This window comes from Amphiura filiformis, chromosome 5, assembly GCF_039555335.1.
Source record: "Amphiura filiformis chromosome 5, Afil_fr2py, whole genome shotgun sequence".
In the NCBI taxonomy this organism is placed as follows: domain Eukaryota; kingdom Metazoa; phylum Echinodermata; class Ophiuroidea; order Amphilepidida; family Amphiuridae; genus Amphiura; species Amphiura filiformis.
The window spans coordinates 48,681,798-48,793,813 of NC_092632.1; the positions used below are offsets into that span (position 1 = coordinate 48,681,798).

General features: G+C 35.1%; 1 protein-coding gene across 2 annotated transcripts; it reads left to right on the top strand.

The window, feature by feature from the left end:
* The first annotated feature begins 353 nt into the window (after positions 1-353).
* Positions 354-99,924, top strand: LOC140153289 (alpha-1,6-mannosylglycoprotein 6-beta-N-acetylglucosaminyltransferase A-like). 2 transcript variants are annotated; one of them, XM_072175998.1, is made up of 18 exons: positions 354-474; positions 5,902-6,627; positions 15,329-15,523; positions 16,598-16,686; positions 27,420-27,509; positions 42,173-42,250; positions 43,715-43,885; positions 52,144-52,313; positions 71,392-71,433; positions 73,662-73,796; positions 80,117-80,250; positions 81,094-81,221; positions 83,477-83,641; positions 86,229-86,375; positions 94,608-94,802; positions 95,417-95,516; positions 95,975-96,032; positions 97,687-99,924. In XM_072175998.1, exons 2-18 carry the CDS (start codon positions 6,372-6,374, stop codon positions 97,889-97,891), a joined length of 2,358 nt encoding a protein of 785 aa, XP_072032099.1. In that variant the 5' UTR covers positions 354-474; positions 5,902-6,371; the 3' UTR covers positions 97,892-99,924. The 2 variants fall into 2 exon arrangements, with proteins under 2 accessions (XP_072032099.1, XP_072032100.1); XM_072175999.1 differs by lacking the exon at positions 71,392-71,433.
* The last annotated feature ends 12,092 nt before the right edge of the window (positions 99,925-112,016 follow it).

Here is a 112,016-nt window from a genome sequence, read left to right on the forward strand (position 1 = left end):
TTTCAATATGGGATACCATTTATTTAACTTTAATATTCTGTCGGCATTTAGGTGCTGGATTCACTATAGGCCTACTTCACCCCCCCCCTCCACCATGTCACTAAATCCTCAACTTTGTCAACACTGTTGTTTCTATTGTTTTTTGCCAAATGTTTCATTAAAAAAAATGACAAATGACTATAATCTTCACTTTTAGGCAATTTTTATAAGCAATTTAAAATTTTTACACCTTCGCTATGGGACTTGATCAGAGATGATCATGTTTTGCACTTCCGCGAAAAACTAGAAACGCTGTCACCTGCTGATCGCGCGCGATGGGTGGCGTGTCATATTTTGTCTGACGAGATATTTACCACGGAAGTATTTTTCGATAAGAAGTCAAGAAACAGTTCCAGCCAGCTGTGTGAGCAGTGAATGAGAGTGCGTATGTAAACTCTTAAAGTACCCAATCAACAGGTTATTATATTATGAAAGGTAAGGTATCGTTAAATTCTATAAACTATGTCTTCTACTCCCAGGTTCTATACTTTCATATCACATTCACATGTGTATCAATAATCATGATCAACAACATGATCAACACACATGCATGCATGGAACAGACATCATCATCATGATGAATGACGATCGTGTAAATAAACTCATGCATACATTGTAAACTGCTCATTGAGGTTGTGTAGTGCACTGGTGGCCTGTTGTTACTGTTAGAACTAAAAAGCAACTAGGACCTAGGTAACACATCTTCTCTGGTAACAGTCTGTTTGCCAGCAAGACTTTGAACAGTCTTTATCATAAACATAATGACATCTACGGACCTGAAGAGAGTATGGTTACAGTTACTGGAACTATCTGTTTGTTGGCAATGGTTATTGAGTCACTGTATTGTGTATACCTATAGGTCCTATAGAAAAATTATCAAATTCGTGGACATCGTGGAACATACTCTTTGCGTGGCTGTGCGTAGTAAGCAGTTGTACGCAGATAGCCTCGCTAATATGGACGCGTAGGTAGCGTTGTACGCGCGTGTAGTTAGCATGATTAAAGTTGTTTTCTTTAAACTTCCGTGGTCGTGCCTGTGCGTATCGCGTACACGAGCGTAAACACAAAAGCAATAAACAATCACGCTGATTGGCTGATCAATACACTTGACAACAAGCCGGCTGACCCATTGGTCTTCGGCGCGGTGCGTAGTAGGCGACCTTGTCACTTCTACGCGATCGCAATTCACCAGCGCGTACCCGGACCACGGAAGTTTAAAGAAAACAACTTTAGTCGCGGAGTAACAAGCGTAGTTGAATGTTCCACGATGTCCACGAATTTGATAATTTTTCTATAGTGGAAATTTCAATTGAATGAACCCGAGTCAGCCGAGTGACATAGCGTGACAATTTTTTGCATACACTGTACAAATTGTAGTTTGAAATACATGATCATGAAGAGCGATATGTATACAAAATATATCATGGTTGGATAGTGTACAGCTGTTGAAAGCTGTGTTTATTCAATTGATATTCCGGTATTCCTAGAGTAGACCTAAATAGGTCATGAAAGGCAGTATAAAGTTATAATATAATTTGTTGCAAGGTTTCCTTTTTTACATTTTTTATGTGTTTTAAACCATCATACGACATCATGTGTGTGCATAGGACCTTGTGGAAACAGTACAGTACGCTTTGAAATTCTGTAAATTATTAAAGTAGAACAGCAAATTCCTTAGCGGTGTCTGTTTGATGCTTATCACGTAAAACATGAAAAAGAACTAGGTCACGTGGTGCTACGCAGCTTGACTAGTGAATGAGGTGCCGGTGTGATCAGAACCCAAGGGTGAAAATATTCAGGCTATGTAGTCGTACAGGACTTGTTTCAGGCCTGTGAGTTGCCTACTGTACCCCATTGAGATTAAAAATCATAACACCAGGCTACACTTTTATCCTGCGCCACTAAATGGAGTATCAAATATGATACCATTTGTCACATTGATGTGGTAGTGATCGGCGGTGTTCACTCAAAGCTCTGGCGTACACACGGCGTCACACTCACACGCATCACGCATGAAAAAGCTGCCTCAATGCATTGACGTCACTGCCACATCAAGGTGAAAAATTAGTCACATGTTTACGGAAAAAGTATATCACATAGTGGTGTATCATACGATACACCTTTATGTGATACACAAGTTTATATACTAACCCGAATGCCTATTTAATTACTAATTAATTACGGTACTGTTAACTGGGGTAACTTTGGACACAAGTAGCTATTATTTCATGTTTAGCTCTTTTACCTTTTTAAAATACTATCTAATAATATTTTTGTATGTTTTATCAACCACTTCTTATAATAAATAATACATGAGTACTATTACAAATGACTATATAATGTGTTATAATCTACATGCTTTTCATAACTTTTTAGCTGACCCGTAAACTACAGGATTTTTGTATTGAACTACCGGAGCGAAAATAATGGAAACTTTTAAGTTAAAAGTATGTTGGTTGGATAGTGAACACAGATGGCTGTGGCCATATGTCACCCTAGAGTGACTTTGGACAAACTTTGACCCCACCCCCCCCCAAAAAAGATCAGTAAATAAAATCAACTTCGTGAACGGTTGACTCAACAGACATGAACTGTCTCCTATTATCCTATTGGTGCTTGCCAATCCAAACATGAAACTCAGAATTCTATTGATCATTATAAAAATATTTTGGACAACAGCAAATTTATGCAAAGCCCAGGTGTGAAAATTTTCAGCGTTTTAGCTGATTTCAGCATTTTTTGTTATTGTTTTCAGTGTTTTTCAGCACAGATATTGTGTTTTCAGCCTATTTTGAATCAAATTCACAGAAAATGGTAAAAATAACATAGTTTTCAGGGTTTTTTTCCAAGAACAGTTTTCATGCCTGAAAGCCACCCCAGTTTACGGTACTAATAATTTTCATCAAGGTTAAATCCATCTACATGTAACAGGACAGGACTTGTTTCAGGCCTGTGAGTTGCCTACTGTACCCCATTGAGATTAAAAATCATAACACCAGGCTACACTTTTATCCTGCGCCACTAAATGGAGTATCAAATATGATACCATTTGTCACATTGATGTGGTAGTGATCGGCAGTGTACACTCAAAGCTCTGGCGTACACACGGCGTCACACTCACACGCATCACGCATGAAAAAGCTGCCTCAATGCATTGACGTCACTGCCACATCAAGGTGAAAAATTAGTCACATGTTTACGGAAAAAGTATATCACATAGTGGTGTATCATACGATACACCTTTATGTGATACACAAGTTTATATACTAACCCGAATGCCTATTTAATTACTAATTAATTACCGGTACTGTTAACTGGGGTAACTTTGGACACAAGTAGCTATTATTTCATGTTTAGCTCTTTTACCTTTTTAAAATACTATCTAATAATATTTTTGTATGTTTTATCAACCACTTCTTATAATAAATAATACATGAGTACTATTACAAATGACTATATAATGTGTTATAATCTACATGCTTTTCATAACTTTTTAGCTGACCCGTAAACTACAGGATTTTTGTATTGAACTACCGGAACGAAAATAATGGAAACTTTTAAGTTAAAAGTATGTTGGTTGGATAGTGAACACAGATGGCTGTGGCCATATGTCACCCTAGAGTGACTTTGGACAAACTTTGACCCCACCCCCACAAAAAAGATCAGTAAATAAAATCAACTTCGTGAACGGTTGACTCAACAGACATGAACTGTCTCCTATTATCCTATTGGTGCTTGCCAATCCAAACATGAAACTCAGAATTCTATTGATCATTATAAAAATATTTTGGACAACAGCAAATTTATGCAAAGCCCAGGTGTGAAAATTTTCAGCGTTTTAGCTGATTTCAGCATTTTTTGTTATTGTTTTCAGTGTTTTTCAGCACAGATATTGTGTTTTCAGCCTATTTTGAATCAAATTCACAGAAAATGGTAAAAATAACATAGTTTTCAGGGTTTTTTTCTTAGAACAGTTTTCATGCCTGAAAGCCACCCCAGTTTACGGTACTAATAATTTTCATCAAGGTTAAATCCATCTACATGTAACATACCGTATTTAGTCAAATAGTCCCCCCCTCAAATAAACGCCCCCACCACTTTTTTCAACCAAGATGTTTCAAAAATGCCGATATTTCCATGCTATCTTGTGTAGTAAGCTTACCAATTAAGTTGCGCACATGGTCCATAATAGCATCAATAATTGGTGAAAATCTGGATCAGAAACCCGGAAGTGAGCCAGAAGTCAGTGTTTCTAGTTCATAGTTCGTCATTTTAGCGTGTGTTTTTAGTTTACCTAATGATTTTAACGGGAATTATCGTTCTAAAATTGACCTTGAATAAATGCCCCCCCCCTTGGGAAAATGTAACGCCCCCGGGGGCGTTTATTTGACTAAATACGGTAGGCCCCCTATATTGGTGTCAACCCATAATATTATATTATAGACCACTTGACATGTGATGTCATTGCCCGGCAGTATGTATGCGAAATATGGCAATTTCCATTGTTCTTTGCCCTGCAGTGTGTGTACGCATCGTAGTTTACTCAGGGCACGTGCATTTAAATCGCCTACCACATTTCAGTACAAGAAAGCCATTGAACAGTGTAGTAGTTCGTTCAAGCATATCGATAGACCAGTCCCTCGCCTTTGTTGATAAACAATAATGTCAAGTGGTCTATACACAATATATTCATATTCACTGGGATGTGCACTGATGCAGAACCTTGTCCACATCAGGATAAATTCGAGAGAAATGCCTGCGAAAGATCAGGTGGTATCCGCAGGATGGCTTTTTATGCTGGGCTTTTTTTTAACGTAAACTGAAGTATTCTTTTTTACTGCAATAGAAGAAACACTGTAGGGGGGCCAAATGAAAATTTTAAACCCACCCCTGGAATTACTTTTTCAGTCAGGATTGTTCCTTCTGCAAAATGATTCAAAAAACCTTTTGAATCAACTCAATCGGATAATCCGATGTGAAGATACAGCCTTCAAAAGATTCAAAACAAATATTGGAAGGTATAAACTAGCACTACTTTCGGGCTCTGTTGCTTATATATACTATCCAGAGAGGTTGCGTAAGCAAAAGTGCTTTGGTTGAACGCCTCGCGCCACACAAACTGCGGCTAGGTATAAACATGATAGTGTGAATATGTATGAAAATATAAAGTTGACTACTGACTAGCTTGAACTCTAGTAAAAATTTCATTTGAAATGAACACAGTACGCGATCCGACCATGCTTTTTAGATGATTGCATATCCCTCAAAGCGCGCCACAGGTAGATATACCGGTACTACCAAGCCACTACTACCTAAGGGCAGCGCAAGTTGACCTCAATGCTGAGTGTGACAGATTACAGGCCTGGGCTGCTGATCCCCTGTTATTTACAAAAAGGCCCGCAACTTGTCCAATTATTGCTCACCTAGTACACGGGACCACCATTTTATGTGACTCTCCGAACCACAGCACGCCATGCACCCACTGTGCTGGCTGCGCATTTACTCATAATATTGTTCTTACAATAGTTACATGAAGTCCAGGGAATATCAAATATTCCTGAGGTTGATGTGAAGCAAGAAACAATGATTAAAAAAAAAAAATTTGAGTATTAACTGGTGTGAATTAACGGGCTATTCCAGTTGAAATCCATACACCTCCTATGGTAGACACGATCTTAATCTCCCACACAGGTAGTGTGGATTTCAAATTGACTCACCCATTTAGATAGCATTTGCCATTTGAAATTCACACTCCCTGTGTGGAAGAGTAAGGTCATGCATGTACATGAATGTCTTCCATAGGGTGTATATGATTTCAACTGAATTAACCCAATAATACAACATTCTTGTGTCTCTTTTCAGATTGGTGCAAGGAAAGTCTGATGCGTTATCATACTTCAACAATCTAAATGTTACGAGAAATTTACAATGGCCTTCTGTGATGATGTTGCTAAAAATAGTTTACTCCTACCACCAGTTCACCACCAACCTAATTCTGTGAACTACGGATACATCTAGATCTCTGATTTCCTGTTTGGAAAACAAAATAAAATACAAAATTCAGCATCCTGGTAGGCACACGTTGCTGATTAGTGTTGATTTTTTCGCATTTCAGCGCATCTGTTCAAAAGACAGCAAAAGTACATAAATATTGGATGAGATAGAGCAGTGACTTTCCAACAGGTGGTGTATAAATCTCCATAACCAGCTGTAACATGTAATGATGGTTGTACAGGAATGCCACGTACCATACATAATTATGTTTAATAGGTGGAAACCATATTTGTTTCAATTTTGAAGTCACTGGAGGAGCTTTTAGGACTCCCAACAAGATGCGGATGTCCAATTCAAGGAGGAATTTGTGTGGTATGGTAGGCTCACGCCGAATCAGTATTTTCATTGTATTTATAATGCTAATGTGGACGTACACCTTCATTAACTATTCTATGTATAAGAACTCTGAGCCAGATATACCAGAGAGTGAACAGTTAAGAAGAGATATACTAGACACAAGTAAAAAATATGTGAAGGCATTAGCAAAAGAACAAAATTTACAAGGAAACTTACCAGAAGCACATACATCATATGGTGAGTACTATCAAGTTAATCAACACTTATATACTAAAGACCTTACTTTCCTAAAGACTGTGCACAAAAAGTTACTCAACTGTTATAAATATGTCTAGATATAACCTTAAAGTATTCATAGTTTATTTGGTATTTGAAATACCAGCAATTTAAATACGGTAATTTTGACACCACATTTGTTACAATTGAATGAGTACTGTGGTCTCAGTGTTAGTGGCATTGATTTGAACTTTAATTCAAATCAATGCCACTAACACTGAAAGCACAAAGATAATGGCAGGTGTTTTACACATCGGCCCACAATGGTTGCGTTACACCATCGCTGATAATGCAACCTTTAACTTTAAAAAAAAAAAAATTCTTTAAAAACTTTGCTATGTTGTCAATATTGTATGCGACATTTTGCAAATGGGTGTATAAATCTGGGATAAAAATGCACATATATTATCAATTAACCCCTGCATAGATTACCTTTCTTTCTATCGAATAAAAGTATCGATTAAGGGCTCATATTGAAATTCCCTTACACAGGAAGGTGTGCGCCATCCTGTAGCTTTCCTGTGCTAGCCTTCTTTTGTTAAAATCCTGTGTGATTATAACACTGCAATTAGCCACTTAAATTAGGAGCGCGCTTTCCTGGGTTGTGCGATGAGCCGATTAGTTCAATTAGTTCAACAATCAATAAAATTGCCAGTCTTTGATAAACTTTTATTATAATCCTTGTCACCAGACCACTTCAAAAGGCAGGGTGTATCACTGATGCATATAATCCATCCGTTTTATGACCGAGCTTTCCTGAGGCGCGAGCTTAGCGAGGGGAATCCTGCCTTCTTTCTGTGTGAAAGCGTGGTAGGGTATTTCAATATGAGCCCTAAAGGAAAGTGACCCAAAATATTTGGAAAATGGAATGTCTTTCCTTTAAATATTCATGCAAAAAGAACTGTAATGTTCCTTGTAAATGTGACTAATTCCTTATGGTATGGGTGGTATTACTGACATAATTTATACATTACATTGTGATATTATATTGATTATTAGGAGTTACAAATCGGCATATTTACAAAATCAGGATGTCATAAAGAAAATACTGTTAAATTAGTCTCAACTACAGTATGCCATCTAGTCAAGACTAAGCCAGGGATTTTCGGGCGGGTTTGCGGGTACCCGCCCGAGATTACATTACCCGGGCAGGAAATACCCTGCCCGGGTGCCCGAAATTCCAAAGTCAGATGTGGCTCTGACTTCATCAGTCCTGATGAAGTCAGAGCCACATCTGACGAAAGCTTGACCAATTTCACACAGTGACTGGCTGCACCAGTACTATAGTTTTCACACATTGACCGGCTGCACCGGTAATGTGATATCCGATGGCGCACCCGAATAAAAATCAATTGTTATGGAATCCTGTCGTGAAAGCCTATCCACTTACTTCTTTTTATATCTCACAATGCTAAGAAGGTATGTACCCCGAGTGGTGTCAAATGAAAGCGAACAAAGTAAAGAATATAATAAAAAATAATTTACCCACGGGGGGTCACACTCCTCATAAGACCTGGGTCAAGTTTCCTATTTTGGGTCCTTTTCATGATCTCGAAATGTTAAGAAGGTGTGACCCCTGAGTGGTGTCAAATGAAAGACAAAAAAGTAAAGAATATAATTGAATAATTTCCCAATCGGGTGACACTCCTCAAAAGACCTGGGTCAATATTCATAATTGTGGGTCCTTTTCATATAACTTGAACTGCCAAGAAAATATGACCCCCTGAGTGGTGTCAAATCAAAGAGAAAAAAGTACAAAATATATAATCAAAATAATTTTCCCACAGGGATGACACTGCTTATATATGACTTAGGTCAATATTCCTATTTTGGGTCCTTTTCACATATATCCCAAGAAGGTATGAACCCCAGGTGACATATGGTATATACCACAATATACTGCAGAAGCCTCATGGTTCAGCTTTGGTGCGGTAACCGCTCTAGTTTAAATGCAAGTGACTACTTTTATTTCATCTTCATAAACTTGGTATGATATTTTTTTGATTGAAAATAAAACAAGAATAGCAGAATTTTGTGTGTTTTTGAAGGCTGTTTTGTGTACAAATGAATACAAATGTTATGCAACATTTTATTTTTCGGTACACGTGACCTACTACTACTTGACTACTTAAAATAGGAACGTAGGAAGTGGGTAATATCCCAGAATAATATACTAAGATACATGTACATTGTATGTATGGCCCACCACCACAAGCTGAGTGCTTGTTGAACACACCAGAAGGAAGTGTCTTCTGCAAGATTGGCAAGGAAAACAAATCCTTACTTTAATCCCAGACTTGAAAACAGTTGCCCATAATCATGCCTGTAAACAGACAGCGACATTGGCAAGCTGACATTCTACCTGTACATGTCCAGTGGAGAAAACCCATGTGGCAAAATGTCAGCTCTGATGAACCAATTTAGTATCAGATTGTGCTGACATATTACATTTCATCATACTTGCCTAACACCATTGGGCCTAAAAAAATCGTATTGCCTTTAGACTTGAGCTCCAAAGTCAGGGTCATTTGGTTGGTTTACTTTTTTTTTGCCACATACAATATCAAGAAATACAAGTCAAGTTCACCACAAAATACCATGGTAAGCAATGATTTACAGGGTTTCTTATAGGCTTGTTTTTTAATTAGAGTTGTGCACCATGAATTACAAACTGGCATAACAACAACATTTTTGTATGTTAAAATTGTTATACCAAATATGAAAATTCAAATAAATGGGACCCAAAAAAACCCAATGCAACCCATTTTTCCCCAGATTTTAAAGCCATATTATAACATTTTCAAACAAAATAGATTAGCATTTTTTGCCATAAAATGTTAGCTTTTACTGTCAAATATATCCCCCCTTTTATTTTTGAGCGAACAACTACGGCAAAGCAAAGAAAATTGGAATTTACTACCAGCGCACATGTCGCCAATACATACCACTCCTTTGGTCATGTTGTGGTACGACCCTTTGTTATGTATATCACCATCCCGCACGCAGTGTACGTACTGTGTGTTATGAACATCGTGTATGCGTTCGACTAATAATTCCATCGTAATAATAAAGCGCCCGATTCGGCGTTTTATTCAAAATCTCGGATTTTGACAAAACCACAGCACCTAGAGTTTTGATTTTTGCAGGGTATATTGGTTTAATAAAGTACAATTTAATCATATGTAAAAAAAGGAATTTTAAAAAATCAGTGAGGGCGTCTTCCTCAGCAAATGTTATAATATGGCTTTAAGTGTTGGTTGAAAAGGGCAATACAAATCTTTGAGGTTCTATATCACTGTCAGGTGTACTATTTTTAAACCATTACATGTATCTATTAGAATCTTATGTCAGCTTTCAGCACCTGGGGACGGATTGAATGGATGAGGCCAGTGTAAGAATATTTGGCATTAAACCATTGCTGTGACGTCAGTCTATTCAATAAACTGTAGATTATTTTCTACGAATCAACACTTTTCTGCACGAATCTACAGTTAAGTGTGGATTCATACAGAGAAGTGTGGATTCGTACTAAACATGTAATCTACAGTTTATTAAATAGAATTACGGCTGTTTCTAAATTAAGTGATAGGAAAAGGAACATTATCATGAACAAATAAGATAAAATGAACGACATTAAAAAATTATGAAACCATTTTACACTAAAAATACAATGAATACCGTGGTATTTTATTTGTACATGCGCTGATCTTACGTTTTCCAAAATTATATAGCCTACCGAGCTTTTGTATAGGCCTACAAACATGACAAAATTGTAATGTAAAATAACAACGCGAATTTGGCATTTTTAGTGTAACTTGGCCATTACACTTTCATTTGTGTCATAAATCTATTATTCCACCAATATTTGCAAAGGCCTATGCAGGGACTGGCATTTGACATTTTCAGGAGAGCATTAAATGGCTTTTCTGGGCCATCAAGGAGAGCTGTTCGGAGCATTTATAATAGAATGTAGGGACAGAATGGTGCACTAAGGAGAGCTAAAACACTCTCCAATATCAGATTTAAGGAGATCGAGCATTAGGAGAGTAATTGCTCTCCTGAAAATTTTGTTTTTTCTACTTATTTTAATTAAAAATTGATCTTTTGTCGGTTTTTTTTTCTTTTATGTTCTTTTTCTTTTCTTCCTTTTCATTTCAGTCGCTTACATGTTTTTTATTTAGGAAACTTTGCTACATAATACACATTCTGTATCAATGCATTTAGGCCTATTTATTTGTTTATTTATTTGTTTGTTTTCACATGTTTAGTAATGATAAAAGCCACCGTAGATCTATTTTCTGTTTAATTTTTATTTGTCTTTCGTGTACAAACTGCATTTTATTTCATCTGGTGGTACTTTGGCACGCTTGAATATTTACTTATATCGATCAGTAGGCCTATCCGATAATTAAATATTATAATGTTAGCATGGTTATAGGGACACTCCATTTGAATTCCAAGGGGCTGGAAGTTGAGGTCGAGGCTTTTTTCCGTGTCGGAAGGCGGCGAAGTTTTGTTGTGGTTTTTTTTGTTTTTGTTTTTTGCTGCTGAAATTCAGGGACAGTAGGTATTATTAATAGGACCAACCAAATAAAACGAATTCTTCCTCTGTTTACACATTTAAAATGGACATATGCCTACCTTTGTTTGGCTAAATGTAGAATCATGTTTTAGGTCCTTTTCCCTTTTCGAAAGACATCTTCAAAACAAATCCCATTAATCAACAATATATCCTTTGAATGATTCCATCGCAAAATTGTAATTATCCAAATTATTATGAATACGGGATGCATTTCATCGAAGATAACAAACAATTTCCATAATTGCATGGTTGTTCCTAAACCGAACACTCGATTTACGGAAGAAGAGTTTCATTGCTTTGTATCCTTTCTTCTGAGTATTTTCGATAATTTCCATATGGCAAATAACTGAAAATCATCATGAAGATAGGACATCCTTCATCTTCAATAAAATGTAGTGTAGTAAAAGTGTGTAGTAATATACAGAACACAGCACAGGTCTAGCTATCTTCAGGTGTAACACTGCAATGATTTTGTTATTGGCCATTTGATATGAACCCATGACTATTCCGGGTGACTATTATGGCAATTTTCCTTGTTATGCAATATAGAGACCTATAAACGCATCTACTTCAGTACTATACATCAGAAGTGCATGGTATAAACAACTATTGATTGTCTAATTATGTACGAATCTACAGATATAGAAATTACAGGTGTGAGATACTTTGTAAATGTAATATATCAATAATACGAATCAACAGATAAAGAAATTACAATGGAACAATGTAATGTTTGCTTTTTCCATTTATTATTACTGGTAACTTACGAATCCACAGTTTTAGAAAATATTAAGTTGTTAGTATAAAGCAATGGTTTAAGTCAGAGAATACACTCAAAACTGTTGATTCTTGAAAATAATCCACTCGGCTAACGCCTCGTGGATTATTATTCAAGAATCAACAGTTCTTTGTGTATTCTCCTTAACATAGTTAATAATTGATACATACATTTACAACTAATCTTTTCTGTTTCAAACACATAGTTTTTGTAAAAAGTAAAACTTACCAGATAAAGAGCAAGAGAAAGAAAGAAAGAAAGAACTACATTTGGTAAGGATATTACCGGTATGTTTAAAATTACCACACTAAAACTCACTAAATCTCACTATAAAAACCACGCGCATGCATGCATCTATCCCACATGCCCGGTCCACATGATACCATGACGCAATCACCCCAAGTCATATACGCACAAAATTGCTGGAGTTTTCAGTAGTAAATATGATATCAAATTGGAGCTAACAAGTTTTTGGTCACAACTGCATCAATCAAATTGTCATAACATGACCAGATTTATAGAGGGTCATTGGAGTGAGGGCTTTCTTTTTATGTTGTGTTTAATTATTTCAGTTTATAAAATCATGTACATGTATGTCTCATTTAAGACAAACTATCACGATATGCTAATTATGGTCAGGGGTTACTAAGCCTAATTCTAACCCTAACCCCTAACCCTAACCCCCAATAAATACTGAACACCAGGTGGAGAGAATTCTTTTATTTACCACCAAATGATTGACATTTTAAATTGATTTCTGTGAAAATATTTATATTATAAGGATTCAATTTTACTGTAGTTTGCAAACATTGGAAATGCAATATTCCCACGCATTCAAAATTAAACCAAATGTAAATGTTGTACTTTTCGTAGAAGTTTTTAGTTTTTTAGTGTGAATCAAAACTGTAAAGGGTATTTGTACCATTTAAGGTTAGCAACAACTTTAAACTGTTGCGATTTGGTAGTTCACAGCATCTTGCGAATGGTAGTGAGCTTTGCCAAAAATTGCGTTGCTCAATTCATAGCGACAGTGGCGGATCCAGGATTTTTGAAAAGGGGGGGGGGGCTTGTCACGCTTGCGCGACGCAGGGGGGTGTGAGGGGGATGTGCCCCCCTCAGAAGTGAGAAACTTTTACAAAATAAAGACCTAATTGAAACCATTTGGTGGACCATTTTGTCACTATTATTGTGTAAAATTTTTAATTTGAAAAAGGTGAAAATTTGTGAAATGACGGTCCAATTGAAGTCATTTGTCGACAAGTTTTCACTATTATTGTGTAAATTATTGCTTTAACATAACTCTTGGTTTGGGTGTCCAAAGCAGAAGCGAAAAGGGTAACTTCCTTATGCATACTCAGGGGGTGTCTGAGGGGGGATGTGCCCCCCTTCAGAAGTGAGAAACTTTTGCAAAATGAAAACCTAATTGAAGCCATTTGGTGGACCATTTTGACACTATTATTGTCTAAAATTTTAATTTGAAAAAGCCGAAAATTTGTGAAATGACGGTCCATTTGAAGTCATTTGTTGACAAGTTTTTCACTATTGTATTAACTATTTTAAACTGTTGCGATTTGGTAGTTCACAGCATCTTGCGGGTAGTGAGATTTGGCCAAAATTGCATTGATCATTTCACTACTATTACCATGATTACTGTAGGCCTAATTATTAGGTTATATTATTGCTTAAACATGTTAAAACATAAAGTGTACGGATGTCCAAAACAGAAGCGAAAACGGCTACCAGTTTATTTCCCCTCAGAAGTTTTTATAAAATATTACATTTTATTGGACATTGGCCCACTAATACGAAAGCATGCACGGATTGATGTTGAAGTCAGCATTGAGTCGTCTTAATACAGATGTTGGTGACAAAATGTGACGGGCCCTGCGTATCGGCGGGCCCGCAGTAATTTCACAGGCTTTTGGGCAGAGGACCCGCCTTCAAGCAATGCCTAAAATAATCACAGATAACATGGATAAGAAGGCTTGGGCCTACTCAATTACGTGCAAGTATTGTTTTTCTCTTCTCCATTTCTCTTCTTTTCTTTCTCTCATTTTCGCAGCTTTTCGCCCCTTCTCTTCTCTCCTTTCCTCATTTTTTAGGCGCGAAGGGGCCGGGCGGGGGCACACAGGCCAGTGTGCCCTTCCACCTGGTCCAAAACAGAAGCCTAAGTGGGCACTTCTTTATCCATATGCGGAGGGAGGGTGTCTGAGAGATCTATGCACTCCTCAGTATTTGGAAAAAATTAAAAATAAAGGCCGAATTAAAGCCATTTCATGGACCATGAAAGGGGACACGGTCCGGGGTGTGCCCCTGCATGGATCCGCCACGGCATGGGAGGCTGTTTATCATGATCAAATTACGATTTATATCTTCCATAAAACAAGTAAAAATGTAAAGCCAAAAAAGGGTTTTTATTTTTTTTCCAACAAAATTGTAAAAAAAAAAAATTAGGACCCTTGAAAAGGGGGGGGCACGGGCCGGTGTGCCCATGCCTGGATCCGCGCCTGCATAGCGAGCTTGTAGAAGAATCTAAATATCACAGATATACTTTTGTAGGTCATGTGATTCTTGAGTTATGTTGTAAAAAGGGCTGAAACAACAACACTTTTGTAAAACATACATAACTCATTAGCTGCAATAAATTAAGCAAGTTTTCAAAGTATATGACTTGTAGAATGAACTTTTGCAAAAGATGAAAGTGTTATTTTTCAATAATATATTGATTTAGATAATGAAAATCGATTTTTCGGTTGCTTCGACCACCAATAACTCGTCTACCCTTAACAAAACATGTACAAGTTGTAATAAAAACCAAACCATGCTACTGGATTCAACTCAACTGGTTTCTTATATTTTTTAGTTAATACAAGAGCACCCTCAAATAAATTGCACATGTGTCATAATATCCATTTTGCATTTAGTACATTGTTTAAAATATTCATACAGGATCAAGTTGTTGGACATTGTGGCACCCACATAATAACATATGAAATATTATCGCGGAAAATACTTCAAAATTAAATCTGTACTTGTGCATTTGAATTAAACAAGAATGTGACTTACTTAGTGAAATTCTACCATAATTTGGCAGTACACTAGCTATAGATTGAAGTTTAAGTTAGAACAGGTTTTGTCTATGGCCATGTGTCATAAGTTGGGGCCCTCTTTTGTGACATACCCCATACATACTGTTTAATTTTGAGATGAATGGTTCAGGCCTTGAATTTTAATTTTCATTTATGTTGAAAATGTCCCCCCATCCTTTTTACTATTAATTATTTTCTCCTTTTGTCTTCCAGATTTAAAGAAAACTATGGCAGTACTATTAGATAGCATACTAGAAAGACTAACCAAACTGGAAAAACGTGTGGATTCTGCCTTTGCAAATAACTCATTAAGTATACGTAACATATCAGCTCAAGAACAAGGTGCAAATTATAGTTTAGCAGAGGAGCCGCCTGCATGGCATCCAGTCCAATATATACCAGTACAAGGTAAAATATCTATTATCTAGTCTACAAAATAAAGTTTGTCTCAGAAGAAAATCAGAAATGGAAGTTTTTAAGCTGCTTCGCCGGTGAATTGTTCATAAATAGCCAAAAGGTTTAAACAAAACCTGGAAAAAAAAGGCATGAGGAAAAAGGTGAATTTTAAATTAAAAAAAAGCTACAAGTGTGGTACGTAGCATAACACATGGTTTGCAGACTTACTTTCATTTACTAACTTTTTGTTATGCCTTCTCTTAATTCAGAAGATGTAATCTTTATTTATATGCCTTGGCTGAAGTTAAAGCCACAAATGATGGTATCAAAGGTCACATTTTGCGGTCAAGTTACCCAACATGATGAAAATTTTACATGAATCTCATTTGGAAAGTTCAATCATGAATGACCTTTTACTTATCCCAACGTTTGGGACTGGAGGCATTATATCTACGTAGAAAGAATGTATGTTATGCCGATTCCAACGGTACCAAGAAACCTTTGGGTCAAAGAATTTTTGACCCCACACATGTTATGTTATATCCAAATGGTTGTCTGTCCGGTTCTTTGTTTGGCTGGCTGGCTGTCCTGGTGGAAGCAAATTTATTAATCCACTGTTTAGCTCCAACACAATACTAGTAAGTAATCAATTTCAAACTTGATATGGTGATAGGATATGATGGCCTGATGTGCTGTATAGTTTTGTATCATGTTATTTGCATATTAAAGATAATTAATGAGCTTATTTACATATTTTGCTGACATTTCATTAATCCACTCTGCAGCTTAATTGCAATAACTGATCAAACTTGGTATTGTAATAGTATATGGTGGCTTGATATGCTGTATAGTTATGTTTCATGTTATTTTCATATTTATGAATATTAATGAGCTTATTTGCATATTATTTGTTTATACAAACCTTTGTTATTTACACACCTTAACGTGTGGTAGCCCACCTTAATTATGAGCCACATAATTCTTGTCTAATTAAGACAGCCCACATATGACTGCCTATATGTACTTGTAAATCCTGGATTGTGTCAGTGTTCTAATATTATTTTCATTCTCCCCCCCCCTCCCCAGGTGAAGAAGTTGCCCCTGACAAGGACAATCAGTGTGGCTACACAAAATCTGAACTAGAAGATTACCCTCACTGTACAGGAAAAATAGCGGTAGGTACTTAACTAAAAAATAAGACGTAATGAAATCACTCTATGTGTATAAATTCCTGTTATAAGGTATCAGAAAAATGTAAAATGCAAAAATGGCAATTACATCTCCAGATTATGAAATTAAGTACACATAAAGACCTCACAAATAGTAAACCAGCCATTCATTGCAAATATGCCTATAATAGGAAGATGGTTTATTTATGCGCATTTTGTTACCCCATTCACCCAATTTTGTTCAACATTAAACAATACAGCATTGTTTTTGAAGAACCAAAAGATCAAATTTAAAAGTGGAATTAAACAGAGATCAATGTTAATGTTATGAAACATCAGCATTTTGCCATTATCTTTGTGCTGAATTCAAATCAATACAATTTACGGCAAAAATGGAAAGAGGAACTCGTCATTTTTAAACTTACACTGAGACCCCAATAATTGTAATGAACGAGGTGTCAAAATTGTAGTAATTATATTGTCTTTCTCCTGGTGTTTTCAAATACCAAATACAATTAATTTATAATGGCTGATTTCCTTTTTGTGAGGTCTTAAGTGTGATATTATTACTTATTAAATACTTGTTTAAAGGTGTGTCACCAGATTATGTCAAAAATTTTTCTCATCAAAAATGAGATTTTGGTATCAAAAGAAAGCTCATATTTTTCTCATTACCCCAGTTAAATTTATAAGATATGTTTTGTTTAGATGCAGAGATGCCAATTGTCAGGCAATTGCCGGATTTCTTACTTTTTATTACTTCAAATTTTCAGCCCATTTTGAGGCTTTATAGCCCAAATTTGTGCCCTAATTCAGGCTTTTCCTGCAAAGTCACTTCATGCCCTTGTTAGATAGTGTGAACAAAAGTGTAGTAAAAAGTGGTAACCACCAGTCCTTATACCAGTATATCAAAGCCGCTGCAGAAATACAACTCGAAATTTGGAAACAGAGTGTAGTAGGAGGGATTGCTGGAAGTTTTAAAAAAAACGTTCCCTACTATCACTAAAAAATCTTTCCCCACCTATAAACAGTCAACATTAATAGGTATATTTTCACGGGAAAATTTTCTGGACATGTGACCAATGCGTATCAATGTAAGTGTAACCTCGAGCCTGATCTCTGACCCCCGGCGGTGACCTCGCTATTCAAGTCTTAGTAATTTTGAATTGGAATAGTATTCTTGGCCGCAATTTCGATAGAAATTCGTGTATTGCAAATTTATTGAATATCATGCAATCTTAATTTCTTCACAAATATCATCAAAACGTAATTTTAAATATATCTACCTACGGAAAAAAATATTTATCTACGGAAACTCTTACCATAATATTTTTAATTTGCGACAAGTTACTTATTTTGCATGAAAGGAGGAATTCTTCCTATTGAAATACGTTGGAAGACCAACCGCTGTGCTCGGGGTCACATTCCATAATGCTAATATGTCTGCGCCCATGGGTGTCACGTGTCCAGAAAATTTTCCCTTGAAAATTTACCTATCAATTCTGACTGATAAACGGTGTATACAAATAAAGCATGAAAATTAAATAAAACACCTGGGCAATGGTCAGTGTAAAGAAAAATAAATTGCTACCATTGGCTTCAATGTAAGATAGAAAACAAGATATGAAAAATCTGTCCACCCACCTTTAATTACTTGTTGTTTAATTAGTTAAATTCTTGCTTAATTACTTGTTAAATTACTTTATAATTAGGGTGTGAGCATAACATTTTTAAAAACCTGTACAAGGAAAGTACTTGCTTCTAGGGTACTTTTTGATATCCTCTAGATATAAGTGATCCTCTCAGGTCAGTCATGTTGCAAAAAAAATCAAGAAAATGAAATATAATTCTTGGTCCTGGAATTGACCAGTCATTTCATGGGTTTGATTTTATAAATAAATTTATTTTCATATAAAGTTTGCCATTGCTGCTAATATAGTATAGTACAATTGGATTTATTGTAGGTCCACAAAAAATTGAGTGGGCTGTCAGTGTGTGTACGGTGTGTTTGTTATTCTGTTAATGTGATTAAACATATCATAGACTGGCACACCTCAGTACCAAATTTATAGTAAAAGGGTACAACATAAACAAATAGCTTAAGACCCTGAATACATTTATATTTTATACACTCATACTATATTTATAAAAGCAAATAGTGACAGTGATGAGTGATAGGCCTATATTGACAGTGCACTAATATTTATCTTATAGGCCTTCATGTAAGAAGTTGGTATCAATTCTTGAAAGCATACCCAGAGTTTTAAGGCGTTTGTACCATTTCACCTTTGCCTTCATTTTTCCCAGTCCAGGAAATCCCTGTTTTTATTTTAGTTTCAGTTGGGTGAGAAACAAAATTTTGTTCTGTTACAAATGTGTTGTGCTGCTGCCAATTTACTGTGAGTGAATTCATGATATGCATTTCCTTTTTATAAGGGGAGCACTGTACAAAATATACCGACAGGGGTATTAAGACAGCACCAAGCACCCTGCTGAAAATAAATCGCCTTTTTATAAACTATGGGTCCTTTTCATACCTTGAAATCCCAAGAAGGTATTGTGGAAATAAAGGAATAAATTATAGAAACAAAGGAATAAATTACAGTAAACTGAAAAAAAAAACACCAATAAATAAAACATAAGCTTTATTTTATAAGGAGCATTTTCAAACCAAGATGAGTTTGGATTAAATATATATTTGTAGTTTAGGGAATCTTTCAGGCAGTTAGAGGCAAAGGCAAAGCCGTATTAATACAGGGCAAAATTCTGTTTTTGTTACTTAGGAAGTAAAGCAATGTACTTTGTGTGATGTTTGCATGTCTCGAAATAGCCTGATCATAACATCTGAAGCCATTTCACTAAATGTGTATGTACAGAGAACCACACACCCAATGAATTATTGTTCATGCATTATTTCTCAGCCATAGTTGAACCAGTTATGGTTGAACTAAAGTTAACACTTGACTTAGCTGACCTGATCTAGTGAAATTGTATTCCATACTATCATTATGATGGGTTTATGGAAAGAGATAATGGAAATACCATAGGATATGCAAAAACATAATGTTCATACTATTACAAAAACTGTGTCATATAAAGCCATGATATCGCATTTTTAGTGAGTATATGCATAGATAGATCATTTCACCCAGTTGACTTATCAAGCGATGTGACATTGATGTGACATTGCACGAAACATATATCAGAAGAGTACATGGAGTAATGTAACATTTAGTTATTTACCTACACCTGATATGGTATTTGCTTTTGGCTAAGGAGTATACCTTTGGATAACATTTCATGGAATAACAACAATCAGCAAAAATACATTTCTGAATTCCTTTACCAGATAAGCCTGCTTCATTACAACAGACAGATCTGCAGTCGTTTTTTAGGTTGTCTAGAATTTTGAACTCTTGAGAACAAAACTACAGCAGCAATATATAACTAAAAATTATCCCTGTTGAACATTGTTGGCTGTATGAGAATAAATAAATAAATAAATAAATAAATAATAATACCGTACTGACGCGAGTATAGTCCACCCCGTTTTTGGGTGAATATTTTTCAAAATTGGGGGGTGGGACTATACTCGAATTTCAAAAACAAAAATTTTTTTTTTTTTTTTTTTTTTTTTTTTTTTTTTTTTGGTTTTTAGTGTCCCTGGACCTAGAAATAAATGCTAGGATCATTCATGATTGAATATAAAAAAAAAAAAAAAATTCAAGATGTTTTGTTATTTTTAATATGAAAATTGATAATTTGTATTCATTTCATACTCTATTAATGATTTCAAAATGCATTGAATTTGAATGCATTTTGAAATCATTAATAGAGTATGACATGAATACCAATTATCAATTTTCATATTAAAAATAACAAAACATCTTGAATTTTTTTTTTTTTTTTTTTTTTTAACCATGAATGATCCTAGCATTTAGGCCTAGGTCCTGGGACACTCCAAAGCCGAAAAAATAAATAACTTAAAAAAAAAATAAAAAAATAAAAAAATTTTTTTAAATTTCTGACATTTTTCGAAAATTTGGGGGTGGGACTTTACTCGAAGGTGGGACTATACTCGCGACAGTACGGTAATAAATTTCAGATTTATATAACGCCTTTTTCCACATCTTGGAGGATTCAAAGTGCTGTAATTTCGCTGCCATGTTGAATCATCACAATCAGATCGCATTAAGTAGATTGCGGCCGAACCTGACGCAAACCTATATCCCCACTTAGATTGTAACATCCACCAATTATCTGTGCAGCTTCCCAAATTCCATTGGGTGAAGGAAGTTTTTGATAACCAAAGAACTAATCACCAATTTTTTTGAAAGCAGGAGATCCCGGAGAAAACCTGCGAGAGCGAGCATGGAATCGGGATAACCAAATGCACATACAATTCTTGGGCATGGCCAGGGCTTGAACCTGGGACCTCAGTGGTACAAGGCGAGAGAACAACTGCTGCGCCAACTCGCTCTCCGGAATGGTCCTTTAGAGAATGGTCCTTTAGAGAATGGTCCTTAAAAAAGAATGGCCCTTTAACATTTTGGACACATGCATAGGGGTTTTCCATCATGTTGCATACCCGGCTCGCTGAAAGGCAGGATTCAAAAAATGGTACACAATAGGACGTTTTGCACATGAAATGGAACTTGAAGAGCTTGGAACACAAACACTATTTGGATTAAGTGATAGCAAGTGTGATCTAATTCAACAAATTTTGGAATTTGAAACAAATGTCATCAGTTTGTCATTTAGTTTCAGTAAAAAAAATCACATGGAAAGTAGGCTTGTTTTCAAAAGTTGTGCAACACATTATGTGCAATACATATTTATTCCTTGTATTTGTATCCTCATCTTTGTTAATTTTGCAATTTCAAAATTTTTCTTCAAACATATTTAGCTGCCTGATACTGCTAACTATTTGTCACAAATCATTAGCTTTACTAGGTAAAGTGCAGTTCACTTGCACAGCTAGTAATAATAGATGCACTGATGCCTGCAGTGATATCCCCTTTTGTGTGTTTCTATTGACATTAACTACAAAATTTCCCTGGTATTATGTGTATCTTTCTGTTGAAGCAAAAATAACTCCCTGTAAAGTATATGACAAACCTGCTAATTGCACCAGGTAAATATTTTAGCCAGCATGATACCAAAAAAGAAAAAAACCTTAATTTGTGCACAAAATAAGTAGGTAATGTATCTCCAGAATGCACCTCTGCCTGCACAGGCTGCACTTGCCTTGGGTCTGAAAGTTAAAGGAGGAAAAGCAAATGCACTAACTAAATGTGTATTTTCAGCAGTAATATAAATAACATCATCATAGTCAGTTAGAACTTCCTGCTGTGACATTTATAGTTGATCTGAAAGGGGTTACATGTGTGCTGCCAGGGGCCATAAGGTACATGTAAAACAATTGACTTGTAGCAAATTGAACAAATAATGAGTGACCCATTCATATAGTAGCCTCCCAAAATGACCCATTGACATAGTAAAAGTAAAAAGCCCATTTTGGGACTTTTGCGCCATAGCGGTAGTAACAAAACAATTTTATACAAAAAAACCCTGCCAATTGTATAGTCAATTTGACACATATAGCGCTTACTACACACACCCCCACACACACCATAGTGATCAGTAGGTCTCCCCTCTGAACATAGTTCAGGCGAGACAAAAACAACCCATCCGAGTAGTAGCTTCATAAAAAGGTTGGCAGATTGATATAAGAGGCTGAAAATGTGACACATAGGGCCTATCAGCCTTACATTAGGCCCAAAAAATGGTTTCTTTGCCCTTTCCCTGACCATGTGCAATGCTGCATTTACATGTATGGTGCTTTTCCCCGACAAACCCAAAAATCGAGAATTCGCCTGCCCTTTTTTGTTGTTATTGCTAGAATAAAATGATATTTGTGAGATGATTTTTACCTTTAAATAAGGGCTTATATTGAAATACCCTACCACGTTTTCACGCAGAAAGAAGGCAGGATTCCCCTCGCTAAGCGCGCGCCTCAGGAAAGCTCGGTCATAAAACGGATGAATTATATGCATCAGTGATACACCATGCCCAGGATTTTAACAAAGAAGGCTAGCACAGGAAAGCTGCAGGATGGCGCACACCTTCCTGTGTAAGGGAATTTCAATACGGTATGAGCCCTAAACCAAATAAATGACAAAACTAGCTTAGCCTTCATTTATGATGCATTTATTTTGCAATTTATAAGTAACACTTAATCCTTGTCTGATATGTCTATTTATTTTTACTGGCTGACCCTCTCTTTTAAAGCCTTCAACATGTTCAAAGGGCAAATAGACCTTTTCTTAGGCCTTGCTAAACCTACCATTTTGTACAGAGTACAGGATTGATCTATATTACAATTATCAGGTTTTATTTTGTTTTTGTTTTTTGTGTGTTTCATTCATCTGAGCAATGTCTTGTGACCAATTAGAATGATAACCCTGCACAAAGTACTTCTATGGATTCCCATGACGTCAATACAATTTACCGATTCAATGTTGAACAACATGAACTTACTGATAACAAGAATTTTATACAATATTTTGTTCATTTTTCCTATTTCATTTTATTTTTAAATTAAAAAAAATTAAGTGGGTATTTCAGACCAGGATGTGTCACAACCAATATAATTATATAAATGTACGAACTTCCACAAACTTTGTGCAACTTAGTTTTTACAAACTACAATCAAGTGCAAATTTGCTGGGACACTTTCATAGTTCAATGACCCTCCCCGCACCCCTTATGCAATGTTGTATACCAAACGCCTCATTTTGTAAATAGCCTATATTTTTGCTCCAACATTGGTTGGTGGGGGAGGGAGGGGATTCGAAATAGGTTGGAAACTATACAAATAAAATATCACATGGTGAACTTCATATGACCGGTTTTATTGAACAGAAGGCGCGAAATATGAACAAGTGTCCCAGGGAAATTTACACTTGATTGTATTGAAGAAAAAAAAAATAATCTATTACTTTCAGTAAAATTACCATAACTTCATAAACGCGTTGTTCGATTGACATGAATTTTCACTAATTTAAAACAAATAACGTTATGCATTTTTGGTTACTTTAATTGTCATTTTTTGTCAAACTAAATATTTTTAGGTATCAAAACGCTGTAATATATGCATTATTTAAGGCATATTTGACACATGATTGCTATTATAAGCGCATTATCTCAAAATTCACTTTTAATACAATTTAAAACTAATCAAAATTAAATCATATTGGAAATATAGAGTACAATCGGTTAAAAATACCTACTGAAATAACAAAAAAATCATAAAACAAAACAATTGTTTCCCTTTAGTTCATTGGTAAATGTAAATGTAAATTGGCAACATAAAGGAAAAAAGAAAAAAAAAAGAAAAAGAAAGAAAGAAAAAGAAAGAAAAAAGAAAGAAAGAAAGACAAAAAGAATAAAAAAGAAAAAGAAAAATAGCATTACATGGAATCGAACTCGAGATCTCGGGGGCGAGAAGCAAGGCCAGTAACTATATGCCACCGGGAGACTGATGACAATTGCATTCGATTTCAGCGTATTTAATCCTATCATTGCAATGCTACTGTATTGTGTTATTGAGCTTCGATCTAATGAATTCATTCATTAAAACTCATGTTTTGGTCGTATTCAGCATTTATCTAACGTATATTTTGAATATACACGGTCACATTATACATACCTTCCTAACTTTGATATGTTTATTGGTAATCATTCCTCCATTTAAGCCAAATGAGCACGGTCTACCATAATGTTAAATAAATATATATTACCTTTTAAGTTATATTATTCTGGTAGACCGTTATTGCGTCATTAATTCTTGTTATCCTTGTTATAAATGAATTAGCATGAATAACAACAGCTCAACCATGGTGTAGTGGTTTGCTTACTGCCTTGTGATCATGAGGGCTACGGTTCGAAGCTCATTGTCGCCGATATGTTTCCTTTTAAATCCTGCTCTTTATCTCTTTTTTATTTTTGTATACCAATAATAAGCACATTTAAAATTTGTAATTGTATATAATTGTATTATACACTTTTTGGCATGGCATTGTTACGTTGAATGAGCGTGTCTGTGATGGGTAGTTGAAGGCCTATATTAACGAGTTTAACGTGCATTCCGATAATAGCATTTGAAATAGGGTAATGAGTTTGAAAGATCAATGATGAGACAAACATCATGATTCTGTTTTATTTATTTCTATATTTTCTTAATTTCTTATTTGGTTTGCTTTTATTATGTTTGTAAATTCTTCCAAAGGAGAATTTATATGTCCACTCTAATATAACCAATCAATGTGTCAAATATTCTTTGAAAAATGCATGCATTGCAGGGTTTGATATTCAAAAAAATGTTTATTTTAATATTTTTTTTTTAAAATTGGCTAATCATGTAATGCATAATGAAATTATCTTGACATCACTGAAAAATTATGAAAATCGAGCAACGCGTTCGAGAGTTATGGCGATTTTATTGATATTAATAGATTATTTTTAGCATCCCCTATACATGTATTGAAGAAGACAAAAATAATCTATTACTTTCAGTAAAATTACCATAACTCATAAACGCGTTGTTCGATTGACATGAATTTTTCACTAATTTAAAACAAATAACGTTGCGCATTTTTTGGTTACTTTAATTGTCATTTTTTGTCAAACTAAATATTTTTAGGTATCAAAACGCTGTAATATATGCATTATTTAAGGCATATTTGACACATGATTGCTATTATAAGCGCATTATCTCAAAATTCACTTTTAATACAATTTAAAACTAATCAAAATTAAATCATATTGGAAATATAGAGTACAATCGGTTAAAAATACCTACTGAAATAAAAAAAAAAATCATAAAACAAAACAATTGTTTCCCTTTAGTTCATTGGTAAATGTAAATGTAAATTGGCAACATAAAGGAAAAAAAAAAAAAAAAAGAAAGGAAGAAAGAAAGAAAAGAAAGAAAAAGAAAGAAAGAAAGACAAAAGAATAAAAAAGAAAAAGAAAAATAGCATTACATGGATTCGAACTCGAGATCTCGGGGGCGAGAAGCAAGGCCAGTAACTATATGCCACCGGGAGACTGATGACAATTGCATTCGATTTCAGCGTATTTAATCCTATCATTGCAATGCTACTGTATTGTGTTATTGAGCTTCGATCTAATGAATTCATTCATTAAAACTCATGTTTTGGTCGTATTCAGCATTTATCTAACGTATATTTTGAATATACACGGTCACATTATACATACCTTCCTAACTTTGATATGTTTATTGGTAATCATTCCTCCATTTAAGCCAAATGAGCACGGTCTACCATAATGTTAAATAAATATATATTACCTTTTAAGTTATATTATTCTGGTAGACCGTTATTGCGTCACTAATTCTTGTTATCCTTGTTATAAATGAATTCGCATGAATAACAACAGCTCAACCATGGTGTAGTGGTTTGCTTACTGCCTTGTGATCATGAGGGCTACGGTTCGAAGCTCATTGTCGCCGATATGTTGCCTTTTAAATCCTGCTCTTTATCTCTTTTTTATTTTTGTATACCAATAATAAGCACATTTAAAATTTGTAATTGTATATAATTGTATTATACACTTTTTGGCATGGCATTGTTACGTTGAATGAGCGTGTCTGTGATGGGTAGTTGAAGGCCTATATTAACGAGTTTAACGTGCATTCCGATAATAGCATTTGAAATAGGGTAATGAGTTTGAAAGATCAATGATGAGACAAACATCATGATTCTGTTTTATTTATTTCTATATTTTCTTAATTTCTTATTTGGTTTGCTTTTATTATGTTTGTAAATTCTTCCAAAGGAGAATTTATATGTCCACTCTAATATAACCAATCAATGTGTCAAATATTCCTTGAAAAATGCATGCATTGCAGGGTTTGATATTCAAAAAATGTTTATTTTAATATTTTTTTTTAAATTGGCTAATCATGTAATGCATAATGAAATTATCTTGACATCACTGAAAAAATTATGAAAATCGAGCAACGCGTTCGAGAGTTATGGCGATTTTATTGATATTAATAGATTATTTTTCTCATTTTCTATACAATCAAGTGCAAATTTGCTGGGACACTTTCATAGTTCAATGACCCTCCCCGCACCCCTTATGCAATGTTGTATACCAAACGCCTCATTTTGTAAATAGCCTATATTTTTGCTCCAACATTGGTTGGTGGGGAGGGAGGGATTGAAATAGGTTGGAAACTATACAAATAAAATATCACATGGTGAACTTCATATGACCGGTTTTATTGAACAGAAGGCGCGAAATATGAACAAGTGTCCCAGGGAAATTTACACTTGATTGTAGGAGTTGATGCATGAATTCTGAATATGTGAGGTGGTTTGATGGGCAACTTGAGTTCTTAAATTTAATGAACTAAAGGTTGTTTATCATTTTAAAGAAATTGGATTAACATATTTATGGTGCATTTCTCATTTGAAGTATAGCAACATGTATTCTTTAGCCAAATATTCTTATGGAAAGCAATTTATAGTCACCAGTGTTACAGTAAAGCACCATGTTGTATGTGTGAAAATTAAACTAAAATTGTGCAATTTATTAAAAAAATTCTAAATGTGATATATAGATTATTATAATTTTTTAGAAAATTAAACATCTATTCCACTCTTGCAAAGTAACTAACTGTGCTTCTAATTTTCTTTGCACTGTTTCAGTGGATGAAAAACATGTGGAAATCTGACGTTTGCTATGCTAGGTATGGAGTAGATGGAAGCCAATGTTCTATCCATATTTATCTAAGTGAGGTAAGTCAGCTTATAATAATGATTTGTGGTTGAAAACATCTGATTGCATGAATTTTTTTCGAAAATTTTCTTTAAAATACAAATTATGTCTCTGTGGTTGTGCATGGTCTTCAGGAGATGATGGTTCTTTGCATGTTTGTTCATTTGTTTGTGTCTTTTGTTTTGTTTTCCATTTAATTTGCATATTTCTGGTCCACATTTAATGAATGTGATCGTCCACTATAAATGGATTGTAATGTCAACATTTTCACATTTTGAGATCTTGGACAGGCAACATTTCCTCAAAATAAACTTTACATTGATGTATTACATGTCCATGTAGCTTGTTTGCAAAGAATCCTTTGTTTATTATTGCTTTTGAGAAGTTCAATGGACCATATCTCAAAATAAGCCAATTTGTAGTCAAAGTATAGAGGCCCTGCATGCTTTTATCGATTGGCTCCAAACAAAGGATTTGAACCGGTGTCCTTCACCATATTCATGGCGCAGTACAGTCCATTCAATCAAATGTTGTCATCAACCTATTTGATCGTAGTGCATTTATTATGTGTGTGAGATGAACTGTCACAGTAGATTGCAATCATGCTTTTGTTGAAAGCATTTGAGAAGTCCGCCATATTTACGGTATGATACGTCATATGCACAACCTATATATGCGTGCTTATTTTAATGTTTAAAGTTGTGTTACAGTTGCTTTTAGTTAGCAAATTTAAGAATTGTGTAGCACTTCAGTTCAGTTGATGAGATGTGTATAAATAAAAACATCCAAAAATATAGGCTGTCCCATTCAGAAGACTACATGGAAAACCAACCACATTTATGTTAGAGTGTCACACAAAAAGATAGGCTGTCCCATTCAGAAGACTACATGGAAAACCAACCACATTTATGTTAGAGTGTCACACAAAAGATAGGCTGTCCTGTTCAGAAGACTACATGGAAAACCAACCACATTTATGTTAGAGTGTCACACAAAAAGATAGGCTGTCCTGTTCAGAAGACTACATGGAAAACCAACCACATTTATGTTAGAGTGTCACACAAAAAAAGATAGGCTGTCCTGTTCAGAAGACTACATGGAAAACCAACCACATTTATGTTAGAGTGTCACACAAAAAGATAGGCTGTCCGTTCAGAAGACTACATGGAAAACCAACCACATTTATGTTAGAGTGTCACACAAAAGATAGGCTGTCCCGTTCAGAAGACTACATGGAAAACCAACCACATTTATGTTAGAGTGTCACACAAAAAGATAGGCTGCCCGTTCAGAAGACTACATGGAAAACCAACCACATTTATGTTAGAGTGTCACACAAAAGATAGGCTGTCCGTTCAGAAGACTACATGGAAAACCAACCACATTTATGTTAGAGTGTCACACAAAAAGATAGGCTGTCCCGTTCAGAAGACTACATGGAAAACCAACCACATTTATGTTAGAGTGTCACATATGCCATCAAATGGTAATTAGTTTCTTTATAGCATGTAGGGCTTTGGTTACTTACACCATGTTATCCACACAGAATCAAGACTTTAAAGGGGCAAAAAAAGGAAAGAAAACGCTCTATAGAGCCATGGATTGTTATGTTCAGGGACCAAAAGAGATACTTGCTCAAAATTGCTATCATTTTCATAACCCTTTTTTCCTATTCTGCCATGATAATTTTAAAATGGCCATTGTGCTGTTGTTGTTTTTTGTTTTTTGTTTTGTTTTGTTTTTCTATTTTTTGTTTGTTTGTTTTAATATTTCAGTAGAACTTGCCAATGACATTTACATCATAACTAAAACACGTTTCTACAAGTAGTAACAAATACACACACAAACCAACCAAATAAACAAGGAATCAAAATTGATTGAACGTCTATTTTTGGAAATTCAATAAACTTGATTGGTTTCATATATTTTCACCGCATGAAGAGCTGCAGATTGACAGTGATATAATCGCGAATTGTAGGATATTAAAACTACAAGTTTGTCAAATCGCTATGCTGTCACCAAGACGTCATGAGTGAAATATTAGAATCAAGGGAGAAAATCTGCAGCACATCAACTAGGAGACATTTATAATGAATTGGACTAATATACAGGCTGAGTCAAAATGATATGTACCCAACTTAATTAACAAAAATAATTTAAAAAAATACTACCGTGTATATATATGGTAGTATTTTAATTTTTTGATTGAATTTTAAACAAATTTCCACAATTCAAAGTTTATGTGAAGGAGAAAAAACTGTCACAAACACAGCATAAGGCCAAAAAAAGCCAACGGTTTGTTTGTCCATAGAGGCTTATGAAACAGTTGGGTCGGTAGGTTGGATTTTTTATTTTATTTTTTTCAGATATTGCACTTGAAACTGACAATTTGAAGACTGGTAAATAAGTAAAAACACACAGCACTTTACTGGTTTAACTCTTGAGATGGTTCTGCATGTTATACTGTTCATTTTTTTTTACATTTTCTTTATTTAAATTTATACTAACCACTGTTTTACTAGCACATTCAACACAAATTTTTAAAAAAAAGAAAAAGAAAGACACGGTCGGGACCAGGGAACACGGTCGGTCGGACATGGACAAACAAACAATTTTTTTTTTGGCCTAAATGTTATTCAGGGTTTCTTTGATTCCAGAAAAAAAAATGTTGGGTAAAAATTATTTTGATGTGTCCTGTATGCATTGCTAGACAGGCAGATGATGTGACATGTGGCTTCATAATATAGAATATTGTCAATAAACGCAGTGTATGAAGACATAGTATGTAGGTTAAACATTGGCAGCCAGAGCTAGCCAGTAAAGCAGTCAGGTAAATCCTAAATAGCGTCAAGTGGTTTCATGTTGAAAGTAGGTTACATACCCAAACAGCTTGTGTTTCATATCACGGGAATATGTTCTTATGAAATAAATCCCTTTCTAATTTGTACATTTCTAAAATTTCAAACACACCTGATCATGTTTTGTTTATACTTTGCTATCAGGCTTCCTAGATAGACCAATGAACTTTATAAACTGTTTTTACATTTTACATTGCTGCGAAAGTGAAAGAACATGAATAGTCTGAAAATTAATATGATGTGAGCGAGAATAGCTTTTTGACAATAACAGGAAAAGCATAAAAGACATGTTTCTATGCAAAGGTGCTACAGTAGTATTAAAGGAGCAATCCAGGGGTATGCTATTTTTTCCTCCATTAAAGGAAAAGTGTAGGTTTTTTCCATCAAAATATTATGCAGAGAATAAAATACAGGATTTTTGTTCTGGCTATGCATAACAACACCCAGAATTGGAAATGTAGCGGTACAATTATCTCCAATGCATCTAGACAAAAAATGTACAGACCATTCACTAAAGACAAAGTCAAACAGTGTCTGTTAATGTGGGCCAATCGTTCCATGAAGTATGCGCACAAAAATGCTTTCAAAGCACAGTTGTGACATCTTTCGTATAAATGTACATCTATAAAGGCACCATAGCAGATAATGATCCATATAGCCACAAACGACATGTGTGTGATATATTATAGACATAGGCGTTTGAATGGTTGGCCCTCATGAATATGCAAGAATTTTCAGCATAAAAACCATGGGGACTTAGCCTTTTGGTGGATTGTCTGTATATTTTTTGGTCTGTGATCCATGTTTCTTGGCACCACTGAGATCCAGACAAATGAATGGCAATGCAAACAAATGAGGTGGATATTGGCAATTAAGAATTTGTGGGAGACTAAATGTAAATAATTGAAATACATTTTGTACACCAATGCGCACTATGATATCCTTGTTTTCATATCGTATAGGCCTACTTTAGAACATGAAATAATAAGATGAAAACTATTAAACATTTAACATACCAGCATGATTCTCGTTATTCTGTATTTTATGGTGTCAGAGAATGCTCTTTGACTTGCCATAACATTATTTTTCTTGAGCATTGACTCACAAATCTCTATAGATTTTCAGAAGCATGTTATTGGAAATTATATTCCTGGTTTCCATTATGCACAAATCAATTGTAGTCCCGGCCCCTGGGGGCCGGGGATAGCGGGGACCTACCCGGGGATGTAATTTTGGAAACTGTTACAAACATGTTACAGTCACGGCTTAGTCCCATGAGGGCGGGCACTATTTCTGTGTACATCCCGGGGGACATCCCCGGCCAAGTCCCCGACCCCTAGCCCCGTGCACCATGTTCGAAGTCCCTGCGAGCGTTTCCCCCGCATACGACCCGCACAGTTGTGAGTACTCTTCTATTACGCCCCGGTACATTCCCGGGTAGATCCGGCCTGTTTGAGAGGCATTACATCCCCGTACACTCCCCCACTACGTCCCCGCACTGCAGGGACACATTGAGCAGTTACATCCCCGGCCAAGTCCCGGCTCGGACCCCGCTATTGCCAGGCCCCTGGGGGCCGGGACTACAATTGATTTGTGCATTACATTTTTAGGTTTTTAGAATTGAAATTTTAAAATCTTGCATATGATCATGATCAGTGGCAGCACCAGGGGAGGCATTTTTTTCTTTTCCCGCCCCTTCCCAGTTTGGCCCATGTAAAAATTGCCCAATTTATTAGGATTTTGTTTTTAAATTTTACCCACCCCAATCCTTCTCACAAAACTTCACTTTTCCCCCATAAAAATCCTGGCACTGCCACTACATATGATGTACCCACTTCAGAAAGGGCTGTGGGAGGGGGGGTTTAACTTTGCTTCCCCCCTCTCCATCTCGGCCCGCCAAAATTGCCCCCCTCGGCCTGCCAAAAATCTTTGTTTGGGAGTTATTGCATTTATTTAGCACATTTGTGGAGTTATTGCATTTATTTAGTACAATCATGAAGTTATTGTATTTATTTAGTGCATTTGTGGAGTTATTGCACTTAGTGCATTTAGCTCTCTAGCTCAAGCACTAAGCTAAAGTGCAAAAACTCCACGGTCTTGTGCAATTATCATGACTAAATGCACTGTGCTCAATGAATTATTCTTATTAGAACAGAATTAAGCAGGTTCAGATAGCAATATACTACAATATTACTATTCAATAACATTTGACAGCTGATAATTGCAAACATGAACTGAATTTGTAGCCAATATGTGATGCTTTTTTGACCCATCACATCGAAACTAGGCAGTTGCCGGAAATCCGCACTGAAAGATGATAAAGAAAATGGAAGTTAATGAGGTGACAGGACTGATCATTAGATGGATGCACTCAAGTAGGAGTTTAATCAATATAATCGGCTAACTGTGGGAGAAAATTCAACCCTTGAATTCCATCCATACATAGGGCCATACATAAGAGATTAGAAAAGGATAGTGACGGATTTTATTTGATTGTGCCGAGTATGGTTGTTATAGCAACCAGCACTCTGCTTTGAGAATAATTTCATTTTTTTCCAATATCGTTGTAATGACTTTTTATATTTAAATCAAATAATCAATAAAATTTATCAAGAGTTCTTATAAGTGTCTAAATTTGACTTTGAAATAAAGGAAGACCATCATTCTTGATTCATCTCAAAAATCTGTGCAAACTGGTCAGTGGTCATATAGTATTGATAAAATTCTGATATGATTTTCTTAGTTTATTGGAAAAAGTGAAGAGCCTTAATCTATGACTGAATCTCCATCTATATTTTCTGTAGCCTTTATAATTTAGTCACAGAATTAGAGAAAGAGAACCGGGACTCGGCCGACATCTTGATACAGGCATGGAGCAAAAATTGGAGGTATTCGGTTCTCCTTGGAATGCGCTCAGGGCATTCATTGTCATGCAAGCACGACATGGATGGTGGGCACATTTGAGAGACGCACTTGGATGTAATCTGCACGCGAGTACCAAGACGCTTCAGATGAGGTACAGAATTGTTTTCATTCGTCTCCATGCAGCGTTGGCAAGGACCCGAATACCCCCAATTTTCTCCCCATAGCGGAGGGCGCAATTGTACCTGGCGGTATAGGGAATCCTGGTTCTCTTTCTCTAATTCTGTGAATTTGTGTTTGTGTGAGGTAGACAAATCCATCGCATCTCCTCACTCACCACATAACAATTTAGCTACTCATTAAATCAAAGATTTCTATTTTCACAGTATGTTTTTTTCATCATTCAAAATGAGACCTTTTGTCACCACTTGTGTGTACTTTATTGACTTTATACTGTGTATCTGAAACTCAGAGTAATGACTCATATTCCAGAAGGTCTATACCAGGCCTTCTCAACTAGTTTATTTGAAGTGCAAACTGGAAAACTGGAAAATTTTAGTGATCATGAAGTGCCAACATATCAAGGAAGGACTCTGCGATGTAGCGTGTATGCATAGCGGTAAAGGTGCAGTGGTGCTCTATGGGTGTCCAGGGGGCAGCGCCCCTGGAAGCTCATGGACTTTAAGGTTTTTTCAAGGCCCAGATTGGGTATTTTCACCCTTTTTTGTTCAAGATTTATGTGAAAAAAATTATTAAAATGACCGTGCGCCACTTCGACTGACTCCAAGTGCCACAAGTGGCGCGCGCGCCGCCAGTTGAGAAGGTCTGGTCTATACTAAGCTGTTGCCATGTTCAATAAAACATTGACCATTGACATTGAAATGAAAACATTGACTTTGTTGAGAAATTTTGTGACCCGCTCCAACATAAGAGCACAGGGTTAACAAAATGACTTTATGAGATATAACATATTTGAAATCTAATACTTCAAATCTTTAAAATCATACCAATCATGTACCAGTCACATATAGCAATTATATATTTTGTGATTTCAATGAAGTTGGTTGTAATTTTGTTCCCTTTATTAATTAATCAAGAAAGTATTGAACTATTGAATTCCTTTTATTTCAGTTCAGAATTCAGCAGCAATTTTATCTGATGATCGCCGTTGGGGCGTGAAACTCGAGTAATAAAATTGTGCTGTAATAAAATTATTACGTCGTTTGTGTACATGCTCTACTATCAAATAGTATCGTGCACTATTTCATTTGTTTTGATTGACTATAAATTTAGTATAATATTATATATACTAGCATAATAAATGATAACTGAACACTAATTCAATATCATGGTATAACAGTTTGTTTCTGTTCAAGTCATTAATATTTGATTCCATTGATCACAACTTATAAGAACACATACACACTCCTTGTATAAGTTTATCAGGGGAGTGTCGGATATCACACTATCGGTAAAGTTTGTTGTACAAGTCCAGTAATTTATACTCACGTTTTAGATGTTTCATGCGATCAGCTACTGCAAGGAACAGTACACCCTGTGGATGAGAGTGGGAGTGTTGCTAGATAGGCACATTGCTGACGACATCTTACAATCATGAGATGAAACATCTAAAATGTGTAAATGACTGGACTTGTAAAATAAAATTTACCAATAACATGAATACACAAATATTATTACACTACAAAGGCAGGTTGTTGTATACCCCTCTCCGAAAGTTTGTTCGACTAAGTTATATAAGGCGTAAGTTATTCGGCTTTTTTTACTGCAGTGCACGCATCAATAAAGTCGCAACTCACACTCGCGAAAATTCACATAAGCATGCGCCAGTCACGCATTACGCAACGCACAACTAGAATAAGCATTGTGCTAAACTGCGTGCATGCCATTCTATATCAATACACAGTGTTATGAGTCTTTTCTGCCTTATATAAACTGAACAAAATTTAGGACAAGGGTTAACCAATTGTATTTAAGCTTATTTACAATATATAGTTCATGTTTTTATACCAGTGGATACCAAATAAAGGAAACATTATTTTAGACAAAAATAGATATTATTATTTGTTTTAGTGAACATAACGCGCGTAAAGTAAACAGTGCGCAGTGCTGCGTCTCTGCTGCAGGTATATGTGCCTTCAAAGTCGGCACAATGTGTGCGTCCGCGTCGGTACTTTGTACTTCAGACTAAACAGACTGTAGAGAATAGTCAATGTGAAATTGAAAGAAAAATACAATTATTGTATCAAGCTGTATCTTTCACAGGAAGAGGGTGTCAGTACCCATACTAAATACATTTTGTTTCATTCTTGTTCCTTATATACATATGTTGATAATTTACTTTCATAATATATACATAAATTAGGCATAGCTGCAATGATACTAATTCTGGTCAATGCAAGCTTAGTACAGTACTGATAAACTTTCACAGGATTTAACAGAGCTGCTAATCTCCCAAATTTGGTACACTTGGTGATAAAAGCATGAGTTTTTACTTTCACACATGAAGTTCTTGGTCCAAAGTGTATTTTAAGATGTGGAATCATTTTGGATTTGACAAAAAAAACTGTTGTTTTGACCCAAAAATGAGTTTCTTTGTAGAATAAATGTGTATGTAATGACAGGTCGTAGATAACTATTCCTTTTTGAATCTGTGTGATCAGACAAATAATTTGGTGTAGCTTTCAACAACATTTTTACTCCTGTATGAAACTTTTGTGACCTCTAGCCAAAGCCATAGTCAGGGGGTTGCAGGGGTACAATGCATCCCCCAGTGGTAAATCCGAATAAAAAGGTCCAATTTTTTGAAGTAAAATGTTGAAAATCAGGTCTTTTTGTGAGGACAATTTCACAAAAGGCCCACCCCACCCCACAAAAAAAAATGGTTATGGGCCTGCCTCTAGCGATCACTAGAGGTAAAATTTAAAAGGATTCAGCTTAGCAGGTTAGCTAAACTATAGGGCCTAGTTTAATGGTGTCAATGTATTCAAAAAGTGCTCTAATATCCTACTAAAAGGACTGTTTGTGTAGCATTGTAGCCTATATTGTTAAAAGACATGTCTTTAATGTATTTAATGGCATTAACCAGTGGGACTTTTTCAGCCAGAAGAGGTTTCAGGCTGTCTTGTGCAGAATCATCAAGGAAATCAAAATAGTGCTGTGCTTCTGAAACATTAAAACTAATACTCTAGTAGTAATAATAAAGAGGTAAAGGCTGGCACTAGCATGTTTTTCACTTTATAATTACAGACGTCATAAATTGGTGGAAAAAAAATGCATGTGCATTTTGAATGTATCAATGTGAGTTTGTGAAATGATTGCTAATGAATCGGCAGTAAATTACTTTCCAAATATAGCATGATAATGTCGCAAAGAAATGGCTCAGAATCGCAAAGAAATGGCTCAGAATGACATTTTGGATAAAAACAAGCTGTGATAAAGTAGGTGGTTCAGCAACATGCAGGTTTTTTTATGTATTTTAGGGTGTGAACTATTTCATGTCAAATCACTGCTTTTTGTGTTGAATCTTTGAATCATACACAAGTGGATATTCAATAATCATTTATGTTTCCTTGCCATTACTATTTTATATTTTGGGGATAAAGATAACGAGAGTTGCATAAAATGTAAAGAGGGAGAGAGAGTATGATGAGGGGATGTGGTGCAAGAGGATAGAGTTAAACAGGGATAGGCGGCAGAAGAGCTCAGAAGTAGAGGTGCAAAATTGACACATGCAATCTGATTTTTACATGGAGGCACCAACCCTCTAAAAAGTTTTTTTTTTTTAATCCTTCTGATGCCTCTGTACAGACATTATAATATTAATATTTTTGTTCTCATCAAGAATATTTTCATGAATTGATGAGGGAGGGAGGTTTTTGTTCTTGGTTTTTTTTCAATGTAAAATTAGTCTTGTTACTAGTTAGTAGTTTTCAGTCCTTTTCAACAGTGCTCAAGGAAAGGAGGCGGCCAGAAATTGAGGCGGAGGGCAAGAACCACAAACTTCCCCCCCGCCTAATACTACACACCCTACATGAAATTGCTAGTCTCATACTGAGCACATCAGGTTAGACAATTTGAAACTCAACAATGTAGTCCCTCGGGATGCAGTCATAATGCCTACTACATTTTGTATGCCTCCATACACCATACACATTGATCATGTTGATGACTTTGTGACTTGGTAAGCATGTACATGTATATGCTTGAATGCCGAATTGAAATGCAATAGTTACCATATGTTTCTGTTGTGATAAGCAGAACTTTAATAAGGCAAAAAAAAGTGTGTTGCCCTTAAATGGGAAAAATCAGGATGGCCGTTCCATTGGTCGATATATTTTTTTAATCTTTAAATATTTTTTTAAACCTTCAGTTTTTAAAAATCCAAAAAAATATTAAATATTGCTTCTTCCATGAGGGACATTTGTCAATTTGACATTTTAACTACTATACTTCATTATTATGTAATCCAGATTGGTTTATAACTCCAGCATCCGAGTAAGGTATTTTGACTACTTCCCCGCGCCTATGCAATTAGGCGTATGTGGGGAAGTAGTAAAAACTACTCGATGTTGGATGATTTGACTACTTCCCTCCGTTGACGCGCCAGGAAGTATCCATACACTTAAAACAAATGCAATTTCTTAAAGACACTAAATCTAAATTATAAAGTTAAGTAATTGATGGAGAAGTTTGTTATGTGCACTTTGATACTTCATTTGGCACGATGCAACTTTATTCCACTAAACCATATCGTCAGCCTGCTATGCTAATTGCCTAAGTTATTTTTTATAATTTTGAGAACAAAGAACAAAATGTAGTTCAAGCATGCATCAGTTACGTAATCAGTGCCTAATTATTTCGGATTATTCCCTTTCATTTGTATCATTATCATTTGTTCTTGTGCAAAGATTGGTGAATAAATATGTTTAAATGCATGCTTGAACCATATTTTGTACTTCGTTCTCAAAATTACAAAAAATGTCTTGGGCAATTAGCGTATTAGGCTGACGATATGCATTTGAAAAGATAATAGTTAGAATTTCAAAAGTAGACATGAGAAGATAAAGGGGGTACTCAAATAATGTTTGGTAGGCAAGTTCTGTCCAGATTTCCAAAATGCTGGCTCCGGACCTGAGTTTGGGGACATAAAATGGGATTTCTGAATGAAACTAAAAATGGAGAGCTCTGTGTTCATTCCCGTTTGGCAAAAAGTTCTCAAAAATAAGTGTGTGGAACTTAAATTTGAAGCTTAGCCAAAAAGCTTTGAGAACTTCAAATGAGGGTCTCTGAAATGGAAACAAAATTGATGGGGGATGTCTCTGGAATGGAAAAAGAGCTTGGAAAGGGGGTGTTGAGGGTGGCACTTACCTGTATTAGTACAAGGTATATGGAGTACCCCCTCCCCTGGTTCAAAACTGGTCAGGACAAGTTGGGACATTACAATATGCCAAAAAATCTGGTTTGAAAAAAATTAACCAATTTCATATTATAAGATCGTACATTTGCTTTAATAATGCATTTCTAATAACAATAATAATTGACAATTTTGTTTTCACTGCATACAATCAGTAGTCAGTAGATGGTGAAGATGCAATATAACGCATCAGTAAAATCCCTATTCATTAAACAATATAAATATTTTATTTGAATAAAATTTATAAATAGCAGACAAATTAATTGCTAATAACATTGTGACATTTTCAAGCGTAAATCCCACAATGTATATTATATGCAACATAGAACATTCTTGTGTTGGCAGGAAGGGACCATGTCTGTTTATGCCAGGTGGTGGTCGCCGTGCATTCTCTAAATTCAGTAAATTTTCATCGTCAACCGTGTAATTGAATGGGATTATTTTGAAATTTTAAAACGCTTGAAATATCACAAGCAAATAGGCCTATGTTAATAAATAATATAAATACAAGCTAAAACCGTTGGGGTTCAATAATGAACCCCACAAAACTAACTGAGTATATGGAAAATGCCATACGGCCGGGCGGTTTCACAAGTTGCCGGCTCTATCATGCCACTCGCCGCCTGGTTTATGCTGCATGCCAATAGATCCTCAATATTGAATGACATTTTCTTACAAAATATTAACAAAGTAATGAAATCTTGCATGGGTCTCCATTTTTATTACAAATTTGTATAACTTTATATATGTCAGGCCTAATTCCAGAAAAATACAGGACTAATTTTTTGGTTTTGGAATTTAAAAAAAATATTCTCCAACAGGTTAGTTCCAACTGACAATGAAAGTCAAATTATGATATTTTTGCAATTTAAGGGGACAAAGTTTGACTTGGCATTTGCATTCAAAATCTGGAGTATAGGCTAAGAGTTAACTCATAATTTTAAGATTTTATGTTATTTTTGATAATTGGTTATAAAAAAGATTAGAAAATGTGTTTTCCCAAAATTATAATGAAAAACTTGAAATTGGTTGAGTCTTTGGTCTTGATTGTCACACACTCTAAAAAAATGCATGTTTTTGGCCTTTATTTCCAAAATTTTGTCAAATATTACAATTTGACTTTCATTGCCAGTTAGAAGGACTAGGACTTAATTGTGTTTCATTTTGCAAAATAGAAACACAATTTTAATCCAAAGTGGTGTATTTTTCTGGACTAGGGAGTATTATGAATGTATGGATTCATACATTATTCAGCAAACTTCAGAATCAATGCAACAGGATGTTGACCTAATCTATTATGCCAAGTTTATTAATAAATATTGATCTTTATCATATAAATATCATCTTTGACAAATTACCTGGATGGTTGACTGCTTTCATAACTATTTTGTTATATAAGGAAACAATTCAATTCTAACTAAATTATTAAGTTGTGTGAGAGAATGTAACAGAGTACCAAGATGACATTGTAGCACAGTTATGTTTACATAAGGGACCATCAATCCCTAGAACTACACTACTCCCCACACATAGGCCTATTGTTTTTGTTGCACTTTTTGAATATTTACTGATATAGTAAGGCGGAGATAAAAAAAAAAAACATGTTTCTCATCCTCTCCCACTTCCTTTTTTGAGGTTGCTTCATTTTATTTTTATTTTTTGAAATTGAGTTAAATAACATTTTTTGAAAGATGTCTAGTACATTGAGATGCTTTATATAGCCATCCTAATATGAAAGAAACACTTTTTGAAAGTTTTGTGAGCATTAGATGGGCCTACCTACAATAAAATAAAAAGGCCGCCTCCTTTTTTCAGTCAATATTGTATAGCAAAATATAGGGATAAATAAAAAAGCAAAAAGCCCCTCCTCCTCTTTTTTGTTTGTTTTGAAAACCCGGATGAAAAACCTGCTTTTATTTTAATACTCGGCCTAACCCCTACAATGAATAAGCTAGGCACTGCATTTTCTTGTCAAGGGATATAAATTTTCAATTCTCTATGCCTAGGCTTAAGGAATTCAATGGAAACCCAATGGGAGAAGTGATCCCAGAGACGGACGTAACCTTTCGGTCGACATTACTGAAGAAGAGAAAAGGGTTTTAAGGGTATTTTCGTGATTTCAGGACTTAAGAAAAGTTTACAGATTTTTTTATATCCTCAGCGGATCTCTGAAAGTCTCTTTTCACTCTAAAAATTTAGTTCTCACTGTCAGATATATATGCCTTTTAATTTTGAGTCAAATAAATGAGGTAAAACAATGAAAACCGCCATTAGTTTAGGGGTAAATTGGCTCAATGTGTTATAACATCCTGTAAACAAAAAACACACAAAACATTTCAGCCATACACAATTCTAGTAATATTTTAATAATTGTATGAATTTTAGAAATAAAGGGTAATGCATGATCCTTTACGAAAATAATGTGTCGAGGCAGTAAAACGTAAATAATGGGTGAGGCGCAGCCGAACCCATTATTTAAACGCTTTTACTGCCGAGGACACATTATTTATGTAAAGGATAATGCTGCACCCTTTATTTCTATTCTATTACCACAAAATAGTGTGATTTAAAGAGAAAATATCAATTTTTTTGCCCAAATATTTCAAGTTGGTTACCTCAAGGAGCGCATACGCGTATGCACATTCCAATAACACAACCTAACATTCCATTCTCCCTATAAGCAGGTATGCACATACAATAACACACCCCTGACATTCCATTCTCCCCTACATAAGCAGGTGTGCTGTGCGCTCTGCTGTGCGCTGTGATGATAGAAGAACATTAAGTTCGTTGCCCTTGACACTTTATTGCTAATTAATGGTCTGTCACGTGACGCGTTTCAACAAATCACAGTGCGCGATTTTGAATAATGGGTCGTGGGGGTAATAGAATGCTGTATTTTAGGACAAAGCCACAGAACTCAAGATTTAAAAATCTTTGAGTTCTGTGGCTTTGTCCTAAATACAGCATGCAATGCCTTGATTTTTGCAGGTTATCTCAGTACATTACAATCGTGTAAAAAATCATAATTTTGAAATGTGTCATAATGACTTTTTGACAGTAAATGTTACAGTTTTGCTTTAAAGCCAAGTGCTACCACTTGGGGGCATGGTGGTGCAGTGGTACGGGCTCTACCTTGTAATCGGAGGGTTGTGAGTTTGAGCTTCGGCCGTGCCATCGTGTTGTGCACTTGAAAACGCTTTACCTCACTTGTCTCTCTCTACCCAGGGGTGAAATGGGGGCTGTTATAAACATTGTCCATTGAGCGCTGCCCAAAAGTATGAGCTTGCCTTGGGCATTGTATAGCAGGTGACATATTCTAACGGCAGCGGAATAAATGCAAAGCACTCTGATACACATGTGAAAGGTGCTGTATAAATGTCAACATTTATGGGTGTTTTTTACCAATTTTGCAGCCAACTAGCAGCATATTGCTGTTTAGGTTTGTTGACATTGTCAAGTGAGGCATTTACTAAATGTTTCTTGTAATTTTTGTTTATTTCATCTTCTTTTTTTCAATGTTACACAGGTTGAGCGCTGGTGTCCAAAGCTTCCAGGCAGAGAAAATGAAGAGACTAAACTTCTAGCTAAAAATGATGCTACAAAGGTTAGTGTGATTATGTGACATATATTCTTGTCCTCTGAAGGCCCAAAATGGCATTTGTGATAATTGTTGTAACATTGTTGACCATACCGTCAAACATCCTGTTTCTGTTCTTGTTGCTGTGTTTATCACTCCTACCTATTAGAAAATGTCTGACGATGGCCTCAATGGATCATATCATGTCACATATAAGTTCACTTTTTTCATTTTGTATTACTCTATTTTGTTTGCACTTATTTGCTATCCTATAATAAATCAGCACGTAACAAGATATATAGGCATGGCAATGTAATATAAGTGATATTATCAAGTTCTGTTTGGCAAGATGAAGTCTAAGATTGCTATCTTCAGTACATGATCGGTACCAGGATAATACTTTTTTTTTGAAGAAATGCTATCTTCAGTAGATAGCTGTATGAGATAATACTCAATGTATGTAAGAATTTTTGTTTATATGGTAGTGCCACTATATCATTGGGAGGATATAGGGAAAGGTAATGTATCATTTAGTAGGAAGCAATGTTGAAACAATGTTTTTATTACAAGTAAAAGAATATTCAGTATCTGCAACTAGTATAAGTTTTAGGTGTGTTGTGTCTTGCGAGCTTATCACACAATAATTATTTTCTTTCATGTGCTTAATGTTTGGTTTTATACGGAAGTCGGAAGTACTTATATTCTCATTTCCATACCTTTCATAAGCAATATTCTGCATATATCAGTACTTGAAAATGCATGTTTGGAGAGAGCATTTCAATAACTCATGATGTGGATTACAAATTAGTTGTTGGACAGGGCTGTGAATGACAATATCTATAAATATATTGGATGGCTTTGAGGGTGATCCATATACAATATCATATTGCATGAGCTAAAAAATACTGTACAAGTTGCAGACAAGTATGATATTTTGTAATTTTGCAATATTGCAATTCAATAATAATATTATTATTATTGTTTATTATTATTATTGTTATTGTTATTGTTATTATTGTTATTGTTGTTGTTAGTATTACTATACTTTTTTTTTATATCAGGCTTTTGATATGCAATAAAATAAAATTTAAACTTACCTCCCAGCAAACACACAACATTTTACAGAACAGGTTTAAATGTTGGGTTATATAAAGGGTATAAAAACATTTTAATAACATTCATAAAACATTTTTGAAAACATGATGCAAAACATTCTAACAGAATGTTATAAAACTGTTGACAAAATATCATGCAAATTTGCCCAAAACATTTTACAATAACGTTTTTAAAACACATTCATGATCTTCATATAACCGGACATTTAAATGTTATTAAAACGTTTTGAATAAAGTTTTTAAGAACATTTTTGGGTTTTCTTGCCTAGCAACCGGATAAGCACAACAATGTGATATTAAAACAATTAATATCTCATTGGAATTGTACAATAGATAGATAGTAATTCTAATTAATGTTGCTTTGTCTTTATTACAGGCTACCATTCAAACTGACAAGGAAGGGCTGTTTCACCTCCTCTCAGAAGAAAATCCAGAAAAATTTGAATGGATGAAACTAAGAATCAGCCGAATGTGGGATAAAAAATGGATGCCTGCTGCACAGCAATTACAAGCTAAATATAACATGACAAATAGAATTCAGAAAAAAGTAAGTACTGGTCAGATTAATTGCCCATAGCAATTGTAAAATTTGTTGACATTATTTTTCATGCTCTAATACAGAACTGGGTTTGTGGATTACTGCTTGAATTAACCCCATGAAAACAAAGTGTTGATTGGTTACAAAGAGGGATGTATCATATTCTGAACCAATCAGAGGTATGGTAGAATAGTCAGTAGGCTGGGCTTAAAAGCTGTACTTTGATTGGTTACTCTTATGATTATGTCATTTAATTAACCAATCAGCGGCCCTGTGAGAAAGAGCAGTAATCATGGGGTTAAGCAATATTGGTTTTTGTGAAGTGAATCACAAATGCAACTACTTCAACAAAAAGGAAAGATCGGTTGTAGGCATTGAGATATGAAGAAATGTTCATTAATATTCATAAAATATGTAAATATTCACTCACACAATATGGTGTTTGTTTTTTAATGGTACATTTTTAGTGTAAGAACATAAACATCCTTATGTTGTATTTGTACAATTTGTCACAATATGTGATTTTTTTGTAGGTGGGGGTGAAATTGAACTTTTTTGTATGTAATTTGATGGGTTAGCAGGCAAATTGTTGGGCCCAGCCTATTGGGATATTCCAGTTGAAAGCCATAAAACACCATGCAAGACATGACCTTAATTTGCCACACAGGGAGTGTAAATTTTAAATGGGGTTACCTGAATGGGTGACTCCATAGATTTTAACTGGTAAATAGCCTATTGGTAATGTTCACTTCATTTTAAAGTGTTAGATACACAAGAAACAAGATACTGAATCATACACACAAAGTTGCATAATAAATTGCTCTTAGATTTTTTTAATTAAGTAGTATGAATAATGGTAACAAGAAGCATGATGAATACTATATGAGGCAATAATCAGGGGCACCAATATCTATTAAAGAGTTGGTATGTTGAGGGTATGAATGGGTGTATCCTTGGACTATAGTTTTAATTCAATCATACAGCCATTCTGCATGTCCCTGAGTGGGTATTTTGAAATGAATCTTATGTGAGCATTTCACATACGATTCATTAGCTAAAATTACAAGTGCAGTTCACTATGTGCCCTAGTTTTCAAACATTTCTCTTCCAATAAATATGCTTCCATTTACTGAATTATCTTGTATGGTGGGTGAGTGATTGGATTTATTTTTCATTTGGAGTTTTCTACCTTTCATGGAAGCCTGTCACCAAAATAAATTGATTCTGAGTTTTGTTGGATTGGATTGTTCACATTCCATTTTTTGTATTTACAAACCTTGATTTGTATTGCCTAAATCTAGTTTTACTTTTTTTTGTACATTAATGGATTTGTATTGTTTTACTTTTTTTTGTACATTGATGGATGTTTTTATACATTTATAGTTAAGCATTATTGGGAAGTTCAAATATCACATTCTCTCATTTTCTAGTCCCTGTAGATAAAATACTGAATAGGAAATTAAAGCCATAATGTACGATCTTATAATTATATGAAATTGGTTTATTTTTTTCAAACCTGATTTTTTGGCATATTTGTAATGTTTACACATGTCCCAACTTACACGTAAATGGAATCAGCCAAATTTGTTGCGTGTGTAGGTCAACAGAACAATTTTGACAGAAAGTCATAATTATGATTTTATGTCCGCCATAGAACTCTGTGTTAAACGGCCAAAATAGCCAGTGGTGTTTCTTTCACTTTCCCTTGTTATGTAAGCTTAAAATGGCCAGAAAGCCTTCCCGGCAGTTATTAGTAATATTATTTCAACATTTTGGGTAAAGAATAACAAAATTTAAATTTGTTGGAAATCGTACATAATGTATGATTTCATGGCTTTAATGGATCACAGAGAGATGTTGTCATCTTGAATTATTTTTGTTAAACAAAAACAAGTATTTGATGTTCCCAATTTGTGTTGTCGAGTATTTCAATCATCAAGAAATAAATTGTGTTGTTTTCATCCAATCTATTTACTTAGAGCACAGTTTGCCCTGACAGCTAGGAGCTGTCATTAGTTTTGCTCACTGCTGCTGTATTTTTCACAGTATCGCAGGAAATGTAAGCTTTGGCCAGTATTGCCAACAATTTGTAGCCTGAATTGTCAAATCATCAAAAAGTCACCCAATTTTCACTTTAACTATTGGTTTCTAAAGGACTCTACTACTGAAAGTCGAGGCACCAATGTCGAAAAATAACCCTTTTTTTTTTTTTTAACCATTGGTTTCTATGGGACAGGAAATTGTCAACAGTCATGGAGAAAATCTTCAAAAGTCGTCCCGATTGGGCTGTTGAATTGCACGTTTAGCAACCCTGGTTTAGGCTAGGTTGTCTGTCTCCTACTGTGATATATTGATTTTGTGAGCTAGACTAAAGGGGTCAAAACAAAAGCCACAGTTGTTTGTTAAATTTATATATGTTTTTTTGTTCACTTGAAATGGAAGGCATTTTGGGATGTTTTTGATATTTGGAAATATTGTCTGGGAATAGCGCAAACTTATTACAAATGATCATCATTATTATTACTATTATTATTATTTTTATGCCTCCACCACGAGGCATACTGTTTTTGCATTGTCATACGTACTTCCGTACCTCAGGATACTGTATCATGAGAATGGATATGGACATGGTTGTGTTACTCATTAATAGATATCACATTTGTTAATATTTAATGACTACATTTTAGAATGTTGCATGGTCGACTGAACAAGCAAACTAATGCATTTGTGACCCGCTCTGACGAAGCCATCCATAAGTTGCACTCAGCCATTTCGAGATATGGCGAGTCAGAGTTGGGAAAGGGGTGAAAAACCTTGCATTTTTATTATTTTTTGATTCCTTAATATGTTTACTTTAACCTACCACTGAAAACAAAATATTCTTTTACGTGTAAACAACCCAAATCTAGCATTTTCTGAGCCAAACCAAGTCCTTAAACATGTCATTTTACAACTTTGAAGCCATTTTTCTTGCATTTGCCTTTTCTTTATCTGTCGTCCCCCCCCCCTTCCCGTTGAAAGACCATAGAATGAGGACCACATGTCCCAGAAACATGATTTTGGTATTAAATGAAAGCTGACGACCTATACTAAATGATGACATCAAAAACTCAATTTTCAAAATATGTGACTTATGCCTGGTTTTGTGGGAGCAGGTCACATTTCATCAGTTAATGGAATTCCCTGAATTAATTATTAAGCACAATATTCCAACAGCTATAATGGTAACTGATGTTAAAAGAAACCATAGTCCATGAAATGATAATTCAATAAAAAGCTTGCCTTTTCTGCACATATGTTGCAAATTTTTTCAGGTGAAAAAAAAACATTTGAAAGTGCTTATCAGCAGCTGGAGTTATATCATAGGCAACAATTAACAACATCTGTTTGGCCAACAAATAATGCAATGTAATAATAATAATAATAAGCATCATTTATTAAGCGCCTTTTCATGTACAAAGCGCTTTAATACAATACATTATAAAAACAACAAAAATAGCATTACATTTGGCAAGAAAACAAAAACCCAATAATTTAGCAAGAAATACGATAAAAAGTTTAAAATACTTAGCGAGACCAGCTCATTATTTAAAAGAGCAGGAAAACATGCAATTTTAAAACAGCTCAATATGGAACTCCCGCTATGTGGCTGGAGGGCCTATAACATGTTATATGAAAGACTCATAGGCAGCACGATATGTACATACACAATGTACTATAATTAACAAAACCATTTTCATACATATATCACTTTCTTTATACTCTTTATACACATTTTATTCATATATAAGTTAAATAAAATATTTAATTTCAAATGAACGTAAAATGTAAATTTCTTCCTCAGAGAGTAAATTTTATGCCTAGAGAAGATGCTATCTTCAGTAAATAGTTGTCATGTGAACTCTACTTAAAATGCTATCTATATAGTTAATACTAATAATAGACATACATTATTCACAATGAAATTATGGTATATCCATTCAAACAACTATATAAATAAATAAAATAAATGTAGATATTTATATAGCGCTTCATGCCGTAAACAGCCTCAAAGCGCTTTACATTTATTCTGCCGTCATTAGAATATGTCGGCACCACGTTTGCAGCCTACAATTGGCGCATGGTTCATCAGAACAACGACTGTGACAACTCCTAACAACTTCCCATTGCACCTGGGTGGGGTGAGGCAAGCGAGGCAAAGCACCTTGCCCAAGGGCACAACACGGTGGTGGAACGGGGATTCGAACCCATGTACATCAAGCAAGCTCTCAGATTATGAGTCCAAGGCCGTAACCACTGAGCCACCGTGCCCCCTTTATATAACTTCATTATATAGGTTGCCTTACAATTAAAATGCTGCCTTCCCATTTATAGGTTTTTAAAGATTTCATTAAAAACAGAATAAAACAGTTGCAGGTTGATCCCATTTAAATGCCATCTTCACTTCTTCAATAGATAGCAATCAGCAAAGGATACTCCTATTAAAACTACTGTAAATAACAGCCACACGATACTACAATTATGTTATCTTCAGTAGATAGCAGTTATATAACATTTTCAATAAAATACTTTTCAATATCTTCTTTTACCATTTTAGGATAGTCAGATGTAATGTTCTTCAGTAGGTAGCAGCCATTTGATACTCCCATGAAATGTTATTTTTAGCATTTTAGGATACACCAATTTAATGCTATCTTCAGTAGATAGCAGGCATGGGACACTCCCATTAAATAATATCTGCAGTAAATAGCATCACAGCACTACAATTAAATGCTTCCCTTTTCAGTATAATATAGCAGTCATAATACTCCAGTTAAATGCTATCTTCAGTAGATAGCAGTCATAGTATTCTCCTGATAAATGATATCTTCAGTAGATAGCAGCAATTCTATATTCCCATTTAATGTTATCATCAGTAGATAGCAGTCATAGAATACTCCTGTTAAATGCTATCTTCAGTAGATAGCAGTCATAAGATACTCCTGTTAAATGCTATCTTCAGTAGATAGCAGTCATATGGTACTCCCCTTCAAAGCTATCTACAGTTGATAACAATCATAGTATAGTACTATTAATTGCTATCTTCAGTAGATAGTCATAGGATATAGGATTAAATACTATTGGCAGTAAATAGCATCTTCATACAATCCCATTAAATGCTTCCCTTTTCAGTATAATATTATAGCAATCATATGCCAGCTAAATGCTATCTTCAGTAGATAGTAGTCATGTGAATACTCTCAATTAATGCTATCTTCAGTAGATAGCAGTCATGTGATAATTTTCCAATAAATGCTATCTTCAGTAGATACAAGTCATGTGATACTCCCAATAAATGTTATCTTCAGTAGATAGCAGTTGTGATAATTTCCCATGAAAAGCTATCTTCAAATTATAGATAGCATTCATGTGATACTCCCAATAAATGCTACAATATCTTCAGTAGATAGCAGTCATGTGATATATTCCCAAGAAATGCTATTTTCAGTATATATCACTTATTATCAGTCATATATATGATACTCCCGATAAATGCTATTTTCAGAAGATAGCAAATATATGGTTCACCAAATAAATGCTATCTTCAGTAGATACTAGATAGCAGTCATATGGTACTCCCAATAAATCCTATCTTCAGCAGATAGCAGTCATATGGTACTCCCAATAAATTCTATCTTCAGTAGATAGCAGTCATATTTGGTATTTCCATTAAATGCTATTCAGTAGATATTGTATTGTTTTTCCTATAAAAATAACTAAGGCTGCCTAGGGTGGTATGCCACATGAGAAGTAGAGTCGGTCAGTAACAAACTGTTTTATTTTAGTGATTTATTTTATGTGATAAACAGTGCAATCTATCTGACACTGGAACATCACTATATCGCTCATTCTACAAAATCCGGTGCCAATCCACTATAAAAATTGACAAATAAAAGTTGTTCAAAAAGACCTGCTTTTTGTGTTTTTTAAGAGTAAATGTATCACTATTTCAGATGTAAAAAATTGCCAACACCACTTGCATATTTTTCTTTCAGAAAGTCATGATGTTTTTTAACACTAAAACTCAATGTAATGTGAGCTACGTTACCGACTACAAAATGGGCTGGTTTTACCCAATCCAAGGTCATAAAAAGCAAACTAAAGATCACTTGAGTGAAATGTAAAACAGATTTCACCATTTCATAGAAGTTTTGAAGATGCGTAAATGAGTGTGTAACATAGCTCACAGTAACATAGTTCACTGGTTTTGAATGTTTTTAATGTGATTTGCGAACGTTAGAACGTTATGTCGGTTAATTCTAATATAAATGGGGTTCGACCACTGGTAGCTTTCACATATTATTAGGAAGTACATCTAATACAAGTCACAAGTGCATACTATAGAATCCTGGTAACGTAGCTCACCAATCTTAATATGGTCGGTCGAAATTTCAATGTTTACAACATTTCTATGCCAAAAATGCTACAGCATCACAATTTTTTTGTGATTTAAAAAAACCTATGAGTGTTTCCTTTCAAAAACGCAAATTACATTGATACCTCTGTTTTACTACTTTCCAATAACGTGTGTTAAAAAGGGGTAACGTAGCTCACAGCGTTTTGGTGGAAAGTGCAATTTATTTTAGAATTACACAAAGACGTTTTAATCACTAAAAAATAATGTTGATAAACAATATGATGGTGCGTTATCTAATTAAAAAACTACAAATATGTAAAGAAATCGCATTTATTCAAAGAAAATATTCAGGGTTAGATGTGACACTTGAGCAGTGGAAACGCATTTTTAGCGATTTTTGAGCCTTTGCAAGGGTTAATCAGGCTGAAGAAAGCATTTAAAGTATGGAAAACTATATATGTCCGTGTAGATCTCGTTGAGTCGCCTATCATTAAAAAAAATATTTGATGCCCTAAATGCTCGACAAAGTGTTTGTGGACCAAAGAATGGAAAAAAGGCTATTGGCACCGGATTTTGTAGAATGAGCGATATTCTGACCAGCTTGTATATATCATAATATTTGATGTTGTTCATGATACCATTCTGTAGTGTATTGCTGGTATCAAATAGCAAGATGTGTAACATATACCACGAAATGTGTCACTGGCACACCAATCTCAAGGCCTGGACCATCTGTGAAATTTTGCATGGCTCCATCACAGTATCTCAATGGATTGAATCATCAAACATTGATATCTTCCATCCATTAACAATCCATTTTGAACTTAAAATTTGTTTCCGATTTTAGCTGGCTTTTTATAATGAAAACAATATATCTGTGACAACGTTCATTTCCAGTTGTCATTAAGTTTAATATTTGCCCAAGGTTGTCTGAGATCACTATTATGCGCTGACATTTACTACATTATTCTTAAAATTAGGGCTGTGATTGATGATAATAGAATGCACTTCAAATGAAACAGGTTGAAAGGCATAAAAACAATGTGTAAGAGCATGCCATTAAATATAATAGTTCCGTCAACCCATTTTTAGCTTGTCCAGAGGAAAAGACCTTATGGCATCACAAGTTGTGCATCTGTGTTTTGTTCGTCAACAATTATGAAGGCTTTGAATTTGGTGTCATGTGAACAGTTAAAATCCTATTGCAACCATTGTTATATTTTGATGGATCCAAGTGTGTGAAAACATAATAATGATAAAATTGGATGCTTTACAACCAATATTTATTGGTCTCACTATGAGGTTTAAAATATTGGACTTGACTATGTCTCGTCCAATATTTTTAAACTCGTAGTTTGACCAATAGATATGGGCTCAATCAATCCAATTTTATATCAAACTTGGGTCATATCTCTCTGCACTATGGACACCCTCATCTTCATCAATTGGTGGTGTTCCAGGGAGTATACTGAGGTCAATGGTCATTTGAGGTCAACATAATATAAAATTGGCTGAAAATGAAAAAAAAAGTTTTTCACAAAAATGGGGAAAAAAAATCTTTCACATGAATATTACTATGTGTGTTGTTCACTACCCATATCTTCAGACATCCCTATTTTTTTTTAATGATTACGCCATGTTGAAAATATATACTGCCTAACTGATTAATGTATGTGATATATATATATTGCCATTCTTGCATGGAAATGGTTTATATAAAACATTCAAACCTGCATCATCTGATCTACTCAGGCTGAAAGAAATTCAGCTCATGATAGCTGTGGCTTGAATGAATTAGATTGTGTTACTTGATCTGGATCAAAGAAGCAAATCACACTCAATGTAACTTCTGTAACTTTGTTTCTTGTAGATTTTAATTCACCTTGGCCTGTTAACAAAGGAATCAGGATTCAAGATTGCAGAGAATGCCTTTTCTGGTGGTCCACTAGGGGAGCTGGTTCAATGGAGTGACATCATTGCATCACTGTATATACTAGGACATAATCTCAAAGTGTCTGTGTCATCATCAGGACTCAAATCGTAAGTATAAAGGATCATCCAACCAGAGTTAACATTGACAAATATTGGTATGATCTGGGAGTGGGGATGGGGTGTGTGTGTGTGTGTTAATTTGTGTTTAGTGTGTAAGGTTATACACACAAAAATGACAGAAATTTGCAGATACACACCTTTGTACTTGTATAGTTCCAATGTACATCGTTCGCAATTTGTGCAGAAAATGTGGGCGTGGGGGTGTGTATGTGGGGGTGTACGTGTACTGTGCATATGTAAAACGGTGACATCAGCTCATTGGGATAACACCCAGACAAGACAAGGGGTTTTCAGTATGATAGGATGCTAATATGCATTATCAAGCGGAGGCAGGTTATGTTTAATTTACTCAATTTAGTTCTTTATCATATGCAAGTTTGAATTTTTGTGGCAAAGCGGGGACATAAATAGGAACTTCAATAAGCATCCTCAACTGTACATTTTGACACTTATACGCACATGTGTATTTCTGTTATGCACGTTTTACAAGAAAGTTGTGTGGGTGGATATGCTTGTGCATCTGTCTGTATGCGTGTCTGTCTGTCTTTTCTGTGACACTGAATGTTCTAGAATATCATTTTGAATCAATATCATTTTGCTGGAATTTGGCATAAAACATTGATTGTGCAGAGATTGCTCAGAAGAAAGATTTCACTGTGCATTGTTTGATATCCATCATGAAATTATTGGTCTGTGCTCATTACATGTGTTTTTAGGTGTAATCAGATAGCATCAACAAGAATATTTGATCATTTCACCCCATGATTGTAGCAATGATTGGTTTATCACACGGTGGTCCTTTGAATGGTTCTATGGAAATATAAGCACTATCAAAAGAATTTGATTTGGGAACTTAGGAATCTGTATAACCATATACATAACTCTACTAGAATTGTTAAATTTTGGGAGACTAAAAATTTATACCGGACATCTTTTGACAAAGAACCGAAATCGAACAATAATGGTATCTTTAAGCTTGCACATAAAACAGTTTGTAGCGCTTAGTCTGCACACTGCATCACATGCATATCACACACATACACACTTAAAGTTTGTGGGTTGAGTGACAAAGCTATCAATAGGAGGTGTGCTATTTTTCTCTCCATGAGCAACAAGTCTGATTTCTTGCAGTCAAATTCTTTGGTTGCTAGTTTACATTGCAGAAATACAAATTCAAATAAATTACAAGGCAACAACTCAGTCTGGGTTAGAGTTTGTTACACTGACATGATGCATGGCAATTGATGTACTTTATGAAACAAAATTAGTGTATTCACAGCAAGGAGTCTATTGAATATTCTCAATGCGTGAAAAGAGGAGAGTGCAGGTGACTTTTACATTAAATATTTGTTTCACTTTCCTCGTCTGATAGTCATGATAACTGCTATGTTCTTAATAATGTAACACGGCTGGGCCGCGGGCTGAATACTGAGAATCCGGAATCTGGAACGACTGGACAAAAAGACAACCGTACGAAATGCCATCTAAATGGTGAGCTTCTGTTATTGAGCGAATTTCACTGGTTAAAAATATTACTCGTGGCGGGAGCTTTCAACTGATGCTAGCTTGTCTATCAGTTTGGCAATTGAGCAATTTAGATCAATCAGAAATCAAATTCTCTTATGTTATAAAAATCAATAAATAAAATCAGAAAATTATAGGCTTCAGCCTATTTCATTAATTTTGAAGTCACTGGCAGATTTTCCACGTACTTTCCTTGATAAGCTTATGAAAAATGCATGACCAGATCGTCAAAATCAAAGACTCATCAAAATTTATAAATTTGTTTATAAAAATCATGATAACTAGTCCAAGAGAGATAGGTACATATCACAATACAAAAATAAGACCATAAGCCTCACATGAGGTCAAATAACCAATTTTAGAGAGTGAGAGAAAATCCATTTTCGTTACAATAAGAATTGCATTGACGGTGATAAAGACAATTGATACTTGATAAGAATCTTCTAAGATGATGTATCTGGGGAGTTGTATATTTTAAAATGTTCAGGTATTACCAACATAAAACACATCAAAGATCAATAAATGATACAAGAGGATACCTTGAATATACAAACAACTAGAAAGAAAAGAGGAATGGTATACCTCCTTGATTTGGGGAAAAATGTATAATACAGACTAGACGGTACGCAGAGAGGGACAAAAAAACAACTAATGTAGGCACAGAAGTAGGTAAATGTGATTGCCAAAAATTAATTACCAATTCCAAGGCCCACAGAAGTGTTAAACCAGCAAAAACAACTGGGATCAATGGGAATACAAAAGTGCACTGGAACAAGTGATTAACATAAACTGTGCACATAAACAGACACAATAAACCAAACATCAAATGTAAGCACAAAAACAGGCAAAGTTTAATGGCCAAAAATTACCAATAATAAAATTTGGTAATTTTTGGCCATCGAACTAAATAAATTATACCTATTTTTGGAATCAATAGGATGTCATGATGATAAATGTACAACATTTATCAGAAACAGCTTCAAATAATTTCCAATTGTGATAATTTACCTTACAAAGACTTGTTTCTTTTTATGATTATAAGACAACTACAAGTAAGTGCAACATTAATCAGAATTAAATAATAACACTGAGATTGCACTCTACAGGATGGTCCAAAAACAAATTTACTTATTTTAATTTTATATTTTTAACAATTCAGTCAGAGACCAGGCAAGAACCCACTTAGTGCCTGAGCATTAAATTAAATGGTTACCCAATTTTAAAGGTTAATTTTTCGCAGTTGGAAAGTCTGTTTCAATTGTGAACTTGTTGCATATTCTGAAAGATCATCTTTCTAAGAGTGTTTGGTGAAAAAAAAGGCTGAAAAAGAAGTAAATTAAAAATTATTTTACTGCTTTGTGGAAGGCAAGCGGACTAGCTATAGACAGATGTACTTTAAGAATATGCAACAACAATTTGAAAGCCTTTCAACTTGGAGAAATCAATCTTTGAAATTGGGTAACATTGTTTCTGGGCCATACTGTATGACCAGGCTGCAGGACTCTTGATTGAACATGGCTGTTTAATCATTTGCACACTATGGACTCTGAATAAAAACTGCCAGGAATCAGGAATTTGTCACGCTCATGCGGACCACTAATGGTGTGCTAAACAAGCATTGCCTACATGGTCAGCATCATATACTATGCCATGCTGGATGCATACAATGCTTAAAAGTGCGAAAGACAGTTACATGTAATATTGGAAGCACTGAATTAGAATTAATCCAAACTGAATGTGAAATAGTGACAATGCTTTCCTGTTTTGTCTGGGCAAAAACAGGATGAAACATTCAAAGAAACAGGTGCTAACTGGGGTGGGTTCTTACAGGAAAGGTGGGTACAGAGGGATGCAGCCGATTTGCGATGCATTTTCAGGCTCTTTGGTATAACTTCTGATGGCCATTTTCAGAAAACTTGTTTAGTGGTGGGGTGTTTTTTGTGGGTTTGTTTTTTGGTTGTTTTTTAATTTTTTCCAAAAATCAGGAAAAAGTGCAGATTCTAAATTCTAGAATTTTTGCAATAGGGCTAATTAAGTCCATTGTCCGTAGGTCTATATGGTGCTTAGTGCAGGAGTTATATAAAGTCAAGTAGGTCAAATGTTTTAAAATATATCATGCACTGGGGTCAAATTTTTGAAATGCTCCAATTCAATCATAACTTGCCTGAAATAATGACATATCAAGGAGTATGTTACATCCAGTTTTAACTGTTGATAATGTTGCAACTTGCAAGGCCATTAGGTTCCACAGTCAACAAGTAAATCATAAACAATATAAAAAGTCTCACTTAAATTGCCAATTGTTGCAATGTAAAAATCAATAATTTTAATTGAACTCTTACCGCCCATATCCACATGGTAATCAGATCTTGATATTACATGCGTTTTAAATGCTGTAATGCATCTGATGTTATGTGACCCATCACATCAAAACCAACCACTTCGCGGCTGGCTTCATTGGCAGATAACAATGAAAGAAGATGAGAAAATATAAAGAAAACAAATAGAAATTTGAGCTTATTTTGCCTCATGAAACATTTTTACTTGTATCTGATTTCAACAAGTAAGGTGTCATTTTAAAGCTAAAAACAGCAGTTTATCTTAGTGTTTAAATCTCCATTTTCATTTCTGCCGCGAAGTGGTCGGTTCTTGCTATCTCACATTGTATGGTTACAAAAAAAGAGTCAAGTATTACAAATGTTGATTGTTTGAAATTGTGCTTGAGGAAAGTGCCCTATATAATTTGTTATCAGTATCAGGAGTTGTATATAGTTCCAAATCAGGTTAAAAAAAACCTCGGTGACCATGCTTTGTCAAGTTCTACGAAATTGATATAAAATTTCTTGCAATAATTTTGAATGAGGTATCTGTCTATCATTAGTTTGGTAGGTCTTGTGGTTCTGGGGAAAAACACTAAAACAAACCATTCCCTGCATATTTTAAAAACATATTGCAAGAGCCACAAGATGCTGACCTGGGAGTTCAGTATCTGAATTCTACAGCAAAGCAAATAAACAATTAATCAAACAAACAAGTAAACAAAATTGTTAGACAATGTGACAATGTTCACATTGTCTAACATACACCCAGCGGAACTTGGTCGGTGCAAGTTGCTAGGAGTAGCCGTAGGCGCTGCCAGGAGTAGTGGCAGTGTGAACGATGGTCAGCGAAAGTTCCGCCAGCTGTATGTCCGATGATTTACTCCTGACAAAAGTCGGGAGCTAGCTAGGTATAATCTCCGCCAGGCGTAAGTTGCAATGTGAATGCTGCTACAACTGTCACCCGGTGTAATATTGACTTTTTTTTGGTTGGAACTAAGAAATTACATTTCAAAAAGGTCCCCAAAACACTGGAAGTGGTAGCCGATGTTTACACCAACCAGAAGTGAATGCTTGGTGGAACTGGTCGGGGTAGTGCTAGGCTTGGTGTGGACACGCGGTAGGTGCCCTGGGGTGTCACTCCCATTGTGTCCTGTACACCATCCGCGATAATCAACTTTTGAAAAGCACCATAAACAAGGATTTAACCCTTGGCTAAAACAATACCCTAAACAGGTAACACGGGCCTGTTTTCACACCCTAAACAGGGATTTTATTGTTTGCATCAAATTTCATACCCTAAATTTCATTTCCGCATATAAATAAAGAATATTACTTGTGTTGTTGCTTGGATGTACCAGAAAATGGACTGTTTTGGTAAATTCAGGCTGGAAAATCAGGTCAAACATAAGCTAATTCAGTTGTAATGGTTGTTGAATTCCCTGGTCAAATTCATTCTGCAACCATGTGCGACAGAAATAGATTTTCGTGGTAGAAATGAATCTTTTAAAGGCGAAAAAAGCACTAAAAAACGAGATTGACGACTAAAAATGCAAAATTGCGTTTTCTCTCTAAGCTATATGTTAAATAATACACACCACTAAATAACCTAGCAAACAATGCGAGAGCAAGTAGACCTGTTGAAATTGGTAAAAGTTGTCCTAGTTAAATTGAGGATAATAATATATGTTATCGGATCATAAATAAGGGCCTATTTCAGGACTGTTTGAGTTGAAATGATCTTCTTTGTGTCATTATAAGAAAATGTTGAAGCTAGAGAAATGAATTGACTCAATAATATAGCAATGTGGATTCCAGGTGGGGCAATTACAAAACATTGATCCCATTCAACGGATTGTATCTCAGAATTGTGCCCTTTATGTACCATAATACATTTTTTTAAAGAAAATGTACATTTCAAGCAACCTGTCACTTTTAGCTGAGAAAATTGCATTTGAATGGCTGCCATTTTACAGAAACGTATAGGGGAATGCATTAGTGTTATGGACCCTAAATTACATGCTGGCCCTATAGAGCAATGATGTATTTGCCTTTCTTTGTACATCCTATACTTAGAGTTTAGACAGTCTAACTTTTGTGGAGTGAAAATGGTTCTTGTGATTCAAAGTAAACATGTTCCATTTATTTTTTCTCCACTTACAAAGTCTGAGTAGGCCATGGAGATGTTTAAGATGAGCTATCAAAAGGATGTTGCAATATACGGTAGTAACAGTGAAGTGGCTGAGAGTAGAGGTTTAATAGCCATATCAGGTCACTGCTTTATTAAACTGGATTTAGGAAAAGATAGGCTTGCTGATACATGTTATTGTGCTAGAAATGTATCCATTTTGTTGATTTATTTGACCTCAAATCAACAGACTTTAGTATGGAAAGGTGCCACAGCATTTTTGAGTGTGTGTTTTTGTATCAACCAGTGTGTGTCTGCCTCTCTGTATGTTTGTGACATGCATCTTGTGCCGGGGGGGGGCTTGACATTGACAAGGGGGTAAACAAGCGCACTAGAAACTCCCTAAAAGCACCCTACAAAAAGCACCCTAGAAACACATACAAGGATTGATATAAAAATGCACCCCTAAACATGTATGGAAGTGTTTTTTCTATACCTGAAACAAGTATTGGCATTATCTTATTCCATATGTTTAAGGGATCTAAAATGAGCGTTTATTATGTTTCGACAGTATTTTTGTGGGACATGAGAGCACCTCAGACCTATCGAATTGCATTCTGAATCTGAAGCATGTCTTTCTGATATCAAATAATTTTCATTTTTGAAAATCACAATATAATACAAATTTTATGACAAATTATAAAAATTTGATATTTTTCAATTTTTTGATATATAACAGTCCTCAAAGTAAATTATATAAATCTAATGACATATTCTTAAAGTGTATGTAGCAGGGAGGAAAAGCCGACGGTCAATTGAAAATTTTGACCTTTCATATTGAAGATATGGATTTTTTCCCAAAAAGACCTAATTTTTGTTGGTGTTTTGGGGAAAAATCCATATCTTCAATAATGAAAGGTCAAAATTTTCATTGATCGTCGGCTTTTCATCCCACCTACATACACTTTAAGTATAAATCATCAGATTTATAAAGTTTACTTCAAGTACTGTTAAATATCAAAAATATCAATTTTTAATGATTTGCCATAAAATGTGTATTAAATTGTAATTTCAAAAATAAAAATTATTTGATATCAGAAAGACATTCTTCGTATTCAGAATGCAATCGATATGTCTGATGTGCTCTCATGTCCCACAATAAATACTGTCCAAACGTTCATACCACAGCCCTTAAGCAAGTAATTATCCATTTTCTTTACTGCATTTTATCCTCAATCATACAACTTGAAAAGACACTTAAATCTCAATTAGGCCAGAATGTTTTTATGATTTTATACATTTTTTGCCATAGAAAAAGATTAAGGTCTTTTGGGAGAAAATTGTATATCTTCAATACGAAAGGTCAAAACTTTCTAATAATCGGCATTTCCTCCCAGCTACATACACTTTAGTTACATATTATTAGTTTTATAAACTTTACTTAAAGGACTGTTAAATGTCAAAAAATATCAATATTTAATAATTTGCCATAAAATTTGTATTATATATTGCAAATTTCAAAAAATCTAAATGATTTGATATCATCAGGACATTCCTCATATTCAGAATACAATTTGGTTTGTCTGATGTGCTCTCGGGTCATACAGAAATACTATGCAAACGTCACTTTCAGATCCCTTAAAGGCATTGAAGTGTTTTTCTTTCGAACGAAAATGAGATATATGGACAAGTAGACCATGCAGTGTTAAATTTAAGTTGAAGTTGTGGGAGGCCTTCACTTGCAAATTGATTACAAGGGTGTGCTTGTGTAACGCAATAGTTGAGTGGCACACAGAGGGCTTGGTTCAGTAATGTTATATGTGACCTGAAATATCACTATTGAAATATTATCCTGCAAAATCTGTTTCTGTTGCTAAATCTGAATGAAATCAGGAGTAAGAACAGAAAATGTAGTTCCCAGAAGCATACTTTTTCCCTTTAATTTAAAGTAAACCTTACAGAATAGGCTATGTGTTAGAGTTTGTTAGAGTGAACTACTGTGTAAGTAATGAAATTATTACACTTTGCTAATTTTGAAATGTTTCATGCTATGCACAAAAGGAATATATTAGCACATTATTATTTTCATGGTAGTTGCTCGGAACATGTAAAGTACAAAATGTAGCATCAATATTCCCACTTTAATAGTATAAAATTGACATTCTGACCGTGTTCTGGTGTTATTGCCTCAAAACTCTGACAAAAAAACCTTGGCTTCATAATTACCAGTCCCATTTTATACCATGATGGACACGGAACAGTTTTATCTCTGTCTATATTTTGTTCTGCTTACTGTGTATTGTTATTATCATTATCCTCCTCCTCCTCCTCCTCCTCCTCCTCCTCCTCCTCCTCCTCCTCCTCCTCCTCCTCCTCCTCCTCCTCCTCCTCCTCCTCCTCCTCCTCCTCCTCCTCCTCTTCCTCCTCCTCTCCCTCCCCCTCCTCACCTTCCTCTTCCTCCTCATATGTCTTCCTCCTCCTCCTCCTTCTCATCCTCCCATTCCCCATTCTCCTCTTCCTCCTCAACCTCATATTCCTCCTCCTCCTCATCCTCCTATTCCTCCTTATCCTGCTCCTCCACTTCCTCCTTATCATCAGTATCATTATTATTATTAGCCGAGATCTTAACATGCTGTTTCCATCGCTATTTATTTTCATCATACATATAGGTGACAAAATATGAATTAATAAAAGGGCATCATTTCTCAACTTGATCTTGTCTGATAAGTGAAGAAGATGAGAAAGATGCAGGTGTACTGGGTGTTACTAAGGTGGCAGCAAGCTGTTTATAGTTCATTTTTCACGAGTCATTTTAGCTCAAGGGTACTTTTTCTCTTCAATTGTTTAGTCGCGGTTATAAATTGTATACTGTGCACATAAAGTGTGCGTACACTTAAAACAAAAGTTACTTTGCCTGTTAGTGCTGGATTACTCATGCTATATTACATAAGTATATGGATCTCATTTACCAAAGCTAGCTCTCAAGATGTCTGCCATTGGGCCAAATGCATCCATATCAACTTCTCATGTGTTTCTTGCACAAGTGGTCGATGTTTGACTTGAATGCTCACTTGACTGAATGGGTAATTCCAGTTGAAACCCATACACCCTCTGTGGAAGACATAACCTTAATCTCCCACACAGGGAGTGTGAATTTCAAATAGGGTTACCTCATTGAGTGACTCCATTTTGAAATTTAAACTCCCTTTGTGGGAGATTAAAGTAATTTCTTCCATAAGGGGTGTATGGATTTCAACTGGAATAGCCCAATATGAAAAGTGCACTAGCACATGACAACCAGTTACACATCATCTGCTTTAAAGGTCATTAATGTTAGAGGTGTGGGTGTCTCCAGTGAGCCCAGGTGAAGATCATGTTACTTTAATCACTCATTGAATAATACATGGTGCTTTCAAACACTTATATAATTTATGATCAGAGAGAATAAGAATAATGCAGGTATTCAAGTAGAATGATTGTTATTTGTGACAAAAATTTAAAGCACGTTTATAGCGACTCAATTTGGACTTGTGTGCTTGTTTAATAAAAGCAAATTTGGTAGGAAAAAGATGGTGGAACCAAAATAATATCGTAGTGTGACTTAATGAAGTACCATTCAGAGATCTTGTGTGGGTGGTATGATTTAGAACGTAGATACATTTTGTACATTACTGTAGCATAATCTCTTTAATAACAACAGATAAAGGGTATGTGGCAACAACACATTTTCTCTCATAAAATGATAAATTCAGTGAATATTGTAAGGATCCCTATCATTTTGTGAAACCTTCCTGACATCAGGATGTGTACTAAATGATAATATGTGACCTATATCAAATTTTGAGATAAAGTATTCAGCTTCTGAATTTCTATCATTTTCAAGAACATGATGTTTATTATTCCCACAGCATACCCGAGCAGTTGATGATGACTATTATTCCCACAGCATATGAATGAATGAAGGAAGGAATGAAGAAATGAATGAATGAAGGAAGGAATGAATGCAGGAAGGAAGTAGTGAATGAATGAATTAATGAAAATGATTTTGGTGAAAATGATTTCGGTGTACAGGTAACTCATTATTTCCCCCACTGTTTTCCCTCTGAATCTGCAAAATTATTTTTAACAAGATGTACACAAGGACTTTTTAAGTTATTAAAATATTTTAATATTAAAATATTAAAATATTGAAATTTTGAAATATTAAAATGTTAAAATATTTTAACTGAAACAAAATAATTACAAAAATGTTTAAGCTCAGAAGCCTTCAGTGCCATTTGAAATTTCATATTTGTTTTGCTTTTGGTCACCAAATTATAGTCTGCGTAATAAAATCAAATAAATAGATACAATGTGTAAAACCACCTGAGACTCGCTGCCTGCCAAGAAGTTTCTATAGTCAGTTGTGATGTTGTGCAATTTTATTTAAAGGAAGTGAGCAATATACTCCATATATTTTTTGTATAAAATTTGCTCAATTTCAACAAGGATGTCATGGCATGATATTGATATATTTGAGTCTTTTTAAACTACAACGTCATATGCAGGAGGGTGCACCTTCCCCCCCCATTTGCAAAAAGTATTTTTAAAAGTCCCAAAAATCCGAATTGAGTGAGTGTAGCAAGAATAAAATCAGATTTTGTATGCTTTTTTGGTCAAAAGGTCCATATTTTGGGAAGAAGGTCCACTTTTCACAAAATCGCCCCCCTCCTCAGTATCCTGGAAAAAAGTCCACCCCAAAATCCTGCTTACGGGCCTAGTCATAAGCATAAGTATCAAATGTACATGTGCTGTGCCTCATATTAAATATAGGAAGAGTAGTATATATGGTGTCTTTGCAATATTGCTTAATAGTGCAATTAATAGTGAAATTCTACAACTTCATTATGGTCCGTCTAATAAAAGTTCTTCATGTAATAACACTGGTGATTTACATCTATATAGAAATTGTAATTTTATTTAAGGGGTACTACACCCCTGACCAATTTTGTGCCTATTTTTGCATTTTTCTCACAAATTATAGCACATTGGTGACAATTAAGATATATGTATATTATAGGGGCAAGGACTACAACTACTGCACTGAAAATTCAGCAACTCAAGGCAATTAGTTATTGATTTATTGATCAAATATTGGTTTTCCCTCATTTTTTTTTGTAACTCCACACCTGTTGTCTGTGCTGAAATAAAATTTCCAGTGCAGTGGTTGTAGTCCTTGCCCCTATAATATAAATATCTTACTTGTCACCAATGCGCTATAATTTTTGAGAAAAATGCAAAAATAGGCACAAAATTGGGCAGGGGTGTAGTACCCCCTTAAATTGATTACTAAAAGCTAGAAGATGTCGACCAAGACTCGCCAAATGGATTCTGTAGATAAAGTCGTCAGCAACTTTGGCAATAAAGCAGTGGATGTAATATTAAAAACCTAAGGACTCTTAACTTGAGCTGTCTCAACACAGTGGTTTCTGGTTTTGTTTATAAAAAAAAGTGTTGTAAAGCTCGGCCTAGATTCATGATATAACCTTGACAATCTATATCTGAAATGACATCTTATTTACAGCCCACACATTACGGATTTTGTAAGAACTTGAGGAGCAAGGCAGCAGTATAAATAGCACTATATATAGGCATTGTCATGGAATATTGCTACTGTAAAACATGATTGCCATGTGTCCTTGAATGTTCCAAAAGCCAATTTTCTAAATTTGAATTGTCATACGTTGTCTGTGTTAATGCAATAAGAGATCAATAAAACTTACAAAAATAGAAGACCTAAAAACCCAATATTTGTCTATGGATTACTTAAAAACAATTTTGGTTCAAGTTTAATCTTTTGGCATGTAACATTTACTTACAGGCCCGTAGCCAGGATTTATTTTGGGGGGTGCTGATTTTGAAAAAGTGGACCTTTTTTTCACAATTTGGACCTTTTTGGACTGGGGCGGCAGATTTGGACATTTTGGACCAACAAGGCATAAAAACCTCTATTTTTTCAAGAAGCTACGCCATAAATGGGACTTTTTGGGCCTTTAGCATTTGGGGGGTGTCACACCCCGCACCCCTGGCTATGGGCCTGTTTACTTATATAGTTAGTGTCCCTGAAAATGAAATCCTGATTGATGAAATGACTAGTAGATTTGAGTTTTAGGTATATACAGGATAACATATGCACATTTCTAGTTAATTGGTATTATGGTTGGTTCCCAGGGTTGGTTGAAAGGGCTGTGGACACTTTCAACGAGACAACCTTATGGTAGATAGAACCTGTAAGTGCTAAATTATGTTGATATTTTCAGAAACGTCAGCCAACATGGCATCAGCTGAAACAAATAGAGCTTAACAGTTTTAAGGTAATGAGAATTTACAAGGACCGGTGTTTTGAGGGAACACACAGTAATTCTAAGAGACATTTGCATAGTCAATTGAACTATAGATCCATCACAATATATGATATGCAGAAAAAAGAAACCAGACTGTTACAGACGCTGCAGAAAAAAATGCAATAACATACAAAAAGAACTTAATCAAAATGTGAATTAACATGAAGACATATGTTCAATTTGATTTGCAGTCCATGTATGTGTTTCAATATTCAAAAGAAGTGTAAAAAAGCAAGATAAGATTTCCAATAAAGCCTGTGGATAAATACAATATAGGAGTAGAAGATATACAATAATATTTGAATAGTATGATGAGAGCTCTGTGCCATTGATTTATTCAGCTAAATGTATGGACAGCCAGTCACTGATTGCATTGGATATGGTCGCATATGGATTTGATGAATCTGTGATGATAACTTGCCGATAGAGAGAAAAGGTATGGCATTTGATAGATGAGGCTAGCCTATCAGATCAGACTGATAAGGTGTTGCTTAACATGTAGCTAGTGTTAGGCAAGTTCATACAATGCAGAAAATAGTTAGACTTCACACCACGTAAATCTTGCCCAACCCTATCTAAATATCTCTGTGCTTCTATGTGAGAAATCAAAACTTTTGTCCGGTAAATCAATTCAGAGACTATCTTGTCTTCGTGTTCAGGTGAGACTAGCATAGCTTCAAAGAATATATGCCGCAGATGACTGTCCATGTCTTCACGGTCTATGATTACGCTTGCTTTTTGTGGCTAGGTTGGTGTGCTCTGATGTCTGACTACAGAAATTGCAGTATTTACCGATTTAGGGCCCATCTTTCAAGACATTGGTGATCTGATAATTTGCATTGAGCAATCGAGAGATTTCTGAAGGTAATTGATGTTCAAATTATTGATATTGGGTATGCTATCTTCAGTAGATAGCAGTCTCAAACAGGGCACCGATTTTAAAGGTAATACTTTACAAGTAACTCTTTAAAATGTGACATGCACATATATATAGCTAGCATGTCAAGAGATCCAAACACACAGAAAGGAAACCATGGATGTCCTTGGTTGGTTTTGCGGGTGTGCATACTCATTTACAGGTCTTTACAAAATAATGCACACCCCATGCAGACTTCAACACACATTTTAGTTTGCTGCAAATGCAAACTACTTAAGTGACACCAACAAGATCATTAGTCTAAAAGTTTAATGAGATACCGGTATGCGTCCAACTCTCAAAGAGCATAAATTAATAATGCAAGGCTAACCATGGTTTAGCAGCTGATCAGTGTGTTTAAATTGATGATCAAGACCTTAACAGCTTTATCTACATGTATATCCGGTGTTGTGTCAACAGAATTCACTGAAATGGCATTCTACATTGCAATTGATTGTGTACTGTTGCTATGGAGGTTTGACCCAGTCAACAGCCAATCAATATATTGGGCAACTAAGCATGGATGATATATTAATAGGCTATTCGTACATAGTAATAACAATTCTAAAGTGATTGGTTTATCATTAGCAATAAAATTTATTATAGTGAAGTTGTCATAAAAAGGTTATAATGCAATTTTTATGTTAGGTTAAAAAAACAAAATTTGTTTTGTGTAGATGGTTTGAAAACCTAAATGTGAAATGCAATTTTTTTTCAGACTTGGGATGTATGGCAACATATGCTTCAAATTACTTACATTTAACAGTTTTCATCAAAAGTTGTTGGAAAATGCTCAATTTTGCACAAAAAACCTCATAAAAAAGCCTGATTTTGGCCCAAATTTCAAATATTTCTGATGAAGTTGGTCAAAAAAAAAAAAAAAAAAAAAGGGGTCCTAGATATTTATATCTAGTTTTTAAAAATTAATAATAAAAAAAAATGTAAGAATTTTTTTGTTACGGTAACCAAAAATATTTGAACCAAAAAACCTGAGCATTTTTGCCCAAATTTGACCTCACAGATGGATTTATCAAGTCATTTCCATTTTAAATATGTATACTTTTATATACTTTAGACCAACATTTTAGAAGTCATGAGGCCCAAAAGTTTCCATAATTCCAGGGTTAAACCCCCCCCCCCCTTCCCTTAATGTGAAAAGTTTTAAGAAAATTGTAGATTTTGTGATTTCATATATTCTTTGTTACACACAAAATGTATGAGAAGAAAATTGTCATTTTTTGCTTGAAAATGTATTATTTTTTATTGTTAGCATAATAGTAAGAGTGCATGGTTAATTTCAAGCATACCTCATAGCAATGTGTAAGATTGTATTGATCAAAAATTGCAAATGCAAATTGGAGTTTTATGAGTAAAGGAGATGATAATAATTTTATTCCAATTTAGATCATCTCCCTGTGGTAGCTATATTTGATTAACTCAACAGTGCATGACATGGACTTTGCAGTCAATTCCAAGCACTGTTAAGCTTTGGTGTGCTTGTACTGTACGTAGGGAATAAAATCACAAGGGTGTCTATTTGGGTTGGGTTTTTTTCCCTTTTTATTTTTGACCCAGGCACACATATGTTTTGGGTAGGAATGTGTTGCTGAGAATTTGTAAGTGGACCCATTCATATCATGCGCGTATTTTGGGGGGGCTTTGGGGGTGCCAGCCCCCGGGGTAAAAGCATGGGGCTCTTCACTTTTTCAAACGACCGAGAAAAAAATTGGGTCAACCTTTTCGGCTGTTGAGGAAGGGGTGGCAAAATTGAATTTTCTTCAGCCCCCCGGGGTTGGGGCGGCCACGGTACGCCACTGCATATAGAGACATTTGAACCCATAGCTATAAAAAAAAGTAAACATTTCTGGCAAAATTCAACAATTTTGTCTACAGTTAGGTAAAATTTGGGTATTTTTTAATAGGAAGTTTGAAGAAATGCCCATCCACATACCAAAATTGACCAAGAAAAGGGGGTCATTGATATACCAAATGGCCAAAACTGCAACCCATGTTTGCAGCATATCCCCCCAGGTTTGTTGGCAGTGATAATCAGTGAATGCAACATGACCATTTTAAACCCAGAATAACACAAATGTGTGAATACTGAATAATAATGACAGATTTTTCATCACATGTTTATTTTGCATTGTTTGTTTCCTGCTCCTACCCGCCTTGTGTGATGCTGGCCACCCTGATATTTAAAATTGTTAGGTCTTTATTGTACTTGGCCCTTTTTCGACCATTTTGTCCAAGTTCTCCCCACCCCCCCACCTCAGAAAATGTCCTGGCCATGCCACTGCTGATGGGATAGATCATCTCTTGCATTACACCTAGTATTTGCATGGATTTTCTCACATGACAGCAATAACTTTCATAAGTTTTTGCTATCTTCAGTAGACAGTAATAAATGACATTGTCACCACATACTGGGTGAGTTAAAAATTATTTCTTGAGCTGATACCTAATATGACTCAAATATTTATTTGAGACCTTGAGGTCTACAGAATAGGCACTGTAAATAAAATGTTCATCTCTGTGGCTAACTAGGCCTATATATTATTTTGTTGAACCTTCTGAAAGTACACCTTTCTTCAAACATCATATATGTGACTATCCACCACAAATGTCGCCAGTGCTACTATTGAGATATGCTCCATTGAACTTAACAATAAACAACAGGAAACAAAGGATTTATTGACTGTTTTATTGATTTTTCACTACTTAAATGTCAAGTACTATAGACATGATATACATCATTTTAAAGCTAATTTCAAGCAGAATATTTTGGTTGAATATCTCAAAAATGATGATTGGCGACTTCAGGGCTCAGTTGTGCTGGATGGTCACATATAGATACGAAAGTTCAAGTTCAAATAGTTAAAATACTTTAACTTAACATGCACGCAGATGAAATATTTTCATTAATGTGGAGAATATGGCATTTGGATATTCACAATCTAAGCACAGACATGAATTGATATGCAGTGGCAGACAATGATCTTAATGAAATATTGACATAATTTCTAATATGTCAGTCAATTTAAGCCATCTGAAGTGACCAAATGATTACTTCAAGTTGGTCTACTTATGTTATCTCTACAGATATTTGTACAGATTTTCTCAATTTAATTCACTTCTGTTACAACAAATGAGGAAAGATATTAAAACAAAATTTTCACAGAAGCTAGATAAGATCATAGGTTATAAACTTGCAGAAGCTTAGATATGAGCGTGGAGGCAGAACTTGTTGAATAACCCACATGCATGGTCTTGAAAGAATATATTATACACTCTTAGAACCACATAACCAATCAGAAAATGTCAGAAAAATATATTTTAAAAATGAATTGCACTCCACGCAGTGCATGTCACATATGATCAATTCATTTTCTGTGGAGATGGATCTGTTTATGTTTGTTTGCCCAACTTTTTTGTTGTGTATGAAATAGGTTAAAACATGCATATTACTTGTTGCTCAAGTAAGTATTACACTTGTGATGAGATGTTGATGCGTCTATTTGTCTCTCCCTTCAGGGCTTGTGCATGAGACGCATCTACATTCCCAACACGTCTGCATTATTTTGTCCAAATTCGCTCTCAACAAGTAATACACAGTTATTAACCTATAGGTAAAGTTCAAAGCTTTTTGCTATCTTCAGTAGACAGTAGGATTATATGGTTACCAATTTGAGAGGGTGGGATTTCAAAGTTCTCTACTCCTTTAACAGAACTCTAGGACAATTAATAAGCAACATGGTTTTTACATAGTGCTTTATCACAAGCTGATAAGCTCTATCACAGGCAGAGCAAGATTTTAAGTTTGCTATCTTCAGTAAACATTGGTGGTACAATTATTTCTCGCAGCAATACACAACAGTTGTTAGTTAAACCCCGGACAGCTAATAAGAAATATTGAGATGTTGCTGTTACCATGGTAATATTCTTTGGTTTCCATTTATCAGTGCTTTTACACAGCTGCACAGGGATAAGAATACAATTTTGCTGATTGATAAGGTATCACTATTTTGCTGCAACACAAAAAAATCATTTGTTTAAGGTGATGTGAGCCAGTTAGTTTTTCAAAATAGCTATCAAATGCCATCTAAGAGTTTTTAGATGCACTCATACTTCCGCAGTCACTAAATTTAGTTTAATTACAACACTGAGTTTGACTTATCTCAAGAACTGCAAGCCTTGTTCAACTGAAAGTTGTTGATTTAATTATTGAACCATGGTGTGTAACCTAAATTCAATTTATACAGCTATTCTGTATGTTATCTCTGAGTATCACTTTAAATCCAGTTGATAAATGTCTTATAGCGTAAGTCCATCAGTGTTTACATATTGCTCAGCAGTAAAAAGGTCACTGTTTTTGCCATTAATGCAGGCTGAGACTATTAAATTCTAAAGGCATATCTGGCAGTGTGTGTTTGTAATTCACAATTGCTCTATATCTGACTGTGTATGTGACTAAATGTCAAAAAAGGGGAAATAAACATTGCTTATTGATGTAGTAACAATAAATATATTGGCACATTCTGATTAACCTTATAAATGAAATATCCATTCACTTAAAACAAAAGCAATATCTTAAAACACACTAAACCTAAATCACCAAATAAAGTAATCAATAGCTAGAGAATTTAGCTCTGTGTATTTTGATACCTCGTTCGACTTGATGTGACTTTATTCCCCTAAGGCCAGATGTATACTTTTCGTTCGTCTTAGTATATTAGTAAATTAGTAACATTATTGGAATGCTGTTTGTGTCCAAGAATGTTGCATTTATTAGTACTCAACACCTGGAATCATCATTAGTGTAATATTGTCACCACTGAATCGTGTAGTTTAATTTATGGATTCTTATCTTATTATTTTATAATCACATGTTGGTAGCAGGGAGGGAGGAGTAACACATGAGAGCGTATTATGGAGATTTTATGAAATTCAAACATAATGCTTGAGCTGAACTGATCTTATATAATTATGGCTGTTGAAATATGTGAAGAAATGTAAGAAAATTGTTCTAGTGCATTGCTGGCCTTATATTAACTCAAGAACCATCATGACATCTGGAAATGTATTTGCTGCATCATGCTCAGCAATTATCGTTCAGATCTTTATCAAAGTTTTACTACCAAAACATTTGTTTTTCGAGGAATATGTCAAAATCCTGTCAAAAGGGGTGTATGATGAACATATAGTGGCCTAACATTGTTTGTCGCTTTATGGCAACTATTGTTTTTCTTTTCATGAATCTATCAGTGGCTCAATTGGCTATCACCATTATTATGGTCTGAATACTATTGTGAACATGTGTGTCATGAGAAAACACACATTCTCGCTGGCATTTTGTGTACAGGAGTGGGTGTGTCTTGTGGTGTTTGAGGTGGGTGTGGTGTGTATGGTGGGGTGTGCGGTTGTGGCCACAATGCCACATGTTGGTGTTTGTTACCAAAAGAGGACACACACCAGATTTTTATATACATAAACATGGATCTTGCTGCAAAATCTACGGCAACCCCCTTCACCAGGTCACTTGTACCTAGCCAAAGTTTCGTCAGTGTTATCTCCTAGATTTGAGCTGTTAATGCCGGTATGCTGGACATAAAAAATAATCTACCCCAGGTTGTCCGTAGTTTAGTTCTTAGGTTGGAGAGTGTATGTCAAATTTCCACATAGGTGACCACGCCTGAGGCCTGATATTTGTGTTTGTGTGAAGGGGATTTTTCTGTATGTGTGTATTGTAGCAAAATAACTTGATTAAAAAACACAATTTGATATTTTTTCATGTTAGGTACCTCTTTTCTGCAGGAAGAAAACAAAGAACAACAAGAAGGTAACGGATGCTCGTCTGCAAGAATCTCAGTAAATGCACCATGGATTATAAAACATGAGAATGCATGTTTTAAGCATCTTGATTTACTAACTTGAACTAAAGTTCATGATAATTGTTTACTAACTATTCAGCACCCATACATTGTCCTTTACAGATGTCAGCATGCAATCAATTTACCAGTGCTGTGAGCTTGTTAATTCCTAGATTATTTCCCCATTGTGTTTAAATTGGAAATTCATAACCTCATGAATAAATATGATACATGCGATCCAATCATTTGTATTTATTTGCTCAAACGTGGTTACTAATATTCTACATTCTAATTCAGTTGGTGCGTCTTGTCAAGAATACACGCAATTTGAATGATCGCGCGATAATACGTTCGCGTAATACATGTGCACAAATTAAGAATGCGGCTTAGCTGTTCGTGTTCATTTAAAACAACAGGGATGTCTTGACAATTTAAGTAACTTTATTTTTCTGATATTTTTTTACTTATAAAAATTATACTAAACTGAATAAGAATGAGAATATTTCGCCAGCATCCACTACTCAAAATATTGGTCAGCCCATCCATTATGACACGATATTGGATAGGCAAAAGACAAAATCCTATCTTTTATTTTCTAAGTGGACATTCGTGCCGTCAGCGTAAATATTAGTAACATCCTCAGTGTCATGTTGCACTTCGAACAAACTGTGCGAGCGCTGGCCGTCATATTTAGATTGTGCGCTACCAGATTTGCACAGATTGTGATTAGCACTTCTGTTATTGGTCGTCCTGTTGTAGCATATTCGATTTTTGGAAAGGGAAAATGTGAAAGCTTTTAATGGATAAATTTGTGTTATTTTGTAAAGTGAAGAGACGAAAGTGACGGTTATGAATGAGCTTAATAACTTTGCATCGGCAATATATCGGGTATCCTCGGAATATCCCTTGGGGCTCGGTTCAAAAGGCAAAATGTTTAGATTTTTCACAATGCCCTCCAAATAACCGATGCGCAGTTATTAACCTCTAAATAGATACTTCAATGTGAGTAATTCCCTTCCTTGCCCTGTCATCATATACGTGATTGTACAGATAGTAGGCTTTGGTGATGTTACCATTTCTGGGCTTTCATTCTTTATTTGTATGAGATCTTCAGAAGTATATGATATAACTGTCTTTGGGTGTGCTATGGTGATGCAAATATTGGCAAATTTAGAAAAATTTGACTTAGAAAAGAGGTCCTTATACCAAATGGCCGAAAATGCACCCTATGTTTGCGTCACATTCCTGTATGGTAATTTGTACTGAGTACATTTTTGTACCCACCAGTATCCTGCCCCCCCTTGAACTTGCTAAGAGTCTTCAATCTTGAGTGAATGACTGTAGATCTGGATGGTGCTACCATATGGTTCTGAACAGTGTGCTGATTCAATCCTTATTCTGATTGTGCATTAGGGGACTTAGTAGTATGTGATCAATCTATCTGGGCAGGTAGATGGATGGGAACAAACAAATCAACATATCGGCCTACTGATTAACTTGAAACTGATTGTGGTGATATAGTTGCATATATGCATATTAATTAACTAATTTGTATTGATAATGTGAAACTTGATAAGCATGATTTCTTATATTTATGATAATCATTTCTTTCCTCACAGTAAGGCCATCATTCCAGGGGTAGCACTAGGTTTTTAAACCAGGGGTTCTGAAAACCCCTGAAGGAAGCCCTAGAAAAAAAGCAAAATATGGAGGCGCAAACCCAAAAACAAGGGGCTTTATTTTTTTCAATCCTGTTTTAGGGTTTATTTAGCAAGAACACCCGCCCTTTAACCATAAACATAATCCTAACCCTGACTCCAGCCTTCACCTCCTAATTCCCTTCCATCATGCTAACCTTAACCCTGAACCTGAAACTAAAATATTTCTAACCCTTTTAAAAACTTGCAAAGTTCTGAAAAATTACGATCAACGATATGACTCTGTTGTGTAATGTCAATGGTGCAGAATTTAACGCCCCAAATATCGCTGTGTGCTGTATTCCTGGTGAGCATGTGACCAGTTGTGCGAGGGGTTTTTTTTCCCCGAAACATGTGTTGAGGGTAGAGGCCTCAGTAGCATGATGTTGCCATGCAATTATTTATGTCATGACGTCAGTTTATGCCTCCCTAGATGTACACCACATGGGTAACAAATCGCATTTACCTTACATACCAAGTATTGCATCTTATTTTTTCAGGTATTTAAAGTCCAAGGGAGTCATCAGTCAGAACTGCCCTCTAACCGGAGAGCGACCGTTAGATCTGATTTACATTGACATTGTTGGTTTGAAACAATTTAAAAAAGCTTCTGGTCCATTGTGGCAACAGTTCAGGTAAATATTTAATTGTTCCCACATGAATGTATAATATTTAATGTTTATGAGTTCAATAGTAAGAATATTTCCATGAGGTGAAATATAGACTGTTCCATTCAACGAGGCTATGCCGAATTGAATGGAATAGTTCATATTTCACCAAATGGAAATGTTCTTTCCATTGAACAAATAAAAACATTCAATATTTGTTTTATATAACTCATATATAAGTTCCCTTTCTTCCACTTAATTTTATAAATCACCTGGAAAACAATTTTAATTAAAAAATAAAATATCTGAATGTATATTTATTTTAAAAGCAACACCGGCACCTATCATTGGCGAGTCGAGGTGGAAACCTCACGCTATACGCTTATGGCGTCTGTCAGCGTCGCAATTGAGTGCAATAGTCCTTTTGCAGCTGGCTGCAAAAAATAGCAGAAATAATCAATAGTAATTAGCCAATCAAATGACAAGAAACTTTGTAAAACCGTTTATTTATTTATCATTTGTATGTTTATTAATTCATATTTTTGTTTGTTTGGCTCATTTGAAGTGAATGTCTGTATTAATTAGAAAGTAAATATAAGTATATTGAAAATTGGAATGGTTTGTCTATTGGAGTCCAATGTGAATGGCAGTTGAGTGTTAAAACTTGAAAACCATATTCAAGTTAGTTAGAGGCTTTCAGACTAGTCGTCTCCATCTAATCTGATGTTGCCATATATAGCCTATATGCATAAGATGCACAATGTAGAGGATGCTAGTAAAGTGATAATGGATTGTTTCTCATACATCACTTATAGTTAAGCACTCTGGGAATATAAATAACTCAATCAGTGCTCAGGTTTTTTTGAAAAACACTTCTTTCAGCCTGTTAAGAATAAATCTGAGCATTATATGCAACCCTTATAATTCAATTGTTTCACTTCAAAAATCATAAAGAAGATGAAGTGTAAACACAATATAGCAGGTGGGTTGTGAATTTTGTTATTTAATCTTAACTCTCTCCACGCTGGTGTCGGCTGCAGGCGACAAGTTTCATTTTTTTAATTAAAAATTGTACATTTGCATTACCATATTTGGAATCAGCATGAAAAATGCATTAAAATGAGTACAAACAAGCCTAGTATTGGTTTAGAGGTTCAAGAAATAGCTCTTGATATTTTGAGAAAATATTTCAAAACTTGGATGTTTTATGTTGACAGTTATGGTTGGCAATACAAGTACAACACACATTCAGATCATTTTTGAGTTAGCTGTAAAAATTCCTCAAAAACAATTCTTTTCATTTTATTTTTTACATTTCTTGTCTTATTTTTGTCCCACTCTTTTATTATTTTTCATCTCTGTTTGCTCCATTCCTCTCCTCCCTCTTTTTAAGTGCATTGAGATGTCTTTGATATGTGCTCTGTAAGCATGGTGATATCATATAGTATAGCATATAAGACCCAACCCCTTCCCCCATCCTCACTTTATCATACCCTGTATAACAAACCCACAACTCCCCCACCCCCCCACCCCCTACCCTACATAACAGTATTTTCTTCCATTCATCATAATTATATAACCTTATTTGATGTTCTTTTTCTAGGAATGACAGCTATCATACTAACATAAGTGTTTCTAGGTACAATGCTTGGTTCATAATCCACTTTGTGCACAGAGCTTTTTCACCAAGATCAACTTTGAGGAAGAATTTTACAAAAACTCTTTGCGCGATAAATTCGCTCGAGTTGGATTTTGTACAGCTCATTACTCAAGCGAATATTCACACTAACCTTACAATAAATGTTTTATCGTGAGAAGTACATCGAGTATGAATGAATTTTTATTGCAAGATAAGAGCTTGGCGAATACTTTGCCCTGAAATATTTGTGTGCGTGAAGTGGAGTATGAACCAAGCTTAACACAAGTTTTTGATATAATTCTGCTAGTTTAGCCTTGATTCAAGGCTTCAGCCTTTTTATGTTTCTTCTCTTGTTATTTCAATTCACCTTCACTCAGATATTTGCTTTTAGAATATAATAAATGGTCCAATGTATAGGCCTTTACCAATATAGGCCTTTTACATATGCTAAATTCTAAAAATAATGCTTGAATAAGTTCTGTGAACTCAAAACAAGACCAAATAAAAAAACTACCATTTATTATGACCACTTGTATTTAGGGCACTCTCAATTATTTTAAAGGTCCGTAACCCGATCGACAGCATCATCCCCCCGATTTTTTTCATTGTCGATGAGGTTTTGGTATCACAATATAGATACTATTTTTCTCATTACTATCCTGAAATTTGACGCTCCAAGTCGATGTAGTTCCGGAGAAATCATGAAACACAGCGGTTTTTACAGGTTACCAGTTGTTAGCATTTTACACGACAAGGGAATGTTGAGTACTCATAGAATGTAATAAAATAGGAAGACTTCACCCCAGTACAAAAAAAAAAAAAAAAATACATCAAATAGGCCCCCTAATGTCAAACTATAGATGGCGCTATAATGATATAAAACAAAAACAAAAATAAAGAAATACATAAGAGGCAAAATAAATAAGGAAACATGACCTATATTGTCAAGCATGATACGAGGAATATGAAAAAAATTATGAGAGCACCTCCCCCCATTAAAAAATTAGTTAAAGGTGAACCTCATTGAAAATAAAGTTATATATCAATGGAAAGCTTACGATGTCAGGATACTAAAAACTATTTTTTCCGATTTTTTTGATGGCCAATAAAGCTGAAAAATTAAAAACGAATGAATTTTTGGTCTTTTTTAATGCGCCCAAAAAAGCACCCAAATCAATCGTCTATGACCTTGGGAATGCTCGTGGCGTAAGCTCAGGGTTCGTGATCACGTGATCCTGCTCGGAAACATGTAAACAAGACTTGCTTCCTGTACTTTGCAAGCTGCCCGGCAAGTCTGATTTTCACAATAAAGCTTGAAATTAGAGGAATCTTCAAGTTGCTGGTTCCTTCTATATATATTAGAAATAATAGAATTATTGTCAACACGTACATTTTCCGTAAATTTTGACAAAATCAGTCATAACTAGCTGGGTATAATTGGGTAATTGAGTTTGAATTTCGCGCTGGGATCAATTCCATGCGCAAATGCTTGCTGCTGCCGTTCATGTCATGGACTGAATAAACATGATCGAATAACAAATTAAATAATTTCATGAAAGTTCATCTGTGTTGTAATGGTATAAATCATGATTTTGATTTAAGCTCTTTGATTCAAAAACAAGGAATTAATTCCTACCTCGGAAATTTCAGATGGTACCCCATCTTTCATCAGCAAGTGAGTATCGCCTGATACAGTCACTCACTCGCTGATGAAAGATGGAGTACCATCTGAAAATCAGGTAGAATTAATTCCTTGTGTTTGGATCAAAAGTTTAAATCAAAATCAAAATTAAATACTTGTTTGTGACATTCCCTATTCTTGATTCATTTTAAAATATCTGATTAAAAAAAATATCGTCGTGCAGTAATAAAAAAATTAATAAAAAAAGCCGCCCGATTTCATCAAATCCAGCCCATATAAACTTGGTTTTCATATTTAGCGCATTATGTAATACATTCTTTCCACAAAATCACGATTGAAAGAAACAGATATTTTATTATAAAATAAATACAATTTGGGCTTGATAGACCATTATTTGATGGAATTCTGAAATCTGAATAAAATTAAAATATTGTCACTTGTGTCACGATTCTTTAATGATAGTACAATCAGTATACGGTACTGAAAAGTGAACCATTCATGTTTTATGGATTACCGCACATGATGCGTAAATTGCTGCTCAAGAAATTGAAGGGACTCGACACTGTGGTTCCAGGGTTTATGCACAAACACAGCGACTCGCTTGCTTGCGTGTGTTTCAGCAGATTTGATCAATCGTTATCTTATATTTGGAACATTTACAGGAATAAATTTTGCTGATGAAGTAGCAATAAGTTGGAAATATCAGAATGTGAATATAAAATCGGTCATTTTGTCTGCAAGTACAGTACAGTCGCGGATACTGAACACTCGGCGCGGGACTCGGCGACTGAGTCTCAGTCAGTCACGCACTGAGTTCATCCCGTATGTATCTCACGAGTTCGCCTATCATACATGACCGGTTGTAAAGCTAAGAAATAATCAAAAAATCATGTACATGTACCTTATTCTATTCCTTCATTTTCTCATTGTGATAAGTTCATCTCAACTTGGTGTGACGATCTGAACTGGTAGCACTAGCAGTTATTTTTTGCAATCTGTTTTCATTCCGGTTCTTCGGCGAATGTTTGCTCTTCGTGCTTTGACTGTAATATTCCCTATGCATATCAGTGATATCGTGGATGGCCTGGCCTATCCCAAATCACCCCGGCCAGCACTTTTCCCATTTGTTAATCCACACACTAATCAGGAACTTCATTCTTGATTTGATCATGATGTTTCCTTCATGTTATTCTTATTTTATTGAAGATATTTTTCATGTAAAGTAAGTTGACAATGACTGAATTCGTGCATTGGCCCGATGCATGCCACAGTAATGCATGGACATTGTGTTTACAATCAAACCGGAAGTAACTGTGTGTCCCCGAAGCTGACGTCATCAACGAAAAGCGCCCAATTTGAACGATTTCGTTTTGTAATTTCGGGGGGTGCCAATATCCAATCTTTGCATGGAGATTATGTCTAGCCTGGTACGTTAGGCAAATAAAAAATATTCTTTTCTGCTTCCTGACATCATAAGCTTTCCATTGATATATAACTTTATTTTCAATGAGGTTCACCTTTAAAAAATAAAACAAAGAAAAATCATAAATATGTGAAAATGTGCATCATATAGCTAAAAATCAAGAAATAATTAAGCGAAGTAAATACAGCATGGGCTATCTTGTCAAGAATGATAATGAGCGCAGTGATATGTAATGTTTTTTAAGATTAATCAGTATGAATAGAGGGTATAAAAGTGTACAGGGGCGAGCCGGTTTTCAGTGCCAAGGCGAACACTTCCTGTTTCCACCGGGACATGCGCTCGGCCGTTGTTTCGGGATGCCTGACCAGAATGCAATTCACGCAGCGTACCAGTGTATTGGCTTGCTAATATGCTAATTATTCACATTTATGCTGAAATTGTTCCTGTTTTCTCACATAGATTGATAAAGGGGACAATATTTGACATTGTATGTAAGTTTGAAGAGAATCCATATCCTAAACCGATAGGGTTACCCCCCTTTAAGCCTTGCGGATTTAGTGATTTTATATAAGCTGTGCCTATCTGCAATCTAATAAAAAATAATATACAAACCTACATTTGTAGTATTAACACTTACTACACACTGTGCACTTGTGGCACTGCAAATTTCATTTATAAAATAAGTTCCAGTAAATCCTGGTGATAAATTGATAGGTACAGCTGAACATGAAATCTCTAAGCCTTAAATTGAAAACACCCTAGATAAAAGTATTTGTCACACATAGGCGGTAAAGGGCTGTGAGGTAACTTAGCATGTCATCCCCTGGTTTACTTGATGTATTGTCTTAACTTGCTGAATAGCATTGTGTTGTGTTATTCTACCTTTGCTAGTATAATTCTTTACTTTTTTCTTGGTAAAATTTGGGTATTTCCTAACTTTGAACACAGCCATCTTAATTATAAGAGTTTGTGTGCTATAAAATTAGCTATTGAACTGTATTTATGCTGCTGGATATTGTCCTCTTTGGCTGTGCCACTGTCACTAAAAGTCATTTTGACAACACACAGAATGGAAACATCTCACAAGTGCACTCTTTTATATGCAGCTTGCACATTCTTGAAAAAAAAATCCCTTACGTTTTACATACATTTTGATTTTGATGTTTAATCACATGAAGAGCAATAATGGACATGAAAGCATAATAAAAATGACATGTAGCTGTCAAACAAAATGGATCACAAGATGCAATTATTGTAAAGTAGAGAGAAATGGTGTGATTCCAGAGGAAAGAGATAAATTGTGACATGATCTGGTCCATGGGGGCCAAAGGCGGCAAATTTGAAACTGAGATAATGATAAAAATATTGAGTAAAAAACAATAAAATACATAAGAAAATAGACATCAAAAAACTTCATAACTTTAGAACCAAGTATGCTAGACCTTTGGTGTTTTCAGTAAATGATAGCCTATTAAAATTATGTATAATGTAATAATTACAGTAACTCAATTTTCAAAAATGCCTCCATGGACCAGATTGTGTCAAAATTACAAAAACATGCTAAAATATGTAAAGAAGGTACATGTGGTGTCATAATAACTACCTCAGTTTTCTAACATTTACTCGGTTTCATTTCATTTCAGCTGTATGTTGAGAGTCATTGATACATTTGGGACAGAACCAGCTTACAATTTAGATACGTATGTTAAGAGACATGGTACCAAGTCTAATTGGGGGAAATGGAACTTAGTACCCAGACAGTTCTTCACCTTGTTTCGTAAGTAGTTTGTTACAGGTTAAAACCACCAGATCTTTATCTGCAGATGCAGCTAATATTTATACTTTGGAGTAATCCTTGGCTGTTAGAATACTAGTATGTGATATGTTCAAGAAATTCATTGTAACTGTATGTGTACACTAAATCATGCAAGTCCTATGTGATAGATAAATTGTATACAAGTTGCACAAGTGATTTAGGACTATGTGTCCATTTGTGTATGCTCTAGTATACTAGTACAGTTACAATAAATTTTGCCAATCCACCCTGAAAAACATGAGTATCTCATTAAAATAGGACAGGAGAAAAACATGTACTTACCTTGTTGTCCTTTTGTTCCATGGAGAAACACCTAATAGGACCAGATTATGACAAATATCCGTACCCAGGCTTTAAAAGCATATATCGTTTCTGCATACAGACAAATACTATTTTACTATAAACCATGCCTATATAACCTATGAGGTGTGTTACCATCTTTGCCAAGTATGGGCAGTGACCGTGACAAAAACATAATTGCCCCATAAAATATGTGGTAACGTCTATTTGAGAAATTAAATCTATTGAGATTTGTCTATTTAAGAAATGCTACAGTGGAAACTTATTTACTCAAAACCTGTTAACACAAAAATTTTGATGACACAAAATGTTTTGAGTATAAAGCCTAACAATTTTGTACAAACAAGGTTCTACTAACAATTTTGTACAAACAAGGTTCTACTGTACCATGTCTTTCAGGAATATCTGGAAAGAAATTGCTAAGAATAATTCAAGACAAGTATAACCTGTTTTGACATTGATTTTTTACCAAATTTGATTTTATGTCTCTTTTTTACTGTGTAGCTCACACGCCAGACAATTCCTTCATGGGATTTGTTGTAGAGAATACCAAAATGGATGAAGAATCTACCCATTCAGCAAACAGAGGCAACACAGCACTTGTGTATGGCAAGAGAGCTTACATGTGGCTGGTAAGACAAATAGGAATATGTAAAGGCTGAAGCTGGTTATCGGGACCTAATATTTTATTAAGTGATCATGATATCACACTTGACATCAGAAGGACCTATACGGTTCAACTGGCTGTGTTTGCAACACTTAAGGTCCGTTCATACTACCACCGCATTTGCGATGCGTTGCTTTGCGATGCGGTGTGTTGGCGCACTGCATCGTACTGCAAACTACTGCATTGCGATATCGCAATAAAGTTAAATACATTTTAACCTGGAAATGCGACGAGTTGCATTGAGTTGCGGCAAAAAGTAATCGATGTATCGGCATCGCAAAGCAACACATCGCAAATGCGGTGGTAGTATGAACGGACCTTTAGGCACAACGTCTAATTTGGTATATATTGCTATCTGTGCCCCGGTAGGTACCAGTGGCTCTTTCTATCGTACCCTGAACATTTGCATATAGTGCTTACATTTTGCATTTAAATAACAACCAATAACACTATGTAAATTGTAATTATTTTACTTAATACAATGTATTATATCTGCAGGGTATGATAGAAAGACTCATCATTATCATACCACTAATGGAAACTTCAAAGAACACCGCGAACCGAATATATTTTCGTATCTGGTCAGTGAGTGCTCTCTAGTCAGGGAGAGCATATTGCGTAAGCACGTATGCACATATAAAGGCGATTTGTGTATACTGGGCATTTAAAATGCATGTGGTACATTATACGTGGAACAGGCATCTATATAATTGTTTTTCCTTTTTTGTAACAATTAGAATGCTCAAAAAACTTAACTTAGTGGTATGATTTGTTATTAGGTTCAGCGTCGGTATGGTACAGGAAATTATTGTGCACTCGGTGTCATACTTGGTTCAGCCTTCGTCTTCATCCAGTATGACACTTCGCACACAATAATTTCCATGGATGTGATGAAAATCACTGTGCACATAAGCAGACAAACAAAACCATATATGTATAAGTATATGTGGTGGACATGACCACTAGCATATCACTCTCTTGAGATCATCATAAATTTCTCATGGTTGAAATAAGGAGTGGTTCTTTGCCGGTGGAGGTAAGCTGTGAAAAACTAGCCAAATGTTTATTAATTTCATTAGCAACAGCTCTACCGGAATGTATATAATAGTAGCATTACACTCTTGATATTAGCAAGGTGATGCATATCTTTATGCCACCTGCCTGGATCAGCTTTATGGATCTGGCTTAGTTTAGATATGTCGTCGAAATTTTTTAGCTGTTTTTTATATCCCTGATGACTTTATATCTGTGGCCCAAAGTTCTTTGTCACCACTAGCCAATGCTCTATATCAGGGCACTTCTTGACACGATCCGTCATCCAAGGCTTATCGTTCGGATGTAACTTGAATGTATTGGATGGGAAATGTGTGTCAATACCCCAAGAAAGCACCATATTATCAACATTATATACATCATGCTATGAATGGCTTTGAAGCCATGTGCCAAATTCTCTCAGATTAGAGTCTTATATTGGTTGTACAGTTATTATGCTTTTCGAAAGCTGGCAGCCAGGTGATACAGTTATGATCACTTTGACCTATTGGAGAGCTCACTTAGGACAACCATACAAATGGGACTTTTGAAATAATCAGAACAAGAGTAGCATTGTCAGTAGGTGAATCAGTCACCTGCACCAGCTGGTTGCATAAACAAAGATGTGCCCTGTGTGTTTCCCACCCTACCCAGCTGAAGGGGAGGCACCCAGACTGTGGTATGTAGTAACCCCCTGAGCACTACCTGCCGATCTAATATTGCCTCTGATTGGTCAATTACATGATATCTTCACTTTAATCACCAATCCGAATGGAGTTTTGCAAATAATTTACCCCAATGTTTTTGTGTGGGGAAATTATTCTAACAATGTTGCTGATTGGTCCAATTGATAATGAAAACTTCTTTTTGGCCAATCGGCAGGTAGTTCTCATGGGGTTAAGATATAATATCAGACAAAAATATTAAACAGTTTAACACCCATCTCGCATCACAGTAGTGTTTCTATTTTTCATATCACCAAGCACCGCCGTTGAAGGCTTAGCGCTAGCCGAAAGCTAAGGTAAAAAACTGGTTGGTTTTGAACTGTTTAATATAAGTATTCACCGTATCTCTTTTAGTAGATGCAACCAGCATGTTTTACAGCACACTGTGGAATTGTTAGTGGACATTTTGGGTACTACTATCAGACTAATAACATTTCACATTGATTTTTCTTTTCTTCCACAGGATCGCTCAAAGTACTTGAACACTATAAGGGGAAAGTATGAAATCCATGCCACTGTATCAGTAAACAAGAGTGTGCCAAATGAAATCAAAGCTGTCCCATCGTATGTTAACAACCATGGCATATTAAGCGGTGAGGAAGTACAGAAGCTACTACAAAAAACAAAGGTAATAAACAAAGTTAGATTTACCCTATTGGCAATACCATTCAAATCGTTGGCCTCTAAGAACTATTTTGATTGGTTGCAAAGAGGGATATATTATTTATTGAGCCAATCAGAGGTATCATTAATCAACTGCTCTGTGCCAGAAGTGGGTAAGTACAAAATATAGTTGTCATGTGTAGGAGCCATGGTAGATGAGTACAATATACTGTGTGTAAATTGCCAAATGTTCACAGGATAGCTATTGCACTTACCCACTTTTGGCACTGAGCAGTCGAATTATGTAATAAGAGTAGTCGGTAGGACTGAAGGAGATTAAGTTTAAAATTTCTGAGAAATATAAAAATTCTACTTTGATTGATCACTGAAGAGATGATTTTGTCAGAGAGCATACTTTAGAAGCTGTAAGCTGTTAGCTTATCTTGTGGTTGGTACCTGGAAGTTTATAATAAAAGACAGAGATAAAAAAATTTTATCGCGTCTGATGTCACTGTCAATTACGATCCTTGATTGGTTTACACAGGTTAATAGCGCGTAAAAGGAAGGCCGATTTATTGAGTGCCGATCGGAGAAAAGGAATAGCAGAACATGGTGCCTTCGCGAAAGAAAGTTTCCTACTGTAAAGACCTAACTTTTGAGATGGTTTGTATGTTTGAAGGTGCAAAATTAACAATAAGGCGCCTGGTTATACCACCGCGTTCAGCAAGTCATCATCACGACACTTGTAAACAAAAACCGTGCTCGAGTTTGATTGAGAGATGACGTCAGACACAATAAATTCTTTTTATCTTTGTCTTTCATTACAACAGAACTCTCCACTGGTTTCCACTCCATAAGCACAATCTATTCAAGACTATAAGTCTCAGAATGGATTTATACAGGTCTGCATTCATTGATGAGGTGACAGCCAGTGAAAAAAATCACTGACCATTCCGGATTTGAGCCTGGGACCTTCGTTACATCTCTTCGCAGCCTCTTAAGTTCTACCTCTTTGGCCCTATTGCAGACTCTGCATGAAGCTTGCATGTATTGGATAATTTGCAATCCTAGATTTTTGTGTATTGCTGCCCCTAAGATTGGATCAAGCTTGCTGAGTCTGTAAGGAGTGCTCAAATAGTGCAGTGCTTTAAATCTCAAACCTTCCTGTTTGATTGTATTTTGATTATGCAGATTGTGAATTGTACTGAGGTTGATTTCATTGTAGGGCCATTAATAAATCCAATGTTTTATTCATAGGATGTGGATTGTCTTATGAAAGACATGCACCAATAGAACCTATAGCTAAGTTCTTAGTATTTCTTCACCTGAACCTCCATTTAACTTATTTATATATACAGGGAAAGAAGAATTACGCATCGCACACTAGTACAATTAAACATGAATTTACAAATGGAAACATAACATGCATAGGCAGATATACCAGAGTAAAAACTAAGGACATACCTGCCTGTGCGGGGACTTGAACCCCAGACCTCTCGCATTTGTCGGGCGAGCGCTTTACCGCTGAGCTACACAGACTATCCCTGATAAACAGGACCCAAGTCTGGTACTCATGGATATGAGCAATCCGGGTAAACAGTACAAACAACACATTACATACCAGTGTATGCGATCAATTAATGATGCTTACTCGCCAGGCTAATATAATCATACAAACAAGGGAAGAGGCTTACGCATCATACACTGGAACTTAGAAACATTCAAACACCTCAAACTAGCGCACGAGATCAAATTAATGATGCTTAATCGTTATTCTTAATATATCAATATACAGGGGAAAGAAGAATTACGCATCGCACACTAGCACAATTAAACATTAATTTACAAATGGAAGCATGACATGCATAGGCAGGTATACCAGAGTAAAAACGCTGGACATACCTGCCGGTGCAGGGACATGAACCCCAGACCTCTCGCTTGTTGCTTATACGAGGGGGTATCCAAAAGTTTTTGACATCACCCAGAAGTGAAAGAGCTATATCGATGAAATTTTGTCAGTGTAATCACTGGTCCTTATGTACATTACGGTCCAAAAATGGTCTCATAAGTATGTTTACTTTCTTTACAGGTGGCGCTAGATGGGCAGTAGGTGCATAACCTTTTCATGATAAGATCCTCCACTTTCTCTGATGGAGGTCCACTTCTTGGCTCATCTGTGAGGGACATGTGGCCAGTTTGGAAATTCCTTTTTCAAAAAGCAACAGTGCCATATGATGGGCAATCATCACCGAGGATAGCTTTCATTTCATCATAGATTTTCTGAGCATTATAGGCCTAACCCTTCAAATGCAGGAACTGAATCATGCTGCGTGCCTCAATTTTCACCATCTTGCAGGTTATGCGCCTACTGCCCATCTAGCGCCAGCTGTAAAGAAAGTAAACATACTTATGAGACCATTTTTGGACCATAATGTACATAAGGACCAGTAATTACACGGACAAAATTTCATCGATATAGCTCCTTCACTTCTGGGTGATGTCAAAAACTTTTGGATACCCCCTTATATATTTATATACCTAATAAAATGAATATTAAATCTGTTCTTCTAGACTTACTATTTTTGATTATTTGTATACCTGTTATATTTCAGTTATTCATAGGTCTTGGGTTTCCTTATGAAGGACCTGCACCATTAGAAGCTATAGCAAATGGCTGTATATTTCTCAACCCTAAGTTTGATCCACCAAAGAATTCCCAAAATACCAAGTTCTTTAACGGGAAACCAACTCAGAGAGAGGTAAGATGACGATTCTCATATTATATAGTAATACTGAGCCAGGGTGAAGCTTTCTGGACATAGCGGTATGCAAACTGCTATTTTACACTCAAGTAATGATGTTGCTAAGAAAAAAAATTTTTTAGTTTTTTCCAGACAAAATCGGCGAAAATCAGACTTTTTTCTCAAAATACCATGAAAAAAAGTCGGGAATTAAAAAAACAAAAAAAAAAACGCATTTCGCATTTGTTTTAAAATTTCTCGTGAGCTTTGAGACAAACCTTTTTTTTTTTGCCTAATCAAACGTTGTTGATAAATAAAGTGCTATCTGAAGTAAGCAACTGGTATAAGCAAACAAACTTTATGTAAATGCAAGTAAAACTAATCACATGATTATGGGTACCCCTATAATGGCTTCGATAGAAAACTATTAAGACAGTTATACATTACAAGAAAACAGATATTATTTTAGATGACACAAAGTTGCAAAGTGTAGCTGAAACCAATTTTTTTTGGGTGTAATTAACAATGAAAATCTCACATGTAAAAGTCATATCAACGGTATCTCAAAAACAATTTCACGCAATATTGGCATGATAAACAAGCTAAAAATTGTTCATGCCTAGGCATGTTTTGCACACGCTTTATTGTACGCTTGTTTTGCCTTATATTAATTATGGATTACTTACATGGGGGAATGCTTGTAAAACATATCCACCAAAAAAATGTTGACAACGTAAAGAAAGCAGCAAGTTTAAAAAAACTTGTTCCCATTTATAAAAGGTAACTATTTAACTTCAAAATCAATTAAAAACATTTTGAGAAGTGTTATGTATCTCATATGCAGATGCGGTATTCGTTTATGTGTCATAGAACCACCATTAAGGGCATTTGCTTATTCTTGCCTATATCTTATAGGCCTACATGTTTTATAATATTAATTACATGAATAGTGATGCTATTGTATCTTACTGAAAATATAATATTTTGTTGAAAATAAAGTATTTATTTGCTGTAAGTGATGTTTAAACTGGGACCAAGTTTCAAAAAAGTGAGCAGAGGTGGGGCTTTTTTAAACTTGCTGCTTTCTTTACATTGTCAATGTTTTTTGGTGGATTTCTTTTCTTTTTATGAATGTAGACAAGCTTGAAAGTCATGTAGTTATCATGTTACAGAGTAGTCCATGAATAAAACAAGTCGAAAAATGAATAATTAATAAGGAGGTAGCCATGAATAAAATGAAAAATACAACTAATAAGCATACAAAATTTTAACATAAGGTCCATATTGTGCTGATAGTCTGTGACCTATAAGCTATGGGGAAAGGAAATAAAAACCAAAACATCACAAAGAAAATGCAGTTGGCGCAGCGGTTGTTCCCTCCCCTTGCACAACTGAGGGCCCAGGTTCAAGCCCTGGCCATGCCCAAGGACTGTATGTGCACTTGGTTTATCCCGATTCCTTGCTCGCTCTCACAGGTTTTCTCCGGGATCTCCGGTTTCCTCCTGCTTTCAAAAAATCAGTGATTAGTTGTTTGGTAATCAAAAACTTCCTTCACCCAATGGAATTTGGCGAGCTGCAATGATATATTTGGTGGATGTTACAATCTAAGTGCAGATAGGTTTGCACCAGGTTCGGCTGCAACTTGCCTAGTTGATGTGATGTGATTGTGATGATTCACTATGGCAGCGAAACTACAGTGCTTTGAATCCTCCAAGATCTGGAAAAAGGCGCTATATAAATCCGAAATTTAATTTAATTTTAATTTTAATTAATATACTGGTTCTATGCAACAAAGCACTCACAGTGGTTGTATGTGTTTGATTTTCTGTTCGTTTGTGACACCAAAAACATTAATAATGCATCCAAAGATGGGAACCTGGAAGAAAACAGTGTTTTAAGGATGAATATGCTGCAGAATGGAGTTTTTTGTGAAGAATAGGAAAGACATTCACAGAGCAAGATGCACAACATGTGATTTGTAGAGAAGGTGCAAATTTACAAAAATACGGTTTTGAGGGGCTAAATGCAGTTTTTTGGTTGTCCGAGTACGGAAAACTAGATTTCAAAGTTGGCATGTATGCACCATATGGCGCTGAAATTTGTTGCTCTGTTCCGTATTTTGTTACCACTTCCCAGTTAAGTTTATAGTGCTTAGTTAAACTCTATCTTTTAACCAGTATTATCTGTTTTATGGGGCAATCCAAGTAATTTTGATCAAACTATTAAGAACCAAATGAGCCAGATGCAAGGATTTCATCAATAGTGCCGTTAGTTACTGGGCAAGATGATGATGACAATCAGATTGAGTCACATATTTTAAGCATATATGTTGGTGTTTTTTATTGTGTCTAACCACCCTTGTAAGAAGTGATGGATTTAAGAAGTGATGGATGGTTTAAAGAGTGCCCTCTGTTGGTGGAGTTTCAGTTTTATTTCATCCATTCAATTATTATACATGTAAACATAATACATGGAGTACTTACATTGATGCAAAAGTTGGCTAGGTTCATATTGACATTTTGTCATACAATAGTGTTCAACAACCACTGGAAAAAATTATAATTTAAGATACCCTCCTTGCTTGTAGGCCTATACGTGCATAAAGTGTTTAATGTCATGCAGCATCTGATGCCACATTAGGCCCTATTATTTTATTTTAATGTAAATTGTTTTTGTTCAAAATTGATTTTGGACTTGTGAAATGTAACGCATATTCAAATTCAAAAATATCAAATAATCACAATTCAAATAATTTTCCTGCCAATCTTGACTGGGCATGAGATTCTTGTGGTGTGTGTTATTGTGTTTTTTAAAAAAGCCTCATATTATCACTACAAGACTTACAGTACTATGAATGAAATATTATTTGAATTTCCTGTATACATATAAGATGTTATCAGGCCCATAACAAGGATTTGTTTTGGTGGGTTGATTTTGAAAAAGTGGACTTTCTTTTTTCAAAATTTTGAACTTTTTTGACCAAAAGGCATAAAAAGCCCCCCCTTGGTTACAGGCCTGGATGTTATAATAGAAATATCTCTTGTTTTATTCAAAAAATAATCAAAATACTCATTATTGTAGCTTTAGTGTAAGATGCATAAGATTCAAAGGTGCATAGGGTTTGATATCTTTGCTTGTTGACTGTACACTATGATCAACTTGAAATAAGCGATAATTATTAGTTGTTGTTTTTTTGTTGCTGCAACATTAATAAAGTCCCAACTTACACCTATATAAATTCACCAAAGCATGCATCAATCAAGTTAATGCACAAAACACAGTTCATGTTGGTGCTGTGCCCACCTGTATACGCAATGTATATCAATCCACAATGTTATGAGTCCCGCCTATTACAAGCTGATCAGAGTATAGTAGTGTCATCTTGTGAAACAAACAATATACTTGCTAAAGTGTCCTCTGTTGTTTAGCCATCATTGGTTGCATGTATCTTTATGAAGCAAGTATCTTGAGGACCTGTGGGATGGGTATTATTTGAGTCCAGAAAACTGGTGCTTGTCTTTTAGTGTTTTTGTGTCCCACAAATGGGCAATTTTCAGGATTTTTAAAGGTTCATTTCCTAGACCCCTGCATAATGAACATGGAAAACTAATTTATTTTTTATAAAGATATCTCATTATTTAGTCTACATGATCTGTGTACTTTGTAAATTGTATAGTCACTCATAACTTATGAACAATTCATCTGTGGTCATTTTCTATGTACTTGTTTTGAACAGTCAGGTCCACGGTTTATTTGGACACAGTGCATATGTCATCATATAATTTTTTTAATGAATACCACTTTCGTTTGATACGAGAAAGAAAAAGCTATACAAATACCTTTTGAGGCTTTGATTATTTGAGATATAATCCTAGGGATTATACACGTGGGTTGAGCTGCTGTAATGTGGCCAAAATAGACTAAACTGTTGTTTTGCATAAACTCAAGCCTCAAAGCATGTTTGACTGTAAATGTCAAAAATGATCAGATAACTGATAATGAACTACCTTTATTACTTGTGATCACTCTTCTAATCCTGTCAAATGGCACTTCCAAAGGCCAACAAGCAAGCGTGTAATGATAAAGTAAGAAATGACCTTGCAATTTGACCATCTTAAATAAAGTAAGTAGTATTAAAATACCTCTATTTGTCATAATTGATAGTTATCTATACATAAGTATTCTCTCTCAAGTATTCTGAGAATCGATGTGCCTCTTAGGAAAGGGTGTTTATAAAATAAGACACAAAGTACCTTTTTAAAGTTTATTAGTTTGTGTCTTATTTATAATAAACTTTTTTAAAGAATTATGCTGTTTTTCTAGCAAGAAATTTAATAACTAACAGACTGACAGACTGACTGACAATGCAATACAAATAAGAGTATATAGAAAGCAAAATTTAAACTTCTGAGCTACTCAAATTTGGTACACTCACCGGAGCGCTTTCAGTGGTCGACTGGCGTCTTCAGCAGATGTTATTGCTCTGACGATTTGTTGTTGCTAAGATGACATTAAACAAGAAGATGTTTTGGCGCCCCTTGGTTCTGAGGGGTCAGGAGGTTGTCCCAGACAGGGTCAATGTCCAACCCTTTGTTTTGTTTGACCTCATCTACACCTGTGACATCATCGAAGGTGTCTCAACAACATCACTAGCGACAACAAATATTTTTATATCCGCTGAAGATGCTGGTTGACCCAGTGAAGGTGCTCTGGTGAGCGTTCCAAATTCAGGTAACATAGAAGTTTAATTTCTATTTACATTTATCACAAAGTTAGAATATACATCATTAAAGTATGAGTATGTTTGAATTCATTGCTTAAGGGGGTACTACACCCCTCAATATATTTGTGTCTATTTTTGCATTTTTCTCAAAAACTAATACACACTGGTAACAAAAGTTATGTATATTATAGGGCAAGGAATCAATTACTACACTGGAATTTCAGTGATCCCAAGACAAGCGATTCGTTATTTATGATAAGAAATATGGTACCGCTAGGATGTAGCTCATTTCCTATCATATATACTGAACTGCTTGTCTTGAGTCACTGAAATTTCAGTGTAGTATTTGGATTCCTTGCCCCAATAATATACCTAACTTTTGTTACCAGTGTGTTATTATTTTGTGAGAAAAATGCAAAAATAGTCACAAATTTACCACAGGGGTGTAGTACCCCCTTAACACTTTGAATTCATTGCTTAACACCTATACAAAGAGTTTCCATTGTTATGATGATAAGCAAACAGTGATGACTTTGCTGATTTCCTTTATGATGAAATTAAATACACTAGAAAACAACTTAGTCTCCTCTGCGCACTCCACATAAACCGTCTGCTGATAACAACATGACAAGTCTTTTATGATTGGCTGAAATCCACAGTGTCATCAAGCATGACTTTAAACAAGGCTTCCAATACATCAGTCAACTAATGTCTAAAGAATCTTTTGTGCACTTTTAAAGTTTGTTTGGTTTATGATTGGCCAAAAAATGAGACTCGTGTAATGAAAGAAAGAGATAAAAAGACTAAATCGCATCTTACGTCATCTGTCAATCAAACGGTTTGTTTACAAGTGTCGTGATGATATGAATTGCTGAACGTGGCGGTAAAACGGACGCCTTATTGTTAATTTTGTACCTTCAAACTTGCAAACCATCTCAAAAGTTAGGTCTTTATAGTAGGAAACTTTCTTTCCCAAAGGCATCATGTCAACAATGCCTAGAAAAGTTGCTTTTTGCCTTGTAAAAGTACATAATTTTTCGCCATTTTCTGCTATTCTTTTTCTCCGATTGGCACCAGATAAATCGACCTTCCTTTTACGCGCTATTAACCAATCAGGATCGCAGGGAATTTGATTATAACATCTGTATTGATATAGAATGGCATGAAAACGGTTGGGTGCAGCACCCACGCTAGTTGTGCATTGCATAATGTGTGACTGGCACATGCTTTTGTGAATTTACGCAAGCATGAGTTGAGACATAATTGATGCGCAGTAACAAAAAACAAATAATTTTCACCAATTATAAGCCAAACAAACTTTAGTTCAGTAATCCAATGAGCTGTTTCTTGCTCATAATTTTGCTGTTCCAGTAAACAAAGTTTGTTTAAACATCTTGGAGAGGGAACTATAAAACCAACCCTTTTGAGTTTATGGATCTCACAAATATCTGAGTTGAATAAGAAAGTATTATATGCTAACATGTCGTCACAGGTCAAACAGGAAATGGTCAAAAAACTAAATCAACCCAAAGCAGGGAAGAAAGAGATATTATATCTGTCTTCCTTGCCCAAAGCAATGATATCAGCAGTAGTAATTATTGACAGTAGTCTTCTATCTAATAAACAGGAAATGGCAGGAATGACACCTTTAGGTGCAAACTGTTTAAAACAGTCATATAAATTAAAAGGTTATAAGTGACAGTACTTTGTCTTATTCTATTGATTATCATTTAATTCAACTTGAATTTACAATAATAAACTTTTATGCCATATATATATTTGGAAAAAAGTCCAAGAAGTATTTTATTCTATTGATTTATTAGTTAATTAAACTTGGATTTCCAATAATTAACTTTTTATGCCATATATATTTTTGGAGAAAAGTTCAAGATCTTAAAATAAAGGTTATAAACCAAATTAGAAAGCCTGGACAATATACTTTGTCTTATTCCATTGATTTGTTGTTTAATTAAACTTGATTTTACAATAATAAACTTTTAACTTTATGCCAGTATTACTTTTTGGAGAAAAGTTCAAGATCTTAAAAATAAATGATATAAACTGATTTAGAAATTCTAAATGCACTGGACCCAAACAAAAAAACATAAGGGGGGTCTCTCTTTTTCGTGGTAACGTCTTCTTTATATCGAGGATGATCATTGTGGCAAAAGCAGACAGTAACATAATTCAAGTGAAATATTTATTAGAAAGTGTGTGTGTCAAAGGCTACTATTTTGTATTGTTAATGCATGTTTCTTTTACTTGTTTTTATGGGCCCACTACTTTTGTTTGGTTTTATGGGCCGTAAAATAGCAAAGAAAACAAATCCTGTAATGAACTCGTATAAAGGCAAAGAAAAGAGACTGTAGTTGGCCCATAAAAAAGTAAAGAAAAGATACCATGGGCCAGTAGAGGAAGAAAAGAGACCTTAGTGAGCATGTATAAAAAAATCTTAATAAGTAAAGTTGGCCCATATAGTAAAGCAAACAAAGGATGCCTTGATTATAAAGTATCATTTTTTACTTTTTTACGGGCCCCTGAGGTCCCTTTTCTTTGCTTTACAAGCCTGTAGTTAAGCATGTTTTCTTTATTTTTTACAGGCCCCTTAGGACCCAAGGCCCAGGGATAACACACCCCTTACCCCACCCCCTCATGCGCATATTTTGGGGGGCTTTAGCGCCAGCCCCCGGGTCAAAGTAGGGGCGGCAAAAAAGGGCGGCGGAAGAAGAAGGGCGGCAAAAACAGGGCGGCAAAAACGAAGGGCTGCAAAACTAATTAGCAAATAAAAAAGGGCGCAAAAAATTGAAAAAGCATAACAATTTTTGAAAAAGGTTGCTTTTAGGCGCTAGCACCTAAAATCCTTTTTTTTTTTTTTATAGCTCTTCAATTTTTCAAACGGCAAAGAAAAAAATTGGGTCAACCTTTTCGGGCTGTTAAAGAAGGGGCGGCAAAATTGTTTCTTCTTCAGCCCCCCGGGGTTGGGGCGGCCACGGTACGCCACTGCCCCTTGTTGGCAGCACTGATTTCAAGATAGCTCTTATTTGTTTGTTTATAACTAAATGTCTACAAATTTGTTTGTTGTCTTCAAATGTCTTCATGAAAATTCGCCTGATGCACCTATATAAACTAAACTATTAGGAAACTTTGAACCAATCACACGATTTGCGATCAAAATCACTTCTCTTTGAAAACAAATCAAGACATTAATAGAATAACAGGTCTGTCACAATGACAGCACCATGTTTATGGAATTCAGTACTATAACATGTTAAATCTTCCAAAATTGTGCTGCTTTTAAAATGGCACTTAAAATACATTTGATGAGTACTGCCAATACAATTATGATGAACATTATGATTTTATAAGTTTTCATGTATTGGTTAATGGTTTTATCATTATATCTACTAAGATTGTAATTTTATAATATTATTTCTTTAATTATAATTTGTATTGCACCTTGTGCATCTTTGTTTTGATAGTATGTATGCATTGTAAATCTCATTCATTCATTATTTGTTTTATCACAGTTAACATCCCAGCACCCTTATGCTGAAAACTTCATCGGCAAACCACATGTGTGGACAGTAGATGTAGATAACACAGATGCCTTAGAAAAAGCACTGGATGAAATACTAGAAATTGATGAACTAAAGCCACATCTACCGTATGAATTCACTTGTGAAGGCATGCTCCAAAGACTTAATGTATATGTTGAAAACCAAGTAAGTGAAAATACTCTATTTAAAGATTGGCTTTTTTTCTAAATCCTTGAGATGATAGGAATACTTTAATTGGTATTATTTTAAACAAAATTTGAGCAAGTTGGAAATTTGACCCTATGTTGACCTTTGATTGACCATACATGCTTAGATCCATGTTAACTTTGGAAATATCTTGAATTTGTTTTTCTTTTGGACCATCTAAGGAACCTAAAAATGTTGGTTTGGGTAAGTCCTAGGGGTGGAAAGCCAGTGGGCTTGACAACTCTTATACCATTGGAGTCAAGTCCATCAACAAAACTGATTATTCAACTGATTAAGGTTGTAGCTTCAACAACCACAATTTTCAGATGAAAACATTTGTGTTGTGAACAAAGGTTTAACCTTCATATATTTGAATACCAGCACAGATGAACATTAATGCTAGCAAAAACAAATATGTGTCTGTTTTATTTGAGTTGATCTTGTTTGGGTTTTATGAGAATGAGTTTACCAGTTAGGTATTGACTTTGAAAGTAAGAAAGAATAGTAGGCTTAATTGATAAAAATTTCTTATATGAACTTAAATAGACATACAAATATATTTCATGATGTTGTCTCTTTCTATCTTTTGCTAGGATTTTTGTACACAGCCTTTTAGTTGGCCACCCAAATCAGCTATGCAGATAAGAATAGCAGAGACTGGTCAGTCCTGTAAAGACAGGTGTCGAGATGATGGTAAGTGTACATATGTGGGGGTGTGTTTGTGGGAGTTGGCAACATACATGATCCAAAAATAATTCATTTAAGTAATCATAAGTATGACTTAAAATTGTTGAAACCCGTTCATTCCAGAACATCAATTTATTCTTTGTATTGTACCATTGTTTTATTATTAGGTAAGATATACTAAGCTAATTTTGACAAACTTCAGAAGCAAGCCATTCAAACAGTTTCCAATAGCTGTTACAGGTCTGATCTATTCACACTGAGTTGGGTCTATTTATGTATAAATATTCTATATATCAATTGTTCCTGCAATAGGCCCCTTTTTTTCATAAATAACTATTGTCTTCTAACAGTTGGGTTATGCATGTTTAAAAAAATGTTTGAAATTTTGTAGAGAAATTGTAGTTGCTCTGGTTTATTAAAAAAGGGTTATATTAATTTGAATCTTTTGGTTTCCTGTTTTGCAGATCTAATATGTGAGCCTGGATTTTTCAAGTACCTAAATACCAAAGAAACCTTGGAAAGGTAGGTCAACAGTTGACCTCATTGGTCAATGTTTTGGGTTAAGGACTGAGAAATGTATGTGTTAAAAATGTGTTAGATTTATTACCAGAATCTGCACAGTTGTGTCCAAATTAACCATTTGACTGTGCTTGTTTTGAACACCTATTATTAGAACAGCAGAGTGTGATAATGACAGTGTAGGACACAGACGTCCTGTCACAACTTCACAGTAGGATACGGGCACAAATAGGAAGTCGCACAATCGTGCAGGAATTTTTTCATTTTCATTAGTCCAACACGATTCGAACACTACATGTATACAACCCCCACACAAGAGATATGTCACACAAATTAAACTTTGATGTGTGGGAGTTATTTCAACCACCTCAATCCGGAAGTATAAGTTAAGAAAAGTTATACCTTCTCATGATTACGCATTATATCTTGGCCTTGATATTTAAGCACTTATAAATTTCATCTATGGTGACTCATCCATAATCCGCAAAAGTAATACTTTGTTTTTTAATAAAGGATTGTTCTTAGATAGCAAGTGCATCTATTTTTGCCAATTTGTAAATATTAATTGTTTGTCATGAGAAGCCCCATACCTTGAGGCTGGCTAGGCAGGATCAATAACAGGCAGTGACCATTGCTCACTAAGATCCTTAATTAACTCTCTTTATGCGGGTGTCGACTGCAGACGACATGTTTCAAAATTTGTTTAAAAATTCAAAAATGTCAGAAATGTACATTTTCATGACCATATTTGGAATCAGCATGAAAAATGCATTAAAATGAGTACAAACAAACCTAGTATTGGTTCAGTAGTTCTTAAGATAGCTCTTGATATTTTGAGAAAATATTTCAAAACTTCAACTTCTTCCGTTGAAACGGATGGCTAGCACGCAAAGCATTAAGATATCATAAACCAAAGGGCCATTGACCATAACTAATTTGATCACATATTAGCGTTGTTTTATTTTTTGTTGTTGCTATTATTAAGAGAATTGAAATTGATGAAGTACAGTTTGGTGTCAAGGTAAAGAATATCTTGAGCATTAGGAGTGAGAACTTTTGGTATTAAATGTGTATCAACGATCATGCTACCTGGTGTTATGATGCCTTGTTCTTTTGAAAAGAAATTATTAGCCTACTAATTAAGCAGAGGCCAAATATTTTAAAATAAAAATGGATATGCATTAATCCCCCACTTTTTTTTCTGATTGTAAAAAAAAAAAGAAAAAAAATCATCAAAATGTAGAAGAAAAAACTACTGGGGTAAAATATGAATTTTCAAAGCTATACACATGGTTTCCTGAGACAAAATTTTTTTTTTTTTTCAAATGATGTAATGAAAAAGGAAAAAACATTTTAAAGTTCAAAATATTTAATTCATATTTATTAGGTAAGTATACAGTTATAATATGATAGGAAATACATTTTGCTATGCCGAAGGTCTGCTATGTCGAATATGAAATAAGGTTTGCTATGTCACTCTAACCCTAGCCTTAACCCGTAACCCTAAACCATGCCCTAACCCTAGGTACTCGACCTTATTTACTAGTGTTGAGTCACATATAAGTCATATTTCAATTTTATAGAAATATGCAACAGATCTTTAAAAAAACACCTTTCATAAATCTATTTATATGTGACTTTGTTGTTGTTATTGCAGGGAGTATGGGTTAACTTGCCAAGGTGTAGAAGCTGTTGAAGACATCCATGCCCCATCTGTACGAGGTGCTGCCAAGTACTGCTACCTACAAGTCCATGATCTGCTATTTAGCTGTGCAGGTGGTAAACCAGATGTGGATAGGTTATGTCCATGTAGGGATTACATTAAAGAACAAGTAGCACTTTGTAAGAATTGCGTGTATTGATGACCAAAAATTGTGTTGTGTGACTTGTGTGATTGTTTTCTTTTTATATAAAATATGCAAAATATAGTACTTTCTGTTTTTATGATAAGTTTGAGATTTTTACTTTGGGTAAAGCAAAGTTTGAATGTGGTATTCTTGAGTACTAATGCAGATGTACTCTTTTTCAACAGGTATTCAAGCTAGGTTAATCCCCAACAAATCCTAATGTTAACCTATTAACCTAACCCTTTACCCTATCTCCTTAGCTGCTTTTTGGCGAAGGGAATGAAAAGAAAGAAAAAAGAAAGAAGATGAAGAGAAAAGTTGTTTTCGCTGCCATGGTTTTGCAGAAGACCAGGGATAGCAAGCCACTAGTGTCATCATTGCCCCCTCAATGGGCTATTCCATTTAAAATCCACAGGACCCCTGTGGAAGATTTAGCTTAAGTCTTCCACAAAGAGAGTATGAGTTTTGAATAGAATAGACAGTTGGGTAACTTATATTTGAAATACTCACCTCCAGTTGTGGAGGGTATCAGTACTAAGCCATAACACAGACGTATATAGTATGGGTTTCAAAATGATTAACCCTAACCAATTACATTTGAAAAACATACTCCCCCTGTGGAAGATATTTCCAAAATCTTCCACAGGGGTAGTGTGGATTTTAAATGGAATAGCACAATGTTGCAGTCGCTTTGTAGAATAATATTTTGTAGTACTCAGTATGGTTAGGGTTAATTAAGGCCTGATGAAGAAAAAGTTTGCCTTATTAACCCCAGCTCTCTATCTGCTTTTTGATAAAGGGAAAGGATGGAAGGAAGGAAGAAAAAAATAGAATGTGTGCAGAAAAGTTGTTTTCTGCATTAGTGTTAAAGCACCAATGATTACATAATCAGATCCTGTGTAATCTTTGGTGTTACAGTTGCTTAGTGGAGTAGTATTTTATAGTACAGAGTACGGTTAAAGCACCATAAACTCCCACCCTTGCCCAAGAAGTACTCTGTGCATCTTTCTGTAGAGCTGTTTTAGTGCAAAATTTCTTTCTGGTGCTGTTTGAAAATTGTATCTTCTTTTGTTTGTTTGTTGATGACATCAACTTACTATTGTGATTTACTATCAAAGTTTTTATGCAATCTAAAAAAATATTTGTATCCAAATGATGATTTGTAAAGTTTTGCTTGTATTTGTTTTGATTTGCCATTTTTGTCTGTGTGTTATCTGGTTCTTTATATACATTTTTATTTTGATGTAGCAGCCCCCCCAGCAAACTAGGTTCTAGAAAAATTAAACGATATATGAAAAACACTTACAGCAACATTTGAAACTGTTGTCAAAATGTTATTGTAAAATATATTTTGGCAAACATTTTTGCAAAATAATTTGTCAACACTTAAATAACATGTTTTTGAATGTTATCAAAGCCGCCGGACAAAGCGTTTTATACACTTTATATAACCCAACATTCAATTGTTTTCTGTAAAATGCTTCTTGTTTGCTGGGCCTATATAAATGCATTTTTGTATGCATGTTGACAAATTCTGTGTTTTGATAGTTTATGTGATGAGGCAATCAAAATATGTTTGATATCATTATAGTTTGATTTTTATGTATCAGATTTGCCATACTGAGCTGCTAGAGAACCCACATGCGTAATGTACCATTAAGATGATATTATGTAACAAAATGTGCCAGGTGTATAGGTTTGTGAAATGCCACTTTTTACCTTATTTCATTGATGATCCTGAGCAACTTATTTACAGATTGGTGCTCTCAGACCTGTAGCCAGGATTTTATCGTGGGGGTGTGCAGATTTTCCAAATGCAGACCTTTTCAAGAGAAATCTTCATTCTGACCATAAGCAGACCTTAACCTCCTCTTCAAGTGACTTTTTGAGCCTATGTTTTAGACAAATTTCGAAGAAAGTTCATAATTTGGGGTATATTTGTCTAAAATTCTGTCATTTTTGGTACAATATTGCTATTTGTTACAGACAAAGCAGACCTTTTGCCTGTTTATGGGGTGTTACACCCACACCCCTGGCTATGGGTAGGGACAGGCGATTTGGCGGAAAAAATAGCTTAATTGCGTGGAACTTTTTTTTTTTCAGTGCAAATCCTGTATCCCTGTCCATAGGAAAAAAATAGCTAATTGCGCGGGAAAAAAGTTCCGCGCAAATCGCTTGTCCTTGGCTATGGGTCTAGGTGCTCTAGTTATCAAATTCACTTAAAATGCCACTGTTTACTGTGTAAAATATATCAACTGTTTCTTATGCTAAAAGTTATGTCAAAATACCTTATTTTAAGTTGAATGGTAACTGTTTATGATTTTATATTATGTTGCAATATGCAGGAGATTGAAGTTCGATGATTGAAGTTGATTAGGCCAAACAAATAAAAATAATGTCTCAAAGTGCCCACATACATTTGTTTTTTCTTAATGCTTCCATTTTAGCTGAAACAGCAAATTCATTTTTTATTTCCTTTTTTTTTTAGTTTAGTATTTTGTCATAAAATCATGAATTTCTGAGGTGGAAGAAAATTACTTGATTTGATTATAGGTATAAAACAATTGATATTTGTACTATAATTGTGTAAATGAACCACAATTTTATGCTGTGTACTTTTGAACACTCGCAAATGACATCTTAATTCAAAATAAAGTTTTTAAAAATCTTTTAAAAAAAACACATCCCGCAATCATTTTTGAGACATATTTTTGTTTTGGCCTTTTAATGTTGTATTACCAATGCATGGCAAGAAAGATGGGTGTATACTATTGTGTAAGTGGTAATTTCGCGAGGGTGTTATTTTCTTGAATTTCGCGATTATAACTCCAACTTCGAAACTAACACCTCGCGAATATATGCAATAATGTATTACAAGTATAGGGAAGGACTGGGCAATCGCGAAAATAACATTCTCGTTCCAAATCGCGAAAATAACTACGCAAAATTACCACTTATACAGTACACAAGAGTGTCTTAATAGGTTTTTATAAACTGGTTTTTACCAGATCTCCTTTAAAGTGCACATTCCCATCATCAAAGGATGTGGGTTCGATTCCCTCTAGCAGCCAAATTTTTCTTGTGTGTGTGTGTTGTATAATGTATATACTTGCCTGTTTGTGGTCTATGCTTGCCTGTGGTCTACGCTTGCTTGATAGGTCAATGCACTTGATTTTATAATGTACTTGTAATGATATGCTGCTTGATACTGATATATGTAATATATTGATTTTAAGTAATGAAACAAACAAATTCTTATAATAATCATCTTGCTTGTATATTAGCATCACCAATGGGTAAATTATTTTTGTATAAGAATATGGTGCATCTATTTATTTATATTCTGAATGAATATTATGAGTGTTCAAGTGCTATGTATCAAAGTCTCACTAGTGTAAGTATCTTTTATATTGAAAGTGATTCAGCCACCTGCCATGACATACCCAAGGTATAAGTGGTAGGGACTTCGTAAATAATGTATCTTGTAAATATTGATTAATGAAAATTATAATAAAATAAGCCACATTCTGCTTACAGATGTATGTTATTAGGACTACTTTAGACATGTAGGCGCTAACCTAAATTGATTGGTCCTGAGGCTCGCTAGTCCTATGGTGCACTAGTCCTATGGTTCACTAGTCCTAAGGGTCGCTAATTCAAAATATTGTCTAATACCCAAACATCCCTCTAAATTTAACCCTTACCCAAGCCCTAACTTTCAGACTTGAAAACCCTTTGTATTTTTTTGGACTATTGAACCTTATTTTCGGATTGATAAACTTTTTTTTTTTATGATTAGCGGTTAGACCCCAATTTATTGACACCATTGTTTGATTGGACAAATGGTGCATAAAATGTTAGCCTGAATGATTTTTATTTTTAATTTTTATTATTCATTTTGCAAATTTGTCCACTTTGAATGTATCCAGGTAAAAAGTACTGTGTAAATAGGTTCAAGGTACACAAGTTAATATATATGTACTTAAATATAAATATCCATTAAGGCATGATTATGAACCTTGATTTGTTGTGCCAAATGAGCATATTCCTTCATTTATTCTGCAGCATTGATCTGGAAAAAAATGACCTTATGCTTTCTCTTCATCTCTTTTTCTGTCTCCGTCTCATTCAGTTCCTTCTGTCTCTTATCCTCATCCTCTTTTTTCCGTCATCCTTTCATCTTTTCACCTTTTTTTATCCTCCTTTTCCTTATTATAAATCCTACTATTATTCCACCATTTTACTTTCTCTTTTGGCTGCAAATTAGGCATTAAATGGGCTTCTTGAAGATCACTTACACCTCCTCAAATAATGGTGCCATGGTTTACCTAAAATTTGGCTACTTTTGGAAGTGTCAGGCCACAGTTATAATTTTGATGAATTTTCCTTTCATTTAGCATGATTTTAATGAGATTTGAGTCTCTAAAATTCGTAATTGTATAAACAATGGGTTTTGTGACTATTTATTAGTCGATGAAGTGCCGGAAATTTTATCATTCAAGTGCTCATCCACCCAAGTAGGTGACTTATGCTCTAAATTCTGGTAAAACTGGTCATATATCCCGTATTTGGAGTTGTTAGGGTTACTTGAAAGTCATTTGCCACAGCCTGGTAAGCCATTTTGACGTGCTTTGTACTAAAGATTTTTGGCAACACTGATTGTACTTGAAAAGTACACTATTCGATGTAACATATTGTAAAGCATAAATACAATGTCTTGCCATTTATAGTAAGTTACATGTCATTCCATTTAATTATTTTATATATGATAGTGGTGCATTTCACTTCCTGTTAGTCTTGTTTGTCCACTGAATATTCAAAAAATTATTATCAAATTTTCCTGAAGACAGCTTCAATTGCTATCACTGGCTCAAATTGATTTATGATAATGCTTGTGACAATCAAATTTGGCATCAAAATTAAGGTTGAAATTGAATTCAAGTTGTTAACAAAATTAATTTTCCAGAAGACAGCTATTATTACTAAAATTGTGTAAACACCCACTGACTCAAGTTAATTTATTGATAATCCTGTCACAATCAAATTTAAGGTCAAAATTAAATTGTAAATTTGTTACAGTGTGCCATTGGGTCTTTGATCAGTCTTTGATCCCTCTTAGATCCGGAAAAGGCGCTATATAAAACACCGAAATTTATTATTTATTATTTGTAATTGCTTATGGAAATGGTATACTATCTATGCAAAACAAAATACACAGTGCCTTCTTATGATTGAATGTGTCTTACTGTACTGTACATACTAGAAAAATTCTGCACATTTTGTTGGTTTATTGTGTACACTTAGTATGGCAAAGCCATTTGATTTAATGGTTCCGTATTTGTGTTGAACTGGCGTTTGATTATTGATGTGAGTGTGTCTTAAAGTGTGTATTCAGATTTGAGGTTAATAACTGCGCATCGGTTATTTGGAGGATATTGTGAAAAATCTAAACATTTTGCCTTTGGAACCGAGGCATATTCTGAGGTCCAAAGCAAAATGTTAAGATTTTTCACAATGCCTGACACATTACTGATGCAAAGTTATTAACCTTATTCATAACCGTTACTTTCATCTCTTCACAAAATTTTCCTTCAAAGTTTGTAAAAATAAACAAGTTTTACATTTTGCCTTTCCAAAAATCGAACAGGCTAAAACAGGATGACCAATTACAAGATAGCACACAATCCAAATACGCTGAGGTCACTAATATTTATGCTGGAACAATTACGCATTTTGCGATCAATTTTGAGATATTAATGACCTCAATTTGCATTTGTGTTTTTACAAATAACAAAATAGGCTCGGGGTACACCAGGCAAAGTTTTGGAGGGACAAAGCCTTTTTACTAATGTTAAATTTAAGGTTGGTATTTGGGATGGCCTTTTTGTATTTTTGTAATGTGTAGAATTGTATAATATTTGCAAGACCTGTGTTTCATAATTTGTTTGACAAGTAATAGATGAAAATTATTTCAACAAAGTCAACTTATGCTTGTGTAAAATTACGAAAGCCTCACTGTGAGTTGATCAAATATACTCATTTACTCATCCAATGCCTAGAAATGAAATAAATGCTGTAATGAAAATATAGATGTTGTATTATTATGTATATTTTGGTTCAAGTGTCTTCCATTGATAAGAAAATGTATTGTTATCATATTGTCATTTCCATGCCATGTGTGTTTGTGTAAGCTTAACTTCTTGTGTATATATATACATAACAGACTGTGAAAAGTTAAATCAAAAGGTACCGTATACATGCCATACTTTGAAAATATTCCTTAAAATGGAATACATTTAACTTTATTTTGTAAACTGAAGCTTTTGTAAAAGGAGACATGAAGAAATGTGCAGTTTCTTTAAAAAAGTTCAAACTTTATGTCAAAAGTAGTTTGGCCCACATAATTATTTATACATTGTACGACCCCGGTGGGTTCAGTTTGTATTTAAAGGTAGGATGTATGACCGTTCCAGGATATGAAAATGACCCCCTACTTCACGGGGAATCAAGGACATTTGCAGCAATTTTACCCTCTATTTTGCCCCCAAATACTCCCCCTAAATCATGGGGAAATGAGGACAATTTTTTTTCGGAAAAAAATATCCTATCAATTTTTGTGTGGAACTACTAAAAAAATGGACAGAAAAATACAAAAAACAAAAACTAGCGATAAAACGTACGAAAGTCCTAGAAATACACCCTATTTTTTCATTTCAAGGACAATTTTGCTCCAAAACACCCCTAATTTGGACAATTGCAATCAATTTTGTAGTCCTTGAAAATTCCTCAGATATTTCTTGAAAAGTACCCCTAAATATCATGCGTACCCATCGGCAGCGAAGACTGAATCCACCAGGTGTACAACAGGCTAGTGCAGAAGTATGCAAGGCTGTCTGATAGAAAGCGAGTAGGGATAGCATTGCGTGTACAGCACAAAATTGATTCTCGCCAAATGAACAGATCGAAAGTTTGTAACACAGAATTCTATTTCTTATGGGTTAGAAACAGTGAGGTAGAACCAATGAGTACCAACTCTGCCATGTTGCTCTTGGAGAGCAAATCAACTGCTCAGTGTCAGAAGTGGGTAAGGGTAATAGCTGCCATGTGAATAATTTGGCAATTTAAACACAGTATTTTGTACTCATTTACACATGGCAGCTATTGCACTTACCAACTTCTGGCACTGAGCAGTTGAAATAGTGTACCTCCAGATAATTTTGCTGTGTGCCTGGCAAACCTGTTGTTTGCATTCTGTGTGTAACACATTGTGCTAAAAACTTGCATTAAGCATTTAGTGCATAAACCTTTATTACGCTCAAGCTTAAACATGCAAATCATTGTTCGATTTCGGGCTCACAACGAACAAACGCTTGAATCGGTACTCTTTGGGTATAATCTCTATGGTTAGAATGGATGTATAATATTTGACTCAAGTATTTGATTGTCTCTCTGCATTGTACACCTTAATATTGATGTACAAGATGCATTACAGGTTAAAAACTGTTAGACGTTTTTTATTAACCTAATGTGCTGAAAAACTGTCACTAACTGATATCATCCTTTGTCACATACATGTAAGTGTGTAACCCAATATAAGTAATGAAGCCATTGTAATTTTAATTATTATCTGTTCAAATTCCAGTGACACCTCATGCATATTATCCTTTGTAGGATTAGGTCTATGAATACTGGAAGGGTATAAAAACCTAGCACTACAGCCCTTACGAGGGACGGTCAATGTGTTCATGCAATTATTATTTATCTCCGCTGAAGCATGATTTGATTAAATACAAGTTTGTACCTTTGTCTTTCAAAACAAATGTGTATTAGTGAGGTTGAATACTTGATTATGTAATGACATAAGCATAAACACAATAGCATATGGACACTGCCTGATTTATGGTGAAAAATAGTGGAGAAAAACGACAAGCCAAATTGAGGTATTGTTACATAATTCCAAATATCTTGATGATAAAAGTATGGAATCTAGCGCAATTTTACAATTTGGTAGACCGAAAATACAGGGTAGATGCCATACTCTTTTTAGACCTTTACCATTTTTTGTAGAGATAAGGAATCATGTTGAATATTTTGCAATTGTTCCCATTGTTCTTTACATAATACGAGATAGCAAGATTAATCAACTGCACAATTTAAGAGATAGCAAGATTAATCAACTACATGATTTAACAAATGGTACCTGGTTCCATAAGGTAATTACTGATTATTAAAAAGGGAGTTCCTGGAAGTGAAATACCAGACATTCCTTCCCTTATTGAACCCTTTGTTTTCACAAGGTCATGTGTATGTAATCAAGATAGCACACCATAGAGAGGCTCTGGATTAGATAAGAAATTTGAATTTCAAAAAGTTCGTTTAATTTTAGCATGAGACTTAGTATAGCAACTCACTCACATGGTTACTCTTCCGCATCATTGTATTTAGCCATATTTACAGAGCTTTTTGCCTAAATTTTCTTCTTTTTTTTCATACATTTTGGGAACTTTTAATCATGCATACCATGCATGCACATATGTACTTTCTATTGTCCAGACTATGATCTCATACCATACCAATAATCATATTTGTTTTTGATTCATTTTGATGATAATTTTGATTCTTGTTTCGACCTTGTGTACTTGTCTCTCACGATTTTCACACCATTTTTGTTTGTCGTTAAGGCAATTTTTGATGAATTTTAAAGGCGGTCCCTTTCCTCATCTGTTAATGAATACATTTCTTCTTTCACAATTATGAAGTGAGAAGTGAATATACTCAGATTACCTCATACCAAAATTGTTGACAATTGTCAATGTACACACAGCAATGATTTTATGCAAATGAGATTATGTAATTCAAAGTACCCTAATAATAACTGTTGCATGTTTTGAAAGACAAAAGTACATACTTCAGTAACAGTCATCAAACAGTTGTGGGAACATATTGACCATCCATCATATATTGATTTTTCAAAATAAAAATGCTTTAACAATACGTCCAAAGGTCCAGCAAAATTAATGAGGTGACACTGGAACTGGAATAAATATGTACAAGAAAACAATGACATGATCTGAAATTATTGTAATAATGCTACCAGATGAACTCTGAGGAAGGGGTTGTATTAAGAGATGTTTAAAGCCATGTTGACTTGTACACAAATTATTATTATCATATTTAAAATGCATTTTAATGCTCATAATAAGAAGATGTAGCCTTTCTATGTTGAGAAAGTGCAAAGATATGTTAGTCTGACAACTGAGTGGACAACAATCAAATTGTTGTAGTATTCCTTTGTTTGTATAGCATCCTATCTCTGGTTTGTTCAGCACAGACTTGCCATTTACTGACATTGGGTTATATATCACAGAGAGAGAAAACAGAGAGCGTACCACCAGTCAAAGTCCCCGTGTATTGTATACGGTGAGTTCTCGCATATTCATGAGGGCCGATTGTTCGATCGTGCCATGTCAAACAATCACGCCAGCGCTACGTGCTTTCACGTATGCGATAGAGCGTTGCGCAATTACGCGATAGACCATGAAAATACACGGTAATTGCGTAGCAGTCTCGCCTGTCGCATTTCATGAAACAATCGGCCCTCATTACCGGATGATGCGGAGACTTTGACTGGTGGTATGGGTTCTGTTTTCTCTCTCCTCTGTGGTTATATATAGCAAAAGGTATTTCCACAGACTTGACACCACATCTACTGACATTGGATCATAATGTAGCAAAATGCATACAATAGTAAAGTTTGTCATTAACAGACAGAAGAGTGCTCAATACTTTTAACAAGTAGAGCTAAATGGTACAATATTTGGTTTAGTGCACTACTTCATTTATGTTGTGCTACTCTGAGTTTCACGCCAGCTCACACTGGCAATCATCAGGCACTAATAAATGTCCCTACATAGCAAAATGTATATATATATAAACTCCGACACCATGCTACTGATATGTTGCATACTTCTAATTAAAACAATGTACATCAACAATCCCTGCAGCTTTATCAATTTAACAATGACAATAAACCTACGAAAATAAACTTACAATTGGATTACATCAGTATGATGATTACATAAAAATTTGTTTTTGAAAGCGTACTTTTTAAAAAGAATTAGTTTGATATTTATAAATTATCTGTGATAAATAAGATCAATATATATAATATATAAACAACTTATATTAAGTTATATATTAAAATGCCTTATTGATTACTGATTGCCTTGAGTGCGTCTTAGTGCAATTCTATTATATGCTAGCTGAGTGTGTGATACCATAAACACAGCACTAACCTTAGTTCAAGTCAGAAATGGAATAAAGTGTAACATATATCCATAAATCAAGACTTGAATGTAGACTAGTAGGTGTTTGTGGTATTAGACAATTAAGCCATATATCAGCATTGATGAAATCAAGTAAGCTAATTCAAGCAATGCTGATTATCAACATGAGGATGTCATCTCATGGATTACATGGTGTTCTTAAATCATTGTCTGCTGTATTTTGTGCAGGTTTTCATATTAAAACAAAAAAGGAAACGAAAAAGAAATATGTTGGTGTTATTATTATTACGTTGACTTGGTTCATTGCATTTTGTAACTTAAGTGAAATAGCACCTTTGGTTGAACTACCCCAAATCACAGTGGCATGAAGTACCCCTTGGATCGACAGATAAACTAGAAATTCTTATGATATTCCATGATGCAAATGCTGAAGTTGAGCTGTCCCTGTCACGCTTAATGTTATACTACCTCTGATCACAGTTACTGTTAAACTACTTCTGATCAGAGTTGCTGTTGAACAACCTCTGATCGTGATTGCAGTTACAGTTGAACAACCTCTGATCGCAGTTACTATTGAACTACCTCTGAATATCAGTTACTATTGAACTGCCTCTGATCACAGTTACTGTTGAACTACCTTTGATCGCAGTTACTGTTGAAATACCTATGATGCTGAACTAACCTCTGATCGCATTTACTATTGAACTACATCTGATCTCAGTTGCTGTTGAACTATCTCTGATCGCTGTTACTGTTAAACTAGCTCTGATCACAGTTACTGTTGAACTACCTCTGATCGCAGTTACTGTTGAACTACCTCTGATCGCAGTTACTGTTGAAATACCTATGATCGCAGGTATCGCAGTTACTATTGAACTACATCTGATCTCAGTTGCTGTTGAACTATTTCTGATCACTGTTACTGTTGAACTTCCTCTGATCGTAGTTACTGTTGAACTACCTCTGATCTCACGTTACTGTTGGACTACCTCTGATCTTAGTTACGGTTGAACTATATACCTCTGGTCACAGTTACAGTTCAAATACCGCTGATCAAAGCTACTTTTGAACTACTTCTATTCGCAGTTACTGTTGAACTAGCTCTGATCACAGTTACTGTTGAACTAGCTCTGATCGCAGTTACTGATCACAGTTACTGTTGAACTAGCTCTGATCGCAGTTACTGTTTAACTACCTTTGATCAGTTACTGAACTACCTCAGATCAGTTACTGTTGACCTACCTCTGATCACATTTACAATTGAACTACCTCTGATCGTAGTTACTGTTGAACTACTTCTGATTTCATTTCATTTCAAAACGTAAAAATACATATATTGCACATTCAAAAGTACTAAATCAAAAATACAATAAGATATTTAAAAACATTAATAAATACAGCATGAGGAAACTGAGCAGCCTGACCTGTTTGGCAGATAGCACCAATCTCCACGGGATGGTGGAGCGGAGCAGCAAAATGACAAAACAGGACTGAAAACAAGAGAACCCTGGCAGGGAGAACCAAATAGTGACAAGGAGTCACTTTCAATGAGGCTAACCATATGGCTCTCGACCAAACTCAAACAGTAAAAAACGTTAGAGAAACCCTCCACCAGGACGAAAGAGCATTACTCCTGCCAGGCCAGGCAGCTCATATGAACATCAAAAATTTAAATACAGTTATATCAATTAAAAGAACAAAAATACAAAAGGTATAGAAAATATATATTAAAAACAAAAGTTATTGCATCCATCAATAAAACATCGGGATTAGATCTGGACCTGCCAGCTGATTTCATTTTTAAAATTGCCCTGAAAACACACAAAAATGCAGATAAAATTCTGCAGAAATAGTCCAAATCATCGGGATTAGATCTGGACCTGCCAGCTGATTTCATTTTTAAAATTGCCCTGAAAACACACAAAAATGCAGATAAAATTCTGCAGAAATAGTCCAAATCAACTCTCAATTAATGTTGAACTACCTCTGATCGCAGTTACTGTTGAACTACCTCTGATTGCAGTTACTGTTGAACTACTTCTGATCACAGCCACTGTTGAACTGAACTACCTCTGATCACATTTACTGTTGAACTACCTCTGATCATAGTTACTGTTGAACTACCTCTGATATCACGTTACTGTTGGACTACCTCTGATCTTAGTTACGGTTGAACTACCTCTGGTCGCAGTTACGGTTTTAATACCGCTGATCAAAGTTACTGTTGAACTATATCTGATCGTAGTTACTGTTGAGGTACCTCTGATCACAGTTACTGTTGAACTACCTCTGATGGCAGTGACTTTTGAACTATCTCTGATCGCAGTTACTGTTAAACTACCTCTGATCTCAGTTACAGCTGAACTACCTCTGATTTCAGTTACTGTTGAACTACCTCTGATCACAGTCACTGTTGAACTGAACTACTTCTGATCACAGTTAATGTTGAGCTCACCGTTACAGTTGAACTACCTGTGATCACAGTTACTGTTAAACTACATCTGATCGCAGTGACTGTTGAACTACCTCTGATCACAGTTACTGTTGAGTAACATCTGATCACAGTTACTGTTGCACTACCTCTGATCTTAGTTACTGTTGAGTAACCTCTGGTCGCAGTTGCTGTAGAACTACCTCTGATTGCAGTTACTGTTGAACTACCTCTGATCAGTTATTGAACTTCATCTGATCGCAGTTACTGTCAGTTGAACTATCTTTGATCGCAGTTACTGTTAACTATCTCTGATCGCAGTTACTGTTAAGCTACCTCTGATTGCAGTTACTGTTGAGCTCTCCCAGGGAGCTCACAGTGTAGGTGAACTACCTGTGATCACAGTTACTGTTAAACTACCTCTGATCGCAGTGACTGTTGAACTACCTGTGATCACAGTTACTGTTAAACTACCTCTGATCGCAGTGACTGTTGAACTACCTCTGATCACAGTTACTGTTGAACTACCTCTGATCTTAGTTTCTGTTGAGCAACCTCTGATCGCAGTTGCTGTAGAACTACCTCTGATTGCAGTTACTGTTAAACTACCTCTGATCGCAGTTACTGTTGAACTACCTCTGATCTTAGTTACTGTTGAGCAACCTCTGATCGCAGTTGCTGTAGAACTACCTCTGATTGCAGTTACTGTTAAACTACCTATGATCGCAGTTATTGTTGAACTATCTCTGATCGCAGTTACAGTTGAAGTAGCTCTGATCGGAGCTACTGTTAAACTAGCTCTGATCACAGTTACTGTTGAACTATAGCTGTGATCTCAGTTACTGTTTAAATACCTTTGATCAGTTACTGAACTACCTCTGATCAGTACTGTTGAACTACCTCTGATCACATTTATAGCTGAACTATCTCTGGTCGTAGTTACTGTTGAACTACTTCTGATTTCATTTCATTTCAAAACATATGAAAATACATATATTGCACATTCAAAAGTACTAAATCAAAAATACATTCTGATATTTCAAAACATTAATAAATACAGCAGGAGGGAACTGAGCAGCCTGACCTGTTTGGCAGATAGCGCCAACCCCCTCGGGAGGGTGGGCGGAGCAGCAAAATGACAAAACAGGACTGAAAACAAGAGGAGAGCCAAATAGTGACAAGGCGTCACTTTCAATGAGGCTAACCATGGCTCCCGAGTAACACTCAAACAGTAAAAAAACGCTGGAGAAACCCACCACCAGGACGAAAGAGCGTTACTCCTGCCAGGCCAGACAGCTCGTATGAACATCAAATTTTTAAATACAGTTGTATAAATTAAAAGAACAAAAATACAAACGGTACAGAAAATATATATTAAAAAGAAAAAATCTTCTACCTAAAGGCATCATGAAATTTATGTTGA

Excerpts from the sequence above, each read along its gene's own strand:
- LOC140153289 (XM_072175998.1), top strand. The coding sequence starts at position 6,372 with ATGCGGATGTCCAATTCAAGGAGGAATTTGTGTGGTATGGTAGGCTCA. Across the intron at positions 42,251-43,714 it reads CTAAAAATGATGCTACAAAG|GCTACCATTCAAACTGACAA; the intron begins GTTAGTGTGATT and ends TCTTTATTACAG. Across the intron at positions 73,797-80,116 it reads CCATTGTGGCAACAGTTCAG|CTGTATGTTGAGAGTCATTG; the intron begins GTAAATATTTAA and ends ATTTCATTTCAG.